The sequence below is a fragment of the Notolepis coatsorum genome, assembly GCF_963971535.1.
Source record: "Notolepis coatsorum genome assembly, chromosome: 8".
Classification (NCBI taxonomy): domain Eukaryota; kingdom Metazoa; phylum Chordata; class Actinopteri; order Aulopiformes; family Paralepididae; genus Notolepis; species Notolepis coatsorum.
This window is the reverse complement of record NC_140172.1, coordinates 1,828,333-1,953,545: the sequence shown is the minus strand read 5'-3', so window position 1 is coordinate 1,953,545 and position 125,213 is coordinate 1,828,333. Positions and strand designations below refer to the sequence as shown.

Genomic DNA, 125,213 nt, shown 5'->3' with positions numbered 1-125,213 from the left:
CCTCCCTGGTGTCTCCTCTCTCTCTACAGAACGTAGCCAGCCCCCTCCCTGGTGTCTCCTCTCTCTCTACAGAACGTAGCCAGCCCCCTCCCTGGTGTCTCCTCTCTCTCTACAGAACGTAGCCAGCCCCCTCCCTGGTGTCTCCTCTCTCTCTACAGAACGTAGCCAGCCCCCTCCCTGGTGTCTCCTCTCTGCAGAACGTAGCCAGCCCCCTCCCTGGTGTCTCCTCTCTCTCTGCAGAACGTAGCCAGCCCCCCCCTGGTGTCTCCTCTCTCTCTACAGAACGTAGCCAGCCCCCTCCCTGGTGTCTCCTCTCTCTCTACAGAACGTAGCCAGCCCCCTCCCTGGTGTCTCCTCTCTGCAGAACGTAGCCAGCCCCCCCCCTGGTGTCTCCTCTCTCTCTACAGAACGTAGCCAGCCCCCTCCCTGGTGTCTCCTCTCTCTCTGCAGAACGTAGCCAGCCCCCCCCCTGGTGTCTCCTCTCTCTCTACAGAACGTAGCCAGCCCCCCCCCTGGTGTCTCCTCTCTCTCTACAGAACGTAGCCAGCCCCCCTCCCTGGTGTCTCCTCTCTCTCTACAGAACGTAGCCAGCCCCCTCCCTGGTGTCTCCTCTCTCTCTGCAGAACGTAGCCAGCCCCCCCCCTGGTGTCTCCTCTCTCTCTACAGAACGTAGCCAGCCCCCTCCCTGGTGTCTCCTCTCTCTCTACAGAACGTAGCCAGCCCCCTCCCTGGTGTCTCCTCTCTCTCTACAGAACGTAGCCAGCCCCCTCCCTGGTGTCTCCTCTCTCTCTACAGAACGTAGCCAGCCCCCCCCCTGGTGTCTCCTCTCTCTCTACAGAACGTAGCCAGCCCCCTCCCTGGTGTCTCCTCTCTCTCTACAGAACGTAGCCAGCCCCCCCCCTGGTGTCTCCTCTCTCTCTACAGAACGTAGCCAGCCCCCTCCCTGGTGTCTCCTCTCTCTCTACAGAACGTAGCCAGCCCCCCCCCTGGTGTCTCCTCTCTCTCTACAGAACGTAGCCAGCCCCCCCCCTGGTGTCTCCTCTCTACAGAACGTAGCCAGCCCCCCCCTGGTGTCTCCTCTCTCTCTACAGAACGTAGCCAGCCCCCTCCCTGGTGTCTCCTCTCTCTCTACAGAACGTAGCCAGCCCCCTCCCTGGTGTCTCCTCTCTACAGAACGTAGCCAGCCCCCTCCCTGGTGTCTCCTCTCTCTCTACAGAACGTAGCCAGCCCCCTCCCTGGTGTCTCCTCTCTCTCTACAGAACGTAGCCAGCCCCCTCCCTGGTGTCTCCTCTCTCTCTGCAGAACGTAGCCAGCCCCCTCCCTGGTGTCTCCTCTCTGCAGAACGTAGCCAGCCCCCTCCCTGGTGTCTCCTCTCTGCAGAACGTAGCCAGCCCCCCCCCTGGTGTCTCCTCTCTCTCTACAGAACGTAGCCAGCCCCCCCCCTGGTGTCTCCTCTCTCTCTACAGAACGTAGCCAGCCCCCCCCCTGGTGTCTCCTCTCTACAGAACGTAGCCAGCCCCCTCCCTGGTGTCTCCTCTCTCTCTACAGAACGTAGCCAGCCCCCTCCCTGGTGTCTCCTCTCTCTCTACAGAACGTAGCCAGCCCCCCCCCTGGTGTCTCCTCTCTCTCTACAGAACGTAGCCAGCCCCCTCCCTGGTGTCTCCTCTCTCTCTACAGAACGTAGCCAGCCCCCTCCCTGGTGTCTCCTCTCTCTCTACAGAACGTAGCCAGCCCCCTCCCTGGTGTCTCCTCTCTCTCTACAGAACGTAGCCAGCCCCCTCCCTGGTGTCTCCTCTCTACAGAACGTAGCCAGCCCCCCCCCTGGTGTCTCCTCTCTGCAGAACGTAGCCAGCCCCCTCCCTGGTGTCTCCTCTCTCTCTACAGAACGTAGCCAGCCCCCCCCCTGGTGTCTCCTCTCTCTCTACAGAACGTAGCCAGCCCCCTCCCTGGTGTCTCCTCTCTCTCTACAGAACGTAGCCAGCCCCCTCCCTGGTGTCTCCTCTCTGCAGAACGTAGCCAGCCCCCTCCCTGGTGTCTCCTCTCTCTCTACAGAACGTAGCCAGCCCCCCCCCTGGTGTCTCCTCTCTCTCTACAGAACGTAGCCAGCCCCCTCCCTGGTGTCTCCTCTCTCTCTGCAGAACGTAGCCAGCCCCCTCCCTGGTGTCTCCTCTCTGCAGAACGTAGCCAGCCCCCTCCCTGGTGTCTCCTCTCTACAGAACGTAGCCAGCCCCCCCCCTGGTGTCTCCTCTCTCTCTACAGAACGTAGCCAGCCCCCTCCCTGGTGTCTCCTCTCTGCAGAACGTAGCCAGCCCCCCCCCTGGTGTCTCCTCTCTCTCTACAGAACGTAGCCAGCCCCCTCCCTGGTGTCTCCTCTCTCTCTGCAGAACGTAGCCAGCCCCCCCCCTGGTGTCTCCTCTCTCTCTGCAGAACGTAGCCAGCCCCCTCCCTGGTGTCTCCTCTCTACAGAACGTAGCCAGCCCCCTCCCTGGTGTCTCCTCTCTCTCTACAGAACGTAGCCAGCCCCCCCCCTGGTGTCTCCTCTCTCTCTACAGAACGTAGCCAGCCCCCTCCCTGGTGTCTCCTCTCTCTCTACAGAACGTAGCCAGCCCCCTCCCTGGTGTCTCCTCTCTACAGAACGTAGCCAGCCCCCTCCCTGGTGTCTCCTCTCTCTCTACAGAACGTAGCCAGCCCCCTCCCTGGTGTCTCCTCTCTACAGAACGTAGCCAGCCCCCTCCCTGGTGTCTCCTCTCTACAGAACGTAGCCAGCCCCCCCCCTGGTGTCTCCTCTCTCTCTACAGAACGTAGCCAGCCCCCTCCCTGGTGTCTCCTCTCTACAGAACGTAGCCAGCCCCCCCCCTGGTGTCTCCTCTCTCTCTACAGAACGTAGCCAGCCCCCCCCTGGTGTCTCCTCTCTCTCTGCAGAACGTAGCCAGCCCCCTCCCTGGTGTCTCCTCTCTCTCTACAGAACGTAGCCAGCCCCCTCCCTGGTGTCTCCTCTCTACAGAACGTAGCCAGCCCCCCCCCTGGTGTCTCCTCTCTCTCTACAGAACGTAGCCAGCCCCCTCCCTGGTGTCTCCTCTCTCTCTACAGAACGTAGCCAGCCCCCTCCCTGGTGTCTCCTCTCTCTCTACAGAACGTAGCCAGCCCCCTCCCTGGTGTCTCCTCTCTCTCTGCAGAACGTAGCCAGCCCCCTCCCTGGTGTCTCCTCTCTCTCTACAGAACGTAGCCAGCCCCCTCCCTGGTGTCTCCTCTCTCTCTACAGAACGTAGCCAGCCCCCTCCCTGGTGTCTCCTCTCTACAGAACGTAGCCAGCCCCCCCCCTGGTGTCTCCTCTCTCTCTACAGAACGTAGCCAGCCCCCTCCCTGGTGTCTCCTCTCTCTCTACAGAACGTAGCCAGCCCCCTCCCTGGTGTCTCCTCTCTACAGAACGTAGCCAGCCCCCCCCCTGGTGTCTCCTCTCTCTCTACAGAACGTAGCCAGCCCCCTCCCTGGTGTCTCCTCTCTCTCTACAGAACGTAGCCAGCCCCCTCCCTGGTGTCTCCTCTCTCTCTACAGAACGTAGCCAGCCCCCCCCCTGGTGTCTCCTCTCTCTCTACAGAACGTAGCCAGCCCCCCCCCTGGTGTCTCCTCTCTCTCTACAGAACGTAGCCAGCCCCCCCCCTGGTGTCTCCTCTCTACAGAACGTAGCCAGCCCCCCCCCTGGTGTCTCCTCTCTCTCTACAGAACGTAGCCAGCCCCCCCCCTGGTGTCTCCTCTCTCTCTACAGAACGTAGCCAGCCCCCTCCCTGGTGTCTCCTCTCTCTCTACAGAACGTAGCCAGCCCCCCCCCTGGTGTCTCCTCTCTCTCTACAGAACGTAGCCAGCCCCCTCCCTGGTGTCTCCTCTCTGCAGAACGTAGCCAGCCCCCTCCCTGGTGTCTCCTCTCTGCAGAACGTAGCCAGCCCCCTCCCTGGTGTCTCCTCTCTCTCTACAGAACGTAGCCAGCCCCCCCCCTGGTGTCTCCTCTCTCTCTACAGAACGTAGCCAGCCCCCCCCCTGGTGTCTCCTCTCTCTCTACAGAACGTAGCCAGCCCCCTCCCTGGTGTCTCCTCTCTCTCTACAGAACGTAGCCAGCCCCCCCCCTGGTGTCTCCTCTCTCTCTACAGAACGTAGCCAGCCCCCCCCCTGGTGTCTCCTCTCTCTCTACAGAACGTAGCCAGCCCCCCCCCTGGTGTCTCCTCTCTCTCTACAGAACGTAGCCAGCCCCCCCCCTGGTGTCTCCTCTCTCTCTACAGAACGTAGCCAGCCCCCTCCCTGGTGTCTCCTCTCTCTCTACAGAACGTAGCCAGCCCCCCCCCTGGTGTCTCCTCTCTCTCTACAGAACGTAGCCAGCCCCCTCCCTGGTGTCTCCTCTCTGCAGAACGTAGCCAGCCCCCTCCCTGGTGTCTCCTCTCTCTCTACAGAACGTAGCCAGCCCCCCCCCTGGTGTCTCCTCTCTCTCTACAGAACGTAGCCAGCCCCCCCCCTGGTGTCTCCTCTCTCTCTACAGAACGTAGCCAGCCCCCTCCCTGGTGTCTCCTCTCTCTCTACAGAACGTAGCCAGCCCCCCCCCTGGTGTCTCCTCTCTCTCTACAGAACGTAGCCAGCCCCCCCCCTGGTGTCTCCTCTCTACAGAACGTAGCCAGCCCCCTCCCTGGGTGTCTCCTCTCTCTCTACAGAACGTAGCCAGCCCCCTCCCTGGTGTCTCCTCTCTGCAGAACGTAGCCAGCCCCCTCCCTGGTGTCTCCTCTCTACAGAACGTAGCCAGCCCCCCCCCTGGTGTCTCCTCTCTACAGAACGTAGCCAGCCCCCTCCCTGGTGTCTCCTCTCTCTCTACAGAACGTAGCCAGCCCCCTCCCTGGTGTCTCCTCTCTCTCTACAGAACGTAGCCAGCCCCCTCCCTGGTGTCTCCTCTCTCTCTACAGAACGTAGCCAGCCCCCTCCCTGGTGTCTCCTCTCTACAGAACGTAGCCAGCCCCCTCCCTGGTGTCTCCTCTCTGCAGAACGTAGCCAGCCCCCTCCCTGGTGTCTCCTCTCTCTCTACAGAACGTAGCCAGCCCCCTCCCTGGTGTCTCCTCTCTCTCTACAGAACGTAGCCAGCCCCCTCCCTGGTGTCTCCTCTCTACAGAACGTAGCCAGCCCCCCCCCTGGTGTCTCCTCTCTCTCTACAGAACGTAGCCAGCCCCCTCCCTGGTGTCTCCTCTCTCTCTACAGAACGTAGCCAGCCCCCTCCCTGGTGTCTCCTCTCTCTCTACAGAACGTAGCCAGCCCCCCCCCTGGTGTCTCCTCTCTACAGAACGTAGCCAGCCCCCTCCCTGGTGTCTCCTCTCTCTCTACAGAACGTAGCCAGCCCCCTCCCTGGTGTCTCCTCTCTCTCTGCAGAACGTAGCCAGCCCCCTCCCTGGTGTCTCCTCTCTACAGAACGTAGCCAGCCCCCCCCCTGGTGTCTCCTCTCTCTCTACAGAACGTAGCCAGCCCCCCCCCTGGTGTCTCCTCTCTCTCTACAGAACGTAGCCAGCCCCCCCCCTGGTGTCTCCTCTCTCTCTACAGAACGTAGCCAGCCCCCTCCCTGGTGTCTCCTCTCTCTCTACAGAACGTAGCCAGCCCCCTCCCTGGTGTCTCCTCTCTACAGAACGTAGCCAGCCCCCTCCCTGGTGTCTCCTCTCTCTCTGCAGAACGTAGCCAGCCCCCTCCCTGGTGTCTCCTCTCTCTCTGCAGAACGTAGCCAGCCCCCTCCCTGGTGTCTCCTCTCTCTCTACAGAACGTAGCCAGCCCCCTCCCTGGTGTCTCCTCTCTCTCTACAGAACGTAGCCAGCCCCCCCCCTGGTGTCTCCTCTCTCTCTACAGAACGTAGCCAGCCCCCTCCCTGGTGTCTCCTCTCTCTCTACAGAACGTAGCCAGCCCCCTCCCTGGTGTCTCCTCTCTCTCTACAGAACGTAGCCAGCCCCCCCCCTGGTGTCTCCTCTCTCTCTACAGAACGTAGCCAGCCCCCTCCCTGGTGTCTCCTCTCTCTCTACAGAACGTAGCCAGCCCCCTCCCTGGTGTCTCCTCTCTCTCTACAGAACGTAGCCAGCCCCCTCCCTGGTGTCTCCTCTCTACAGAACGTAGCCAGCCCCCTCCCTGGTGTCTCCTCTCTCTCTACAGAACGTAGCCAGCCCCCTCCCTGGTGTCTCCTCTCTGCAGAACGTAGCCAGCCCCCTCCCTGGTGTCTCCTCTCTGCAGAACGTAGCCAGCCCCCCCCCTGGTGTCTCCTCTCTCTCTGCAGAACGTAGCCAGCCCCCCCCCTGGTGTCTCCTCTCTACAGAACGTAGCCAGCCCCCTCCCTGGTGTCTCCTCTCTACAGAACGTAGCCAGCCCCCCCCCTGCTCTCGAGGGGCCACTCCCTCCCTGTGAGTTGAGCACTCATGTCGATTAATTACCTCCACTTTATTCGTTTGCACATCGCCCGCTCTGACACTATACTATCCTGACACACACCACCCTGCTAGAGTGGAGAGAGAGAGAGAGAGAGAGAGAGAGAGAGAGAGAGAGAGAGAGAGAGAGAGAGAGAGGAACACATTCCCACCAGTGCCATTTCAATGCATAAAAGATGAAGAGAGGTAAAAAAAAAAAAAAAGGTCCCATCCAGCCTCTGGAGGAGACGATGGTTTGGTGGGGAGGAGAGGCAGTAGTGAGACGTCTCTCTGGATACACTTTGCTGGAGGGGGAAGAGGAGGCTTGTGTGTGTAATCAAGCACGAGGACATTTTACACTATTTGTTTTTCCTCCGGATGAGCACACAAAAGAAGGAAAATAGAAAGAGAAGAGAGGGCAGAGAGGACTCGTGCAAGAGAGAGAGAGAGGGAGGGAGAAAAAAAAACCACACTCCGCTGTTCTCTTAACGGCCCCAAAATGGCAGATAATAGACTCCCCCCATGCGTGTAAACATTGCATTTCCATAGAAATGGCCTGCTTCCTCGCATCTCCGGCGGGTAGCCGTGGGTGAGGGAGCGATGCTGCGCTCGCTCGCCTCTTAATCCCGCCAGGCGCGCTCCCCCCCCCCCGGAGCCGCACCGCTGCTCTGGCCGACGGAGGCGCATTAGTACGAACACACAGGGAACTGGCCCCGTAGACTGGGTGGGGGGGGGGGGCAACACACGCTGGCAGGCAGACCATCGCTGGCCCCTGTTTGTTGTGTCACCCACAGCATACACTGCAAAACAAACACCACCTCGCCGCTCATTTGCATGATCTGTGTGGCTGTCATCGTCCTCATCACCGCACTACGGCACACTTTGAAACCTTACAGTTATGCCCTTTCACTGCCACACGACAGCCGGTTAACCCTTTCACTGTGACAATACAGAAGGTTAGCCCTGTACTTATCACACAACCGACGGCGATGCTCCATCGTTAGCATCATTAGCTCCGCATTTGCATCGCCGTCGGTTGTGTGATAGTACAGGGCTAACCTTCTGTCGTGTGGCAGTGAAAGGGGTTAAGCTGTTTCAGTCACAAGGCCTGACTTCAGACCACGAGACTCGCGTTCTTTTGGGTTATGAGTCGGCCGGTCACTAATAGTGTTGGGGAACAATTCAACACTGTATGCGCTCACAGTGCCATTACGGCGCTTGGTATAAAAGCGTAGGCCAAATCCCACAATTCTCGAACGTTCACTTTATTTGAATCCACAGTCACAGAGGTTCGATATACTTTATTGCATCTACAACCTTAACAATGATCTAAACTAAACACAAAGAAAGTCAGTCTTAAAAACTGTGCACTGTCCAGTAAGTAACACACAACCGTATGTGCTTAGTCATGGTTTGGTTGGATACACATCTTCTTGAGTGTTTTGGATATGGATGGTCTTCTCCGCCTGTGTACTTATAAAACATCTTGAACGATGTTCTGCATGAACGACGCACAGGCAATCCACCTATAAAGGAAGGCATCTCTGTCTGTCTGCGTGCGCGTATGTGTGTGTGTGTGTGTGTGTGTGTGTGCGTGCGTGCGTGCGTGTGCGTGCGTGTGTGTGCGTGCGTGCGTGAGTGTGTGTGTGTGTGTGTGTGTGTGCGTGCGTGCGTGTGCGTGCGTGCGTGCGTGCGTGCGTGCGTGACTGTCCTTTTCACATAGCTTGAGAAGCGTTCATCCAGTCAGCTTCCCACTCGCCGGCTGCCGTGCCCACTGTGCCCACTGTGCCCAGGACCCAGGGGAGTGCAGCTTTGAGTGTGAAGGTGATCGGATGAGCGGTTCTCGAGAACCCTGCAAGTCTCCACTTGCGGGGCCCAATCGACCGGCCTGCTCCGAGCGGCCATGCGCTCCTAACCAGCATAGATATATATATAAACACTAGGGGGCGCAAGGCGTAGTTCACCGACGGCCATCTTGCTACGGTGCTACTGCTTCAAGGTGAGTGATCTGCACAAACAAAAATAATCGTAATTCGCTGAAATCTTGACGGATTTACAAACGTCATTGACGTGGCTATGATTCTTGCTTGGAAGAATCTCTATTTATTTATTTTCATATGAAAGTCCATTATAAGTATGCAGTATGATAACGACATCCCTGAAGTTTTTTAACAAATCAAACGGTTTGAAAATTGAAAATGCACTATTACATTCACTTAACCATTTTGAAAATGAAATTTAACACCTGAATATATTGGAATGATGATGATCCAAATAAAATGGCTAGGTTAAGTTGTGAAAGCTGGAGGGAAAACAACATTGTATTTGAAGTTACTGCACTTTGCCTGTACATTACCTGTTTAATTATTTAAGGAAATCGTGCAGCAGAGTGCAGTATCTGCTTTTTTCGGGTTAATTAAAATAATTACGTCATATTTTTGTATGCCTAAAGATTACTTCATTAATACATGTTAAATCTGGGTAGTATCATCTATCTACCTATAACACATTTTGGATGGCAAGTCAAAAAACTTTAAAGCCATTTTTCTCAGTTTCACTGTTTGGAAGTTACTGTGGTCTGCCTTGAATAATGCAGAATAATGTTAGTGATAGAAGGGAACTCATTTTGTGCACAAATGTAAAGCTTTTCAATTTCGATGCGGCAGAATTGTTACAATAGCTGATAATCCATTTTCCCAATGATAAATCCCTATAGGCGTGGAACAACTAGTGGCGTCAGACCAGGCACGTGCACACATAGAGCCCAAGGGGCGGCACGGTGGTGTAGTGGTTAACATTGTCGCCTCACAGCAAGAAGGTCCAGGGTTCGATTCCCGCTTGGGGACCAGGTTTCCATGATGCCAGGTACCCAGGTGGGGTATCTCCCAGGCCTTTCTGTGTGGAGTTTGCATGTTCTCCCCGTGCTCGCAAGGGTTTCCCCCCCGATAAGATAAACCCAATGGAAAAACATGCACAACAACAGATCGCTAACGCTGTGGCGTCCTTGACGAAGACGGACAGGAGCACTTGGATTGGTCCCCTGGCGCGGCTCACGTTGACGCCTGTCTGCTCCCGGCTGCCCTTGGGGGGGAAGGACGACGGGATGGGTTAATCGCAGAGACGAATCGCATCGGCGATTCTAAAGAGACAATGCATGCGTGTGTGTTCCGGTGTGTGTGCTAAAAAAACTAACCGCTGTGTGTACCACTAAAACATTGAGTGTCGTTGCATGCCGAATAAAGACCTCTGCAACAGGTCCTGCATTATATATTATTATATATAGGGGTGCTTGAGCGCCTGCCTTTTTGAGCCTCGTAAAAAAAGTGCCCTTTTTGAAAAAAAAAAAATATATTTTTTTTTTTCCGTTAAGCATAAAGACTGCCCTTCCAACTGAAAAATGTCAGGATAGAATCAAAATATTAGGTAAAGAGAGAGAGATGCCCCATATTCCATTGCAGTTTGCACGGCCTCCTCAGCGTGCCTCTCCGCGGACCTATATATTTTATGCATAGCGTAGGTGGTGATGATGATGATGATAGAAACCGCTGTGGCGCATACAGTTGAATGCTGGTATTACACTCACTGAGGGACACGAAGAAGTCAAGTCCGATGGGATTTGGGAATCTCAAATACAAATCGGGATTGGAATAAAAAATGCATTTATATTAAACAATACAGAATACACAGCACTTCTTGGGGTCTGTAGGGTAAGCACTTATTCCCTCCCCCCTGAACATTTATGGAGATGCATGGGCCTTTTAAGTCAGTGATAAAAGTGTCTTTCAAGGATAAGTGAGCTCCTGCACTGATTATTATAGTTCAATATTCAATACTTTGATCACCAAAACCCCCCAAAAAGCATAAAAAGGGCCCCCCCCCCCCCCCGCCCGAAAAGGGCCCTTAGAAATCGGGCTCGTGCGCTACACTCGCTCGGTTAAAACACACACAGGTATAGTGCCCTTTTCAGCCTTTGAGCACCTGCCCCTCTAAAGTCCTGTGCACGTCCCTGCGTCAGACTACACCTCCCTATTGTGAGGGGGGGACATTTTTGGGTGAACAATCCACTGCAGTCAAGTGAAGCACGGCGTTTATCCAGCCGACCCCCCTCTGCTGCTCCTCTGCCGTTGGTCGGGAGCCTCCAGACACAGCCATAGCAACAGCAGCGCCTCTGTCTGCTACACTGTACAGTGCTGCCCTCTACAGGCAGGCCTTGGCACATGAATGAATGTGGATGAGAGCCTTGACATTAATAAGTGGTTGTAGCTACGGCTGTGGGGGCGCTGGAGACATGATCCAATATACTTTTATAAGCTTGAGTCTCCTGAACAAGACCAAACTGCCAGTAGGCCTACATCTTACTCAGATAACCAGTAAGATAAGTTTTAAAAATAATTTGAAAAGAGCATTGAGAGAAAAATTCATTTGTTTACATTAAAGAAAAACACAGATACTGTAGTTTACACTGTAAAGATATGACTGTCTGAGAGTTTAATCCCTTTTATTGTATTTTCTGTGATCTGATACTCTGTTTGTGTACTGTAATACTATTTGGAATAATTTTTTATGTGTAGGAATATTGGAATATATTTTAAAATGTATGCTACTATAATGTTATGTATGTATGTACTGTTTTTGTTGTGTGTGGACTCCAGGAAGACTAGTTGTTGCTGCGGTGATGACTAATGGGGATCCGTAATAAAGATAAAGATAAAGTCGATCGGCACTTTCCTGGCCGAGCTATAGTCACTTTCCGCACCTACTCCCGAACTCTGCATGCGCAGATTGATGAACCTAGATCTCTGGACAATCCAGAGAGACTCCCTGGGCAGAGGGGGTGGGGGGGGGGGGTCTGCTAAATCAGTTTATTCTCATTATCATTATATTCCATATAAGCCATGAGAATGTGACAGACAACAAGAGCCTTCACTACCTCTAGGAGCTTACACAATTGACCCTATTCACACGGCGGCCATTTTGCTCCTGTGCCGTGCTCATTAATCCGAGAGGAATCGATCCGAGGGGAATTGATCCAACACATCTTCATTCCTTCCCAGGAGTGGTCCACGCATCCTGCAGGTTCTGTCGTGTGAGAACATGCAGTCTAACGGTGCACTGTGCGTTTCAGAGGAGGGGGACTTGTCTGCACAGCCTGCAAAACAAATGTACTATAATATTCTATTTTGTGTTATCATAAATGAAAACAAAAAGATTTTTAGGCACTGTGAACCAAACATAAACGTATGTTTGTTAATACAATTGCAGGCCCTGCCTTTGTGACGGCAGTGAAACAGTCACTTTTCAGGAAACCTTCAAGCTTCAAACGGTGTTCCAGGCTTTTCCTCTGAGGACAGTTTGTTTATTCGGTTATGAAAATAATATACTTAGAAATCATTCATGTCTCCGACTCTCACAAAACTACATAGTTCACCTTTACTGTAAGTGTAGGCCACTGTATCATCTCTACTGGCTTGGAAATCAACATCTATGCATGGACTGTCAAATCTTTTAGCTATGGAAGAGCAAGATCATGTACAAATCAATGTATCTTAATGTTACACTTACGGGGAGGCACCACAGATCAAAATGGTTGTTCATTTTGAGATATTATAATATTTTTCTTATATATGTTACAGTAAATGTGGAAAAACTGTGATTTTGTACATTTCAGGGATATATGTACGTCCTAAAAGTCTGTGCCGACCAACTGGCCCCGGTATTCACTGACATATTTAACCGGTCCTTAGAACAGGCTGTCATCCCCACCTGCCTGATGAAGTCCACTATCATCCCTGTACCTAAAAAATCCAAGCCTGCTTGCCTCAACGACTACCGCCCTGTAGCTCTCACCTCCATAGCCATGAAGTGCTTTGAGAAGCTAGTAAAGGGCTACATCTGCTCCTCCCTCCCCATCAACCTGGACCCCCTGCAATTTGCATACCGCCCCAACAGGTCCACGGAGGACGCCATAGCCCATGTGCTGCACACAGCAGCATCACACCTGGACAAGAGGCAGGGGAACTATGTGAGAATGCTGTTCATCGACTACAGCTCAGCATTCAATACCATAGTCCCCTCCAAACTCATAGCCAAGCTCAGGGACCTGGGCTTGAACTATGACCTCTGCCAGTGGGTCTTAGACTTCCTGACGGGCAGACCCCAGGTGGTGAGAGCAGGCAACTGCACCTCCTCATCCATCACCCTCAACATAGGGGCCCCCTAGGGCTGTGTTCTGAGTCCCCTCCTCTACTCCCTGTACACACACGACTGTGTGGCTCAGCGGAACAACAACACAATCATCAAATTTGCTGACGACACAGTAGTGGTGGGCCTGATCTCTGCAAACGACGAGAGGGCCTACCTGGAGGAGGTCAAGGTCCTGGCGGGATGGTGCCAGGAGAACAGCCTCTCCCTGAACGTCAGCAAAACAAAGGAGATGATTGTGGACTTTAGGAAGTCGGGGGTTAGGGACTACAGCCCCCTCAGCATCGACGGGGCACCGGTTGAGAGAGTGAACAGTTTTAAGTACCTCGGAGTCCACATATCCGAGGACTTGACATGGACCACACACATTGACAGTGTTGTCAAGAAGGCACGGCAACGCCTCTACTTCCTCAGGCGCCTAAGGAAGTTCCAAGTCAGTCAGAAGATCCTTAAGAACTTCTACTCATGTACAATAGAGAGCATCCTGACTGGCAATATCACCTCCTGGTTTGGGAATAGCACCGCACAAGACCGTAGCAGACTACAGAGAGTGGCCCGTTCAGCCGAACGCACAATTGGAGGGGGGCTTCCCACTCTCCAGGACATTTACAACAAGCGGTGCATGGGTAAGGCTAAGAGAATGATCAAAGACTCCAGCCACCCAAACAACTGCCTCTTTGAACTTCTGCGGTCAGGCAAGCGATACCGGAGTCTCATGGCAAGCACAGAGAGACTCAGAAGAAGCTTCTATCCCCAGGCCATCAGAATGCTCAACGAACAATAACACTATGTAACAACCATCAAATGCACTCACAGCACACACATCCACACGCACACACTCACTTTAAACTGCAGCACCCACTTTACCCACTTTAGAACACCTAAACGCGTCTATTCTTTTACCAACGGATTTCCAGTTCCGCGTTCTGTGATCTGATTGGCCACTGACGTATGCTAGTTCTGCCCCCCGGTAAGTTATCTACGCCAGTTACGCCCAACTCTTCTACTAACAGCCTGCGCCCTGCTCGCGCCTGCATTATCCAATTCATATCAATCGCGCCTGCATTATCCAATTCATACCAATCGAAATAACGTATTGTTTTCATTTCTCTATATTAACGTGATTCCACACAACTCTACTAACAGCCTGCAGCCTGCTCAAATGTTCAAAACATGACCTCATTATTGCGCGATCTTGCAGTGACAGGTAGCCATTCAATATCAAGCTCTTGTGGAGTGGAGTTCCATAAGAGCGGCAGCCACATCAGACGACAGACGACTGGTGTTGAAACATGCCAGTTATTAGGCTACCTTCTAACGCCGAAGTGAGCATGGCATAAGAATAGCCTAAAAACCGCATGAGCATTCTATTTGTAGGTAATATGCTCTTTAGATCACAGGCTGGTCATGCATAATCTCGCCCACCAGACTCTTCTACAGAATTGACTAGGTCATGAAAGTCAATCAATAGATTACACTTTCTGTAGGCCTAACACTCACCTACTCATTCTGTTGTGACACAACATGACATGTTAGGGTTGTCACGCTTCCGTGATCATGTTTGAACCAATGTGTAAAAAATCAGTTTTAGATTAAATTTAAAAGAATAGACGCCACCTAAACACACTTTATATTTATTGGTAAAGAATTTGCATTACAACCCATACCTCATTACACCTTACTGTAAATTGTACCGAAATTGTACCTCATCACATTTCTGCTTTGCACTGTATAGTATATTGTATATTATTATATTGTATAGTATATTGTATGGTAACTCAGTTACTCTGCATTGAACATTGTATATATGTACATACTGAACACTTGTGTCTATGTACTTGACTTCTATTTTATACTTGCTATACTTATTTTATACTTATCTATTTTTGTCTAGCACAGTCTCTGGAGCGTAACAGAAAGAAGCATTTTGTATAAAAGTATTCTGTATGACAACTAATAAAGAAACTAAACGAACTAAGAAACTAAATTACAACCGTTCTATCGACCATCACCCTCACTTTGGTCCAACACCCTCTACTTCGCCTCTGGTTAGTAATTTACCGGCCCCGCCAGCTCCGGCTATCTATACCCCGGAGCCACACATCCCACCACCAGCTAAATATACCAGAGACCCCAACACCTGCCGATAGTTCCTCACCGAGTGCATGCTAGCCTTTAATGCTCAACCCCCTTTTTCTAGCGATACAGCCCGTATAGCCAATTTGGTTAATTTACTGGATGGTTCACCACTCTCTATAACGCTCTCTTTTGAGCGTAACTCACCGATCGCTCCGTCATCTGCTGCTTTCGCTGAAGAACTCAAATGCGTATTTAATCATCCCATCCGAGGCCAGCAGGCGGGTCATGGCGCTGATGAAAACTTTATTGACACAAGAGTGTGTAAACAGACTGAGCCCCTCGATGTACCCATGGAGACCAGAGCCCTTAACTCATTGGACGCCGACAACGTTTATATACGTTATTTGATCGTTATTTCTTTAATTCGATTTTTCTATTCATTACAGGCCCACTGAATCGGCGTTAACATTGGGAATCGCATTGAGAATGCCTAGGTGCAATACCGGCCGCATCACGCTAGACGGCGGTATCAAGCACCCTTTCTACCCTTGTATCTTTCTATGTGGGTAAAATTATCTCTTTTTTGCATCTTGACCGGAAGAAACTCAATGTCAAATAACTATAGTATTGCATCCATGGCTATAATATAGAATATAGATTTAGCTCTACAAACAAGGTGACTAACTCCCATCGTTTACAGCTTGGCAGTAGCTAGGTCCAGAACAGCAGGTCATGGAGGAGTACATCCAGGACGCCCTAGCGGCACGGATTATCCGGCCATCCTCTTCTCCGGTGGGGGAAGGTTTATTTTTTGTGGGGATAAAGGATGGTTCTTTGCGGCCATGCATTGATTTTCAGCGGCTAAATAACATTACTGTTCGCAACAAGTATCCTCTGCCTTTAATCAACTCTGATGTTGTCCCCTTGCATGGAGCCACGGTTTACCTTGCATGGAGCCACGGTTTACCTTGCACGGAGCCACGGTTTACCTTGCATGGAGCCACGGACATGCGCAACGCCTACCATCTGGTGCGCATCAAGAAGGGTGATGACTGGAAAACAGCGTTCAACACCCTGTTGGGTCATTTCGAGTATCTGGTCATGCCCTTCGGGGCTGACCAAAAGCCCCAGCACTCTTCCAGGCCCTAGTGAATGATGTCCTCCGGGACATGCTCGACCGGTTTGTGTTTGTGAACCTCGACGACATCTTGATCTACTCACAATCCCTCGGGGAGCACCAGGCCCATGTCCGTCAGCTACTGCAACGTCTCCTGGAGAACAAGCTTTTTATCGAGGCTGAAAAATGTGAGTTCCATGCCTCCTCGGTCTTGTTTTTGGAATTTGTCATCGCTCGGGGCGAGCTGCGGGTGGATCCAGCAAAGGTCTCGGCCCGATCCCTCCAACCATCAGGAGCTACAGCGCTTCCTGGGTTTTGCCAGTTTTATCCGGAACTACAGGCCTGGCTGCTCCCCTGACGGCACGCACCGCCATCTCTTCTGCTTTTCTCTGGAACCCCAAAGCGGAGACCGTCTTTGCGGATTTATCCATCCGGACCGGTTGCTGCAGTTTGCCGTGGAGGTGGACACATCCGACACCAGGGTAGGTGGAGTACTCTCTCAATGCACCGCTTTGGACAATAAATTGCATCCCCCTGTGCGTTTATTTCTGCAAAACGTTCTCCCGCAGAGAGAAACTACGACATCAGCAACAGGGATTTGGCCATAAGACTGGTGCTGGAAGAATGGCGACACCGGGTGGAGGGCGTGGAACAGACTGGCGCTGGAAGAATGGCGACACCGGGTGGAGGGCGTGGAACAGACGTTCATTGTATGGACCGATCATAAGAACCTCGCCTACATCCAAACGGCCAAGCGTCTGAACTCCCGGCAAGCAAGACGGGCTCTGTTTTTCCGGAAGGTTCAACTTTACTCTTACTTACCGTCCCGGCTCCCGTAATGTTAAGCCCGGTGCTCTGTCCCATAAATTTTCAGTGGAGGAGGCTAAAGCAACCCCGGAGCCACCATTGTACCTTCATCTTGCATCGTGGCCTTGGTGACCTGGGAGATGGAGTCCGTGGTAACGCAGACCCAGGCCACACAGGCTGATCCAGGTATGGGTCAACAGGTCAACTTTTGTCCCAGACTCTGTCCGCTCTCAGGTGCTGCAGTGGGGTCATTCCTCCCAAATGTCATCCGGGCATCCATCGGACCCTGGCGTTCCTAAGAAAACAGTTCTGGTGGCCTATGATCGATAAGGATACCCGGTCGTTCATGCTCAGTCTTTGCCCGTGGGAAGACCTCCACCAAGTCCAGCTCGGGTCCACTCCATCCTCTGCCCATCCCTAGCCGCCCTTGGTCCAACATCGCCTTGGACTTCGTCACCGGTCTCCCTCCTTCCGAAGGTAACACTGTTGTACTCACTGTGGTTGATAGTTTCTCCAAGGCTGCCCAATTTATTGCCTTGCCCAAGCTACCCTTGGCTAGGGAGACAGTGGACCTGATGGCAAAACCTGTCCAGGCCAGTCCTCTCTCTCCTCTTAGGGTGGATCCTCTCCCTCTATGGATGCTGGACGATCACCCGGCCTACACTGTTAGACGGTGTTTGATGTTTGTGCAGATATCCAGCCAGTCACACTCTTTATGTGCTGATAAGATCTCCCCCTGGAAGGGTGTATGGTGAAACAACTTGTTTCCCAGACCGAAGAAAACTATTCGGATGCGCTGACTTTATCTTGTACTCTTTTATTGCATAGAAGCTTACAGTACAGTGATTGTCAGGGCTTTAGCCAGTTTAGCTGGCTTGTAGTCAGATTTTTAACCTGGAGTAAACAGAAACAAATGGTGCAATCAGTGATACGTTCAAGCATAACACTAACATTAGAGACTGGTAGCCTGCGTTATCAACACGTCAACAAACCGTTAAGACATCCAACGCTTTAAACTCAAATAACAATTGAGACTGTAAGTCTGCGTTTACAATCATAACATACCGTTGGTCAGTTAAGTTGCCAAAATAACTGGTTCATCAGCTTCTTTGTTCCGAAAGAAGGTCTTAAAGTGCGTTCCAATAGCTCAGCTGGTTCAACAGCTCCTTTGATCTGAATGAGCACATAGCTCTGCAGCATTTTAAACCCCAGACGGTCAAGCCGACCCGGAAGTAGTTCATTGTTCCTTGACGCAATGCGCAGATGCCTTCCAGTGCCGTTCCAGCGAATTCCCACTAGATGGCACCAGATGGCAAGTAAATCCTTTGCAAAAACGTTCTTGTGGTAACAACATTGGATAATACATTGGATAATTCTTGTTCGTCGCCGGGGCTGGGGCTTCCAATACCTGGTGGACTGGGAGGGTTATGGGCCAGAGGGGCTGGGGCTTCCAATACCTGGTGGACTGGGAGGGTTATGGGCCGGAGGAGCTGGGGCTTCCAATACCTGGTGGACTGGGCGGGTTATGGGCCAGAGGGGCTGGGGCTTCCAATACCTGGTGGACTGGGAGGGTTATGGGCCAGAGGGGCTGGGGCTTCCAATACCTGGTGGACTGGGAGGGTTATGGGCCGGAGGGGCTGGGGTTTCCAATACCTGGTGGACTGGGAGGGTTATGGGCCGGAGGAGCACAGCTGGATCCCTCAACGCTTCATTCTCAACCCGTCTGTCATCGCGGATTTCAGACACCTGCACCCGGACCGGTTTCATCGTGTGCCAGGTGGTGCTCATAGAGGGGGGTACTGTCATGTCCCCTGTGTCCTAGTGGCGTTGTCTCTGTGTGGGTGTGTGGGAAGTGATTACAGAATTGGAGCCTGGTGTGGAGCCAGTCTCTGAGGCTTCCTGGTGTGGAGCCAGTCCACGAAGCTTCCTGGTGTGGAGCCAGTCCCCGAGGCTTCCTGGTGTGGTGCCAGTCACCGAGGCTTCCTGGTGTGGTGCCAGTCCACGAGGCTTCCTGGTGTGGAGCCAGTCCCAGAGGCTTCCTGGTGTGGAGCCAGTCCCCGAGGCTTCCTGGTGTGGAGCCAGTCCCCGAGGCTTCCTGGTGTGGAGCCAGTCCCAGAGGCTTCCTGGTGTGGAGCCAGTCCCTGAGGTTTCCTGGTGTGGAGCCAGTCCCTGAGGTTTCCTGGTGTGGAGCCAGTCCCTGAGGCTTCCTGGTGTGGAGCCAGTCCCTGAGGCTTCCTGGTGTGGAGCCAGTCCCTGAGGTTTCCTGGTGTGGAGCCAGTCCCTGAGGCTTCCTGGTGTGGAGCCAGTTCCCGAGGCTTCCTGGTGTGGAGCCAGTCCCAGAGGCTAACTGGTGTGGAGCCAGTCCCAGAGGCTTCCTGGTGTGGAGGCACTCCCAGAGGCTTCCTGGTGTGGTGCCAGTCCACGAGGCTTCCTGGTGTGGAGCCAGTCCCCGAGGCTTCCTGGTGTGGAGCCAGTCCCCGAGGCTTCCTGGTGTGGAGCCAGTCCCAGAGGCTTCCTGGTGTGGAGCCAGTCCCTGAGGCTTCCTGGTGTGGAGCCAGTCCCAGAGGCTTCCTGGTGTGGAGCCAGTCCCAGAGGCTTCCTGGTGTGGAGCCAGTCCCAGAGGCTTCCTGGTGTGGAGCCAGTCCCAGAGGCTTCCTGGTGTGGAGCCAGTCCCCGAGGCTTCCTGGTGTGGAGCCAGTCCCAGAGGCTTCCTGGTGTGGAGCCAGTCTCTGAGGCTTCCTGGTGTGGAGCCAGTCCCCGAGGCTTCCTGGTGTGGAGCCAGTCCCTGAGGCTTCCTGGTGTGGAGCCAGTCCCCGAGGCTTCCTGGTGTGGAGCCAGTCCCAGAGGCTTCCACAGCTGCTAACGATCAGCAACCAACTGACTACTAGTACCCAGCCCACACTGCAAGACAACCACCTGACTACTAGTACCCAGCCCACACTGCCAGACAACCACCTGACTACTAGTACCCAGCCCACACTGCAAGATAACCAACTGACTACTAGTACCCAGCCCACACTGCCAGACGGCGACAGATTGTACTCTCAGCTAACCCAGTCAGTCATTGTTTTTGCTTGCAGCCTGTTCATTCCTGTACCGGTCCTGCCGTGTATAACCCTGTATGACCCTCCCTTGTCTCTAGTCCACTACCTGGCTCCTCTCCCATTTAATCACTTCTTACATTGTATATTGTTGTGCACTTTACTGTCAGCTTGCACTCTGGTTAGATGCCAACTTATTGCCGTTGTACTGTACGTGTGCTGTACTGTACAATGACAATACATTTGAATCTAATCTAGATTTATAAATGCAAGATCAGAGGTTCCATTCGCACAAAGATTAGGCTACTCATCCACTGTAGCCTCAGCACCCGTGTAGAAATAAATATCTGATTCTCCGGCACGCAGTTCATACTCGGTGCGGCCCCACCCGCAGGCGCTGCTGCGTACAGTAATGCCTAAGTTAATGCGACAGATTCTGCTTCAGCGAACAATTGTAATTGTTAATATGAGGAGTGGGCTTAGCTGTATTTGAAGAGGGCAGCCTCTGGGTAATATATAATGATAATATGTATGATTTCATAACCAGCACACTCTGCAGCATGTCACCCATACAGGAGGAAAACGGGGGGCTTTTTCGAGGGGCTGGGGTCTGCTTGAAAGATGTATCTCAGTTCTCTTGCACATCACCATACCAGATGTAAAGAAGAAGAGGGGCAGGGAGGAAGAGGAGGAGGAGGAGGGGGGGGGGGTTCTAAACATTCAGAGCAGCTAATGCTAATAAGGCAAGAGAGAGATGGCTTTGAGGAGCTTATAGAGGAAGGAGACCATACGACTGTAGCTTTTTAACCACTTCAAACGCTCAAATCTGGGTCAGCCTCATAAGCCTGTCTTATAGCCAAGAGACACGTAGCTCTAGCCGTCAGCCCAGGGCGAAGTATTTCACGTATGGTTATTAAGAGCTCATTTGAAGCAGATGAAGCAACTATTTTATTCCCAGCTATTGCAATTTCAGTTTCATTCATGCCAGTGTACCGTAGCACCCAGTTCCAGTCTAGTTTTAGTCGAGTGATATTGTATTGAATCCAACTTTACATAGACTGTTGTGACGTCTGTGAACTGGTGGCTGGTCTATTAGCCTCAGACAACACCTTATAATGACAGGAGGTGATGGGCTATCAGGTGGGGAAGGAGATGAGCAGATGGGGAGTTTAACCTCCACTCAAATATAATTTTAGTGGCATTGTTTCACCAAGCTGTATTTAATACTTCCTGGAATATGTGACACATTCCAACTCAGAAACGCTCAAACCAAATGAATGTGTACAAGACAGTTTATACTTCTGGAGTGGGTGAGATTCATATCACTCAGCTATCAGATTCATTACTGGTGACAGATATGATACTCACCATTGTGTCCTGTATGATAGGGTGGGTTGGCCTTCTCTTGCAGAAAGGCGCAACAAACACTGGTATTTATTTATTTTTAAAGCCCTTATTGGTAAACAACCTGTTTATATCTCTTCAATGTTAGATTGGAATACTGGAACCTATTCAACTCGATCGAATGACTGGATGGTTCTTAGGGTTCCTCAAGTGTGTTCTGATCTAGGGAAGTCAGCTTTTTCCTTTGATGCCTCTAACTCATGGAATGTCCTTCAACTCTCGCTGAAATTGGAGATTCTCCCTTCCCTTGGAATGTTTAAACGTATGATTCCAGACCATTGTGTGACTACCTGTAACTGTTTTTTTATTTTTACTCTGGTGTTTAAATTTCTGTGAATATTGTTTTTATTATGTACTGTTTACATTTTGTACAATCGTCGTTTCTGTAAATGAGGGAAACCTCAGATGCTTACGATTCCTGTTAAGCTGTAGCCCTATTTTCAGAAATTTCGCCTAAAGGTACATGCCTAAGTAAATGGAAGATTGCTCCACTTCTGCAAGGTCAATTTGCATGTTCATGTTGTAGTAAATTCCTACAGAATCCTACAATAATCTAAGGTTATTGTAGTACAGGACAAATGGGATTGCTTATCTGGAAGGAGGAGGAAGGGATCATGTTGATAGAATTGTTGGTCTCTTCATCTGACTTAAAGCAGATGAAGAAATGAACGTGTAGCCAGACAAAACCATGAACTATAGTTCAACTCAGCATTTATTTGAGCCAGAGGCCAAGGTGAATAAGAAGTTGCCTTTTGCATACAAAAGATTATCAGAAAACATTAACATGGCTGCCGTGTACAGAAATCACAATAAGGTTTGCATTCTCAAACCCCAATATGTACAGAAACAGTCACTCGTCAACATAATTTGAACATAGATTGACAATACTGTAAGCCCTTTTTGTATGTAAGTAAGCCTGGTTTCTAAGCTAAGTTTACATTACATTCTAACCAAACAGGGTGTGTCCATTTCGGCTTACTTACATACAACAGCACAGCAGTAGTCTCTCGATGGTGGGGAGCGGGGAGCACGCAGATCGGGGTTGGGATCTGGGCTCCCGTTTAACACTTTGTCGCCCCTTATATCTTATAATTTCTAGCCAATAATAGCACATTTTACTAATATGGTCCTCCAATCCGGCTGGTTCTTCTGGAGGTTGGGTCTTGTCCCACGGGTGGGGGCTGGTGTGATGTCATCTGGTGGGGTGGTGTGAATAGCCCCCTCCTTTGGGCCTTAGCTTTCTCATGTTTGGACAGAGAGGGGGCCTGCCTATGGCCCCCGTCGTCGTCGTCCTCCCGGGAACAGAAGGGCCTATTACCATACAGAGTGTAATCACCCTTCCTTTCATGTGACATTCTAAATGGTAGTATTCTTTGTAAGTTACCTACACCAACCTTTATTTACCAGATAATATAACAGTGTTAAATATACCAGGATTTAGATTGAGTCCCCATTTCATCTGTGGGGTGCAACTTATTTACATAGTCTTTGTTGTCTCCTGATTACATTAGCCTGAGGGGGCTTGATGACCTGTAACTGTTCTCAGTCTGCTTATGAGAGGGGGTTGGTGTAGAATGTCTGTTTTTCCTACATTATGACTCTCTAATTATTCACACCTATTAATTATGAAATTCAACGTCAATACTACCACATGTTCTTGCATGAACATCTAGGGACCTAGGGGTATGTATTTACAGTGTCAGAAATCTGTGTCAGTCTGTTACTAGGCTTGAGTAAATTGTAATGAAGAAAAGGAGAATATAAATTATGATTTATTTTTGTATCTTTGACGGTGAATAACACCATGTTAAATCGGCGGGGTAAGAGATTTCGCTCACTGAAATAAAATTTAATCTAAGCAAATGAATAAAGGGAAGATGATTAAACAGAAGGATTTGTAGATACAGTAATAAATGATAATCGATTTTAATTATGAATTCATATTTGACCTTGACCTTATTATGGCCAAATCATACATCTATGGATAGGGAAAAGGCTCCTCTTTCCAATGGCAGGGTTGAATCAGGATTGAGTCATTTCCTTGCGGTTTTACGATAAAAGAGATATAATTAGCATTTTTTTCGATAAATTCGTATTTCCGATCAATCGTATAAAACATCGGTAAAAATTTAAATATACACATTGACTACTGTTTTGATAGGGTTATGGCTATTTAGGTTAGGGTTATTTACTCTTGGCTACAACATTATTTTTTTTTAAACATAATTCTCTTAACATCCAAGGGCCCACATGTGGATCAAATTTTTTTATTATTATTTACATGAAAACAAGACAACACAATAACCACAATAACAATACACAGAACTTCACAGGGAAATAACAGAAACAATAATAATACAGAAATAACAAATTATAAAGACAAAAAAAAGAAAACAGAGTACAACCTTTTAAAATTTAAAGGGGTACTATCTAATAAATGGCCTCTCCCAGTATTCAGCACCGTTTCCCGGCTGTGTGGCCCTATATTAATAAAACTTATATTTCTAATTCTCAAAAAGGCCCATTCTTCCAATTCACCTCACAACATTCACCCTCACCGAGCTGAGTCATCACAAAATGTGCATATCAGTGATGTCAGAGATTTCCCAGCTGCATAACAATGTGGCAGATGCCACCGGGTCACACAGTGGTTGGAGCCCAGCCTCAAAACGGCCTAAGGTCCTGAGGTAGAAAAACGCCGCTTTTGAGTACACGACTAGAAAAACAAAACAATGAACCTTCTTGAAAAACAAAAACCTACAGAGATGTTCCATAGACTCACAGGAACCGTGTAAAAGTGTCCAAATAGTGAAGAAATAGCTAAATAGCTCCCCCCCAATAAAATCCCCCAGTTAAAGTCAAGAGGACAATACAAAAGACAAGACAGACATTTCCTCCTCCCCCTCCCACAAGACCGCCGGACTCCCCCGAACAAGCACCCCAACCCCGCTCAGCCGCACACGGCGGTCCTGACCTTCTCAGCTGCTGCGAACCACAGGTCAATCCCAGCCTGCCCCACCCCAATCACCCGCGCCGTGGATATCTCAAGATAAATCACATCCATCAGTGTTAGGGACCAGTTAATCACTGTGAGCTTCTCAGGCTCCTTCCATCTCAATGCTATTAGCTTCTTCGCTGCTGTGACGCCCGCTAGGACAACCCTTTTTAGTTGTACGGACGCAGGTAGTGTTGTTATATCGTTCAGGAGTAGCGTAACAGCTGTGAATGGGATAGTTAAGCCACACAGATCTGAAAGTTTGTCCGTTATTGACCTCCAGAAGCGGGCCACTGGTGGGCAATCCCAATACATATGCATATAAGTGCCAGTGGCCCTTTGAGAGCACAAAGTGCACCGAGAGTCGGTTACCAGTCCCATAGCAAATAGCTTCCTAGGTGTAAGATAGGTCCTATGAATATAATTACAATTAATTTGCTGGTGATTGGGGTTGCGGGAAGACAATGCCACATTTGCCCAAACATCATCCCAGTCAAACTCGGGGTCCAACTCCGGGATATCCCCACGCCAGATTGTATCCAATGATACATTTTTATACGTGGATTGAATTAAGAGGTCGTCCTGTCCACTATGAGCCTGAGGAAGGGGTGTGGTTGCAAAGCTTGAGCCCACGGCACGCCATGCGCCCTCAGCGCTGACCTTAGATGAAGGTAAAGAAAGAAGGACTCGTCGGGAAGATCATAAAATTCTTTTAAGTCCTGAAACGCACGAAGGCCATTCTTATCATAAATATCCTCCAGAGTATGAACTCCCCTCCTTTGCCATTGAGGAATACTAACCGGCTTGTGCCCAACAAGTAGTTGCTGGTTATTAAAAATTGGAGAGTCCAGGTGCCATGGGCATTTAACCGCACACGACTTCTGTACATTATGCCATGTTTGGATCACGTGAGTTATGATCGGTCCATACCTCAGTCGGCATTTCGAAATAGGGACAGTGGAGTACACTACATCCTGCAATCTTAGCGGTGAGACCGCCGCCGCTTCTAAGGAGCGCCAAGATACAGCATCTACAGGGTCTAGCCAGCACATCAGAGGTCTCAGTGAAAAGGACCAGAAATAAAGCTTAAAATCAGGGATTGCGAGGCCCCCATCTTGTTTTCTACGTTGAGTAGTAGCTCTTTTGATTCTCGGGCGTTTGTTATTCCAGATAAACTTAGATACCATCGATTGTACCTTGCGCCAGTGGTCTATTGGAGGGGGCAGGGGGAGCATTGAGATAACAAAATTTATAGGCAGGACGTTCATTTTGATTATGGAAGCCCGGGCTTGTAAGGAGTTAGGAAGGGACGACCATCTGTCTAGATCCTGGCGTATTTTATCATAAGTACCCGTGAAGTTGTACTTAGTAGTTTGACTTAGCGTGGGGAATATCTCTATGCCTAAGTATTTAAAATGTTCCACTATGGGGATAACAGCTGGTAGTCGCACCGCCTTGGCCAGCTCATTAAGAGGTAGGCAGGCTGATTTGTTCCAGTTAATCTTAAAGCCTGACAATTTACCAAAGTCGTCGATTATTCCCAGTAATTTTGTGGCTGACTGGGAGGGGTCATCCATAAAAATCAGTAGGTCATCTGCATAGAGAGCAATTTTATTATTATTGACCATTATGGGGACGATGTCCTCCGATTGCCTAATAAATTGGGCCAATGGTTCGAGGGAAAGCGCGAATAGTCCTGGGCTCAGAGGACAACCCTGTCTAGAAGATCTGGAGACTGGAAAAAGTGTGGAACAGTTTTTGCCTGTCAGTATCATTGCCGACGGCGAGGCATACAGGACTTTAATCATATGAATACAATTATTTCCAAGACCCATAACCTCAAGTACCTTCCACAGGTATGACCATTCTAGTCTGTCAAACGCCTTCATGGCATCCAAGGACAGAACTGTGGACGGAGCTGTATTGTCTTTACTGTTATCGACTACATGCAACAGCCTCCTAAGATTATCTGCAGCCAGGCGCCCCGGGATAAAACCAGTTTGATCGCAGTGTACCAATACCGTCATAAACCTTTGCAGGCGGCGGGCCAGCACCTTGGCAAACACTTTTAGATTGGCCCCGAGAAGACTCAAGGGCCTATAGCTACCACAATCATTGGGATCTTTATCCTTCTTGAGAGGTAAAGAAATCAATGCCATGTTGACATCTCTTGAGAACTCCCCTTGTTCGATAGCGTAATTGATCATATCGAGCATCAATGGACCCAATTGGTCCCAGAAAGCTAAATATACCTCGGGTGGAATCCCATCCCAGCCTGGTGCCTTACCCCTTTGCATTTCAGCAATCGTCTCCCTAAGTTCCATAAGAGTGATCGGTTTCCCCAGTACCTTAGCCTCTTCCTCAGAAATGTGGGGTATCTCAAGCCCGCCAATGAACGATTCAAATTTAGAGTTATCGAAATTAACCTCTGAGCTATATAACTGTGAGTAAAACTCTTTAAAAGTGTTGTTGATCTTTTTCGAATCAGTAGTGACTGTTCCCTGTCGCGTCTTGATCGAAGGGATATCCGAGAAATGATCATTCGAGCGTATTTTCATTGCCAACAGATGGCTAGGCCTGGAACCGTGAAAGTAGTAATTTTGCCTTGTCCTATGTATCAAGAACTCAGACTGCTGTTTAAGTATGGAGTTTATTTCTTTCTTGACTATCTTGCGTTGTGTGTTTAGTCGTTCATTATAGTTAGTTTGCAAAGATGCGTATAGGTCCGCGTATAATGTTTCCAGTCCTTCTAGTTTTTTTGACCGGGATTTACGCAAATTGGAGGCGAAAAGTGTGACATATCAACGTCGCAATGCTATAGCACAAATGGATAAAAGAAAATTAAAAAAATTAAAGCATACCAGAAGATAGTCTAAGGCAGGACCCGATCACAGTTAAATTGTGCAAACAGATGTCATTTAAACAGCAACAATAAAAAGAAAAAGAAAAAGAAAAAGAAAAAAAGGTTATTGGTCAAGGTGCAAGCATTTCACAGTCCCTCTGGTCAGGCACAAAGGCTGGAATGACATAATCCTATATAAGAATAGAAGTAAACACCTTCATTAACCCGGGGGTAGTAAAAAGCTATACCTGACACAACCTGTTATTATATATTACATATATATACATAACCGACCTTCAACGACCGGAGCCTAAGGCTCAAAAACAGCCAAACCCCGTCTAGACAAGGAAAACAAGACCTAGAAACACAACAAAACAGATCAACCGAAGGTGTTACTAGCGAAAACAAACGTGAGCCTTGGCCCTAATATGAGCCAACTATAAGGGAAAAATTTGCTATTATTATATAATAACTCAACGCCATCCCTGTAACCAACTACTTCTGAATCTGCGTATCAACGTCGCAATGCTATAGCACAAATGGATAAAAAAAAAAAAAAAAGCATACCAGAAGATAGTTAAGGCAGGACCCAATCACAGTCAAATTGTGCAAACATATGCCACTTAAACAGCAACAACAGCCAAAATACGTAAACATTAACGGGTCCCGAATGACTCGGTGCGGGCGATAGACATAGCATGCTAGTTAGCCCAAGGCTAGCGCGTAAGCTAGTGATGAATCCAGCCAGCACGCTAGTATCTGTTATGTACATTGTCCAGCTAGCTCGCTAGCTTTCATAGAGGCGACACACACGTACGACCATGAGGTCAGCATTAGCAAGTAACAGAAGTCATTGGGATGCCCCGCTAGTTTGGATGGGCAATGGCCAGTTAGCCTGTTTGGGCATGACAATAAACATTTGTGAGTAGTCCGCCCTATCAATGTATTTAGGCCTACATCGCCACGTCACTCACCCGAGACAGTTATCAAGCTACGGTCTCGGCTATCCCCCCGAGATATTCCTCCGCTTTAGCCAACGACCAAAATGATCGACGATCATCGCCCTTACACAGCACAGATAATCTCGCGGGGAAGAATAGCGTAGGCCTCAGGCCCAATTTCCATAGCCTGGCCATGACCACTTTGTATTCGCCTCTCTGTGCTTGAACCTCCGGCGTAAAGTCTTCGAAAATGGCCACTTTGTGATTGCCGAGACCGAGTTCACCCCTCCTGGCACGGGCCGACCGCATGATGAGCTCCCTCTGTTGTAGCCTGTTTAGCTTAACAATGTTGGGCCTCGGCTCCTTGTTCACTCCGGCATGGTCTCCGAGGGACGACCTCCCTCACTGCCCTCCAGGACACCAACAATCCTGATGTTGTAACGTCTCTCCCGGGACTGCATTTCCACAATTACCGACTGTAGTTTGGCAACGTCAGCCTGCCTAGCCAGCAGGGAGCTCTCCAGACACGCCAGCCTCTCGCCCTGTTGTGAGGCCTCTGTCGTTAGCGAGGCTAGTTCGTTAGCATTAGCCGTGGAGGCAGCGTGTAGCGACTCCATCTTCTCTCTCAACGGGTCGACCGCCAACCTAATTTCCTCTGTCATTGCCCGATGAAGGGTATCAAAAAATTCCACCTGTGCTTTTCTTTGTGTTTCAGCGAAGCGTACCTCAAAGTCTGCATGGAGTTTGGTCATGACCGAGAGAACAGCTTCACTTATTTCACTGATTCCGGGCGAAGGCGAGAACAGATTCGGTGACAGTCTGCCGGCTAGCGTGCTCATGGCTCGGGTCGCCATTAACACAGCAGAAAGTTGAAAAAAGTCGATGAAAGTAGTTGATACTCGACGACTCAACAAGAAAACCAATAACAACTAAAAATAAAATAAAGACTAATGGGGAGAAAAGTGTATTTTTGCACGATAGTAGGGAGCTCTCGTGAAACACGTCCTACTGCATGAATGACTGGCTCCGCCCCTCAATATAAAGACAATATTAAAGCCCCATGTGTTGCCTGTTGATTGCCCTTTCAGGTGACAAAATCCGTTCAGCGGTTCTCGAGTTACATGCCGATATGTGAGGCGTGCCCCAAAGTACGCAAAAGTACACATTACCACCCCCGACTCCCGGGGCTCTAGCTCCGTCAATCATTTGGCGATCTTGAAAATCTTTGCACAGGGTTGTAGCCAATGAGTGTGGCTTTCCAAAGATACCCCATGATATGATAATAGGGGATGTAATACGATCTCTATTGATCGATGTATGATAAAGAAAAGCAGGGTCCCCCTATAGGGGGACCTACAGGCTTAACAGGTTATATAAAGGTTGAAATTAAATGAAATGGGCATAATGAATCAGCCTTTTGTTGAGTGTTCCTTTAAGGTTCCATCAATATCACCAACTCAATTCTGATTACAGCACAAGAATGGCTCACTGAAATCAAATTGCATTCAACTGCTCATCTGGCATTAATCTGCTCATACTTGTCTATAATGATGGTGTGGTAAACTAAATATAGTGTGAATGTTCCAGGATATTTTTATCCCAGGGTTTTATTGATTGATTGATTGAAAACTTTATTAACAGATTGCAGAATGGGTACAGTACAGTACAGCTCAATACATACAATTGTTAAGGGGATGCAGACCAGAGAAAAACGTTCGTCTTGTTTACATCAGGGTCCCCCATTTTCAATTCATCATAGTCTAGTTAGTATCGGATACCTTCATGTATCTGCCTTATTTACGCCAAACATGCCTCCTTAACCCTTTCACTGCCGCACTACCAAAACGGTTAACCCTTTCACTGCGACAATACACAGACAGTTAACCCGTCCACTGCCGCACGACGGCGACCGTCGGTTGTGTGATAGTAAAGGGTTAACCTTCTGTCGTGTGGCAGTGAAAGTTATTTATTTTTTTTGTAAATGTTTTTATTTTCACTTTTTCAAAACATACATAGAACAAGACATCACAATACAATAGATTTGCGGTAATAATGATAGAGACACTAACAACAATAACACTAACAATAATAACAACAGAATTTATAGTAAAAATAATAAAGACATAATATAAACTATAAAAGTACATTATCATACATTATCTGCTATTGGTAATGTCTTATATTAGGTAGGTCTAGACCCCCATCTTCACCATCCATCTGTAATTTGGCCATTTTCAGATGCGGTTTCTTCCCATTCCAAATGAATGAGCTTAGCCAGCCTTCTAGCACCTTGATAACCTTGTTTGTCAGCAGCACTGGAATCCTTTGGAGAGGGTATAACAGTCTGGGGAGTACGTTCATTTTGACGAGGGCTATCCTACCCAGCCAGGAGATTGGTAAAGGGGCCCATCTAACTAAGTCTGCCCTCATGGTGTCTAAAAGGGGGGGAAAGTTGGCCTTAAACAATGTATCATAAGTGGGTGTCACAAATACTCCTAAGTAAACAAAGCCGGAGGGCGACCAGCGAGATGGGAAGGGCTCGGGCAGGATCGGGATGGATTTAAGTGTCCCAAGTGGCATTGCTTCGGATTTGGAAAAGTTAATTTTGTACCCCGAGAAGGTTACAAATGTGGAAATCATGCGGGTTAGACATGGAATGGAAGAGTCAGGTTTAGATATAAAGATCAGTACGTCGTCCCCGTAAAGAGTGATATTGTGCTCCCTCTCGCCTGAGACCGCGGCTGACTGCCTAATGTCCTGAGCGACTGGTTCTATGGCCATGTCAAATAGTAAAGGGCTAAGAGGGTCCCCCTGGGGGTTCCCCCGTTGTAGAGGAAAGTTGTTAGACCTAAGCCCGTTAGTCAGAACCGCCGTCATCCGTGAGTTGTAAAGAACCATGACCCAGTCAATAAAAGTGTTTCCTAGGCCAAATTCAGCGAGGGTTAGAAACAAATACAGCCATTCTACACGGTCGAATGCCTTCTCCACGTCGAGAGACAGAACCACCGCAGGGTGGTCTATCTCACGAGTCATTTGGATGATATTAAGGAGCCATCTCATGTTGTCGGTAGAGTTCCTACCCTTAATAAAACCAGTCTGAGGCGGTTAGGTGGCCGAGCGGAGATTGCGTTCGTCACCAACCCCGGAGCTGTGAGCTGGATTCGCCTGTTCGAATCCAGCTCACAGCTCCGGGGTTGTCACCAGCTTGGCTGGCCGTCCACACTAATACAATCGGCTGTATTAGAGGGTGGGAGAAGCTGGCGGGGTGGGTTCGGGTCGTTGTAAACAGCGACTCCTACAGTTCGGTCGGGGCGCCTGCTAAGCGCGGATAGGACTTGAGGGGGATAGTGTGATCCTCCCACACGCTACGCCCTCTCAATGAGAATCCGCGCTGCCAGGTGAAAAGAAGCGGTGATTGGCTGGACGTGTGTCGGAGGAAGCACGTGGTAGCCTCCACTCTCCCAGATGATCTGACTGTGGGGGGTAAGTGCGCAGCGACCAGGAAGGGACTGGGAATTGGCATACGACTAACATTGGGATGGGAGAAAATCGGAGGAAAATGGAGAAAAAAAAAAAAAAAAAAAAAAAACAGTCTGATCTTCGTTAATAATGAAAGGGAGCACTTTTCTAGGCGCATGACAGGATCTTGGAGAGCAATTTTTGGTCCGAATTAAGTAGGGCTATAGGCCTATAGGAGGCACACTTTTCAGGGCATTTACCCTTTTTAAGGAGAAGGCAAATATTAGCTAGGCACCTGCCAGGCTTGTCACCGTGTTCGTACATTCTCTGTCTGGCAAATTTAAGAGAGTATTCGGCGTCCTGGATCAGAAGAGTGTTTAACGCAGTTCTGGTGGCCGTAAGCTCTATAAGCACAGCCGGGGCTGGGTTTGAAACATGTTGATTCTAAAGGTCGGCTAGTTTGGATTCAAAAAGTTTGCATTGTTCATTTTTCTTGCGTTTCTTGGATGATACGTAAGACATAATCAGTCCGCGAGAAAATTCCTTGGATGTTTCCCAGAGCAGAGACGGGTTATCCATAGAATGTGAGTTAATTGAGTAGAACATTTTAAATTCCGATTCGAAATCATCCTTGAAGAGGTATGGGTTAAGACGCCAACGTCTCGACAGCGCCCTCTCTTCTGACAAGGAGTAGACCAGATATATAGGGGCGTGATCCGATCAAACAATACTTCCGATTGTGCAGGACGATACTAGAAAAAGCTTAGAGGAAGGGATGAAGAAATAGTCTATTCTACTGTTGCTCTTATGTGGGCAGCTAAAAAAGATGAACTTCAGTTCGGATGGGCAAAGGGTTCTCCAGACATCTGAGAATCCGATGTCTGTACATAGGGAGGAGAGCATCTTTGCTTGCCTAGAGGGGGAGCCGAACTGGGTGGGAGTTTGTCAAGAGACGGTATAAGGTGACAGTTAAAGTTTCCGCCCACAAAAGCATTCTCAGAGGCCAGGCCATTAAATTCAGTAAATACTTTGGATAGAAAGTCAGGGGAGTAGCCTGGGGGACAGTATACATTCATAAATGTCATTTCTTTACCCTTAAGAACCCCTTTGATAATCACATAGCGACCTTGGCTATCTAAAGAGGAAGTTATAAGTCTAAAGGGGAGATTTTTATTGATCAGTATGGCCACTCCCCTACTAAATGTAGAATAGTTTGTGGCAAAGACCGGTCCCACCCAACTCTTTTGGAGTTTAGCGGTGTCGTTGGGTCCCATATGGGTTTCTTGTAATAAAGCAATAGAAACATTCTCCTTCTTTAAAAAGGTCAGAATCGCCTTCCTTTTCGCTAGTTTCTGAAGACCTCGAACATTCCAGGAGCAGAGCTTAAAGTTCTCAGAGTTAGCCGTAGCCATAGAATATTAGGGGGTGTGTAGACAGGGCAGACTTAAAAAGGCCTATGGGCACACCAAATTCACCTATTTTAACCACTAAGCATATGTACCTAGAGCCATACATAAAACACATATTTTCAGTAGCAGACATGTGTCTTGAGCCATACATAAAACATACATAAAAAACATATAAAGGTGCGGGACCGGTGGGCCTTTCCCCACCAACACAGGGACTCACCATAGGGCCTCAAACCCTCAAACCTACCATAAGTAGATTACTCTCTCAGTGGCTGCTTGCCACACTCCCAAACATAAAAAAGAAAAAAAAGACTCAAAACGTAGAGTAAATGGAAAAGTTCACATTAAACCTTATAAAACATGGCTATGTTTAAACAAGAAACCTAGAACAGGAACCATAGCAAGAGAAAAAAAGGGGGGGGGGGTAAGTGATCTGTGTGATGCATGATAAACGTGTGCAGTACGTCCACCAGGCCAAAAGAGGGCGATACTCTGCTGACAGGTCCGTTGTTTCCTATGGTTCACACAGCCTTATCATAGCGCAATTAGGCCGCCGTGTCAGGAGAGGGCGCTGTGCAAAAGTTCGTCTGACATTTTAGCGGCCTAGCAGGTCAACAGCAGATGATGACGCCTCTGGCCGCAACCGTGACCATTTGCCATGTGTGTGGCTAGCAGAACGTAGCTGGAAGAGCGTGGCTGATGGATCCATGAGACCCCAGTCCGAAAAAATATGTACACACACCAACATTTTTAAAATTAATTAAATGCATCACGGAGGCATTAAGCCAAGTCGTGACGAGGCGTAAGTGACACGCATAGAAGTCCTAGGTCATTTAAACAAAGCTAGCGCTTAGCTCCCCGGCATATAGTGGATGTAAAAAACAAACAAAAAAAAATAAAGTGGCATTATGTAATAGTTATACAAAACAGACCAGGCCAACCCCCCCTTAAGGCAGACGTCGAGAAAAATAAAGCATCCAGGTGATACCTAACGTCACACAGTCAACCATATTTATAAGAACGAAGAAATATAGAGTGATATGACGCTCGGCGCGTTAGCCATAGCGAAGTGCTATCGGCCCAAAATCAGGCTACTACCGCGTTTGGTACTGGTGAGGCCGGTATCGGGGCCCCTTTACGCCGGGTCTTCAAGAAGTCCACGGCGTCCTCAGGCGATGAGAGATGTTTTCTCGCGCCGTCTTCGGTTGTGACGATAAGTCTCGCAGGGAACTGAAGAGACGGCTTGAGTCCTTGCTTGTAGAGGGGGGCCATGACGTCTTTGTAGCGGGAACGCTGCTCCACGACTTCAGGACAGTAATCTTCAAAGATTAGGACTGGTTTCCCTCTGTATTCCAGCATTCCCCTCCTCTTCCTTGCCTCCCAGATAATCCTCTCTTTTATTCGATAGTGATGTAGGCGAGCAATAACCGATCTAGGCCTGGAACCGGGTGCTGGCTTGGCAGTAAGGGCCCTGTGACACCGGTCCAGCTCGGGTGGCGTAGGGAGGACCTCCTTCCCCAGAATTTCAACCAGTACCTCCGCAAAAAAGTCGCTGGGCCGGTCGCTATGAACGGACTCATCCAGTCCCAATATGCGAATATTAGACCGGCGACTCCGGGACTCGACGTTAGTTAGCTTAGCCTTTAGCTTGTCATTGCTCTCTTCTAGCGCCGTACACCTGGCCTCTAGCTCGTCCACCCTGCCAGTCCAAGTATTCAAGCCGTCTTCCACGGAGGTCAGACGCTCGGCATGGTCGTTAACCGACGTCCAGAGGCTGTCGAGTTTGGATTCGAGCGAGGCAGCGGACGCTCTGATTTCGTTGGTTAGGGATTGCCTTAGCTCTTCAATTAGCCCAGCAATGGCGGTCATATCAGCGGGAGCGTCGTCCTTCTTGGATTAATTTCTCAGTTGTCTCGTTGCCATTGTGGTTCTTGCAGCCAAAATAAATAGGTAGAAACATAAAGGGGTATATACAAAAAGGTTTAACCGAGTTGAAAATATAAAAAGAGGCTTTTAGGACTAAATATAAAAATACGGGAGTCACATCTTGGCCATGAGCGACTACTCCATCCTCGACCCGGAACCGGCTCCGGCAGTGAAAGGGTTAAAGGAACATGCCAACATTGTGGGAAATGCGGTTACCGTCTTCTCCAGAGTTAGGCAAGAAGATAGACACCAGTTTCTTATATGCATTCAGTAGAAAGCTGCTTCCATTAATTTGTACTAAACTAGGCTAGCTTGCAGTCGGATGTTCATTTGAATGCTCAGTAGAGACATATTTCAAATGCAGATGAAACCCAGTCTCACCACAGGGTTGTACTTCTAAGAAGTTATATTAATAATAACAGATGGAGATATTACTATCAGATATGTTTGGATAAACTGTTGTTTGAAATGCATTCTGAGAACAGCTCGCATTTGACAAAAACCACAACCTTGGTTTAGCAGGATATGAATAACTGGTATAAGTAGATCAGAGTTTGATTGATTGATTAAAAATGTTATTAACAGATTGCAGAATGGGTACAATACAGTACGGCTCAATACACACAATTAAGGGGATGCAGACCAGAAAAATACTTTCCTCTTTTTTACATCAGGGTTCCCCATTTTCAATTCATCATGACATTTATGACATACAAGACATATACACAATATACAGTACTGTTTAAGAGAAAGAGATCATAAAAGAAAATATATACATTCGTAGGGGAAGAAACTGTACATTGGAGGGGGTTAGGTGGGGGGGGGGGGTTGGACATTTACCGTGGCCAGTTTCGAATTCCAGTCTCCCGTAGGTGCTCTTTGAGAGTGGTTTTGAAGGAGGGTAGGGATGCATATTATTTTACGGCTGTGGGTAGGGCGTTCCACAATGATTGTGGCACGTGTTTAGTCTCTTGTTTGAGCCGAATCTGGGTTGAACGTGATTTGTGGAGCTCCCTCTGGTGTTGTGGTCGCAGTCCCGGCGCCATGGGCGGGCATTAGGGGGCCGGGCCCGCCCACTGAGTCAGTTGTGCCCACCCTGGTAAAAAAAAGAAAAAAAAAAAATCTTTTTTGTCAATCAAAGTCAACTATCCAAATCCTTAGTCGGGGACAGCCCTAGTGGGCACTGATGTCAACAACACTACTGAAGCTAGCACGGCACTCTGTGAGAATTCGTTTTCTACCCTCAAGAACGTCTTTACAGAACATCGCCTTAGTATGCTTCATCGACGCAACTAAGGCCAATTTAATTCAGTTGGCATTTGAGAAGGACTTAACAAAAAAGTTCAGGAATGAGTGGAGGGGCAGTGTTTTAAGAAGATTTCACTCTGTCCCCAAACGCTGCTTGCCGCTCTACTTATGATGGTGAGTAGCCTGTGGAGGAATTTTGTTTGCTTTTTTATGCACCTTATTTTTGTCAGTTCAGTTCAGTTTGTCAGTGAATTCAGAAGTGTTGAATAAATGGGGACTTTTCAAAGATATAGAATAGAATAGAATAGAAATGTATTATCCTGAGGGAAATTTGACACTGCAAATCACTCAACATTAAACATTTAGACAGAACAAGTCACAAATAAGAATAACAAAACAAATGGCCTAAGAATAGAATAAAATGAAATAGAATAAAAATAGAATAAAAGATACAGTAAATAAATACAGTAAAAATATACTGAAGTCTACAGTAGGTGTAATAATGCACAGTGCTGTTTAAAAAGTAAGAGTCCAGGAAGATGGTAGTTGTCACTCTGTGCTCAGTGATGCAGTGAGGCACAGTGATGCATTGTATAGTCGGAATGAAGGACTTCCTGTGCCGTTCAGTGCTGCATTTAGGTAGTGTGAGCCTATAACATGCTCCTCCTGTCAGCCAAGTCTGTGTATAGTGGGTGGGAGGGGTTTTCCCTGATGGCCTGGAGCTTAGCAAGGTTCCTCCTCTCCGCCACCCTCGCTAGAGTCCAACTCCACCCCAACCACGCTACTGGCTTTCTTGACCATCTTATCCAGCCTGTTTGTGACCCCTGCTCTCAGTCCGCTGCCCCAGCAGGTCTGTTATATATATCCGTTCAGTCTGTTTTTGTATAAGTGAAAGTTCTTAAGATAGAGAGAAATTAGATTTTTCAATTGCCTCTCTGCTGTTTAGTTCAGCACCGTGGGCAGCGCCAAGCAAGCCACAGCGCCGCTGTCCCAGCTGAAACGTATAAAAGAAAACCTGTGTTGAAAAACCATTGTGCCCCCCCGAGAACATTTTATGCCCCCCCCCCCCACTAATTTGTTTTTGCAGCCTGGTCTGTGTGGTCGTGGTATTCACTGACCTTTGGGAAGTATTTCGACAGGTACATGGGTATCTTAGTGGTGTAGTGTATCTTGCAGACCAGGCCTGGGTATGGACTAGTAGTACATTATTAATACCATGGTAAAACTGAAATTACCCTCAAACTACCACAATAGGTTTTTTTGTACAGTATGACATCGCCTTGGTATTTTTGGGATTAATTGTTTACAGAACCTCTGTCAGTGTGAGATGGTGAAAACATTAACATCATCATCAGCCCGGTTTCAAAGTATTGCTCACACACAGAATGTACAGTATAGGAGGAGATCATGGTATTGCTCACACACAGAATGTACAGTATAGGAGGAGATCATGGTATTGCTCACACACAGAATGTACAGTATAGGAGGAGATCATGGTATTGCTCACACACAGAATGTACAGTATAGGAGGAGATCATGGTATTGCTCACACACAGAATGTACAGTATAGGAGGAGATCATGGTATTGCTCACACACAGAATGTACAGTATAGGAGGAGATCATGGTATTGCTCACACACAGAATGTACAGTATAGGAGGAGATCATGGTATTGCTCACACACAGAATGTACAGTATAGGAGGAGATCATGGTATTGCTCACACACAGAATGTACAGTATAGGAGGAGATCATGGTATTGCTCACACACAGAATGTACAGTATAGGAGGAGATCATGGTATTGCTCACACACAGAATGTACAGTATAGGAGGAGATCATGGTATTGCTCACACACAGAATGTACAGTATAGGAGGAGATCATGGTATTGCTCACACACAGAATGTACAGTATAGGAGGAGATGATGTAAATGTCCCGGTGTGTGTTCCTTGTTCAGGGTCAGCGTGGAGAGGAGTGGGTGCAGCAGCTCAGTCCAGGCCTCAGCTATCTGGAGCAGGTCTGTGGGCTCCTGGAGGAGATGGCCTGGCTGCAGCAGAAGAACTGTGGCCTGCAGGCTGAGCTGGAGGAGCGGGCCCAGCAGGGGAGACAGGTAACACTTAAGTGGTCTGCACACGGCGGGCGACAGACGTCGCCTGGCGCTCAATGACAATCGATTAGCTTACCTTTTTTCATTTTTTCATTTCAACCTTTATTTAAAATCGTAAGCATCTGAGGTTTCCCTCATTTACAGAAACGACGATTGTACAAAATGTAAACAGTACATAATACAAACAATATTCACAGAAATTTAAACACCAGTATAAACACATTTTAAAAGATCAGCTCAAACTGTTACAGGTAGTCAGACACAATGGTCTGAAACGATACGTTTAAACATTCCAAGGGAGAACCTCCAATTTCAGAGAGAGTTGAAGGACATTCCATGAGTTAGAGGCATCAAAGGAAAAGGCTTACAAGTGTGTGCATCAAAAAACAGGCAAAAGGATCGACTCAAGAGCTAACAATCAGTGGTATTACCCGCTTCATAGTGTCATAATCCAGTGCAAAAAAAGTAGAGCGTTTTGTTTACAGTTATTTCTTTTTTACTTGAAGCATAGCGTGAAAAGTTTGCTTAAAATGTGTTAAAAACTCAGAAGGGAATGTTTTGTTTACAGTTGTTTTTTCTTTACTTGAAGCAATGAGAAGAAGCTTATAAGCACTTTAAAATTGACCTGTATTTCTGAGTTGCAGCACTTAAAAACATTAAAATGGACTGTTATATCTCATTAAATTGTGGACATTTATTCATTCCCACTTATTAGACACTGTTTCTGATGGTAAAATGAGCGTAAAAAGCAAAATACAGAATTTTGAAATATTAAAATGGAAAAAACTGAACAAATCTAATGGAATTTGGAAACAAATTAAACTGATTTCATATGGCTCTATATAACGCTCAGCGTCACCCAACACTGGAGGCTAATTTCTCAGATTGTCTGTACTCTGTACTACTACTCTGTATTGAACTGTGCACAGAATAGACCTACAGTCTACTGTACACACAGAATAGACCTACAGTCTACTGTACACACAGAATAGACCTACAGTCTACTGTACACACAGAATAGACCTACAGTCTACTATACACACAGAATAGACCTACAGTCTACTATACACACAGAATAGACCTACAGTCTACTGTACACACAGAATAGACCTACAGTCTACTGTACACACAGAATAGACCTACAGTCTACTGTACACACAGAATAGACCTACAGTCTACTATACACACTGATCACAGAATAGACCTACAGTGACTCTACTGTACACACAGAATAGACCTACAGTCTACTATACACACTGATCACAGAATAGACCTACAGTCTACTAAACACACTGATCATTGATCACAGAATAGACCTACAGTCTACTAAACACACTGATCATTGATCACAGAATAGACCTACAGTCTACTAAACACACTGATCATTGATCACAGAATAGACCTACAGTCTACTAAACACACTGATCATTGATCACAGAATAGACCTACAGTCTACTAAACACACTGATCATTGATCACAGAATAGACCTACAGTCTACTAAACACACTGATCATTGCTGACATGGAGGTGGACTTCTCAATGTCTCAGCAGCTCAATTTGTTTGTAGAATCGTACAGAATGATTGAACACAGGTTGGCTGCTACACTGAAAAAATGGGAAAGAGCAGGTCTTTGAATTTACACGAATACAGTTAGTGCATTCAACTAATTCATTTATAATCCTTTTGTGATCATGTTTTAATCAAGTAAACATCCGTTGTTTATGGAGAATGTTGAATTTACTGGTTTCTCTCACGTTGATTGAAAACTGACAACTCAGTTAAATTGAGTAGAGTCACCAACCGGAAATAGTATACCGGAAATAGTATTCGACCGCCAGAAAGTGTGATGGACTCTTGAGAAGAACTGAAAATTCGTCTTTTGAGAAAAAACTCCCGAATTGAAAGTAAGTTCATCAAATTGATTTATGTTGGTGTTCAAGTGGGCACTGGGCGACATTTCCTCTATTAGTCTGTCTATCAGACAAGCGTTGGGTTAGCCACTGGCTAGCTACACAGCATAACATGTTTGGACAGCTTGCGTTAGCTACAATAGACAAGCTAGCTAACGTTAGCTACAATAGACGAGCTAGCTAACGTTAGCTTTAGACAAGCTAGCTAACGTTAGTTAGTGCCTCTAAGGCAGTGCTTCTCAAACTTTTTCTGTCAGGCCCCCCTTTGGCGGACCAAAATATTTTGCCCCCCCCCCCCCCCCGCCTCGCCCCAACAAAATAGTCATGAAATGGGCACAGCTAGTTAGGCGTTGGGGCTACAAGTCATTTGGTCAGAGCTAGTTAGGCGTTGGGGCTACAAGTCATTTGGTCAGAGCTAGTTAAGCGTTGGGGCTACAAGTCATTTGGTCAGAGCTAGTTAAGCATTGGAGCTACAAGTCATTTGGTCAGAGTTAGTTAAGCATTGGGGCTACAAGTCATTTGGTCAGAGCTAGTTAAGCATTGGAGCTACAAGTCATTTGGTCAGAGTTAGTTAAGCATTGGGGCTACAAGTCATTTGGTCAGAGCTAGTTAAGCATTGGAGCTACAAGTTATTTGGTCATAGCTAGTTAAGCAGTGTCAAGTCATGAAAAGTCAACAAAATAGTCATGAAATGGGCCATGTTTAAATTTATTGAAATAACACCAATATCGTGACCTTTCAAATTGGCCCTATATTTTGTTTTCAGAGCTGTCATGGATGAAAAGCCAGCTTCACACAGATACTGTATGTGGTGCTGAATGGTATCAACACCTTAACTGCTGCATCATGAGATACTTGGTGGGCCATGAGATGAGATACTTGGTACTCAGAACCACACTCTGAAACTAGCTCTCTAGGTGGTATCAGATGAGATTTCAAAGAGTTCTTCCAAGAGTTTGGATGGAGATGTGTCAGGAAGCGTTGTCTCAATGTTGTCTGTAAAGGTTTTTTTTATCCAGAGTAACTTGGTGATCCTTTTCTGTGTTTTATTAAATAATGATTTTCAGATTTTGAGAAATGGTATTTTCATGGAGAACAGTGCAGCTGCAAGAGATAGCACTTTAGTGATAATTTTCTGTAATCCAAAAAAAAATGTAATCCAATTTTTTTCTTTTTTTTTTAAATAAATCTCAAGGCCCCCCTGTCATGCCTCTGCGCCCCCCACTTTGAGAAACACTGCTCTGAGGTATGATTATAGCTGGGTAGCTAGCTAACGTTAGCTATAGACAAGCTAGCTAACGTTAGTTAGTGCGTCTAAGGTATGCTTATAGCTGGGTAGCTAGCTAACGTTAGCTATAGACAAGCTAGCTAACGTTAGCTATGGTTAATTAGGGCCCGGTCACACATGTGCGAAAAATAGAATGGGAGGCGCATTTTCTCCCGCAATAATTTTGTGAATGTGTGACTGCCTGGGCCCTAACGTTACTTAGCTAGCTAGCTAGCTCACTGTGTTATATTGTCTAACGTACAGCTTGTGTTAGCTACAATAGACAAGCTAGCTAATGTTAGCTATAGACAAGTTAGCTAACGTTAGTTAGTGACTCTAAGGTATGCTTATAGCTGGGTAGCTAGCTAACGTTAGCTATAGACAAGCTAGCTAACGTTAGCTATGGTTAATTAGGGCCCGGTCACATCTAGCTAGCTCACTGTGTTATATTGTCTAACGTACAGCTTGTGTTAGCTACAATAGACAAGCTAGCTAACGTTAGCTATAGACAAGCTAGCTAACGTTAGTTAGTGACTCTAAGGTATGCTTATAGCTGGGTAGCTAGCTAACGTTAGCTATAGACAAGCTAGCTAACGTTAGTTAGTGCCTCTAAGGTATGCTTATAGCTGGGTAGCTAGCTAACATTAGCTATAGACAAGCTAGCTAACGTTAGCTATGGTTAATTAGGGCCCGGTCACACATGTGCGAAAAATAGAATGGGAGGCGCATTTTCTCCCGCAATAATTTTGTGAATGTGTGACTGCCTGGGCCCTAACGTTACTTAGCTAGCTAGCTAGCTCACTGTGTTATATTGTCTAACGTACAGCTTGTGTTAGCTACAATAGACAAGCTAGCTAACGTTAGCTATAGACAAGTTAGCTAACGTTAGTTAGTGACTCTAAGGTATGCTTATAGCTGGGTAGCTAGCTAACGTTAGCTATAGACAAGCTAGCTAACGTTAGCTATGGTTAATTAGGGCCCGGTCACATCTAGCTAGCTCACTGTGTTATATTGTCTAACGTACAGCTTGTGTTAGCTACAATAGACAAGCTAGCTAACGTTAGCTATAGACAAGCTAGCTAACGTTAGTTAGTGACTCTAAGGTATGCTTATAGCTGGGTAGCTAGCTAACGTTAGCTATAGACAAGCTAGCTAACGTTAGTTAGTGCCTCTAAGGTATGCTTATAGCTGGGTAGCTAGCTAACGTTAGCTATAGACAGGCTAGCTAACGTTAGTTAGTGCCTCTAAGGTATGCTTATAGCTGGGTAGCTAGCTAACGTTAGCTATGGTTAATTAGGGGCCCGGTCACAATAATTTTGTGAATGTGTGACTGGGCCCTAACGTTACTTAGCTAGCTAGCTAGCTAGCTAGCTCACTGTGTTATATTGTCTAACTACTAGCTAGCTAAATGAAGTCCTATTGATGAATAGAAATAAGCTCAACACTGCAGTGATCAGTGAAAGTATTGTTTGTTTCAGGTTCATGGTGTCTACGGTCAAATTGTCTCCTTGTATTTAAAGTTATATCCATTAATTATGAATTGATAGCACTAGTACATTTCCATAATGTTTTGAATTGTTAGTGCAGTAGACCTTTTTATTATAATTAGGCCTAGAGATCAGAGCTTTAATAATGTAACTAATGATGGTCTTGATTTATGTTACAGGTGCTGGGAATGTAACATAAATTATCAAGTAGGTCCCAAGCTTTTGCATCACTATTAAGGCATTCTTTAACAGCATCATAACACAATAAAACACATTTATCTGGTTAGTGTTTGTCCTTGTATTTAAAGATATATCCATTATTTATGAATTGATAGCACTAGTACATTTCCATAATGTTTTGAATTGTTAGTGCAGTAGACCTTTTTATTATAATTAGGCCTAGAGATCAGAGCTTTAATAATGTAACTAATGATGGTCTTGATTTATGTTACAGGTGCTGGGAATGTAACAGAAATGATCAAGTAGGTCCCAAGCTTTTGCATCACTATTAAGGCATTCTTTAACAGCATCATAACACATTAAAACACATTTAGCTGGTTAGTGTTTGTCCTTGTATTTAAAGATATATCCATTATTTATGAATTGATAGCACTAGTACATTTCCATAATGTTTTGAATTGTTAGTGCAGTAGACCTTTTTATTATAATTAGGCCTAGAGATCAGAGCTTTAATAATGTAACTAATGATGGTCTTGATTTATGTTACAGGTGCTGGGAATGTAACAGAAATTATCAAGTAGGTCCCAAGCTTTTGCATCACTATTAAGGCATTCTTTAACAGCATCATAACACATTAAAACACATTTAGCTGGTTAGTGTTTGTCCTTGTATTTAAAGATATATCCATTATTTATGAATTGATAGCACTAGTACATTTCCATAATGTTTTGAATTATTAGTGCAGTAGACCTTTTTATTATAATTAGGCCTAGAGATCAGAGCTTTAATAATGTAACTAATGATGGTCTTGATTTATGTTACAGGTGCTGGGAATGTAACAGAAATTATCAAGTAGGTCCCAAGCTTTTGCATCACTATTAAGGCATTCTTTAACAGCATCATAACACATTCAAACACATTTAGCTGGTTAGTGTTTGTCCTTGTATTTAAAGATATATCCATTATTTATGAATTGATAGCACTAGTACATTTCCATAATGTTTTGAATTATTAGTGCAGTAGACCTTTTTATTATAATTAGGCCTAGAGATCAGAGCTTTAATAATGTAACTAATGATGGTCTTGATTTATGTTACAGGTGCTGGGAATGTAACAGAAATTATCAAGTAGGTCCCAAGCTTTTGCATCACTATTAAGGCATTCTTTAACAGCATCATAACACATTAAAACACATTTAGCTGGTTAGTGTTTGTCCTTGTATTTAAAGATATATCCATTATTTATGAATTGATAGCACTAGTACATTTCCATAATGTTTTGAATTGTTAGTGCAGTAGACATTTTTATTATAATTAGGCCTAGAGATCAGAGCTTTAATAATGTAACTAATGATGGTCTTGATTTATGTTACAGGTGCTGGGAATGTAACAGAAATTATCAAGTAGGTCCCAAGCTTTTGCATCACTATTAAGGCATTCTTTAACAGCATCATAACACATTAAAACACATATAGCTGGTTAGTGTTTGTCCTTGTATTTAAAGATATATCCATTATTTATGAATTGATAGCACTAGTACATTTCCATAATGTTTTGAATTGTTAGTGCAGTAGACCTTTTTATTATAATTAGGCCTAGAGATCAGAGCTTTAATAATGTAACTAATAAGATAAGATAAGATATTTCTTTATTAATCCCCTTGGGGAAATTCGTGACACACACATACAGCTCAACGTCTCATTAATAATAACAACATCACAATCATTACATTTTTACAGTAACAATGGCACAGCATAAATTCAACAGACATGTACATTTGTTGACACATGTCATCTTACAGGAGGCCTGAGACACCGTATGCGCGATAGTCGGCAGCATTCAAACACCGAGTAGTAAACAAGATGGATCGCGCCTGGTGACGGGAGGGGGGGCGGGATGAAGGGAGGGGGGGGACGTGGGAGACTGGGGGACAGGAATTTGGTAATGAAGCAGCCTAAGGGCCCCCACCAACGCGCATCAGAGGCAGGCCGTCCAATAGGCATAGGCGCCAGTTACTCACGAAGACAGGGGTGGATAGAGAAGGGGGGGTGGAGGGAGGGGGGAGGGGGGCCTCATCAATCTTATCGCCTCCAGACAGCACAGCTCGTCTCCTTCTTTCCCAGAATCACCTCACCGGAGTCGCTCCCCCACGCTGACCTCGGCCTTGGTCTGGTTCCACAGCAGAAAGGGATAAGGGAGGGGGGGGGGGGGGGGTGATACATGCAGCTCGAGGCAGATTGCCGCATATGGTCAGAATTTGGTCAATTTAGTTTAATCATCGTCACCATCATCGTACCCCCTATTAGCACGGTACGGTGGCATCTTCATTTTCACGTCCCTAATTTCCGACGTGATGTCCAGAATGGCCTGAGACCGCGACAGTTCCTCTGCATGGTTAGAAGCAAGTCTTTCAAGAATTTTCTTCAAGCCCGATTGTTCGTCTACATGGTAGATTTCGCCCCGTTCCAACATGGTCTTGGAGCTCAGTTGTTCATCACCGCGCAGGGTACTGAGGTCAGCTATCCTTTTAAACAGTTCCATTTGGTTGTCCTTGATCCCGGCCATATCCCTGGCCAGGGGAATCAACTTCTTCCGAATTAGATTCAGACAGTACCAGATCCAACAGCTGACGGAGCCCAAGCCGACCAGCATGACAATTAGAAGATATACGTCCTCAACGTCGTTTATCTTCAACGGGAAAAAGCATATCGCGAGCCAGGTCCCGTATGAATTTATGGTGTATCCCGCCTGATAGCTCCCAAGAGGGCATAATGGGTCATCCGCATTCTGCCTCCTTGTCGAGAATATGCGATCAATCGCTGTAAAAGCCCAGCTTATTAGATCCATATTACGGTCAAAAGTCGAGTCGAGTTGAGGATTCTGCTGTAAAAAGAAAAAGAAGAAAAAGGTCAAAAACGTCAGAGCGTCTCCAGCGAGGGCAGATCCAGGCTCTAGGGAAAGGAGCTGTAGGGCTGGTACGGACGTCTCCAAGCGGATAAGAGAGAGGGCTTGAGGTGTTCTCTGGAGGGTGGGAGAGGAGATAAAAATGCGACTGCTTCTGGGAGAGAGGAAGAAGGAAAAGAGGTGTGATGATATTCTTGATTTATGTTACAGGTGCTGGGAATGTAACAGAAATTATCAAGTAGGTCCCAAGCTTTTGCATCACTATTAAGGCATTCTTTAACAGCATCATAACACATTAAAACACATTTAGCTGGTTAGTGTTTGTCCTTGTATTTAAAGATATATCCATTATTTATGAATTGATAGCACTAGTACATTTCCATAATGTTTTGAATTGTTAGTGCAGTAGACCTTTTTATTATAATTAGGCCTAGTGATCAGAGCTTTAATAATGTAACTAATGATGGTCTTGATTTATGTTACAGGGTTAGGTGCTGGGAATGTGGAGATGTAAGGGGTGCACAGAAACTGTATCAAGTAGGTTCAAGCTTTTGCATCACTACAGGTTAAGGCATCCACGATTTGGAAGTAGTTATCCATTTCCATGTACGTACCTGCACTGCCCATGTACATTTAAGACGTGGAATGCCCTTATTGTCCACCACAATAAAACCCTTTGTGCTTGCAGGGATTTAGCATCAGAGAAGGATTATTTTTGTCATATAAATGCACATCTCAAAAGAAGTGAGACGGTTGATTGTATGTTTTTAGGCTGTGACTTTAAAACAAACATTTCTGGCACATTTAAGTCACACAAAAACAGAAAACACTGCCATCACACATTGGTTGATTTTAAACCTGGAGTGATTGTAACTACGATAGCATCTCTGAATGAATTGGAGGCAAATAGTCAGGAGTGTGTAGAGCAGTCAGATACTGCCATTCCTTCAAGTAGTCATTCTCATACTGAGGACTTGCAGGAGGTCATAGAGCAAGGATTTGCAGCTGCTTTGCTGAAGTTGGAGCATTTGGTCCATGTACCAAGCACTGCTCTTGATGTGTTTTTAGGGGAACTCCATCATTTGATTTCTTCAGCACCTGTTCCATTATCTTGTGACATTGTGAGTGACATCTTTCATCAGAAAAACCTCACTGTTGATGAATGTACAATTAGAGAAACTGTTAACGCAATTTATTCTGGTAATCCTGTGCAAAGGTCCATAGAAAAAGGTGCCCCCCTAAGTACAGCACATCTGCGTAAGCAGTATTACAAGGAGAACTTCAGTGTTGTAGAGCCAGTGGAATACATTCTAGATCGTAAAAACAAGCGCAGTTTCCAATATGTCCCATTATTGAAGTCCCTGCAGCAACTGTTGGGTCAAAGGGATATCATTGATAACGTTGTTGAGTGCCATCAAAGACAGGAAGGCACATATCAGTACAAGTCCTCAAGAGATGGTTCCCTATTTAAGGGTAATAGTTTCCTCGCTGGAGAAAAGCCAACTATCATCCTAAATTTGTATGTGGATGACTTTGAAACCTGTAACCCCCTTGGCACCTCGCGAAAGAAGCATAAGCTTTGTGCTGTTTATTGGGTGTTGGCTAACTTGCCTCCGGGTTCTCATTCCTCATTAACATCGATCTACTTGTCAGTTTTGTGCAAAACCGATGATGTTAAAATCTATGGTTATGCAAAAATCTTTGAACCGCTTCTACAAGATCTGAAAAGGAGCTGGGTGTTTATGTCCCGCTGTTGGGTGAGTCAGTTAAAGGTACAATATTCAGTGTAGTGGCTGACAACCACTACACAGTGTCGCTGGATTTTTGGAGAGTTTTTCAGGGGAATACTACTGCAGATTTTGCACAGGAAAGAGCAGTGATATTCAGCAACATTCTGTTGCATCTGGTGCTTTCAGTCTGAGAACCAAGGTGCTCCATCAGGCCCATGTCAAACAAGCCCAAGATACAGGGACATTTTGTTGTGGAGTGAAAAGGGAATGCGTCTTCACAAATAATGTCTCTCATTTTCACGTCATCTTTGGCTATCCACCTGATCTTGCCCATGACCTTTTGGAGGGTATAATCCCTGCAGAACTAGCTCATTGCTTAAGAGTGCTTATATCCAGAAAGCTTTTCACATTGGCTGATCTGAACAGCGCCATTCTGAAGTTTCCCTACAAATGGGCCGACAGGACAAACAAACCTCATGTAGTGTCACAAAGTTTCTCCAGCAGAAAAAAAGTGGGAGGAAACGCTCATGAAAATTGGAGTTTGCTCCGGTTCTTACCTTTTTTGGTTGGTTCACTTGTACCTGAAGATGAGCCTGCATGGCTTGTTCTTATGGATCTGAAGGACATCACTGAGCTTGTAGTTGCCCCTGTACATAGTGATGACTCGCTGGCTTTTTTAGAAAGTAAAATCCTAGAGCACAGGCAGAGATACCAGGAGTTGTTCCCTGCCATCAGGCTGCTACCAAAACACCATTATCTGGAGCACTACCCCCAGATGTTTAGGCTGTTTGGTCCACTTGTCGGACAGTGGACAATGCGATTTGAGGCTAAGCATAGCTTTTTTAAACAGGTTATCAGACACACAAGCTGCTTCAAGAATGTGCCCCTCTCTTTAGCCTCAAAGCATCAGATGATGATCGCTTACCATCTGAGCTCTCCATGTCTGAGCAAGCCTAAGCTAGAGGTCTCAGCTGTATCCACTCTACCAGTAGACTTACTCAAAGAGGAAATAGCACAAGTCATCAGGCAAAAGTTCTCTGACACGACTGAGGTTCAACTTGCACAGTGTGTGACAACCAATGGCATAACCTATAGGAAGGGAATGATAGTGGCCCACAGAGCAGAAGGGGGATTGCCTGAATTTAGTGAAATTGATCAAATCTGCATTTTACAAGAGAGTGTATTCTACATTGTCCAAGGGCTTTGTGGTTGGTACAGAGAGCATTATAGAGCCTTCAAACTCAGCCCAGCACCCACAAGAACATTCACTTTTGTGGCACTCTGTGAACTCCTGGATACTTATCCACTGGTTGACTACAAGATTGGATCAGCCCGCATGGTGACATTGAAAAGGCATATTGAAATAAAAGGTCTGTCTGTCTGTCACCATCACTGTCTGTCACCGTCACTGTCTGTCTGTCTGTCACTCACTCTCTGTCACTGTCACTCACTCTCTGTCACGGTCTATCTCTGTCTGTTTGTCACTCACTCACTGTCTGTTACTGTCATGGTCTGTCACTGTTTGTCTGTCATAAAAGGTGTGCTATCAGGGGGGAATGGGGGTTATTGGGGAAAAGGTAGTCTCACGTTAGTAGAGAGAGGTCTGGTTTCCATTCACAAACTTACTGTACTCAATACTTGAAAGGTAGGCTTTTACCACTTAATTTGAAATCTGAAATGTATGGATGTCTGATGTCTAATAACTTTTTTTGTGTCTCTACAGAGTAAAATACTTTGAAGATGGCGACTCCTGTGATCCTTAAGATCATCTTGACTGATGGCAGCTCTCAGAGATTGACTCTCTCCCATGGATTCCCTGCATCCGTTGATGGCCTTCTTATTGAAGTGATGAAACAGTGTGGCCTTCAGGGCAGCTTCAGACTTCAATTTAAGGACTCCTTGTTTGGAAATGATTTCCTTAACCTTACCTCCATTTCATGACTAGAAGACAAAGGTACTCTTAAAGTTTTGGATATGTCAAGGCCCGTTGTTCTCTATCCAGTCCTAAACCCCCAAGCTCTCGATCCTTTCTCTGGAAATACTTCTCTGCTCTCGTCGGATGGATCTATGGATACAGATATACTGTCATCGAGTGAGTCTACAACGTCCTCTTGGCCTACTTCTTCTCAAGTGCCTGAATCTGTGGATCCAGATGTACTGCCATCAATTGAGTTTAGGAGCTCACGGTCCTCTTGGCCTGCTGTTTCCCACATGCCTAAGTTCCCCTATGATGCTGAAATAAAACTTGAGCAGGCAAATTTAGCTTATAGTCAAAATGGCACTGTACTTACCCCTGATCCCAAGTTGAAGTCAGCCATCCTTGATGGTTTAGTGCAGGAAATTGTTCTGTATAAAGTCTATGTCAGTGATACGGAGATGGAACAAACAGCCCAGAGTCTTATCAAGGCACATCCATGTTTAACTGAGAAGGGGTCCAGCACTGGATATGGCGCATGGAAGATGAGTTTAAAATATAAATTGGGTAACTACCGCAGAGAGCTGAGACATCTGGGCTGCCCAGAGGTGACGGTGAACTCTTTAAGAAACAAACCAACAGGAAAGCGTGCAGCCTTTGGTGTCAAAAAGGCCAAGAGAGCAGAGGTTAACTTCTGCCCACCATACCCATCAGCAGAAACGGAGGAAAGTCTGGAGGCCATGCAGAAAGATCTACTCTTGGATGTGAAGAAGAGGAACAACAGAGATGTTGTGAAACTGAAGATGGAGAAGACTTTCGCACATAGAAGACTTGAAGTCGTCCGTGATGCACCAATGGTGGAGCCTTTCATGGCAAGGTGGCCAGCTCTCTTTGAAGTCAGTGAGGTATGGCTTATCTCATCTTGGATTTGCTGTTGATAACGTTACAAGGGAAGTGTTGGGTCCATTTTCAAACTGCTAATATGGGGCGCCCCAGTGGCGAACCACATAGCGCGCTCAGCCGCGACACGGGCGACCCGGATTCGATTCCCAAACCCGTCGTTATTTCCCGAATGTCGTCCCCCCACTCTGTCTCCCATTCCTCCTCTGTCTCTCCCTACTGGACTGCCCAGTAGAAATAAAGCGATAAAACGCCAAAAAAAAATCTTAAAAAAAAAAAAACTGCTAATATGATTTTATATTTCGTTGTGCTATATCTCCCCTTCCTGATCGGCTGTATATATAACAGTGGCTTTCTACCCTCTAACCATTTTATTCTGATTCCTGTTCTTTTTACCTGTCTTCAGATCAATGCTGAATTCAAGAGAATCACCACCATGCCACTTCAGTCCAAGTTCCTGTCTCAGCTTGATCTCCACTCTGACAACCTGACGAAGCTGTTCCAAAAGAGGGGAGGACAGCTAGGGGAAAAGCTCAAAAGGCAAATGGCACAAATGGCTGACGTAAGTGCTAACTGGTCCCACTGTCATGAAAAACCTACAAAGTTTTGAATTATGGCTGTTTTGGGGGAATTAAGATTTTTTTTATTGGAGGAAAGGCTATGGAAATGAATTTTTTAGTTACCACAAATGATTGGTAAAGAGGGCAATCAAATTGTACAGGAGGCCATGAGTGCTTTATTTTTCATCTTTTTCCTTTCACTATTTGCATCTTTTTGTCTCAGTTTGAACCTTTCCTCTAAAATGAGGTATAGTATCGCTTTCAAACCTCTAGTGCCGCGTTAATTTTTCAATACTGGTATACCGTGCAACACTACTCACAGCAAGGCTTGTGCCATCGTAGGAATCCTACTGTTATATTCTCAGAGAAATATGTAGTCATATAACAGTTTGAACCAGTAGTTGACTTTAAAATAAAGCACAATGGCTGAATTAAGACACTAATCAAGAAATGTTCCTTTCAGTGTGATGACGTGGATGCTGGACAAGAGTGTATCCTGAAGGGACTGTGTAGCTACATGGGTGAAGATCCAGAAAGCCTTGTGCGAGAATATGTGGTATGTAGGCCTACATGAATCAGTGCTTATTTCTTTTCTCATTTGGCCTTGTAGTCCATGCAGAGTAAGGTCTGACCCATGACTAATTGTAACAGAAAGTATCTTCACTTTTATGTTTATATTGATGCCACTGTCTGGGCTGAGACATATTTAACAGAATTATCCCCCCCCCCCGACATACCACAAAGCGCTTCGGGCAGTCCTCTGTGCCGGTGGAAATCAGGCTCCACAACCAGGCAGGGCCAGGACGGGCTAACTGCTGTGGACTGGAGGAGCTGGGTTGTGGACTGTAACCAATTAATTTAATTATTTAACATCATGATTGGACTTGTTTATTTTTCTTTTCACCACTTATAGCTCTATTTCAGCCCTATTTTAGCTCTTTTTATCCCTATGTATTTGTCCATCTTGTTTTTAACACATACTAATAAGTGTATGTTATGTATTAACTGTTTTTACTGTTTTTAAATTGCTGTTATGCTGTAATGGACATCTGAATCTCCCCTCAGGGATAAATAAAGGTTTTCAATCAATATAAGGTGTTAGCCCTTGTTTAACCTTTGTCTGTTTTCTACAGGGTATGGATGAAGACATCATCAACAAGGCCATCGAAGACACCACTGTGGGGATTTATGTTCTTAAAGATCATGCTTCAAGTGACAAACCAGAGAACATAGGAATTATCCTCGAAGGCACCAAGATATTGGAAGGTCTGGATAATGGCGCATTAGCTGTTGCAATGCTGTTCGGACTGATGTATGCCTTAAACCTCAGCTACCCTTCGCAGCTCCGCTACACCTTTGAGGTAGTCCAAAAGATTTTCATGGAACTGGATGGAGGTAAACTTTCAAACAAGGCACTCGCTCTAAAAAACAGGCTCTTTCAGTGAAAGCACGTTGAAAATGTTAATTAGCTAAAAACTTGTTGACCGACGGAGAGAAACAAACAGAGACAGACAGACAGTGATAGACATTGGGCCCACTTGTTCTATGCGCCGCCGAGGCATCTTAAAGGAAAACTCCAACATCTTCCCTGGAGTTGGACAAGAAGATACATACCTTTTTCGTCTCTCTGCATGCATTGGGCTTAGGGAACGCCTGGACCGTTAGCCTAGCTTAGCTTCATTACTGGAAGTGGGGCAGACATAGCCTAGTTCACTACAGTCAGGAAATATACTCCAAATACAACTCCCAAATGTTCCTGTAAACATGTTGTGACCTGTGTATTTACCACGTCTCCCAGTCACACAAGTCACACGAGTCTCCCAGTCACACAAGTCTCCAAGTCACTTGTGTGACTGGGAGACTTGTGTGACTTAGAGACTTGTGTGACTTGGAGACTCGTGTGACTTGTGTGACTTGGAGACTCGTGTGACTTGTGTGACTTGGAGACTTGTGTGACTGGGAGACTTGTGTGACTTGGAGACTTGTGTGACTTGGAGACTTGTGTGACTTGGAGACTTGTGTGACTGGGAGACTTGTGTGACTTGTGTGAATTGAAGACTTGTGTGACCGGGAGACTTGTGTGACTTGGAGACTTGTGTGACTGGGAGACTCGTGTGACTTGTGTGACTTGGAGACTTGTGTGACTGGGAGACTTGTGTGACTGGGAGACTTGTGTGACTGGGAGACTTGTGTGACTTGGAGATTCATGTGACTTGTGTGACTTGGAGACTTGTGTGACTGGGAGACTCGTGTGACTGGAGACTTGTGTGACTGGGAGACTTGTGTGACTTGGAGACTTGTGTGACTTGGAGACTTGTGTGACTGGGAGACTCGTGTGACTTGGAGACTTGTGTGACTGGGAGACTTGTGTGACTGGGAGACTTGTGTGACTGGGAGACTTGTGTGACTTGGAGACTTGTGTGACTGGGAGACTTGTGTGACTAGTGTGACTGGGAGACGTGGTAAATACACAGGTCACAACATGTTTACAGGAACGTTTGGGAGTTGTATTTTGATTGTATTTGGAGTATATTTCCTGACTGTAGTGAACTAGGCTAGATGTCTGCCCCACTTCCAGTGATGAAGCTAAGCTAGGCTAACGGTCCAGGGGTTCCCTAAGCCCAATGCATGCAGAGTGACGAAAAAGGTATATCTTCTTGTCTAACTCCAGGGAAGATGTTAAATAAGCTAATTTCCCAAAATGTTTGAGTTTTCCTTAAGATCACCTGCTATCAAAATGTCTCAATCAAACCTGCACCACCTCGCCGTCTGTTGTTATTACATAATTTATTTCATTGCTTTTTATAAACATACGCACTTAAAGTTTTTCTATTTTTCAGCAAATCTCTTCATTACACCAATACTGTCAGAACAGTATTATGTTTGTAGGTGAAGTATTTACCTATGCTGTCGATGCAGGGTTTACTTGTTGTTCAAGTAAGTTCAAGTTACTTGTTGTATTTTGTATTTCTCTTCATCCATTACTTAATCTTACACCAGTATCAACAGTAGTTTTTTTTCCTTATTTTCATTTGTTTGTGGTAACAGTTCACAGTATTTTGTATTTGCCTTTTAAATCCTGTTTATGCTGTTAAAGAATGCCTTAATCTGTAGTGATGCAAAAGCTTGGACCTACTTGATAGTTTGTTACATTCCCAGCACCTAACCCTGTAACATAAATAGAATAGAATAGAAATACTTTAATCATCCAGAGGGAAATTTGGCACTACAAATTGTTCACAGTAAACATTTAGGTAGACAAAACAAATTACAAATAAGAACAAAAAATTGCCTAAGAATAAAGAATAAAATAAAATACAGTCCGGGATTCACATTTCCTATGTAATGTATGTACATGCTAATATAAATACAGTAAAAAATAGAGATCTACATTAAGTTTATAAGTGTAATATTGACAATGTTGTTTTAAAAGTAAAAGTCCAGGAAGATGGTAACCGTCACTCTGTGCTCAGTGATGCAGTGAGGCACAGTGATGCATATATAGTCTGATCACTGTGCATCACTGAGCACATGAGTGACAAATCAAGTCCATTAGTTACATTATTAAAGCTCTGATCTATAATTATAATAGAAATATCTACTGCACTAAGAATTCAAAACATTATGGAAATGTACTAGTGCTATCAATTCATAATTAATGGATATATCTTTAAATACAAGGACAAACACTAACCAGCAAAATGTGTTTTAATGTGTTATGATGCTGTTAAAGAATGCCTTAATCTTTAGTGATGCAAAAGCTTGGACCTACTTGATAGTTTCTGTTACATCCCAGCAGTATTTATGTGCTGTCGATGCAGGGTTTACTTGTTGTATTTTGTATTGCTCTTCATCCATTACTTAATCTTACACCAGATGTATATCAACAGTAGTTTTTTTCCCTTATTTTCATTTGTTTGTGGTAACAGTTCACAGTATTTTGTATTTGCCTTTTACAGTGAGCATATGCACTTTATAGAGAACCACTGAAACATTATACTACAGGTCATGTTTTTGTTCCCAAAACTACATTGCGGAGCTTCAAACACACCAAGACACATACACACAACATACACACACAATTGTATAACACCAAGACACATACATGCAACATACGCACACATTTTGATCACACCAAGACATATACACGCAAAATACACACACATTTCTATCACACTAACGTACCAGGAGTTCTTAAACAACTAAATTAAAAAAGAATTAAAACAAAACATACAACTGCCACCCATTTAAGGTCCCGAACAGTTTTAGAAACATTGACTATCTATTATTATATATTGACTATAGCAACTGCTGTTGTTTACCTCATGTTCAATAAAATGTTTAACATTTTTGGTACATAACTCTGACTCTTTGCCTTTTTTGTCAATGCCAAAACATAATTTACCAGTATTTAGCTGTACTGGTGCTAATTTACCAGTATTTAGCTGTACTGGTGGTAATTTACCAGTATTTAGCTGTACTGGTGGTAATTTACCAGTATTTAGCTGTACTGGTGGTAATTTACCAGTATTTAGCTGTACTGGTGGTAATTTATCAGTATTTAGCTGTACTGGTGGTAATTTACCAGTATTTAGCTGTACTGGTGGTAATTTACCAGTATTTAGCTGTACTGGTGGTAATTTACCAGTATTTAGCTGTACTGGTGGTAATTTATCAGTATTTAGCTGTACTGGTGGTAATTTACCAGTATTTAGCTGTACTGGTGGTAATTTACCAGTATTTAGCTGGTGCTAATTTATCAGTATTTAGCTGTACGGGTGGTAATTTATCAGTATTTAGCTGTACTGGTGGTAATTAATCTGTATTTAGCTGTACTGGTGGTAATTTACTAGTATTTAGCTGTACTGGTGGTAATTTATCAGTATTTAGCTCTACTGGTGGTAATTAATCAGTATTTAGCTGTACTGGTGGTATAATCAGTATTTAGCTGTACTGGTGGTAATTTACTAGTATTTAGCTGGTGCTAATTTACCAGTATTTCGTCGTATAGTGTATCTTGTAGACCAGGCCCATTGCAAGTTGCTGTACTCTGTCGTCTACTCTAAGCCATCCTAGGTTGTCAAAGTGGGCAGGGGTGAGGTGGGTTCTAGGAGTAAGGTCAAGCAGTAGTCTGACCAGTTTGTTTTGAGATGTTTGTAATTTTGTTTTTAGCGCCTTTGATGTGCTTTGGTACCATGAGGTGCAAGCATAGTCGTAGTACCCTTGAATGAGTGCTCCTGCCAGAGTCTTCAGGGTATTCTTGTTTACCAGAGAGGAGATCCGGTACAAGAATCTAGTTCGTTGGTTGACTTTTTTTATTACATTGGATGTCATTTTGTCACAGGAAAGATTTGCCTCTAGGATGGAACCCAGGTAGGTCATTTCATCTTTCCTTGTGACAATATTGTCACCCACTGTAACCGAGAAGCCGTCGGTCTTGCTGAGTTTGTTATTTGAACCGAAGAAAATTGACTCTGTTTTGCCCAGGTGTAATGATAGTTTGTTATCAGCGAGCCATATGCAGATTTAGCCTAGTTCCGAGCTGAGGGTTTTTTCAACCTGTAACTTATTCTTGTTTAACACTTTCTATGCCACGAGGTGGTGCCAGAGTTAGCGCTTAAATGCCACCAATGTTAACGTTAATATCGCCTAATCTATGTTTTAAATTATGGCTATGTGTCTAATCTGCCCGTCGCTTATCAAAGAATCCTTTTCCAGTCAGTGCTGTCAAGGCAGATTGGTTTTTTATCGCTTCATTTCCGTTTGAGCATTTTGAAAAGCACCCGTTTTGAGGTAAAAAACAGTCCATTCTGGGCCATTCTATGATAATCGTCTTTTACTGGAATATTCCAGAACGTTGATATTTGTCGGCCTATTTATGAATCGTTTTCAAATAAACGCTAGATGCCCATTCGAGGCGCGCACGGATAATCGCTGTGTTCATTTCCTCTTGGATTTTTTCAGTAAAACCGATAGAGGACATTTCACAAAACAGCTTATATCTTCATCAAAATGAGTCTGATTATCCTAACACTGATAACATAGATTCCTTACCTGATATCAGATGGTATCCAACTGGTATATTCCAATTCCTGATCACCATTCGAAAAAATCGATAAGTGTATAGATCCAACGTGTGTACAGTAGGACAACAGCCTGCTCCTGAACATTGGCAAAACCAAGGAACTGATCGTGGATTATAGGAGAGGACAGCAGGGGACACACACACCACTGATGATAAACGGGGCTACCGTGGACAGGGTGAGCAGCTTCAAGTACCTGGGGGTCCACATCTCAGAGGACCTGACATGGTCAACACACATAGGCACAGTAGTAAAGAAGGCGAAACAGCGTCTCTACCACCTGAGACAGTTAAGGAAGTTCAGAGTATCGGGGAAGATACTCCAGTCCTTCTACTCAGGAGCTGTAGAGAGCATCCTGACCGGAAACATCACTGCCTGGTATGGAAACAGCACGGCACAGGACAAGAAGGCCCTACAGAAAGTGGTGCGCTCAGCCGAGCGTACCACGGGTATTGCACTACCCCCCCTGCAGGTTCTATACAACAAGAGGTGCAAATCCAGAGCCTGCAGGATAATGAAAGACCCTCACCACCCCAATAACAGCCTGTTTCAGCTGCTGAGGTCAGGCAGACGCCTGCAAATCCTAGCTACTAGGACAGAGCGGCTTAGGCTCAGCTTCTTCCCCCAGGCCATCAGAGCCATGAACAATGTACATTGAGTGCTCAGAACATTGAACTGTCCACACACAAGCACACATGAACACACACACGACACGCACACTGTGCACGCTCACACACGAGCAGCCACTTAACACTTTAACATGAGCGGGCACACACTCATGTCGCACACACGCACACTTATGGCCAAAGGAAAGGACACTTTAAATTAGAATAACAGGAACAGTGTATTGCACTACCAAAGCTAACTAGCATGTCACACATGCGCTGTAAATAACTATGTACAGATACCGAGATGTCACTCCATGTTACCTGCTATCTGTTACTGCACAATGTTGTTTCTTCTTTTGATTCTATTATATGTACCACTGTATTGCACATCGTTGCGGGCAAGACCACCCGCATTTCATTGTATACCTGTATGCCGTGACAATTAAAACTCTTGACTTGACTTGACTTGACTTGACACATGATTCCGCGGGGCTCAGAGTCTCCAGAATGAACTGTGATAACCCCGGCTGCATCAGTGGACTGGAAAATGTGGAGTACAAGATTTTTTCCCCCATCCATTTTCATTGAGTCCATTCCAAAATCCCTTATGTCATCTGGGAGATGATAGGGGGCGCTTTTTTCCACATCTAATCGCCGGCGGCTCTTGGGTAGACTAGGGTAGGCTCGCGTGATGCAATATGATTTCAGATCGCTAAAAAAAAATTAAATAAAAAATCAGAGAAATCTCGTGAGTGGCTTTCAACGAGATATTAATAATTCCGAGAAAACTCGTGAGTGGCACGGTAAGTGTTAAGAGTTAAAGCTGCAGCATGTCTATAAATCACATCTTATCCAAAACGTTGTCAGTCAGTCATTCAAATATGAAACAATATCATTAATATATATAGTAAAAATGACAGGACCCAGTTGAACTTTGCGGCAAACCTTTAGTTATGGACAATAATTCAGATTGAGCAGGGCCCGATTTGACACAGCAGAAGATAGATAATCCTGAAACCAATAACATGCACCACTATCCAGGCTAATACTAGATAACCTTTTTAAAAGCATGTGATGATCGACTGTATCAAACTCTTTTATTATAATTTATAATTAATATAATATATAATTATAATTTAAGTACAAAAAAGTATGTATTGTCTCATTTAACATCATCATCATAATCTCCAAGAAGCAACTTGAAGTGAAATTAATTAAGAAATGAAGTAAGAACAGAACTGACATCTGAACAGACAGATTTCTTTATTTCTATTTTTATCCGAGCGGGGTGATTGAGGGGAATGGGGGGTGATTTATTTTGTGGGGGGGGGGGGGAATAACTACTGTAACCTGTAGGTGTTACTTTTTTTGTCTGTTCAAAATAAAATAAAAGAAATAAAATTAAAAAAAGATTAAAAACAAAAAAACTAACAGAATTGACCATTTTATCTAAAAATTTTCAAACAATAGAATAACTCAAACATAATACAGGTAGTATGACATCTTTAAAACAACATTTTAATGCACAGCAATGAGGTAGAGCAGTACTGTGATACACAACCTCAAGCATGTTATTGCTATACCACAGTTCAACCACAAAAAAAACTATTTCATGCCTTCTTCTCTGTAAGATGGACAGGTGTAACAGTGTCGCTATAGCTTACGATTCATAGCATTATCAGGACATGTTGGCACTTGTTGGAATGTAACGAGACGTCTGAACTAGTGGTATAATTAGCGAAACCCTGGCGCTCTAGTAGCACACCATGTAACGCGCTGCGTCGCGAAACGGCCGACCCGGGTTCGACTCCCAGACCCGCCGTCCTTTGCCGAATGTCTTCCCCTGCTCTGTGTCCCATTTCCTCCTCTTCCTCTCTCTCTACCGGACTGCCCTGGTAGTACAAACCTTTTGACCTTTAATTCTGTCAGTTTTATTTTATTTTGTCATGTATTATTTTGTTCTGTTTTTGTTTTACCATAGTTTTGTCCCTTCTACCCATGTAAAGCGTCTTTGAGCACCTGGAAAAGCGCTATATAAAATGGATGTATTATTATTATTATTTCAAACCAATAAAAAAAAATCTACAAAAACATATGTGACCGCGACCAGTGATTGTGCCCACATGTCTACATTTTCATTTTCCAGATTGTGAAAGTACAGAATGTAAGCTTTCAAATGATGTGTCATACTTTGAAATCTGAGAATGTTATTATTGTGATGTGCTAATTTTAAATCTTGTAGCAGTCTTTTTTCCCCAGACTTAAGCAGAGAAAACAGCTCTCAAAGATTTGACACCTAACACTAGGTTTCTGCTGGGCGTAAACAATACCTCCCAGCCACACCTCTCCCCTGAATAGTATTAACATAATTAAGTGCTGTGACAGCCATGCTGTCATGACAGATCAGATACAAAATCAAACATTTTGTATTGTATTGTAGTACTATAGTACTATTTGTTTACACTGCTTGTACCCCCCCCCCCCCTTGCAGTATATTATTGAACTAAAAAGCTGGACTGTCTTTGCTCATCATCACATTGTACCAGCCACCAAAATACTCATCAATATTTCTGTAGGAGTTCTTAGTAGGGGTGTAAAAAGTACTCAGAAATTAGTGACGATGGACATTTCTCTTTACATAAATTAACACTTGTGTCTGTGATCAATTCATAGAACTATCCTACCTGGGGTGTAAACAGTACCCAGAAATTATACTTGAGTGAAAGTATGGGTACCGTCTCAAAATCTGACTCAAGTAAAGCCAATGGTCAATATCAAGTAAAGAAGGCAACTCATAGTGGCACTCTGTATCAGCAAGTACTCAAAATATTAGTAATGCACCCTCTAATATCTAGAGACAGACAGGCAAACAGAAGGGGAAACTGTGTGTAGGTTGGTGGTACCAAAGATGACATTAGATTAGATTCAAATGTATTGGTATTGTGCAGTGTGTCAGAGTGAAAGGTAACAGTAAAGTACATTGACAATATACAGTGTAACAAGTGAGTAAATGGGGATATTATTATGTACCGTGATACAAGTATATAGTAATAAACGGCTCATCGTTTAGTCCTTTAATATTTCCCATTACAGTATGTAATCGAAATATTATCATTGCATGACAAATCAGCAGACAATATCAAATCAATTCAAGAGGTTTATTCGTCACAGGGCATACAGTGAAATGCGGGTGGTCATGCCCGCATCGATTGTACAATAGTACTAATAATAAAATACATAAAAAACAGGTAATAAGAAGGCATAAGATGTGCATGATAAAAATAGACATGCTAATACAATACAGTTTCAACTGTCATGTTGTGACCTTTTGATAGTAATATATAATTTGAACAGCTTGAAATATATCATTTATTATTGTAACAAAAGGTGTAATCGAATTGGCATAAATATGTTTTATAATAGCCTAAATGGAGATTCACGTTAAATTGTTTATCATATTGTTTAGAATTAGATTGCATTATAGACTAGATTCTGTAACGCACCATTTTTGCCCCCAGTGGGAAGTCAGCTCCGCGCAGGCCTATAGCCACACGCAGGCCTATAGCCACACGCAGGCCTATAGCCACACGCTTCAACGCTAATTAGCAACGCGTGCCACCTGTAAAAGGGTGTGTTTGATCCTTCGGGAGAAGTTAGTTGACAGAATGTTTGTTAGAATAAGCTATGCCTCGCTGCTGCTCTGCTCTAGAAAAACCTGTAAAGGGAGAAACGAATTAAATGGAATGGAATTGAGAACTGCATTTCTGCCTCCTGGTCGTCAATGAAACATGAAGAACAAAAACTGTGAAATATGAATAATCATACGTGTTTAAATAAGAAGAGGATTTGGAACAGTTTATTGTGCAAACATGTCATTATGCTATACTACTATAATCTAAACTATACAAGAACCACATCGGTTCTTTCCTTTAAAGTGACCTTTCCATTTAGTTTAAAGTTTTGTTTATTCATCGCATACATACCAGGGCATACAGTGAAATGCGGTTGGCCATGCCCTCTACGATTGTGCAATAAAACAATAGTAATAGTAATAATAATAAAAATATAATGTACATGTACCGGTACACAACAATACAATTCTTCTATGTCCCTATGCTATACTAGTACAGTGTGTGTGTGCTTGTGTGGAGCGTTCAGTGTTCAAGACTCTGATGGCCTGGGGGAATGCCATCAATATTGCACTATATTACTATACAAGAACCACTCCTGTTCTTGTTTATTTTTTTTAAAGTGACCTTACATGTGAGTGTGTGTTCAAGGTTAAAGTATGTACTATGCAACAATCACAACAAGTTATTTTCTTAAAGTGTCTTTTTCAAAGTGACCTATGGTGTGTTTGTGTGTGTGTCTCTCTGCTCTCTACGCACAACAATACAATTCTTCTATGTCCCTATGCTATACTATCTATGTTCTATGTTACTAACTATACTATCAAGTCAAGTCAAGAATGCAATAATAAGAATCCAATAGGATGAGAATGCGACGCTTGTGCAATAATACAAGTAATAAGAGTAAGACATAATGTATGCACATGAGTTTTACAAAAGCTTTTACTATACAAGAACCACTCCTGTTTGTGTTTATTTTTTTAAAGTGACCTTACATGTGAGCGTGTGCAGCATGAGTGTGTGTGTTCATGTTAAAGTATGCACTATGCAACAATCATGTGTCTTCTCCATGGTATCTAACATCGTACAGTCTTGTTCTGAGGTGCTCTAGACGTTGGGAGCGGGCATGTAATGTCTTTTGCGGCACTGATATAAGATAAGATACTCCTTTATTGATCCCCTTGGGGAAATGTTAACAATAGGGAAGAGAATGAATGAAATACACACATTGTTAAGGGGATGCAGACCAGAGAAAGACGTCTCTTGTTTACATTCAGGTGTAGTTTTTAAGAATTCCTATGCTAGCGATGTGCATTACAAAATGGCAGCACAAAAACTACACTACCCAGAATATCCAAAATGGACGCCCTCGCAGGGTAGAATAGGATTCGACAACTATCTCTACACTTTAAACCTATTGCTAAACATACATATACGTCCAATACAATACATCTACGTCCAATACAATATACAATCATAAATACACTTACCCATAAATGAAACAGAACGTTGGACGACAGACGACAATCTGTATGTTGTCCGTGAAGCCAGGCGTACACCGTTGACTTTCTTTGTACTTTGAGTCATCTCTGAAACATTTTGGCATGTTCCAATAATGGACAACAGACACATGTCCCTTTCTCTTGGTGTCAACGACGCGGTGTCCAATCGGTTTTGGTAGATTAGCTCAACCTTTCGGCGCGCCTGGCACTTACAGTCGAAAGCGTGTATCTTTCTGAGTTCCTCTTCTATTTCGCACTCTACCGTTAAACCAGACATCTTTTCAACTGATCGCATGGTCGATTCAGCTGAAAAGCCCAATGCTACAGTTTCAACGCAAATGTCTCTGTCTCCGTCATCGTCTGCCTCAAGAAAGTGAAGCAACATGTTCTGTGAATATAAACAGTGTACCTCCCTAACAGCAGCCTTTCACATGCAAAAATGGGACAGCCCCCACAGGGCTCCGTTGCAGATAGGGTGGCCAGATGTCACGCATTGCGCGTGATTGTACAGCATTTCTGTCTCTTTTCACGCGTCACGCAAATTGAGACCATGTCCCGCATGATTGGTTGTCATCCGTGCTAATGTCCCCGCCCCCCCCCCCCCGCCCCCCCAGCCAATGTGAAGAGCCTCTATGCGTCGCGTAACGTTACTAGTATCTGGCCGCGAGTGACACCGCATCCTATGACAACAAGTCCCAACGCTGTCGAGCGTGGCGGGTCCGTTTCAGAGCCAGTTGTCCTTCCGCGCAACTTGGGATAAACAGATCAGTTCCATGCGCTGCTGTAATCTCCGCTGCTCGGCACGAGAGAAGACCGCTCGCTTGGTCGAAATTTGAAAAGGGGAAAACAATCCCAAACGGTTTAGATTGAAAACGAATAATAACAATAAAAAGATGCGAGTAGCCGTTTGGTAACCTAACCACCCCCCGCACAAATCAGTGCAGGTGGAAGATAATCATATTCTTTATTATTGTGCCATTACTGCGGGGGGGATGTTCTTAGTCCAGGTTCTGTGGTGGCAGAGTAGAGGAGGGGAGAGAGTTCAGCTTCCTGACAGCCTGGTGTATGAAGCTGTCTTTCAGTCTGCTGGTCCTGGCTCGGAGGCTCCTCATTCTCCTCCCGGAGGGCAGGAGAGTGAAAAAGCGTGAGGGTGGTCATTATTATACATAGTCTGGGTGGTCATTATGTGTGTGTGTGTGTGTGTGCGTGTGCATGTGTGTGATAAGACTGGGGGTCCAGACCTAATCATAGGTGATTGTAAGTCTGGGTGGTCATTTTATTTATTATTTGTTTATTTATTTATTTTGAGTACTTAACACCCATTAGAGACAAAAGGAAAATAAAATAAATGAATAAGGGCAAAACATATTAGGCTTGTGGTCATTTGAATGAGGACAGTGGCGGATGAGCCTTGATTGAGGGGACAGGGACGGTCCACCAAAAAAAAGGAGGGGCGGGTGCTGCGCTGGGGGGGGGGGGGGGGGGGCGTCCCACATTGTCCCTCACAAACATACCATTTGTCCAACATTTGATTTATTGTTTATTGGGATCTGGTCACCCTAGTTGCAGAGGAACAGACTCTGTCTCAAGGAGCCATTTTTAAACACAGATGTATTACAATTAGAGTTATTATATATGTTCGCTGTTATACTAAATATGTTCTTCAACCCTCGAACTGTAAGTATATATAAAAATAAAAATAAACTGAAATTAACTAAAAAAAGAAAAAAAAACATTTCCTTTTTTTAAGGAACTCAGGACGCCGACTTGTAGGCACGCTCGCTGGACGCGGTCACATATTTGAGAAAGAAAAAAAATTTGAGAACCCTTCGCCACTGGATTTATACTGACGAGTATATTTTAAAGTTATAGTCTGTTGAACAAAGATTCATAACGACACAAGTGCAGCGCAAAATACTGCGGATGACTGTAGCCAGGATTAACAAAATACTGTGGATGACTGTAGAACAGGATTAACAAAATACTGTGGATGACTGTAGAACAGGATTAACTAAATACTGTGGATGACTGTAGAACAGGATTAACTAAATACTATGGATGACTGTAGAACAGGATTAACAAAATACAAGAAATGCTAAAACAAACAAACAGGGTGATGGACAATGGAACTAAATTAATGACAGGATAATCAATCAAAACGGACAGATGAAGTAACTTCAAAGTGTTTCATAACCATCTAATGGGGAAGAATATTGAGTTACTATTTATATTGTTATTACCTGCATTGCTTTTACCCTTCTTCATATTCTCTGCATTGCTTTTACCCTTCTTCATATTCTCTGCATTGCTTTGCATCTATGTTATGCTCATTTTATATCTATTTTTACTGCCATGAAGCACATATATCATCTTTATAGATATCATTTAAAAAAATTATCATTATGAGTGGAACTCTTCCAACACTGGCTACAGCAGCTTTCTCTACTCTAAGAATGTTTGACATTTCACTGAATCTTTTCTCCCAAGTGGATTTTTGCATGTTTTCTCGAATATTCTAATTGACTGAATCTCTTCTCACACAGACCACAATGATGTGGCTTCTCTGCTGTATGGATTTGCTGATGAATCAGAAGATGTGTACTTGTCCTAAAGTTCTTCCCACACTGGTCACAGAAGGAGGCTTCCATCCTGTGTGAATTCTCTGGTGTTTTTTCAGATCAGACCGTTTACTAAAGCTCTTCCCACACTGGCCACAAGAGTAGGGCTTCTCTCCTGTGTGAATTCTCTGGTGTGTTTTCAGATTCTGTTGCCGAGTAAAGCCCTGTCCACACTGGCCACAGGAGTAGGGCTTCTCTCCTGTGTGAATTCTCTGGTGTATTTTCAGACTCTGTTGCTGAGTAAAGCCCTGTCCACACTGGCCACAGGAGTAGGGCTTCTCTCCTGTGTGAATTCTCTGGTGTATTTTCAGACTCTGTTGCTGAGTAAAGCCCTGTCCACACTGGTCACAGGAGTAGGGCTTCTCTCCTGTGTGAATTCTCTGGTGTGTTTTCAGATTCTGTTGCCGAGTAAAGCCCTGTCCACACTGGCCACAGGAGTAGGGCTTCTCTCCTGTGTGAATTCTCTGGTGTATTTTCAGACTCTGTTGCTGAGTAAAGCCCTGTCCACACTGGCCACAGGAGTAGGGCTTCTCTCCTGTGTGAATTCTCTGGTGTGTTTTCAGATTCTGTTGCCGAATAAAGCCCTGTCCACACTGGTCACAGGAGTAGGGCTTCTCTCCTGTGTGAATTCTCTGATGTTTTTTCAGATCAGACAGTTGACTAAAGCTCTTCCCACACTGGCCACAAGAGTAGGGCTTCTCTCCTGTGTGAATTCTCTGGTGTGATTGCAGATGACCTCGCTGAGTAAAGCCCTGTCCACACTGGTCACAGGAGTAGGGCTTCTCTCCAGTGTGAATTCTATGGTGTATTTTCAGACTCTGTTGCGTAGTAAAGCCCTGTCCACACTGGCCACAGGAGTAGGCCTTCTCTCCTGTGTGAATTCTCTGGTGTGATTGCAGATGACCTCGCTGAGTAAAGCCCTGTCCACACTGGCCACATGAGTAGGGCTTCTCTCCTGTGTGAATTCTCTGGTGTGTTTGCAGATGACCTCGCTGAGTAAAGCCCTGTCCACACTGGCCACAAGAGTAGGGCTTCTCTCCTGTGTGAATTCTCTGGTGTGTTTTCAGATTCTGTTGCGTAGTAAAGCCCTGTCCACACTGGTCACAGGAGTAGGGCTTCTCTCCTGTGTGAATTCTCTGGTGTATTTTCAGACTACTTCGATGACTAAAGCTCTTTCCACACTGGTCACAGCAGAGACCTTTTCTTCCATCCAAGCCTCTTGGTTTCTTCCCAGGCTTGACAGGACAGCTATCTGGATGGAGATAGTGACGGAGAAGAGTGTCAGAGGAAGGAGAGAAAGATAATTGGTTATTTTATTTAGCTTTAGTTTCTATGTAAGAGGTTTATAATGGTATGTATCTTGGTTTTATAGTTTAAGAACAGTGTAGTCCAGAGTCATCTACAGTTATAGACTTAAACCACTTTGTTTCAAGCACCAGTTAGTCAACAGTTTCTGGAGCAGGAGTGGTTATCATGGCTAGGGTTAAGGTCAGTTTAATTTAGTCCAGGACTAACGCCCCTTTAGTCTCAGGTTATGACAGATTTAAGTGTCACCTTATGGATAAAATATTACATCACACTATGGGAAATTTCATATACCGGTATCTGTAACAATATATATCACAATATAGTTTTCTGTAAATTGGATAAAACATTTGTCTACAAAATAACCACATAATCCATGACTACTTTTGAATAATAAAAGTTTAAACTACAAATGAAAGGCATTTTCTCTTTTTATTTGGAAGCAACGTTGAACAGAATGTGATAAATACCTCTTCACCTACGACTGAACTCCTGTACATGGCACCAACACTAGGGCTGCAACTAACCATTATTTTGTTATCGATTCATCTAAACTATTAATTTACCAGAAAAACAACAATTGATTCTATTTGCTATTTAATATTTAAATTTTTTTTACTGGACTTCCGGTATGCCAGCAGAGGGCACAGACGCATAAGAAGGAGAGCTCCCGGGCAAAGTGAATTTCAAACACTCAAGAATTCAAAGAAAACATTCAACCAAGACAGAAAGGTAGATGAGTGGGAGAAAGAAAGGGAAGAACCCAAAAAAAAAAAAAAAAGACATAAAAGCAAAGCTCGATACTATCGCCTTTGAGATACAGAGCCTAAATCAACGAGTGGACGAGGTGGAGAGCCGAGTGGACAAAATGGAGGACTGGATGGCGGAGATGGCGGATGCACTCAGAGCGAGTCTAGAGGAACACCGAGTCGCACAGTACAGGTTAGTTGACCTGGAATCCAGGGCGAGGAAGAACAACATCCGCATATTCGGGATGGAGGAGGGAAAAGAGGGGGACTCGGTTCCAAAGTTTATCGAACAGTTTCTCAAAAACGAGTTATCGCTCCCACCGGACATAGAATTCAAGCTGCAAGGGGCCCACCGTGCACAGGCCACGAGACCGCCAGAAGGCGCTGCGCCAAGACACATTATCGTTATCTTCCAGGAATACCTGACCAAGGAGCTGGTGTTGAGAGAAGCATGGAAGAAGGGAAAGATACAAATCTATAACGAGACAATCTATATCGACCATGACTATGCACCTGAAGTCGCGAAGAAACAAAGGGAGTACAACTGTATAAAGAAAGCACTAAAGATAAAAGGAATCCGCTTCCAGACTCCACACCACAGCATGAGGATCCATTGGGACACCGGAGTCAAAACCTACACGAGCGCAACCGAGGCGCACAGTGAGCTGAAGAGGCGAGGCATCACGGTGGAAGAAATGGAAGGGGAAAAGGAGAGGGATGGAGAGGGAACGCAGAGGCGAGGAAAGCGGGACCAGACACCGGCACCAACACCAGGCAGGCAGACGGGTCGAGTAGCAGCACTGAGGGCGAGCGAGAAGCTCAGCGAATACATACGTCCAGGGAGCGAAATTAACTTTTTGACTCACCGGCCAGTGGCGGGTAGATGGGAAGAATCTACCCGCCAAGCATATTTCTTACCTGCCAAATTCTTTTTGATTAAAAAAAATATATATATTTTATATACATTTTTTTTTAAATAAAATATATATTATATAATCATACTTGTAGTTGTATTATCTGCGAGACATCGCCACCACGCAATAAGTCAAAATGCTCGCTATCTGCAAACAGCTCCACTGTCTGTGTATACTTGAGTAGCCTCCAGCTCCAGCAAGGACAATGCCTCGTCATGTATTAAACTAAAAGTGAATAGTTGACTGGGTCATTGTTTAAACAGTAACGGTAGCTCATGGAGGTCCGATCTAGACTAGAGCAGACTGCCTCTGTGTTGATACGAGCAGAAGCCAATAGTATCCCGCTGCAGGGCTGGCCCGGCTGGGCGGATATGACTCGTTGCCACGTTTTTTTTCAAAATAAGAATATCATACGAACCGAATGCTGCTAACTGCCGGAGCCATCGATATTATGACTCTAGCTGCGCTTGGGGCGGAAATGAGACTCGCACAGATTTTCAAAATAAGAGTATCGTTATGAACTACACGTCTACACGCCACACGGCGGGCAGACCTCTCAGTGGCAAGCGCCAAAGGTAAAAACTGAGCGCCCCTGGCGGGCGGCGGGCTTAAATTTCGCCCCCTGCATACATCGTAAATAACAATGAGTGGAATCCTTCGGACCAGTCATGACGGCCGTGGTAATGTTCAAATAAGCGCCCGGGAGGAGCGAGGTAATTTTTATTAGCGTAGGTTTTCTTTATTGGTTAACATTGTATTTAAGGGATGTTGGGGTTTCAGTTGGTCACCTCGTCTCACACCCTTAGCGAAGGGCCCTCTCCCTACGAGGGGCTTTCCCTCGCACTTACCGACGGGATAAATACCAAAGAGGAGTGGGTGTTCCCCCCTCGTTTGGGGGTCACTATGTGTGCTAAATGTTACATGTTTAATGTCGGGAGAAAATGTATGGTAAGGGGAGCCGCTAATGTATGCAAGAACTGGAAAAGGAATGTCGGGAAACCATAACTTGAAAATGGCGTCTTTGAACATCAATGGTTTTAGTAACCCAGTTAAGAGAAGTAGAATTATGACAAAAATCAGAAGAGAGAAGACACTGTGTAGGATGCAGCACGGCCGCGCCTGCTCTGCTCGCGGACAAGGGATGGACATTAAGTCTATCTCTGTTTTGTTTACTGTTTTTCCTTTGCCTAATGGCTTAATTTATGTATGTGTATGTCTTGTACTTTTTATGTCTTTGTCTATCCATACATGTTGTTGCATAGTTTACAAGGAGGAAGGAAGCTATAAAGTTGCTTGATAAAAATGATGGGACCTAATCATGTAAATTTGATTAGCTGGAATGTGAAAGGTATTTCAAACAAAACGAAAAGATATAAAATTATTACATATTTGAAATCCCTATCATGTGATTTGGCAATGCTCCAGGAGACTCATCTTAATGAAATAGAATCAGTTAAATTGAAACAAAGATGGGTAGGTCAAGTTTTCTCAGCACCAGGCAGTGGAGCCTCCAGAGGGGTAAGCATCCTGATTTCAAAGAAAATATCATTTAAACTTTCAAAACAAATAGTTGATAAAGATGGTAGATATATAATTTTGTCAGGTATTTTACTAAATGAAAAATGTACTTTAGTAAATGTATATGCCCCTAATACGGGACAGAATACTTTTTTGTCAAAGCTGAATCTGGTGCTGGCAGAATTTGCAGATTATCCCATTCTGATGGGTGGGGACCTAAATTTGGTTAGCAATGCCTCGATTGATAGGTCTGGGCGCCCCCTCCCACTAGACGGAGCATTGTCAAGTGCACTTAAAGAAATGCAAAACTCACTTGCATTAACTGATATTTGGCGTGTTGTCAACCCTGACACACGTGAATATACTTTTTACTCTCACGCTCATAATTCATATTCCAGGATTGACTATTTTCTCTTCTCACAATCCTTGGTGGGTAATGTAATTGATTGCAAAATTCATAACATACTTTTATCAGACCATGCGCCCCTGTCAGTCCTTTTTACTCCTGCTGTAATTAACAATAAAACCAAACAATGGAGATTTAATAACTCCTTATTGAAAGATCAAGTTTTTGTGTCTATGATTGAGGAGAAAACACAGGAGTACATTAGTATTAATCTTACATCAGTCCAGTCAGTGCAGACTGTATGGGAGGCTTATAAGGCAACCTGTAGGGGCTGGATTATAAGATACTCAACAGCTAAGAAAAAGGAAAAAATGGCAAGGAAACATGGTCTGATTAATGAACTTAAGTCCTTGGAAACTAGTCATATGTTGGACCCTGACAATTTAGAATTGAAAAAAGCAGTGTTGGTTATAAAAACAGAATTACAAGCAATTCTACATGAGGAAAATGCATTTGCCCTCTTTCAGTTGTGTCGAAAATATTATGAATCTGGCGATAAGGCTGGTAAAATGCTTGCTCTCAGACTGAAGCAGCAAGAAAATCGTCAATCAATCTCTAGCATATATGATGAAGATGGCTCTTTGATTTGTGATCAACTTCAAATCAATCAAGCATTCACAAAATTTTATAGCACACTGTATAAATCAGAATGTTGTACGAGTGAAGAGGAAATGAAAAACATTTTCAGAGATATAAATCTCCCAACCCTCTCTGAAGAAGAAAGGGAATCACTGGATACACCTATCACGGAAAATTAAATTAAATCGGCTATCAAATCCCTCTCAACCGGTAAAACACCGGGTGATGATGGCTATACAAGTGAATTTCTTAAATGTTTCCAAGTCACTCTTACACCACTTCTAATATTGCTGTTTAATGATATAGTGGCCAATCAATCCATGCCACTAACCATGCGGCAAGCTACTATTTCATTGATTCCAAAACATGGCAAGGATCACTTGCAAATGTGTAATTTCAGACCTTTGAGTATTTTAAATAATGATTATAAGTTGTTTGCGAAGGTCCTTGCAGGGCGATTGGAAAATGTTATAGCCTCATTGATTCATATTGATCAGGCTGGCTTTGTACAGGGTCGTCTAGCTTCAAACAACATGAGGAGGCTAATGCATGTTATGTCAAGGGCGGGGACCTCCCATCATCCAGCGATGGCAATATCGCTGGATGCTGAGAAAGCCTTTGATCGAGTGGAGTGGAAATATCTGTTTTATGTACTTCCTAAATACGGATTTGGTCCGGTTCTCATGAACTGGATAAAGGCACTTTACCATGAACCGGTTACTTCAGTCAGAACAAATGGTATAAGGTCTGATCCATTCCATCTCTATCGATCTACCCGCCAAGGATGTCCGGTTTCACCGCACATTTTTATTCTTTCCCTCGAACCACTTGCCTGTGCTATACGTGCTCATAAGGAAATCAGTGGTATTCGTATTGGTAGTTGTGAGTATAAGGCCAGCCTGTTTGCTGATGACATATTATTAACACTAACAAATCCTAGCCATTCCATCTCTCAAGTGCTAAAGCTTATAGATACATTTGGTAAATGTTCGGGCTATAAAGTGAACTATAGTAAAAGTGAAGCTATTCCACTTAACAACCTAACTTTTCAATCACATCTGGGTGCTGCTCCTTTCAATTGGAAGCCAAAAGGAATTAAATACCTGGGAATTAAAATCCGATCTCTCATTGAAAAAATGGTTGAGTTAAATACATCTGACCTTTTAAAGAATATAAAGGAGGACATCAAAAGATGGACAGTCTTGCCTTTATCCCTATGGGGCAGATCTGATATTATAAAAATGAATTTGTTACCAAGACTAGCTTTTTTGATGTCCTCTATACCGTTAAAGTTCCCTCCTAGTTGGTTCAAAGAAATAAACAAATTATTTTCTGGCTTCCTATGGAACAACAGAAAACCTAGAATCAGCCATAAAAAACGTATAAAACCAAGAAGTAGAGGAGGAATAGGACTACCAGATATCCACCAGTATTACATAGCATATAACTCAAGATACCCCTTGCAGTGGGCTTACAATAGTGTGAGACAGATTGGCAGCTGGGAATGGCTTGAAGAACAAATTATAGAAGAACATAACAAAGATCTATCTCTTTCAATGTTGTGGTATAACCCAAAAATCACTCCCAGACTGGACAATCCGCTTTTAGAATTTTCATGTGAAATAGTGAAAATCTTACATAAACGCCTGACCTTTAGTGGATATTCCTTACCATCATGTCCATTATGGAAAAACCTGTTGCTCTCTGCAGGAGGTAAACTCCTTAAAAATAATGTATGGCAACAACATAATATAACACAAGTGGGCCAAGTGATCGAAAGGGGAAATATGATACCTTTTAATGAACTTAAAACACAGTTTGGGCTGAAAGACACAGAATTTTTATCTTATTTAAAAATACAATCAGTTATTAAATCATTGTTGTCTAAAGGCATAGCTATAGGAACAAACAGAGTCTTAGAAGAGACATTAAGGGGAATTACAGGCAGGAAAGGCATTGTTTCTGCAATGTATAAACTATCATGTTCAACCACCCCTGATACCAATACCCAAACTAAAGTCCAATGGGAGCGAGACATGGGTATATCCATATCTGAAACACAATGGGAAGCAGCACTTAGGAATAGTACTAAAATATCAAAATGTGTTAGATATAAAATTATACAATTAAAGATACTACACAGGGCCTATATAACACCCTGTACATTGAATAAAATGAATCACACCCTACCCAAATTGTGCTGGCATGGGTGTGGAGTAGAGGGTACGCTCATGCACTTGCTGTGGAACTGCCCGCTTGTTAGGACATTTTGGTTGGACATTGCTGAGGACCTGTCAGTTACTCTCCAAATTGACATTAATCCTTGCCCTATAATGTGTATATTGGGTGTAAAAATGGACACTGCTCAAGCAAGGATTGTAAATAATATTGTAGCACTGGCTTTTCTAGCATGCAAACGGATTATTTTAATGAACTGGAAAGAACGCAAACCGAACTGCTTCAGTTTGGAGAACTGGCGCAAGGACTTCATGGACTTGCTATCGATGGAACAGGCTGCTCTGTCTCTTCAAGAGAGTGATAGGCCCGATGGCCTTCAAGGTCCCCTGAACTTTATTAGATCACTGTGTACTGAACCTTTGTAACACTCTGCAACCCCCCCCCCCCTCGCCCCTTGTTATTATTATTATTATTATTATTATTATTATTATTATTATTATTATTATTATTATTATTATTATTATTATTATTATTATTATTATTATTATTATTATTATTATTATTATTATTATTATTATTATTATTATTTCTTGTCTTGTCTTGTCATGTATGTATTGTCTTGTTTGTGAAACATAAAAACTCTAAATATCAAAAAAAAAAGAGAGAAGACACAAGTGATCTTCCTACAAGAAACACACATGTCAAAAATAGAGCATGAAAAGTTGAAAAAGTTTGGATATCGAAATACATTTTCTAGTTCTTGCAAGAATAATAGGAAGAGAGGAGTGGCAACCCTGATTTCGAACTCTCAATTTTGAACTGATAAAAGAGAAAAAGGATAGAGAAGGGAGGTACTCGATAGTTACATGTAAAATAGATAACGTAATGATAACACTAGTGAACACCCCTCCCGAGAGCGACAGAAGATTTTTCAAACTCTTATTTGACACAATAGCCTCTGAGGCGGAAGGGATACTGATATGTGCAGGGGACTGGAATACTATATTGAATTATTCACTAGACACAACAAGTAAATCCAGACACACTCTCAGAGATCAAAGGACTTGAATATCTTGATTAGTGAAGCGGGAATGATGGAGGTATGGAGAAACCTAAATGCTGGAGAAAGGGACTTTACTCATTACTCTGTGACGCACAGTACTGGGATGGCACAACATCGTTCGGGAGGCCAAAAACCATGCAACATGGAAAGAAATCGTCAGTGGCCTATGCTCCGCAGGGAGTGCAAAGGCTTAAGTCAAGTAAGTCAAGCTGCGACGCACAAGGTACACTCTAGGCTAGACTTCTTTTTAATAGATAAGAGAGAGAGACACAGGGTGGTGAGCTGCTCGATAGGAACGGCAGATATCTCAGATCACAATATGGTATATCTGACCATACACAACAGACAACGAGACACACTCTGGAGGCTGAACTTGGGGATTCTGAATGGGGAGGATCTCGTGAATCAGATCAGGAAGGAGATAACCGAATCTATTAAAAATAATGTGGACAGCCGAGTGAAACCGACCATCCTATGGGACACAATCAAGGCAATTATGAGGGGATACCTAATCTCAAAGACTGCACACTTGAATAAGTATAGGCAAATTAAATATGATCAATTACAGAGAGACTTGAGAAAACTCGAGCAACAGGTGCAGGGAGGGGAGGGGGGGTGACAGGGAACAGATGAAGGGGATAAAATCACAGCTTGAGGAGATGGGAAAAGGAGAGCTAGAGAATAATTTAAGATACACAAAACAAACCTTCTATGAATCAGGCCCGAGGGCAACCAAGATCTTAGCAAAACGACTCAGGGCCCAGCAGAGTAGACATTTTATCCACAAGACCAGGGAACCCCAATCAGGAGAAGTGACTTATGAACCTGAAGAAATTCAACGTATATTCAAGGAATACTATGAAAAGTTGTACTCGCAACCCGAGATGGAAGACGAGGAGAACATTTTACAGTTTTTATCATCCTTGGATCTCCCGAGTATAGGGAAAATAGAGAATAAAGCCTTGATCTCCCCCATCACAAAGGAAGAACTAGATATAGCAGTAGGAAGACTGAAAGCAAACAAAACTCCAGGGAGCGACGGGTTTCCAAACGAGTAGTACAACATCTTTAAAGAAGACCTGGCCCCAGTAATGCTAGATTCTTTTAACTGGACACTTGAAAAGGCAGAAGCCCCCCCGTCTTGGAAAGAGGCGTGATATCAGTTATACCAAAAGAAGGGAAGAATAAGGAACATTGCAAATCATATCGTCCCATATCGATGTTAAATGGGGATTACAAGCTGTTCACATCTATACTAACTAGGAGAATGGAGGACATCCTCCCTGACCTGATTCACGAGGACCAGACAGGGTTCATAATAGGCAGACAGACACAGGACAATGTTAGGCGCACTTTACATGTGATAGAACAGGTGGAAAAACAACAACTCCCAGCAGCCTTGGTGAGTTTAGATGCGGAAAAGGCCTTCGACAGGGTCAGATGGTCCTTCCTGTTTAGGGTTTTGGAAAGATTTGGATTCGACAAACAATTCATCGGCTGTATAAGAGCTCTATACAACAATCCAAATGCCAGAGTAAAGATTAACGGTAGCTTGTCGGACAGATTCAAACTGTTCAGAGGGACGCGCCAGGGATGTTGTGCAAGCCCCGCCCTCTTCGCGATTTTCGTAGAACCATTAGCCCAAGCCATTAGAGAAAGTAAAGAAATTAAGGGTGTTAGAATAGCAAGGGGGGAACACAGGATAGGCCTTTTCGCGGATGATATTATAATATACCTCCAAAACCCAAATTTGACCTTCCCCAAGTTAATAATACTAAATGATTATGGCTGGATGTCAGGATACAAGCTGAATGTCGCGAAAACCCAGATTCTCACTTACAACTTCTCACCCAGTAGTGGAATGAGGAATGATTACAAACTGAATTGGGAAGCTGAATCAATGACCTACCTGGGAGTGATTATCACCAAGGATATGTGCAAATTAGAAGCGGCTAACTACAATAAGATTAATGATAAATTACAGAAGGACTGGTCGAGATGGGCTACACACATGATGGATTTCAGTACCCGAATAGAAGTGATCAAAATGAATATTCTGCCAAGGCTGTTGTATCTCTTCCTCTCACTACCAGTCACGGTCCCCGACTCCCAATTCATAGCATGGGACAAACAGATCTCTAGGTTCATATGGGCGGGGGGCAGACCTAGGGTGAAATTCAAAACATTGCAAATTGAAAAAGAGGGAGGAGGCCTGACACTACCTAATCTAAAGGAATACTACTATGCAGCCCAGCTGAGATATGCCGTTTACTGGTGCTCAAGAGCATACAGGGCCAGGTGGAAGGACATAGAGACACACCTAGGACGTGTCCAACCTCAAGCCAGATTGGGGGGGAAAGAACACACAACAAAACAGGGAAATAATTCAATAGTGGACCACACACTGATGGTCTGGAATGAGGTGGTCAGGAAATACAAATCAAAAGAAGACAGTAGACTTCTGATTTGGCCTTCCCAGACCTCAGGCTTTAGCCCGGGAACACTGGACGCCACTTTTGACGGGTGGAGAGATAGAGGTATAACAGCCATATGTACACTTTTAGAGAACCATAACTTCATGTCTTTTGAGCAATTTAAGAGAAAATTTTACTTTGGAAATGACAATTTGTTTAGATATCTACAGCTATGATACAGAAGTCAAGAATAGGATATCAGTAGGTGGTAACGGGGTGGTGGGAATGATGGAAATGGCATATACGCGAACTCCAGTGAAAATAGTATCGGAAATGTACAAAAGTTTACAAGCTCGCAACAACTGTGATTCATATAATGTGAAGAAGAAATGGGAAAGTGAACTGAGTATAATCTTGACAGAGGATGATTGGCATTCTATATGTGAGACACAACACTCATCCACTAGCTCTAGAGGATGGAGAGAATTCGGTTGGAAAAATGTGATGAGATTTTTTATCACACCGCAAATTAAGAGTAAACAATTAAAAGGGCAACAACCCTGCTGGAGACAGTGTGGACAGATGAATGCCAACCACTCTCACATATTTTGGCTATGTGATAAAGTGCAACCATTTTGGAAGAGTGTTACACAGGAAATGTACAGAATTCTTAGCTATGAATTCCCCATGGAACCCCAGCTGATATACCTGGGTTTGATCACAGAGGAGACCATACACAATGAAGACTTGTACCTGTTCAAAATCATGATAATAGCTGGTAAGAAGGCCATCACAAGGAGCTGGCTCAAAGAAGCCGCTCCAGACAAAGAGACATGGAGGGGAATAGTGGAGGGGATAAGCGATATGGAAAAAATTACATTCCTGCTGAGAATGAAGGCGGAGACATACAACAGATGCTGGTCGAAATGGACAACATATGAGCCGTTAGATGTGTAAAGACTGCCATGGCTCAATCAAAACAGACCCGACACACCAAGAGCAAATACAGCTCTCCCCCCACCATACAACACGGTCCTGTCCTGTGAGTCTTGTCTGTCTTGTCTGTCCTGTGGTGGTGGTTGTCATATTACTACTGTTCTGTATAATGCTTATGTAAAAGTTAAAAAGGAAGAGTTATAAAATAAATTCAAAAAATTTAAATAATAATGAATCCTGGGAAAAATGGGTAAGACATCTATGCAAACATGGGAAAAGTTGCTATGCAAATACTGCAAAAGAAAAGTTTCTAACTGAAAATGTGAAAAAGTGACTGTGAAAAGGAAATGGAGAATGATTATGTGAAAATGATGTGAAAAAGTGACTTTGGAAAGAAAAAAAGAGGAAAATGAACAAAAATAAAGAGTTATACATTTTTTATTTTTTACTAGTATCCTTATGCCGGCCCGCCTGGCATTTTCATCCAGCCCGCTGCCTGACCCAGGAGCAATTCAACTGGCCTGTGATGGAAATCAAGCGCACCTCGTGCAACTGTGCCGGAGATCTCAAAGCTCACATGGACAGAGAAAAACATGAAAAGTTTGAAAACGCATGATAAAAGACATTTTAAAAGCTGTGCGAGGAGAGAGTTTGATGGCAAATTTGACATTGTATGCAGAGAGAAATTTTATTATTGAAAATTATTCATATGTTTTCATAACTGAATAAGCAAACTGGGACCCTGGAACTCTGAAGCTAGAAATCTGAATGAAAAGTTTCTGTTTAACTGCGGACAGGGCCAATTCTCCACTTGCACAATGTGGAGGCGGCATATCCGGTTGTGTCACTGTATGCCCTGGTATGTATGTGACAAATAATAAACCTCTTGAATCATGAGCGTGTAGGCTTCTTCCGGTCCCATCACAATACATAGACTTTAGCAACTTTTCTCCCGTCAATTAAACAACTTTATCGTCACTTTTTTCTTTTTAAATTACTTTAAAAAATGATTTAATAAGCAAGCATTTGTAAAGTGTGTTTCTCAGCGGGGTCTTTTAAGGTTTTTGGGCTGTATTTCATGTACAAAGGTTCACTGTTAGTTAGCCACATTAGCATTTAGCTCTGCAATACAACCAACAGTTTACCAGATTAACAGAAAGCGTTCACAAGTTTCCAGAATATCAAATGTGGGTCTAACAGGTGCCACGTAGATACTAATTGAGTAGGGATGCACCGAATATTCGGCCACCGAAACATATCGGCCGAAAGTAGTTAAACGTCAAAGAACAGGGTTACGTTCGTTACCTAACGTGTTGTTGTGATGACGTAATCAAAACGCGGCTACAAGCACGGCGATACTCCACAATATTCAGAAGTAAATTAACGTAGACGCTGTTATGCTTTACACCCAGTACTATTCACTAGGGATGGGACTTTCGAGCAAAAGTGCTATTAGAAAATCGCTGGTTCTTGAGATAGAATATTCGACCCCCCCCCCCCCAACCACAAAAAAAGTTAAAAAAATGTTATTAAAATAATATTGTTATTATCTGTTTCAGTTTAAATTCAGTTAAAATGTTCAGTTTCAGTTAAATTCAGTTATTCTTTTTAATAGAATGGATCATTAAAATCAAAGGGTATTGCACATAAATAGGCACTTCTATCAACCGGTTTTAATAAACAAACAGAAACAGTAGCATGTGCATCTTTTAGATCAATTAGGCTGTCTCTAAATATAAAAAGGAATGAAATAAGAATGGTTTGCTTAAATTTTTTTTAATAAAAAATAAAGAATACTTCGGATTTCTTTTTTAATACTTTTTTTTGATTTTCTGACATGAAAATCGAATGTAGATATGGGATTGAATATTCGAATTTTCGAATATTCAATCCCATCCCTACTATTCACTTTACTTAATTTCTAAGATTAGATTGGATAATTTAGTCCGGAGTCCGGACTTTGAGAATGCCTGTGTTAGACCTACAGTATAATACTGCCAGCTAGGGATGGGTACCGAATTCGGTACTTTTGAGGTACCGAACCGAAACACGTCGGTACTACCGAGTATCGAATCAAGTGAGAAACCGGAAAAAAAATTAAAAAAAAATAAAAAAAAAAAATTTTATTATTATTTTTTTTTTACTTTTTTCTTTTCATGTCAACGTTCACACGCACAATATATGCTTACCTAGGATTTGACTTGATTCAACAACAAAGCAGTCGGAGCAATGACAAGCCGAAAACTGTCGAAATTGTAGTTATTTGAAGTTTGGATTTTTTTTTACGACTGAGGTAGGTAAATTAAATTTCGACAGTTTTCGGCTTGTCATTGCTCCGACTGCTTTGTTGTTGAATCAAGTCAAATCCTAGGTAAGCATATATTGTGCGTGTGAACGTTGACATGAAAAGAAAAAAGTAAAAAAAAAAAAAAAAAAAGTAAAAAAATAAATTAATAAAAAATATTTTTTTTTATTTTTGTTTTATTTTTTTTAAAGTACCGAAAAAAGGTACCGTTGGGTACCGGTATCGATTCACAGGTACCGGTACCGGTATCGGTTCAAATGTGAAAGGTACCCATCCCTACTGCCAGCTGCTATAACAAAACGAAAAACTATCGGTATCGGCAGTATATCGGCAGATATGGCTCATAGACGATCGGTGGCAAAAAAAGGGATCGGGGCATCCCTAATGCCTACTATTTATATGAATGATATCGTCTCTCTGATATTGTCAGGATCATCTCTATGCGGATGACACTATCGTCTATTGTGTTGTTGACTCTGTACAACTACCCATTAAAAATGTACAACTCTCATTTAATACTTTGCAGGATACGCTTGTTAATCTTAAACTGGTACTCAAACCAAACAAAGTTCATGCTCTTCTCTAAAGGTACGGTCTGTGAACATTTGCATAATACTGTATCTACTGTGAATGAGTATATTATTGAGAGAGAATATAAATACTTCCTATTTTCCTATGCTTAGCAGAAGGAGGGTTTAAACTCAACACTTGAGTATCCATTGGTCAGTTTGAATCTATAATAGCCGACCATTTGTTTTAATTAATTTAAATTGTTTAAATGATATGTTTCTATATTATTTTTGTTTTATGTATTGTACCTCTCGACATCATTGTAAATGTTCTTTCGAGATTAAAGATTGAAATAGAAATGATGTGCACCATTGTGGATCGGCGGAAGTCTTTCATCTCTGTGTACAACTAAACACATAGCCTATAGTTAGGCCTACTTCAAGGATTACCAAGGATTGGTTGGATACATTTATGTTAATTACTCATTAATTAATATTATAATAATGTTTAGTAGTTAGGGCTGCAACGATTAGTCGACATAATCGGCGACGTCGATCATAAAAACTCGCCGACGTCGAATTTTTTCGTTGATGCGTCGCTAAATTAAAAAAAAAAATCGCACTACCTATCTTTGTGAAAGTGGCTTCTCAGCTCTGGTCCAGCTGAAGACAAAGCAGAGGAACAGATTGGACATTGAGCATGACCTCAGAGTTGCTTTGTCTACCATCACCCCAGACTTTGAGACTCTGCTAAGAAGGATATATTATTTATTATTATTATTATTTTATTTCATTGTGTTTTTAGCCCTAGTTGCACTTTTGTTGCAACCCCAGTTATCCCATTAGTTCCCTCAAACTTACTGTCGGTCTGTTATGTTAAGCTAAGAAGTCTGCTAAGAGCCCGGAAAAGGAGATGGAGGGTGTGACAGAAATATTCGTTAGATTAGTCGACTAATCGAAAAAATTATCGACAGATTAGTCGACTACCAAAATAATCGTTAGTTGCAGCCCTATTAGTAGTTGAAGGAATTCAATTGCGATAGATGGACCTTTTTGTCATCAACATCATCACAAAGATGCACACACATTTTGGCAACAGCAGTATTGTTTTTCCACAGCCAATTTAAAGGGAATACGCCAGGTTAGTGAGCTCAAACATGGGATGGGGATTTTAATGGGTTTTAATCTTCAAATATTCTATAAAAGAAAATAGGTTAATCCTTTAACTGATCGTTTAACAAGAAAACAAAAAGAATAGTGTGCAGCGCACTGATAATTTAGCTACTGTGATCCTCACCTTCACTCAACTAATTATCACAATTGCTACAAATGATCATAATTGTTTTCCATTTGGTCATCAAATAATATGTGACCTCAAATCCCCAAAATAATGTCACCACTGGAACCCCCGACCCCATAAAACCCTATGAAGTGGTATTGCAAGATGGCTTATGTCAATTATTTTCCACATTTTTGGGATGCATGGAAAAGACCAGGGAGAGGGGTTCCGCATGACCAACCTCTCTATATACTGACGATCCTTCTCTACCATGTCAGCATGACCAACCTCTCTATATACTGATGATCCTCCTCTACCATGTCAGCATGACCAACCTCTCTATATACTGATGATCCTCCTCTACCATGTCAGCATGACCAACCTCTCTATATACTGATGATCCTCCTCTACCATGTCAGCATGACCAACCTCCATATACTGATGATCCTCCTCTACCATGTCAGCATGACCAACCTCTCTATATACTGATGATCCTCCTCTACCATGTCAGCATGACCAACCTCTATATACTGATGATCCTCCTCTACCATGTCAGCATGACCAACCTCTCTATATACTGATGATCCTCCTCTACCATGTCAGCATGACCAACCTCTCTATATACTGATGATCCTCCTCTACCATGTCAGCATGACCAACCTCTCTATATACTGATGATCCTCATCTACCAGCATGACCAACCTCTCTATATACTGATGATCCTCCTCTACCATGTCAGCATGACCAACCTCTCTATATACCGATGATCCTCATCTACCAGCATGACCAACCACTCTATATACTGATGATCCTCCTCTACTTCTAGGCGTCAGTGTGTGAAGTTGGGTCAAGCCCAATCTGAATTTATGTCCATAACTAAAGGTATGCCGCAAGGTTCCGTTTTGGGTACTGTCCTTTTTACGATCTACATCAATCATATTGTTTCTTCTTTGTACGGATGTCATTTCCATTTGTATTCTGATGATACAATTGCGTACTGTATTGCTGATTCTGTTCAGTTGGCCATTGAGAAATTGCAGCTTTCTTTTGATGCTCTTCAGGAGGCCCTTGTTAATCTTGAATTAGTTCTTAACTCAATGGACGCCAACCACGTTTATATACGTGTTTGGCGGACAACCGTTAAACCGTTCAACCGTTTTTTTCCCAATATTTGTATTCATTATTCATCTGGGGACCTTGGCGTTACCATAGGGAATGAGTCTGAGATCGCCAAAGTACAATACCGGCCGCATCCAGCTAGACGGCGGTATCGAGCACCCTTTGAAACCTTGTATCTTGGCCTGTGCGTCGATGAAATGTCTCCAGGTTGGCTTTTTTTTCGGGCAATGGAAGCAGTTATAACAGTCGGATTGAGAAGAATCAAATGCTCCCGATGCATGATGTGTGGTGGATGATGTTGGCGACACGATGGACATCAATACTTGGAATCGCGATCAGATAATTGGAATATTCTTTTTGGAGGTAGATTGTAACTGAGGGGTACAATTCCCTGACTGTATTGATAAGTATGGTATCATTAAACCACTACCGTCTTATGTACATTCCTACTGGCCATACAGTACACAGGTATCTAATGATGAACACTTCCCACAATGACTCGGTTCCACACAAAACTGGATTTAAGTATTTATTAGCAGCAATAATAGTACATAATATACTTTACTTTACTTTGGATGCGCTTATAAGGCAAAGGAATGTGCGTAGGCAAATCAATAACGAATGTCCATTCTCATCTTACACAGGAGATAATAATACAACCTGAATCTTAGGAATTATATCTATGGTACACTAGTAATATAGCGGGAGATACTGGTAGGGTCCCCCCGGTTGTAAGCCAGCAAGGGTAGAGGATTGTCGGTAGTAGAGTCTGGGTCAACGATGATAAGGAGACTCCAAGTACAGGAGACGGTGCAATAAGATCTTGATCCACAGACGAATACAGCTGTTCTCCGTAGCATGCAGCTCCGCATGGAAGAAAGCTAGCCGGCCTCAGGCTTCTGAGAGGCGGACTCGACGTGGCTCCTCACAGGGTAAATCCCACACAATTGTGGGTGTCGGCGATTCTCCGCTCCATCAATTACAGGACCAAAAGCAAATATAATCCAGCCGAAAAGGGCTATGCAGTCGTCGGTAGGTTATCCAGTGTACATAATCCACACGGTCCTCGTCTAGGGCCCCTCGGGTGAAAGCGCCATGGTAAGCAGCCCAGCCTGGATAAGCACTCTAGCTGATACGAGGAAACGTTGGTGATGCTGGTCACTGTAGAACTTTAGCCGCATGATACACTATACACAAATAGACTATTACTGACTTAATAGAATAGGTTGAACTCGACGGTACAGCGTTAAACTCTGATACTTCAGTTATTAATTCGCACGCGGTCTCAATGCTCTATTTGGGGCCAAACAGGCCATACTTCACCACACGTTGTATCGTGGGTGAGGCTTCAACTTATTGGTAACTCTTCACTTCTGACTAAGTAAGACTAAGTGCTTCTGTATTCACCTGCGCCGTATTTATGCGTTACGTGAACAAACTAGTACCAGCTTTATTCCTGTCTCATATCCTTGCGCAGAACCGTTCATGTCCAGGCAAGTCCCCGGCGGTGACTTTGAACCAGACCTTGGAGGTATGGCTATGGCGCCTGTGGACCGCTGTCCAATAGGAGAATGAAATATTATGGTCTGTACTAGGCTAAAGGGATATTCCGTGTATATGTACAAGGAATATACAAGGGATATCAAACGATATACAAATATTATGCAATATATATCAATCAATAAATATATATATTCGGTTTAATCTGATCCTTCGTAACATAGATCCTAGTCAAGGTAAGGGCTATATGATATCAATCTTGCGTTGATCCAACCATGCCTTCACCTCGAACTGAACGTGTGTAACGTTACTCCACAACGTATGCCGTTGGTGACGATCAAAGCATCAAAAAACGACCCCCCCCCCACCTTTCATGCATTCATGATGAAACATAATACCTATGATATAGATTTGATTTGAGAATAATAGCTGGTGCAGGCAAGAAACAGCAAAAGTTATAGTATAATACACGCATAAGGCTATTCCTCAGCATTACCCCAGACCGATCTAAAAACATACTTATATTCACCACGGTATAACGTGCAAATGTATGCATGGAAGAATTATTGACCGGAAGAAAGTCACTGTCAAATGACCATAGTATTGTATCCATACCTATAATATAGAATATAGTTATAGCTCTACAAACAAGGTGATGGACTCCTATCTTTTAAAGCGTCGCAGGGCTTAGACGGGGCCCGAAAACAGCAGTCAATGAGTTAATGCTAGTAACACAATATTTATGTTGTTTTCAAGAGCCAGAAATATTGACTTTGATAATGTGCAGGTATCTACTGTGAGTGGCTCTTGTATAGAGAGTCACTGAGTATAGATATCTTGGCCTGTGGCTCGACAGGAAATTTACATTTAAGTTCCATGTGGATAATCTTGCCTCTAAACTGCGACAGGAAATTGGTTTCCTGTACAAGAAATTTGGTTTCCTGTACAGAAACAGATCCAATTTCCTCTAATTAGTAGGAAAATAATTGTTGTTCTTATCAGTTTTGGAATATGGTGATGTAATTTATAGGCATGGTGCGGCATCAGCTCTTAAACCTCTGGATTCTGCATATCAGTTAGCTCTTAGGTTTAGTAATGGTGACAGATACGATACTCACCATTGTGTCCTGTATGATAGGGTGGGTTGGCCTTCTCTTGCAGAAAGGCGCAAAAAACACTGGTATTTATTTATTTAGATTTTTTAAATTATTTTAGAACATTCTTTTTTTTATATTATTATTACTCTTTTGTGTTTCATTTTCTGTGAATATTGCTTTTATTATGTACCGTTCACATTTGTACAATCGTCGTTTCTGTAAATGAGGGAAACTTCAGAAGCTTAAGATTTTTAAAGCGGACATGCATTGCTATTCCTAGCACTATTTGGGCAACTTTACACAATTCCTGTGAGTCTATTGAACACATCTGTAAGGTTTTATTCAAAGAAATTCATTATTTTATATTTCTAATCAAGTACTAAATTTGTCTCACTTTGGATTTCAGGCTGTGTTGGCCTGGCTCTGCCCATAAGCACTTTGAGTGACAGTCATCCACACAGTCGGCGACTGGCACAGAGAGAGATAGAGAGAGACTGAGGGGGATACTAATTAATTTCGCCGCAGGGGGGCATAATCCCACGGGACAATGCATTGGTAACTTGTTTCAAATGACAATATATACCCCTGTGAATATTATTGTACGGATCGGAATACGGGCGTGCGCGTGGGAGCATGCGCAAAGATATTACTAGGGGTGACCTTCGATTTTTTTTTTGGAATTCGAAGCTTCGGGGCCGAGATTCGATTTTAATTCGAAGCTTCGAGATGAAAAAATAAAAATAAAATGATAAATATGTATTACGTTTTTCTTACTTTTTTTTTTTTTTTATGTTGTGGGACTTGTACAGCACTTTGTTCAACTTTGTCAGTGCCTTTTTAAATCTTAGACAAACGAAACACTGCTTTCATGAAATATTGTAAGCCGTCATTTGAGGCTTTATAAAAGCAGCACAATGAACACAAATCTGTCAGTGCCAAGTCCGACCTCATCTTAAATAATAAACAGCATTGCTTGTTGTAGTTAACAAAGAGAGGCAGAGTTGATTTTGCACACAAAAAAGAAAAAAGAATAATTTTTTTTTTTATTATTCGAATTTTATTTTCATATTCGAATCCCATGCCCATCGAACGAAGCTTCGAAACTTTGAAGTATTTAAGACAGCCCTAGATATTACAGTGATATGCTGGTGCTCCCGACTGCGAGGGGGAGAGAGAGATAGAGAGGGAGAGAGGGAGAGAGAGAAACAGAGGGACACACAGAGGCACGGAGCACTTACACACAACCTGTGTAAACGCTCCGTGTGTGTGTTTGAGAGAAGACGGGTCCCTCTCTCTCTCTCTCCCCCTCCCTCTCTCTCGCTCGTCCGCTTACGCTCGTCCACGGACGAGCGAGAGAGGGAAAGGGATAGAGAGAGAGAGGGACCCGTCTTCTCTCAAACATACACACAAGAGTGTTTACACAGGTTGTGTGCCTCGCAGTCAAAACCTGTTTGAGGAAGTGTCGGGTTACACTATGCGCTCTCTGCCTCGCTCTGTTTGAGGAAGTGAAGATATTTCCACTCGCTCTGCTGTCGCTGTCAACCATAGAGGGGGCGTTAGTTATGCAAATCAGTGCTATATTCACGTCAGCAAAACTGTCAAATCAGAACAGTTTAGTTGAGTGAGGGAGGATCTCGGGAACTCGAGACTAGACTGATGAGTCAATATGATAATTAACGACACAGACCACATTGATATAATCCCCAATTGCTAGGAAAACATGCTAATCACTGGAAAAGGCCATTTATAATGCATGTCAATAAAGGTTTAAATGAAATATCTGCAACCCTGTTAATTGTGCTGTTGCCTGTCTTGGCTAGGACCAGTGGCGGCTCGCCACTAGGGGCGCTCGGGCACCGCCTCCCCTGGTTAAAAGAGAGAAGAATAAGATTTATTTTTTATTTTATTTTTTTATAGTCCTATAAATAATATAAACATGTTTAACACTATGATCGCCGGGAACGAGTTTTCACGTCATTCAGAGCCATGCTCATTCTGCCGAAGACGCTGTAACTCGTCTTTGATGTCAATATTTCAAAAATCTGTCATCGAAATCATATTTCCTTTCCGGAGCCCTGACACGGTGCTGATCTCCTCTCAACTCTCTAGCGGTTCAAGAGCGCCATCTGTGGCCGATCGGCAGATCGCCAACCGGATATTAACCTTTGAACCGGTAGTACTCATCCAAATGTGGTCCGGCCACTCTCTATAGCTCCCGCGACTCCATCTTGAAACACTGGATAATAGATTGCTCGCCCTAACTCAATAAACAACGTTATTTGGACGTATATACTATTATACAACCTGGAAATGGATCGGGCATTTCTACATCCCATAATAGAAAAAAAATCTGTTCCACGCTCATCTGCCAGCGGTGTGAGGAAGCCACGGTAAGATTCAGCGTTATATTCTAACGTATTCTATACTAACTGATCTGATGAACATATGACCCACTCTGGATGAATCATCTAACGCTGCCCACGGAATTATAAACGATCCCCCGCCAGTCTCGAGTCTGGACAGTGGGCAGTGGATATACATCGACAACAGTCTGGGGGACAGTCAGTGGACATACACTTTTTCAAGCCCTCCGGCTGAACCACGTTTCAATTAAACAAAGTGAGTTAATTCTCTCTCTCTCTTAGCGAGGAAAGGGGGGGGGGTATATTGAGGAGGCTTGACAACAGAGGTTGATAACTTCACATTTATTGGCAATTCGTTTCTTTATATCGCTTCCAGGTTCCAACTGTGTTGACATTGACAAAAGCCTGTTCTGTAAACTATATTCTCTCTCTCTCTCTCTCTCTCTCGCTCTCTCTCTCTCTCTCTCTCTCGCTCTCTCGCTCTCTCTCTCTCTCGCTCTCTCTCGCTCTCTCGCTCTCTCTCTCTCGCTCTCTCTCTCTCGCTCTCTTTATGCTGTGTTTTTGTTGAACTAAGTCATTAATTTCGTCGCGGGTGGATCATAATCAACCAGACAATGAATGGTAACTTGTTTAAAATGACATGTTATACAAATGTGTTCATTATTGTATTGATCAGAGAGAGAGGAGTTTCTTTTGGATTGAAAATAAGTGGATTATGGCTTGTTCAATATCGTCTATGTTTGAATGAATGAATGAATGAAAACTTTATTTAACAGATTGCAGAATGGGTACAATACAGTACGGCTCAATACATACAATTGTTAAGGGGATGCAGACCAGATAAAGATGTTTGTCTTGTTTACATCAGGGTCCCCCGTTTTCGATTCATATCGATAGTTTAATAGCTAGCCTTGGCTTGTTTAACAATATGCAAAATATGTGTACAGCCCTGTACTCATACTGAAGTTGTTCTTGGTATATAATACTACACATACTAGGTCTGATTGTGTAACGAATCAATTCCACGTCGCGCTGTGTGTGAGAGAGAGAAAGAGAGAGAAGGAGAGATAGAGGGGGATACTAATTAATTCCGCCCCCCCCCCCCCCCGTGAAGAATTCACGAGCCGCCACTGGCTAGGACGCTCTTGTAAAAAAAAAAGAGAGAGAATTTAGAGCCTTACCTCCTCCTTCATTCACAGTTCCTTCAAGTCCTGGTGTTTTAATGCAGTCCACCAAGTAGACAGACGGCTCCTTTAGTCCCAACAGAGAGGGGTGACTGCAAGACGCCATCTCCTCCACTGTACTGGATATCAGTGGGGCTGTGGCCTAAAAAGACCAGATAAAAAAAACAGTAACAATAAGAGTCTTGCAAAGTACAATGTTCACTCTCCCCAGAGTAATTGTAGATTGACAGGTTTGGCTGAGTGTTGTTTTTCTATGTTAGACATGTCTTGTCACTGGTACTTGATGATAAAGGGATAGTTCAGAGTTTTGTGGTGTGAAATACTATAGTAGTATAGTTGATGCAGTGCCCTCAGTTTACACACAGTCTCATGGTCGGAGTTCTGACCTGGCAGAAGTTTTAATCACCCACAGCAGAAAACAGCGTGCCTCATTTTCTATGCTTCTAGACCCAGCATTTAGTGACTACCTCACACTGAGACTAGTTCAACACATCATGTCACTCTGAAGCATAGGAAATGTTTTCTGCTGTGGATAATTACACCTTTTGCCTGCAGGTTATTGTGTGGTGGAATAACACTTTTTTGTCTCATGACCTCATTTGCTGCCTGTCTGAAGCTTCCCGGTTCACTCAGAACCAGGCCAGAACTCAGACCACGGTACTCTGCGAGTTAAGCTAATGGCATCGCATCAACTATACTACTAGCAAGTATTTCATACCACTTAAGAGTAAAAAAATCCAAACTATCCCTTTAACTCACCAGTCAGACTCAGTGTTTGGCCATGCCAAGTTTCCCCACATGCTGGGGTACAAGATGGGCCAAACAGGGTATTATGCTGCTTGGAGTTTAATCAAATCACACTCTCTTGGTGTCAGATTTTAGCATTGGGGAAATCCTCCCCCCAATCCCGCTACCCTGTTTTAGCCTGGCATGGCCTGATACCTGTATCAATACATCCCTGGAAGACAATGGTTCACTAGGTCAAACTTTTAATTTGTTCATAACATATTCACTTATGCTCAACCAATGCTCAACCAATGTGTTGATGAGTATACTCTTTGTTTGGATTGTAATAAGGGGGGGGGGTGGACAGATTAAATTATTTTGATACTGATATCAAATAGATGTCATATCACATTGTAACTGGTATTGGAAAACTCAATACCATAATAATGTCAAAACTAGCAAAGAGTCTACCCAAAAAGAGTAGATTCCTTAACTCCTAGTCCAAGGTCGCTTTCACACCTGAGCTCTTTGGTCCGCCTTAATCGAACTCTGGTTAGTTTCCTCTGATAGTCCGGTTGGTTTTGGGTGGTGTGAAAGCACATTCGAACTCTGGTGTGGACCAAACACGTGAACTCCGATGTAGCTCTGTAGCCAAAATGGCCAATATGTGCCCACTTCTATCATTGGAGTGGATGCGTCAACTCTGCTCGACTCCAATGGTAGGTCTCTCCAGAAGCCCTGAAGTCTGCATCCACTAGTCAAACCTAAGAAATATGGGCTGTATTTTGTTCATCCACTAGTCAAACCTAAGAAATATGTGCTGTATTTTGTTCATCCACTAGTCAAACCTAAGAAATATGTGCTGTATTTTGTTCATCCACTAGTCAAGCCTAAGAAATATGTGCTGTATTTTGTTCATCCACTAGTCAAACCTAACACAGATATGGTTATATATTTTGTTCATCCACTGGTCAAACCTAAGACAAATATGGTGATATATTTAGTTCATCCACTTGACTAGTCAAACCTAAGAAAGATATGTGATGTATTTTGTTCATCCACTAGTCAAACCTAAGGATTATATGTGCTGTATTTTGTTCATCCACTAGTCAAACCTAAGAAATATATGTGATGTATTTTGTTCATCCACTAGTCAAACCTAACACAGATATGGTGATATATTTTGTTCATCCACTGGTCAAACCTAAGACAAATATGGTGACATGATATTTTGTTCATCCACTAGACTAGTCAAACCTAACACAGATCTGGTGATATGATATTTTGTTCATCCACTAGTCAAACCTAAGGAAGATCTGGTGATATATTTTGTTCATCCACTAGTCAAACCCAAGCAAGATCTGGTGATATATTTTGTTCATCCACTAGTCAAACCTAAGTAAGATCTGGTGATATGAGATTGTGTTCATCCACTAGTCAAACCTAAGTAAGATCTGGTGATATGAGATTTTTTTCATATAGCCCAACCATAAGCATAACAACTGAAGCATAATACCACCTCGGAGAGCAAATGGTGTTGGCTAGGACCGGCTATGTGCTCATCTTTCTTGTCTGCAGCCGGTGAAACAGCTCTGACACGTTTGTTGGGGCCGTCACTGAGGTCATTCTTTCCCTGGGACATCTTCACTGGACACGGCTCTGTAAAGTCCATACAGACAAAATCATAATTTAAAGCAGATAAAACATTTCTGTTAGGCTGTATGGTTATAGCAATTGTACACTAGAAATGTAGTAATGTCATATTACCAATGCGATGGCATCACTACAGTGTTTTGAGTAAGCACAATCTTTTCACGTTTGACAATTTTGTAATTTTCTGTAATATTAGACTAGTTTTTAAATGTTTGCACAATCATATATCATCATTATTTTCTGGACTGGTGGTTAGACGTTGGAGCTCTAGCAGAGCAAACACACAAGCTTCCAATAATGGTGACAGTTTGGACAGTCTGCCTTCTCTGTTAACCGGGCACACTCATGGAACTCTCTGCCTACTGGCTTAAAACTGGAGTCCAATGCCAACGTCTTCAGCAGAGGACTCAAGGTATGGCTAAAATCAAAGCAGCAGTGCCCACATATGTAGACACAGACTGGTTTTGTTATTTTGATCATGGACTCTTGTTTTGGTAACCATTTGTTCTGATTTGTGATTTTAATTCTCTATTATACTGTTAATTTGATTATATCTTATAGAAAAGCCTCAATGGACTAGTGTTGAAAACTAGCACTAACAGGCAAAACAACACATCTGGTCTGTCCACTGTGACTGGTCCAATGTAGCTGTGGTGTCCATTTAAAATAAAAGTTCTCATTCATTCATTACTTTTGCAAAAATATGTAATTTCATAAAGTCTGTAAACAAAGTTTAAGGTTTCTCTGCTCCCAATTTGTCTCTTGCTCGTCTTTTCTACATGCTTGTTTTGATTCTGTAGGTGTGGGGGGGGGGCAAATACATTTGTATGCTCCTCTCTTACGCATCTTTTTAAACAAACTACTGCTTTCTAGCACTGCCTCCTTAGAGCTGCTCGTCTGTCTGCATGTTTTGTTTTCAGTATTTTATTGACAAATAAGCATCTTCATCTTTGCTTTGCTGGCAGTGTATTTGTCTAATTTGACGTCATTTTAGTATCCTCCTGATCTAACGTGACCCTGAAGTGTAAACAGAGTCAGACAGACAGTCAACGTCTGCTTTTGGCGTTAGCTCGCTGCTCCCCTGGCTACAAAAGACATCCTCTAGCCCAGTGGTTCTCAAACTTTTTACACCAAGTACCACCTGAGAACGTAGCTGGCTCTCCAAGTACCACCATATGACCGGCGTTAAAATACAGTCTATTCAGCTATGCACAGTTCACGCAGGAGGCAAATGTATTCCTAATACCATTATTTATTGTTAACTTTTGTCAGACACAGCCACAAAGGGATAGCACTAGAACTAGCAAACGCTTCTACACAACTCATACAATGCAAGGGGCATTGAGAACATAATAACTAACATTCTCACATACTGTAGCAAGTGAGAAAATTAAGAACAACTGTATTTCAGCTAATGTACTTAATTCTCTCTCTCTCTCCCACAGCAAGCAATTGTCCTTCATTCTCTCTCACACACACACTTATTTTGTTACAAAAACTTAATTTCCTGCATTCTGGTGCAGGATTTTTTGAAATTTTACCCTTTAAATGCCAGTGTTTGTGATGGGCATCACAAGTTATTTAAAAAAAGAAAAGAAAACACATATTCAATACATTTTTGAATGTTTACCCTTTAAATGCCAGTTTGTGTGATGGCATCACAAATTATTGTTAAAAAAAACACAAAAAGTTAAATATTTTCAATATATCAAAAGTAAAAAATCTTTCTGGGGGGGATTATTACAGGTTAGGCATGTGTCAATGATTAGCAACAACACAGATTTTGATGGATTTTTTGTAATGTCAGATTTACCACCAACTCTTTTCAGAAAAGTGGGAGTATTTCATTTGTTATCTGACATTACAAAAAATCTAAAAAAAAATAAATGGTTATGATCAGGGCTGAAGTTGAATTAAAGATTTATGACTGTTTAGACTGCATTACTTTCTGTCACAGTGATCTCCTGGTTGTTCCCCACTAAGGTTATCTAACTATCGCGCCACCCGCAACCAAAAACACTGGCCTGGCCTGCTTCTAAGTCCAGTGGCCTGACTGCAACAAAAAAAAATTTTTTTAACAAATGTTTTTTATTTACCCTTTTTTTACATAAAACCAGACAGACAATACATTAACGGTAGAAATCCACAATAAATCACAGGACTATGATTGACATAATAATAACAATAATGACAGTCCAGTACTTAAATCAAAATAAATGTAGATTAAAAGATTTACCCATAATAAATACAATACAATACATATGCTCTTGCTCGCTCCCCCCCCCCCCCCCCCTCAGGACCCCCTCTTGGACAATCCATCCATTATTCCGTTTAACACCAGGAATTACACATTAATATATATATATTTTTTTTTTATGTTTTCAAGTACAGTACCACCAGCAGTACCACCAAGTACCACTAGTGGTACGCGTACCACAGTTTGAGAACCACTGCTCTAGCCATCTAATATTACAACTAATGTTAGCTAAATACCTAATTCTACCAAGCATTATCTCAACGTGCGCTGCATTACACTGAAGGGTAGTGTAAGATGTCTGGTAGTGTAAGACAGTAGGGAGTAAATGTATTATTATAGTCATGTGGGTGCTGTGGTCATAGCTGTCAACATTGGGATTTCAAAATCCGTACAGGTTTTAGCCACGCCCCTTCTCCTGGCCCCGCCCCCTCCCACCCGGCCCCGCCCCCTCCCAATGGAGCTGCCTCGTCGCTGCCATCTGCTGGTCAAAACCGGTATTATTTTGTTTTCCTACTGTGTAGAGTGTAAATGCTATAAAAATACAGTAAATTACCTTTTATCAAAATAACCATTAAATAAAGGTTGTAATCTGTAAATGCATTTGATTTTTACTGTAATTTGACAGTATTTGGAAACCATAGATGCCAGACATTTAGTTTTCTTGCAGCTTTTTTTCTTACAGTCTCCAGTCAGTGAATCCTAAATCTCCACTAGGCAACCACTTATCACTCAGTCCAACAAGGACTGGGTGAACTAGTTGCTACATTAAATAAATTAATCAGATACCTGGTTGAAAGTGAAATCAGGGTATCTGCAGGTTTAGCACAGTCAGATTTAAGGCTTTTTAAGACTTTTTAATGCCACTCAGAATTAAATTTAATACCAATTTCACAATAACAAAATGGCAAAAATCATGCAACGACACCAATTAGTTTAAGTTTAGGGACACATTGGTCCAAAGATGTTTATTAAAAAAATAACTTGGAAACTTAAAAATCTTGAACTTAAAGGAGTAACTGGATTGGATGAATTTCAACAAAGGGGTGACCAAACATAAATAGCAAATATAGCTATACAAAATATACCAGGGGCCAAGCAGCAAGTGCAACAGCCACATTTCCGACTCAGAAAACATACTACCATAGGACTTATACCTGTAAGAACACATGATTATCACCATAGGACTGATACCTGTCAGAACACATAACTATTACCACCCTCCCCAGGGTATCAAAAAAGTCAACCAACAAACAAGATTCTTGTGCCGGATCTCCTCTCTGGTAAACAAGAATACCCTGAAGACTCTAACAGGAGCACTCATTCAAGGGTATTACGACTATGCTTGCACCTCATGGTACCAAAGCACCTCAAAGGCCCTAAAAACAAGATTACAAACACCACAAAACAAACTGGTCAGACTACTAACCTCACTCCTAAAACCCACTTTACCCCTGCCCACATTCAAAACCGCTCTTAAAGAGCACCTACGGGAGGCTGCAATTAGAAACTGGGCACCGTAAATGTCCAACCCCCCCCCCCCCCCCCCCCCTCCTAATGTACAGTCTCCTCCCCATCATATGTATATATTTTCTGTTAGGATCTCTGGGTAACAGTACTGTATATTTGCATATCGTATATGTCACAAATGTAACAGTACAGTACTATATACCTGTATGTCATGTATGTCCTTATGCCATAAATGTCATGATGTCATGTATGTTGTGTATGTCATAAATGTCACTATGAATTGAAAATGGGGGACCCTGATGTAAACAAGACGAAAGTCTTTCTCTGGTCTGCATCCCCTTAACAATTGTGTGTATTGAGCCGTACTGTATTGTACCCATTCTGCAATCTGTTAAATAAAGTTTTTCATTTATTCATCCAGTTGTTTTGTTTTTGTGGTTTGGTTGAATGAATGAATGAAAACTTTGTTTAACAGATTGCAGAATGGGTACAATACAGTACGGCTCTATACACACAATTGTTAAGGGGATGCAGACCAGAGAAAAGACGTTTGTCTTGTTTACATCAGGGTCCCCCATTTTCAATTCATAGTGACATTTATGACACTCAACATACATGACATTTATGGCATAGGACATACAGGTATATAGTACTGTACTGTTACATTTGTGACATATACGATATGCAAATATACAGTACTGTTACCCATAGATCCTAACATACATATGATGGGAGGATACTGTACATTAGGAGGGGCGGGTGGGAGGAAAAAATACATAGTGGGTGAAGCTCTCATCGAACATGAACACAAACGTGTCCTTGTTTACATCCGTGAATAGATTATTTTCAAGTTAAGACCTCAGCTTCAAGCGTTGGCGTGGAGCCGCATGTTATCCAGACTTCTGTTATAGTCCTACCTGAGATGGCGGGGCCGAAAAGAAATGCGAAATAGTAGTTTGCAGGCGCCGTTTTTGCAGAGGTACGCTTAGCGCTCAGCATGTGCGACTCGACTGCTATTTTTTTTTGTTGCAGCGGGCCTCGTAAATAATGGTCTTTGACTGGGACCAACCATGGCGCAAACAGTGGATTGTCGAGCCAGTTCTCGTTAAATTGGCACTTTCCCATATTAACGAGTGCAAATGCTAAACTAAACGTAACGTTAGCGTTATCGCTTCGCCTTGCTAACGTTAGCTAGACTCCATTGCTGAAATGCTTCCCGGCCAACATAACTGTGTTGGTTCCGCCCCATTCCGGTCTGCGTGATGCTACAACGCGGTCAATAAAAACTCCCGACTTTATCTCCCGTTAACCGTTCTTCCCCAGATTTCATAATAAAACATGACATGGCATTTTATCTTTCCTTTCTATGGCATTTTTAAGACCTCTGAAAATGGATTTAAGACATTTTAAGACAAACTAAGGCCTTAATTATTGATAAACAAATTTAAGACTTTTTAAGGATCCGCGGACACCCTGGAAATGCTGTGAACATCCCTGCATTAAGTGTAAGACAAATTCAGTATAAATTCAGTTTTAGTAGTAGCATTAACATGTTCATATTTATTGAAATCTTACAATTCATACATAAATGTTATGAATTAAAAATGGGGGAAGAAGTCCTCTGGTCTGCATCCCCTTAACAATTGTGTATTGCACATATTAATATTAATACGACAACTCAAGAAGAATCAAGAGGTTTATTTGTCACATAGTGAAATGCAGGTGGTCACGCCCGCATTGATTGTGCAAAATGCAAAAAATATAGCTAACAGGATATGCATGATAAAAAAAGACATGCCATGTTCATGAAAAACTGGATCCCATGTACACTACAATATACAATTGTAACTCTGTATCGAAACTATACAATACCTTCTTCCTTTTAAAGTGACATTTTGTGCACATTACAATAAAAATAGGTAACAAAAGATATGCATGATAAAAAAAGACATGCCATGTTCATGAAAAACTGGATCCTATGTACACTACAATATACAATTGTAACTGTATCTAAACTATACAATACCTCCTTCCTTTAAAGTGATCTGTACTGTACATACATCTGATGTATTGTATATTACTATTGCACTTTACTGTTACATTTGCACTCTGGTTGGATGCCAAATGTCTTCGTTGTACTGTATAATGACAATACATTTTAATCTAATCTAATTAGACTGATACTTCATGCGCGGGGGGCTCTTGCTTCGGCCAGGGACCTGTTGTAGATATACGTTGCAGACTTCGCATTTTTCAACACCTTCTGAGAAGGAGTGTATTTTTCAGCTGGACCAGGGTGATTGATCTTGCATGACAGTAGAGCACAAACAGTACTGTTGTCCAATGCCAGTCTGTTTTCTGTGACAATCTTCTTCACCATACTGAATACCCTTTCAGAGCTGGCATTGCTGTGTGGAATGCATAACAGAGCCTTCATAAGTCTCGCCAGCTCACTGAACTTCAAGTCCTTGCCTAGAAGGCCCCAAAATCTGTCGATTCTGTCTTCTTGGGGGAGCTGCTCGACCGTCTGGTATAGGGCGAGTTCCTGTGACAGCAGATTCAGATCGAAACTCAACTGAGGGAACAGGGCTCCTAGCCTTCTCACTGTAAAACAAAACCATACAATACATTATACAATACAGTCAAAGTATCTTGCTGTCTTCAACTGGAAATTATAATTCTATTCTAACTGGAAACTGTTGCTAATATCTACCCGTCTTTAAAAAAGGGTTATTACATGGCGTTTTCACATTCGCCAAAATGCTTGATTGTGATTGGTCAATAGTGCTCGGTTGCCCATAGCAGCGGCCAATTATTTCTCGATAACTGACCGCTGGCATGGGCAACGTGCAATAATGACAGCTGATACGGGTAACGGAGCGCTATTGACCAATAACAATCAAGCATTTTGCTCGCCACTAGATGGCACCATCTACCAGGCTATGCACAGCTCAATGCATGTTGTGAGGAGCCACAGAAGTTATCTTAAACTATTTCTATACCTGTCATTTGAGTTATGTCAAGCCGCAATGCAGGGTCTAGCACTGCCAGGTCCTTCAGGAGTTGGGAGTCGATTGGAAAGCAGGCGATCATCTTTCGTATAGTTGCTTCATAAAAGGCTCTTACAGTTCTAAAACAAATCATATTCATTAGTGTCATTTCAGGGCACACAACAGACTTCTCAAGTTGAGATCATAACTACAATAATAATATACTCACTGAAAGATTTTCTTCCTGGCTGAGACAGGGATGTCTGCCTGTTCGATGAATGCACGTGTCTCTTCTCCAATGCAGAGCTCTTCATCTGCCAGCTGATGTCCCTCTCCATATTGCACTTCCTTGAGAGGCACACCCACGATGGACCTGGGTGGTATGAGGAAGCCCAAGAACCGCCTGATCAGCTGACACATATCACGTTCGAGTCTGTGAATCTGGACTCCCTCCGACTGTAGACAGACAACAGTGAAATGATAAGCATTATCATCATAATAATATTTATATGGTAATCCTTACATTATCACAAGTCATGACACCCACCTGAAAGGCTGCGTTGAAATCAGCCAAAGGCTTAAAAGCATAACTTAAGAACATAAAGTATGTTCTCGTAACCGGATCTCCAAAATGGTTTGCCAGGAAACGAACTTTGGGGTTACTTTCCACGTCCTCATTGCTGTTGAAGTATGCCTATATGGGGAATATATGGAGAAAATAATCAATGGAAACATACCATAATACATAGAGATATCGGCGGAGTGGAGTTTAGTATTACAATCTTACCTTCAAAGCCTCCCACTGGTTGAGTACTCTCAGTATGCATGTGTGCAGACTGAGCCATCTGATAGTGCAGTACTTTAGCAGCTTCAGGTTATCTGACTCTGTAAACTCCTGAAACTCCTTGAAGAGCTCACCCTTCTTTGCACTGAAAACAAGAACATATTTTGTAGGTAAAAACAAAGAAGTTCCAGGCACTCTTCATATATATACACTCTTCATCTAAACACTGGATTCACACTACAAGAACGCTGCAGCACAAGGAAGGCGGCGGGGCCTGATGGAGTCCTGGGACGGGTGCTCAAGGACTGTGCGGCTGAACTAGCCCCAGTTCTCACCACCATCTTCAACCTGTCTCTGGGCTCATCCTGGGTTCCCGCATGTCTTAAAGCAGCCACAATAGTCCCGGTTCCAAAGAAACCTAAAGTCACAGGCCTGAACGACTACAGACCTGTGGCACTCACCCCCATCGTCGCAAAATGCTTTGAGAGACTGGTCATGAAACATATAAAAGCCTCCATACCGCCATCATTAGACCACAACCAGTTTGCCTACCGGAAGAACAGGTCAACAGAGGATGCTATTGCCATTGTGTTGCACACTCTACTGGAACACCTAGAGCACAGGCACACATATGGTAGACTCCTTTTTGTTGACTTCAGTTCAGCTTTCAACACCATTCTACCCAACAAGCTCCACAGTAAACTGCACAAACTCGGACTGAACACGACACTATGCAACTGGATCTTGGACTTTCTCACAAATCGCACACAACATGTCAGGATTGGCAAGCACACATCCCCCACCCTGCCCATTAGCACCGGGGCCCCTCAGGGGTGTGTACTCAGCCCACTTCTCTACACTTTTCACACACGACTGTTGTTCCTCCTCTCCATCTAACCTCATAGTAAAATTTGCAGATGACACAACAGTGCTTGGCCTCATCAGAGGGAATGATGAGACCTCATACAGGAGGGAGGTTGAGCAACTAGTGGAGTGGTGCGATGGTCATAACCTTGCTCTCAACCCCACGAAGACCAAGGAGATGATCATCGATTTCCGCAGGACTGGTGACCTCAGCCACTCTCCACTCCTCATTGGGAATGAGGAGGTGGAGAGGGTTTCAAAATTTAAGTTTCTGGGCGTGACAATGTCTGATGACCTGTCCTGGGGGGTCAGCATTGCCTCTGCTGTGGGCAAAGCACAGCAGCGCCTTTTCTATCTTAGGAAGCTTAAATGGGCCAAACTCCCACAGGGACTGATGGTCAACTTCTACCACTGCGCAGTAGAGAGTGTACTCACGTACGGACTACTGGTGTGGTTTACTGGCTGCACCAGGGCAGAGAAGGAGGCCCTCCACAGAGTGGTCAAGGCTGCGAGGAGGATCACTGGAGCTAGCCTCCCAGATATCTCCACAGTCTTTACCTCCCGCTGCCTACGGCGTATAAATAACATCTTACTAGACCAGTACCACCCAGCAAACCATCTCTTTCAACTGCTGCCCTCTGGTCGAAGGTACAGATCCATCCAGTCCGGAACCAGCAGACTGACCAACAGCCTCTACCCACGGGCTGTCAGGCTGCTCAACGACGAACATCAACTTGCCCCCCCCCGCATCCCACCCCCAGTGACATAACTCCCACTCCCACATTACAACAATAACTGTGAACCGGACTTGCATTGCTGCACTATACAATACTTCATCCTTTGCAAGTCAACGCCCCCCCCCCCCCCCCCCCTCCTTCCATCAACTCACTGGACTGAAATATTTAATATTTATATTTATTAATTTATTTGCACAAGCACTAGATGCACTTGGGACAATGATGGTATGTTATATATTGGGACATTGGGACATTGATACTCTATTACTATATTACTATTATTATTGACATTATTATTTTGCACATGTTATATCTTATGTTGTATGCCAGTGGTGATGTTCCTAACAAATTTCGTTGTACCAACAATGACAAATAAAGATCTATTCTAGTCTATTCTATGGTGTAGGCTACTAATATATGAGATTAGTTATGAGCGTGTGTGGGGGGGGGGGGGGGGGGGCATAAGGGAGAGATGGGGGTACATGCAAGAGGAGAGAAATTGTAGTTTTTACCTTGCGTCAAAGTGGTTGTGCATGCCGCCCAAAATGCTTGCCACTGGAACTTTAGCTGCTGTGATTCCACAACCAGTGGCAAGCTGGGCAAGGTGGCAAATGCAGCCCAGGTCCTGGACATTAGGCTGGCTTCCCCTTACTCTGCTAATAACAGAATTGTACCGGCCTTTCATGACACTGGCGTTGTCGGAGTTGAAGGCAACAAGGTTCTCCCATGGAATTCCTCTTTTGCTATTGGAAAAAAATAAAGATATGCCCATAAAACAACCTGACAAAAGCTGCTATGCTCTAATATTAGCTGTTACAATTAAATGCAAACTAGGTAGACAGTGAAATTATCTTACCTCAATACTTGGGATATCTTCTGATACAAGTTCTCAGCATTACCCACATTGCATATGGGCATGTCTAGGAACTTCGTCATCACCTCCAGATTGGACTCATCGTAGATTCTTGCAAGTATGACAAAATCTTTGTCGTTTTTTCTGTTGTTCGATTCGTCGCACAACAATGAAAAAGGCTGAGCTTTACATATGGTTGTAACGTCGTCATCACACTCCACAGCTATGGCACCTGTTGAGCAAAAGAGTCCATTGATTAGATTTGATTGTCCTTTATATTAGCAAACAGTATTATTTATAGATCCTTTTCACAGCAGCCATTTAACAGAACGCAGGGTAAACCTAGGCTAGTAGTATATTGTCTATTAATTAGTAACGTTAGCTGCTAGCTAGTCTGTGGCTAGCAATGAAAGCCACAAAATGGGGGAGGGGAGCCTCATGTAAACAAGACGAGTCTCTCTGGCCTGCATCCCCTTAACAATTGTGTGTTGAGCTGTACTGTATTGTACCCATTCTGCAATCTGTTAATACAATTATCTGTTAAATAAAGTTTTTCATTCATTATCTTACCTTTGATGAGTTGGGTGATTTTCGTTTTCCCAGCAGAGTACTTCTGAGGAATGTCATAACCTTTGGGAAACATCTGATACGCGCCGGTTGAACACGTCGGAGAAAGTGAAGGAACTGTTCGTTTGTGCAATAGTCATGGCAATTATAACTTCAGCTCTGGTGACTAGATCAGCCTCTGTTGTATTTCTCGTCACGAACGTAGTCATAACACGGGCATTTGTCATACCTTCTATGCCTCGCTTGTGTTTCGCTGATTTGTCATGCTGACTGATGTCGTGTTTTCCTCCGTGTGAGATAGTGAAATCAGCTCGGCATACTTTACAAAAAGCATGGAATGTTGAAATGTTGCTCTTCGTGAGGTACGGGAAAGAGTCCTCCCACCTGGTGAGATATTTGCAGCCGCTCCTCTTGGCTTTCTTAGCTGGTGGAAGCGCACAATCCTCTCTCAAGTCCATCGTAGAATGTACTAATACATTTGCGCTAAATCCCTCCTTTATCCGGACGCTGTTGGTATTCTTCTTCATGTCGCAACAGTCTTCCGGTTTTTCCGGTCTGACTTCCTGTGATAACGGTCTAATCTACACTGCTGCCACCTGTCGTCACGGAGGAGAATTGCACCCATTTTGTAAAAAAAATAAAAATAATAATAAGCACAAAATACGTACCAATCAGTACGCCGTAAAGAGGCCGTGCAGAGGGTCGAAAAACAGGAGAATCACGGTAAAACCGTGCGTGTTGACAGGTGTGGCTGTGGTATGTAGATTGCTCCACTTCTACAAGGACCATTTGCATGTTCTTGGTATCTAGGGACATCTATGGATCTCAGGGAATAAATATTGTGTCTGTTACTAGGCTGGAGTAAATTGTGATGAAACAAGGAGAATATAAATTATGATTTTTCACAATAACACCAAAATGACCAGACATGAAAGACTGTCACTGAGCTCGTTCAGAACTTTCTTGAGATCACGTGACAAAAAATCTAAGCAAATGAATAAAGGGAAGATGATTAAACAGAAGGTTTTGTAGATACAGTACTGAATTCTGCCATCCGGACACATGCAATTTGAAAATTATTATTATAGAATTTAGAATATCAGGCCTATAAATTACCTTATTATAGCCATGTTGCACATCTATGGATCAGGCCAAATCTACTCTTTCCAATGGCAGAGTTCAATCTGGATTTAGTATCACAAGAACCGTGAATGAAATCTAGTGTAAATACAGTTTTAATATTGGACACTGCTCCGCCATTTTGAATCCGATTGCAAAAAAGGTTATCCTATAACCCTAGTTATATGAGTAACTGGCAAGCATCTTGCTCGCTCTATTGGATAGTACTCGTTATACCATTGTATACATTGAAAGTATTTACCATGCACCTTACATCTACCCGGCCACGCCCACTCCTGGTCACGCATATAACCATGACGCGTGGCCGTGCTCAACCCTTCCGAGCCTGAGTTTCATTCGAAAGACAGTCAGGGGTCCTCAGGGCCGCAAAGCAACACGCTTGCCAGTTACTCATATAACTAGGGTTATAGGATAACCTTCATTATATTTCATATACTGGCTACGCGTCTTGCTCGCTCTATTGGACTAATGGGCGGAGTAAGGTACGTAGGCCTGATAGGTGTACCCGCTGAGGCCCCCTTTACGACCACCAGAAAAACGGGGAGGGTCCTGGCCCTCACACTCGTCCTAACGAGGAGCGGAGGGATAGAACACAGACTATGCGAAAAAAGGGTGCAGTATCAAAAAACGCATAAAGAGAGTAGACCGCGTGAAAAAACCCTGCGACTACCTCACCACGCATCCTGCCCGCTTCACAGAGGTCCGGGCCCAGGGACTCTCCACCCGTCACCAGCTTCGACTGAAAGGCAGAGAGCTGGGCGATGTTAGTCGCAGTGGCCAGGTTTTGGGTGGAAGCGGCATAGGCCATGTCCGCCCAGACCGCCAGCTGTCAGGCCGACTTCCCCCGGCATCGGCTTTCGGTCCGGGTGCCACATCATGTCGGGGGGCAGAGGACCGCAGCCAGCTGTTTGTCGAGCCGTGGCACGCCAGTCCTCATGCCCTGAACCTGACCCTCCACCTGCGTGAATGGCAGGTGATAGCACGTCAGGCCTTGGAATGCGGAACACCGCCTGTCCCCGGGCCACGTACGGAGCCATGGGGGGGAAACCTCGGGCCTCTGAGCCGGGTTAGCTCATCTTAGTTACCGTTAGCAGCTAACGTTAGTTTTGGCGAAGATGCAAAGCATGTTAGGTGCATTGGATGCGTTGCAGGGGGGGAAAAGGCAGGGACTTATTTCCTGGTCGCAAAATGCGCACTCTACATCTACACACGCTGTTGTTGTGGGGCTGCCGGAGCTGCGCTTGGGCAGAAATGAGACTTGCCACAGGATTTTCAAAATAAGAGTATCGATATGAACCAAACGTCTATCGCACGGGTGCTACTGCAGTAAATTCATTCATCGCACAGACGATTTTTCCGTAGCACATGCAACATATATGTCGCACTGTACATCCCAGCCTAATAGATGGGAGGCACAGCCTGCCCTGCCGTCTCTCTCCACCTACCACCCACTTTGAGACTCCAATAATGACTGCTATCACATTTACATTTACATTTACATTTAGTCATTTAGCTGACGCTTTTATCCAAAGCGACTTACAAGTTCTGTACGACAAGCCATCAGGAAGAGCACAACTCTATCAGCTGAGTAACAATGTTCATCAAAGTGTTGAGTGCTACAGTGTAGGTTAGTTTATTAGGACAAGTGCATGACAGTATGGTTAGTTAGGGTTAGATTTTTTTTTTTTTTTTTTTTTTAATTCAGATAATGGTTGAAGAAGTGAGTCTTTAGTCGACGGCGAAAGATTGGACGTGAATGCTAGTGGTGAAATAATACACAAGGATCCTGTCTACGTCTCCGAACCCCCTCCCCGACCGGTCCATACGAGACCCAGCCACCGGGAAGAACCGGCCTACGTCGCCGAGAGACTGACTAGAAGACTCCAGGACCTAGAAGAGGAAGAGGAGGAATGTCAAGCCCACCAGCAGCAACGTACTCTGGACCAGGAGGCCCAGTACAGCCCCGACCAGCAGCAAACTTACTCTGGACCAGGAGGCCCAGTACAGCCCAGACGTCAGCCCCGAGTCACTGCACTACAAACCCCCGACCCAACTCACGGGTGAGTTTGACGTACAGTCAGCACCGAGGAACAGCACCTGGGTACCCGGCCCCTGGTACCCACCAAGTACCAGCCCACGACAACACGTACGGGGAGACTCGCCCAGGAGGCCTCTTCCCCTACGCTCACCAATGTGCCAGCCATCCATGGTATCGTACCTTGGCACACCGACGTTCCCAGACTTTACGCACGAGGACAGAGCACAGTACACGGAATTACGGATGTGCTTGGAGACTATGATGTCCGACGTCCCCGATGAGTCGTACAAATATGCCATCCTCCTCAAGCATCTCAAGGTGCCCAGAGCGCATAATATAGCGCTGGCATATTCCAACTCAAGTACCCCATACTCCGCGGCTCTAGTGGCCCTCGACCAGCGTTATGGACGCATATGGGACTACGTGATACAAGAAATAAGAGATATCGACCGCCTCCCCCCAGCCAAAGACAATAGAGCATTGGATGACCTCTCTATCAAGGTACAATCCCTGGTAGGGATGCTGGGGTCCCAAAAGGAGAAAGGGAGATATGAACTATATGCTAACTCTAATGTGGAACGAATACTAGAGAAGCTCCCTCCAGCACGCCAAGAGCGCTTTCGGCGGCAGAGAGACCACCGTGATCCCGACGGTCCCGAGCCATCCCTCCTAGACCTGGCCGCCTTCCTCGCGAGGGAAGTCAGCAGCCTACGACTGGATACGTTCGTGTGGAGTGGACCAAGCCCAAGAGATGGACCTCGGAGATCTAATGATAACCGCCGGTCGGTGACCGTTATGCACCAGGCCGAGTCAGTGCCGCAGCACGAGAACCACAGCAACCCCCCGACCAAGGGGGAGTGGAAGATTGAATGCCAGTACTGTGAAAAGGAACATCGGCTGTATCAATGTGACACTTTCAAGAAGCTGACCACTGACGAGGTGAGTCAGTGGATCAAAGCCAACCGCCGCTGCTTCCGCTGCGCGCGCAGCCATATGGCAGCTGAGTGCCGTTTAAAGAAGAAATGCAGCAAGTGCGACAGCGCCCACTTGGAGGTCCTGCACGACATCAACAAGCGTCCGCCAGGAAACCAAAGTGGGCCCGTCACGGTGATGTATCAGGCCGAGGCGATGGCACCACTACCGAAGATCCATAGGACCGCCCCCTGGTGTCCTGACTGCTACGGCAGACACTGGGAGTCACGGTGCTACTCGGACTACCGCGAGTCGGCACCACTACAGAAGATCCAAGGCAACCCACCAACAGGAGTGCTCCACATAGACCAGCATAGCGGGACCCCCCCGAGTGCTCATCAAAGTGGTCAGAGTGCTCCTGAGCTACGAGGACAAGGTCCTGGACACTTACGCCGTCCTAGACGATGGGTCTGAAAAGACTCTCCTCCTCGCTTCCGCCGCAGCCCAGTTGGGCCTGCGGGGTGCCAAAGGAACAATGACAATCCGTACCATTAGAAGAGACCAGAAGACCATAAAGGGTGAAAATGTCTCCTTCAAGATAGCAGCGATCGAGCAGCCCGAGAAGCAGTATAGCATCACTAACGTCTTCACCAGCCACGACATAGGCCTGTCACAGTACACCTACCCCATCCCACAGCTGATGGCGAAGTACGTGCACCTACGCAGACTACCTATACCGCTTATCGACGGCGCCACACCGACCCTGCTCATAGGCTCCGACCACGCGGACCTCATTCTCCCAATTGAGGCGGCCCACATCGGACCCAAAGGATGCCCAGTCGCGGTTCAGACCCGACTGGGGTGGACGCTCCAGGGCCCCCTCTACGGACTTGACAGTCAACCCACGTTTACACGCTGCCTGCACACAAAGGTGAGCGACACCGGCCACTCTCTCGTACAGCCCGTTGAGAGGCTACTGACATTAGACGAGAGGCCTGTGAGAGAACCGTGGGCCCAAGAAGAGGGAGTTCCGAACTCCACCCCCCTCAGCTGCGCTCCAAGCGACGTAGCGGACCTCGAACCCAGCACCCCAAGCGACTCCTTGATGGGGCGGCCGGAACCGGCCCCTCCTCAGACGGGGTACAGACCAAACAAGAGGAACAGACGGAGGATGTGGAGACACAGCCAAGCACAGATCAACCAGTCTCAGGCCCGCTTCCTCCTAAGCTCCCTACCATCCCTTCCAGCCCGTCAGAAGCGGGTCAAGGACAGGGACAACTTAAAGGTGGACACAATCGTTATGATCATAGACCAGTCACTACCCCGAGCTGCGTGGCCGGCCGGCCGCGTAAGCAAAGTGATCACTGGTGCCGACGGAAAGGTCAGAGCGGCAGAAGTTATTGTCCAGGGACGGACCTACACCCGACCGGTGGCGAGGCTGATAGAGTTGCCAAGGCTCCCTGACTCCCTTGATGACGATCATGACCCACTGACTTTGTAGATTGCCCTACTCCCCACAACAGACATTGAGTAGTTGACAGGACTATTAATCTGCCTTCGCTTTAACTAATTAGGTGCGGACTAATTAGGAGGCGGCTGTTACAAAGGGTCAGATTAAACCGAATATATATATTTATTGCTTGAGATCCCTTGTATAATATTTGTATATCGTTTGATATCCCTTGTATATTATTTGTATATATACACGGAATATCTCTTTACCTGCGTACAAACCAGAGTAATATGCGCTCTCCTATTGGACACCCCCCCCAGGCTCCAGGCAGTCTCGTACTCAGACAGGTGCAGTGGGCGAGTTTGGGGCATGTTACAACATGCCTTTGGCAGTGCAGTGATTCAGGACCAAAGTGACCAGGTTGGGACTAGATTATCACTTACGTATAAATACGGCGCAGGTGTAAACAGCAGTAGTTCATCAAGTAGTTCAAGTTCAGTGTCCAAGCCTTCACCACGAGTCAACGTGCAAGTGAAGTGAGCAACCTTGCGTCTAAATAGAGCACTTAGAACATGTGCGAATAGAATAGTAAAAGTGTCAGAGTTTAGTGAAGTAACGTCAAGTTCGACCTAGTTAAATGTGAAGTACAGTGCACAGGAGAACCAGCGTCGGCGACTGCAGAACCATTTCTGGTTGGATTATATTGCTTTGGGACCGTTACCGCTGGAGAAGAGTACCGTGGATTCCACTGTCGTTTGAGATTTACCCCCGTGAGGATCATCACTCGAGCCCGCCTCTAGGAAGAGGCTGGCTGGCTGTCGTCCATGCTGTCGAGCATACTTGGATTACAACTGCTGCTTTGTCTGCTGATCAAGGGAGTACATGTACCGACTCCCGTAGCTGGAGCCTCTTTATTCCTCGTTGACCCAGACTTTGTACCCGAACATTCCTCTACCCCTGCCGGCCTTACACCCGGAGGGAACCCCCCAGTGTCTCCAGCTGGTACTAGTGTGCCCTATGTAATTGCTATGCCACAGGTGGCGTCAGTTTAGACCCATCTTAGTATTCATACTATTCTCATTGACTTACGCTCTTGACTTACTTTACGTGTGTTCTTCGCCATACAAGCGCCAGCATAATTCTCAATCTGTAACCTAACGTTGCTTAATAATAATAAATACCCTCTAAATAGTACTTTATGTGTCAATGCCGTATTCTTGTGTGGGTGTTCACCATATATATTCATGTACTGTATGGCCAGTAATTAAAGTACATAACTAGTAGTGGTTTAATATATCATACTCTTTAATAGTCAGGGAATTGTACCCCTCAGTTACAGTATAGCTACGAGGTCATTGTCGCAAATTAACGGCATGCAAATTTCTCGATTCTGATTGGCTGAAACAGTCAAGTTACACATGGTTATTTCTTATAACCAACGCTTGTGGTCCCAGAACCCACCCACAACCGAATTACAATCACTCCGCCGTTCGTGGGTTTAGAAATGAAAGCAAGATGGCGGACAATAATCTTTACGAATGGATATGTTGATAGCATCATAACGACTAAATAAAAACCGATTCTGTCACAGCGAATGTCTTAGTTGCTTAAACAATGTTGGATGATGTAATTGATGGGTCATGAGTCATTGTGGAACAAAATAAAAAAATTTATTGATTGATTGCAAATATTTATTTTTTATTTTTTATTTTACCTACTTTCTATAGAAGCAGCTGGGAGGTGCGCTATTTTAAGTGAGCGTGGACTATTGAATTGATTGATTGCAAATTTTATTACTGTACACAACTTGTTTCCAACTGGTTAAGTTTAGGCCCTCTTTCGAAGTTGGTTAAGGTTAGTTGTCTTTAGAGCATGGCGATAGACCACCAGCCCTGATTCCAAACTCTTTTACGAGATCAAATGCAGACGCAGTTCTGTTCTGTCGCTCCCGCTGTCATCGCCGGCAGCAGCCGGCAGATCTGTGGTCTGGGCAGGTGTGTCTGATTGGCTGCACTGATGCAGTGTGTCAGTGGGCTTGATTGCGAACAGCTGCGCACAGCGTTCATTATTGTTCGGCAGAGGTCCGTTATCGAATAATAACGGACCTCTGACGAGCGCTATTGACCAATCACAAGCAAGCATTTCGGCGAATGTGAAAACGCCATGTAATAATTATTGTTAACTTTTGTCAGACACAGCCGCAATGTACAAAGGGATAGCACTAGAACTAGCAAACGCTTCCACACAACTCATACAATGCAAGGGGCATTGAGAACATAATAACTAACATTCTCACATAGCAAGTGAGAAAATTAATAACTGTATTTCAGCAAATGTACTTAATTCTCTCTCTCTCTCACACAGCAAGCAATTGTCCTTCATTCTCTCTCTCTCACATCACACACACACACACACACACTTTGTTACAAAAACTTAATTTCCCGCATTCTGGTGCAGGAATTTTTGAATTTTTACCCTTTAAATGCCAGTGTTTGTGATGGGCATCACAAATTATTTTAAAAAATAAAAGAAAACACATATTCAATACATTTTTGAAATTTTACCCTTTAAATGCCAGTTTGTGTGATGGCATCACAAATTATTGTAAAAAAAAACACAAAAAGTTAAATATTTTCAATATATCAAATGCAAAGTAGATTTTTCTGGGGGGGATTATTACAGGCTAGGCATGTGTCAATGATTAGCAACAACACAGATTTTGATGGATTTTTTGTAATGTCAGATTTAACACCAACTCTTTTCAGAAAAGTGGGAGTATTTCATTTTTTATCTGACATTACAAAAAATCTAAAAAAAAATTGTTATGATCAGGGCTGAAGTTGAATTAAAGATTTATGACTGTTTAGACTGCATTACGCTCTGTCACAGTGATCTCCTGGTTGTTCCTCACTTAGGTTATCTAACTATCGCGCCGCCCGCAACCAGAAACACTGGCCTGGCCTGCTTCTAAGTTCAGTGGCCTGAATGCAAAAAAAGAAAAAAGAAAAAAAGATTTTGTAAATGTTTTCAAGTACAGTACCACCAGCAGTACCACAGTTTGAGAACCACTGCTCTAGCCATCTAATATTACAACTAATGTTAGCTAAATACCTAATTCTACCAAGCATTATCCCAACGTGCGCTGCATTACACTGAAGGGTAGTGTAAGACAGTAGGGAGTAAATGTATTATTATAGTCATGTGGGTGCTGTGGTATGTAGATTGCTCCACTTCTAGAAGGACCATTTGCATGTTCTTGGTATATAGGGACATCTATGGATCTCAGGGAATAAATATTGTGTCTGTTACTAGGCTGGAGTAAATTGTGATGAAACAAGGAGAATATAAATTATGATTTTTCACAATAACACCATGCTAAAAATGACCAGACATGAAAGACTGTCACTGAGCTCATTCAGAACTTTCTTGAGATCACGTGACAAAGAATCTAAGCAAATGAATAAAGGGAAGATGATTAAACAGAAGGTTTTGTAGATACAGTACTGAATTCTGCCATCCGGACACATGCAATTTGAAAATTATTATTATAGAATTTAGAATATTTAGAATATCAGGCCCAGTGGCGGCTCGCCACTAGGGGCGCTCGGGCGCCCCCCCCCCCCCCCCCCCCCCCTCAGGCCCCTGGTTATATGAGAGAAGAACAAGAAAAAATATTTTTTTGTTTTTTGTTTTATAGCCCTATAAATAATATAAACATGTTTAAAATGAATAATATTTACTCATTTTAAGTATGTTTGTGTTTCCAATGCACAATATAACGTTAATATATAAAATTAAAAATACTCGTTTTCCTGAACAGGAAGTGACTCACTTTTTTTATTTTTTTGTATTTCTCGGCCCGGGCTAGACGCAATAGCGCTCTGAGTGCGCGTCACTGTTTGATCGCTGTATCCGTCGCAGCCAATCAGTGCGTAACGCGTTGTGCGTTGAAATATGACTATTATGTTGGAATCCGGGCGCGATTTGAAGCGGTCTAGGCAGCAGCGTCAAGAATTTCTGTAGCCGCATTTCGCGTAGACGCTCTCTGATTGGCCGACGTCAGTTTTTTTTTCCGTAGCAGCATTTCGCGGAGACGATCTCTGATTGGCCGAATCCAATTTCTATGTTCCAATTCTAGGTTGGTAGATAGTTGTTGTTGTTGTGAGATGCAGGGCAGCTGTTTGTCTTAGAGCGTGACTGCAAGTTCTTTAGATGGTTAAGCTTAGGCACTCTTTCAAAGTTGGTTAAGGTTAGAGTTTGTCTTAGAGCATGGCGATAGAACGCCAGGTAGTTTGCAGTCTGTTCGACGCGGAAATGGACAAAGAAATGAAGTACTTGTGTTGTGTGGTGCTAACTGCTAACAGCTAACACTTGGCTAACAAGCTATATGGCGGATGCAGTCTGGACAGTGGTCTGGAATACATCAACAGTGGATTATACACTTTATCAAGCCCTCCTGCCCTGGACGTTTCAACTAAACAGTGAGTCTCTCTCTCTCTCGCTCTGTCTCTCTCTCGCTACACAGCTGTCTCCGCGAAATGCGGCTACGGAAAAAAGTATTGACTGTGCTTGCTGAGACGATAATAGGCTAGCGATTCAAAACGCGCTGCTGTGTTGTGAACTATAACATTAATTTAGCTGCTGCTGATGCATAATGAATGAATGGTGAGTTGTTTAAAATGACAACATACATGTGTTAATTATTTTATTGGATTGATCCGAGAGACAGAGAGAGATTGCTCCAGAGCATCTCAGAGCATTACATTTTCAACTCGACCTAAGGTGAACTGCGACCCACAAGGCTGCAATAGTACCAGCCGCTACTGATCAGGCCTATAAATTACCTTATTATAGCCATGTTGCACATCTATGGATCAGGCCAAATCTACTCTTTCCAATGGCAGAGTTCAATCTGGATTTAGTATCACAAGAACCGTGAATGAAATCTACTGTAAATACAGTTTTAATATTGGACACTGCTCCGCCATTTTGAATCCGATTGCAACAAAGGTTATCCTATAACCCTAGTTATATGAGTAACTGGCAAGCATCTTGCTCGCTCTATTGGATAGTACTCGTTATACCATTGTATACATTGAAAGTATTTACCATGCACCTTACATCTACCCGGCCACGCCCACTCCTGGTCACGCATATAACAGTGACGCGTGGCCGTGCTCAACCCTTCCGAGCCTGAGTTTCATTCGAAAGACAGTCAGGGGTCCTCAGGGCCGCAAAGCAAGACGCTTGCCAGTTACTCATATAACTAGGGTTATAGGATAACCTTCATTATATTTCGTATACTGGCTACGGGTCTTGCTCGCTCTATTGGACTAATGGGCGGAGTAAGGCGCGTAGGCCCGATAGATGTACCCGCTGAGGCCCCCTTTACGACCACCAGAAAAACGGGGAGGGTCCTGGCCCTCACACTCGTCCTAACGAGGAGCGGAGGGATAGAACACAGACTATGCGAAAAAAGGGTGCAGTACCAAAAAACGCATAAATAGAGTAGACCGTGTGAAAAAACCCTGCGACTACCTCACCACGCATCCTGCCCGCTTCACAGAGGTCCGGGCCCAGGGACTCTCCACCTGTCACCAGCTTCGACTGAAAGGCAGAGAGCTGGGCGATGTTAGTCGCAGTGGCCAGGTTTTGGGTGGAAGCGACATAGGCCATGTCCGCCCAGACCGCCAGCTGTCAGGCCGACTTCCCCCGGCATCGGCTTTCGGTCCGGGTGCCACATTATGTCCGGGCAGAGGACCGCAGCCAGCTGTTTGTCGAGCCGTGGCACGCCAGTCCTCATACCCTGAACCTCACCCTCCACCTGCGTGAATGGCAGGTGATAGCGTGTCAGGCCTTGGATGCGGGACACCACCTGTCCCCGGGCCACGTACGGAGCCATGGGGGGAAACCTCGGGCCTCTGAGCCGGGTTAGCTCATCTTAGTTACAGTTAGCAGCTAACGTTAGTTTTGGCGAAGATGCAAAGCATGTTAGGTGCATTGGATGCGTTGCAGGGGGAAAAAAGGCAGGGACTTATTTCCTGGTCGCAAAATGCGCACTCTACATCTACACACGCTGTTGTTGTGGGGCTGCCGGAGCTGCACTTGGGCAGAAATGAGACTTGCCACAGGATTTTCAAAATAAGAGTATTGATATGAACCAAACGTCTATCGCACGGGTGCTACTGCAGTAAATTCATTCATCGCACAGACCGATTTTTCTGTAGCACATGCAACATATATGTCGCACTGTACATCCCTACTTAATAGATGGGAGGCACAGCCTGCCCTGCCGTCTCTCCCCACCTACCACCCACTTTGAGACTCCAATAATGACTGCTATCACCATTCTAAATGCTAGTGGTGAACTAATACACATTGTCATAATGCCTATCTCTAGTCTCAGCCATGCTGTTGTAATAGTACTAAAGCACATTGTAATATCTTGGAAGTATGCACAAAGTTTACAATCACCCCTGGCACTCTAGAGAAAAAAATGCACTCCAAATAAGGCTATGCGGTACTGAAACAAACGCTTTTGCCAGATCTAAAAATACCACCTGCTAATCTCTTTTCTCTATCTTGGCTGAATCTGGTACCATATCATACTTGTGTGCTTTCTGCAGTATTGTATCCATTAAACAATTCCTTTCTAGGTGGTTTGCTAGCCTCTGTGCCACTATACTAAAGAAAATCTTACCTTCTACATTCAAGAGGAATATGGTTAGAAACTGGCAGTGAGGACTCGTTCTCCTTGGGAATTAGGATTCCTCCTGCTCTACACCAAGCTCTTGGTAAAGGAGTCTGAGGGTACTTTCTCACTAGGCATCCGGGGCCATTTCAGAGCACAATTGCCCAAAAAGTAGTGTAATGAGAACGCTGCGTTCCGTCCCCGGGGACGGATAACCGGGACCACTTGAAAAGGTGGTTTGGGGAGCCCGACACCATGGACAGATTAGGACCGGGCTGGGGCAGATTTATACACCATCGCGCCGTCACGTAGTGTTTCCATCAAAGCAACAAGCTAGACCGCTGAGAGCGTGCGTGTAGGAGACGGAGAAGCTGCCTTTGCTAGCTAGACTTTCAGGACTCCCTGGAAGAAGAGATCTTGTATCTCAATGGGACATTCCTGGATAAATAAAGGATAAATAAAAAAAAATTAATAAAGTATACCCGCAAGCAGCAGCTCGAGCGAGCGATATTTCAGCACTGCAGGGAGAACGCTGGAGGAGAGGAGAACAGCGCTGAAGCCATCAACGGTGGATGCCATTATTTCCCTTCAGAGCGCCCGCGAATGTACAGCAGAGTGGAATAAACTGTAAAACGTTTTGCATGATTGTTCTTGGATTTAGCCGGTTGGCGAAGATTTGTGAGGTTTTTGTTGGGCTGAAGTGAAGTGGTGAGTCCATCCTGATTTACTCAAATTAATTGGCTGCTGGTTAGAGTGTTTTCGGTACGCTTTAGTGTCATGCCTGTGGGCATGTAATTGTTGCCTTTGTTAGCCGCAGAGCTATGTCGTTATTGCATAAAGCATTTGTGTGTGTAACGTAGGTAGTGTGTGTGTGTGTGTGTGTGTGTGTGTGTGTGTGTGTGTGTGTTATGTCAGTCATCACATCGTAATATTGGCCTCAGGCTTAAGTCGGGCTAGGGCCGAATAATTGCTTAACTTTTCGGGCTAGGGTAGGGCCGGGCCTGAATGCTACAGGCTTGGGCCGGGCTGGGGCAGACATGTCAGGCCCCTGCAGACGTCTACTCTACAGCCTTAATCAATAGGTGACAGAATAAAAAGGATCAGATTCATTTTAAAGAATTTGCATAGATAAATTCTTAACCTTACATCTAGAGACTTAAAAAGATGTCTAAGAAAGAGAAAGAAAGAAAGAAAGAAAGAAAGAAAGAAAGAAAGAAAGAAAGAAAGAAAGAAAGAAAGAAAGAAAGAAAGAAAGAAAGAAAGAAAGAAAGAAAGAAAGAAAGAAAGAAAGAAAGAAAGAAAGAAAGAAAAATGGAAAGATGACGAGGAAAAGAAAAGTAACATACTGGTCTCCTGGTGGTCTGTGGGCTCCTCCTTCAGCCCAGTGGACATATCCATGGGTGGGTCTAGCGTGTCCTGAACCTCCTCTATTTTAATCATCAGTAGGTCACTGGGTGGATCTGGAACAGAGGGAGACAGAAAAAAGTATTTACAGTGGCATGAAAAAGTATTTGCCCACTCTCTGATTTCTTCTGTAATTATATATCTTCTTTTTTAATAATCAGTAGGTCTCTTCAATCTCTGGACCTAAAGATTTCCCTATGGATTTATTCCAAACTGTATTTGACCAGAGACCAACCATATACACGAGGGTCTACCAGCTAGTGCAAGACAGTCATAGAGAGTAATGAAACACATGGCCATTTAGTTGACTTTCCATCCATCAGACTCTTCAACAATGTATGTTAGGGGTGGACGGTATGGTCTAAAATGTATATCACAGTATAATTTGAAGCATAGACGGTAACTGTATATATCACGGTATCATCGTTTTTGATAAAAAAATTATTAATTTTATATAATTTTTTTTTTTTTATAAAATATATATATTATATAATTAGACTTGTACTTGTATTATCTGCGAGACATCGCCACCACGCAACAAGCTCCACTGTCTGTGTGTACTCTAGTAGCCTCCAGCTACGGCCAGGATTCTCCGGAGCTGCACCTGGACCTATACTCGAGTAGCCTCGAGCAGAGCTACGGCCAGGATTCTCCGGCGCTGCACCTGGACCCTATTGGTATAATGTTACTTAACTGTGCTCAGCAAGCCCTCAGCTCGAATACGCATCGAATCAGTGTTATAAGACATTGATATCAGGAGCTATCTGTAGCTACTGCTAGCCGGATATATAACGTTAATACAACGCCTCAGTGAATTATTTAGTTCAATGGGACATTTCGTTTTGAACGGTGAACTAACGTGAGCTAACAGCTAACAGGTAGCATACATGTCTCTACTAGACTTTGTGGAGTGTTTGTTGATGTCAGGAGCTATCGGTAGCTGGCCGACTAGATACCGTTCGGTTAGACAATGCCTCATCATGTATTAAACTAAAAGTGAATAGTTGACTGGGTCATTTTGTAACGGTAGCTAAGCTAACGTTAGCTCAGGGAGACGCCGCCGTCCTCCCGTGTCCCGTCCCACTAGACTACTAGACCCGTGTTTACATGCGTGCGGTAGGGGCTGGCACGCCCACTGCGCGAAGCCTCCTAAATAACTTTTTCCAGTTCGCACATATCTATTATCTATGACTAATTCTATCTATTTTTAGGGGCAAATGCGAGTGAGATAGTCGCGCTGTGGTTACATGACGTCATTGCTATTTTAGAGCTGCTTAACCGGTTACACGGTATAGTCAAAATCCATACTGTAGAGCAAATTCATACCGTTTATACCGTATACCGTTTATACCGTCCACCCCTAATGTATGTGAAAATACCACACTTTGTTGTGGTGAAACAAATAGATTGAGGCTTCATGGAAAGAAAGAGAAAAAGTTGTGGACACAGACATACAACTATGCTGGAACAGAGGATGGACAACAAGAGAAAAGAAAGACAAGGAAAGGAAAAGTAACATACTGGTCTCCTGATGGTCTGGGGGCTCCTCCTTCAGCCCAGTGGACATATCCGTGGGTGGGTCTAGCGTGTCCTGAACCTCCTCTTTCTTAATCATCAGTAGGTCACTGGGTGGATCTGGAACAGAAAAAGTATTTACAGATGTCACTTTTTTTTGTATCTTTATACAAAATCTAAAACAGGATGTAATTTAGTCCTGAGCCTCTTCTTTCATGATTGATAGGAAGTTGTAGGTAGCTCTGGGGCAGAGGGAGACAGCAACTAAGGAAATACTCCAGTATTTACAGTATTATTTTACAAATTATTATATTTATATACTGAACTTTATTTAAAATCAAACACTTAATTTTCCTCCATTACATTTATTTAAGTTAAACAAGACCACTGACCCCTTTAGCTAAGGCTTAATACATCACAGTTGGGATCCCTTCTATCAGCTTAGTTCTACTGGTTGCTATTCAATCCAGCAGGGGAACCAGGACAAAGGTGTTCCATTTATAAAAGAGATACCAGAATAAAGTGCTCCAAATAGTTAGGCTGAATGTGAACAAGAGTTTGATGAAATTAAAGAATGAGAGGAGAGAAAGCAATGGCAACAAAGACTGAGACATACAATCATGCTGGAGCAGAGGAAGGAGATGACTAAATCAAGATAAGAGAAAGAAACAACATACTGATATCCTGGTGGTCTGTGGGCTCCTCCTTCATCTCAAAAGAAGTATCCTTGGGTGGCTCTAGCGCGTCCTGGTCTTCTTCTTTAATAATCAGTAGGTCTCTGGGTGGATCTGGGACAGAGGGAAACACAACTCAACATACTAGTCTTTATTTACTTCTGGGTCTGGAGAGTAAACTAAAGTATCTTCAGTAGGAGGTCTTGTTCTGACTTACAGAGGTCCTGCTGGTCTGATTCCTCCTTCATTCTAGTAGGTGTGATCTTGGACGTCTTCTACTGGAACTGGAGTTTTGCTACAACAAGGATAAATGCAGATGGTCACAGAGAGCCCATACTGTAGATCCAAGTCTGGAACTGACTGGTCAGCCAGGACATATATAGAGGCTTCTCTCCAGGCACCAATCACATCACAGTATGGAGGGGAAAAGAATTAAAAGAATTAGTTGGCATGCTTTTATTCAAAGCCGATTACATAAATGCAGGACTTAATTTGTGCCAGGACCTGCCAGATTGAGACCGGCACCTATTTGATCAAATCCGGCACCTCCTCTGTCATAATCTTCTGTCAATACATTTAGTGGGGGGCGTGGCCAGGTAGCATAGGGTTTTGATTGAATTGATTGATTGAAAACTTTATTAATCCACAAGGAAGCATACTAGGACCGTTACTGTTCCTAATTTATGCAAATGAGATGTCGTCAGCTTGTGACTGCAACTTGTTCCTGTTCGCCAACGACTCAGCCCTGCTGGTCTCTGACAAGAACAAGTTACAGGTTGAAAAAACCCTCAGCTCGGAACTCGTCAGAATCTGGCTAGCTGAAAACAAACTATCGGGGAGCTCCAGTAGCTCACCACGTACCGCGAGCGCTATTTCAGCGCCGTGGACAACCGTGCTCGTCACGGATCTGGGGCTTAGCGAGTTCGAATCCCGACTGCAGCCGTGCCTTTCCCAGAGTGTCTTCCCACCCATCTGAACCCTTTCAGCCTGTTTCTGTCGGTCATCCTTGACCAGTATAAATGTGATAAACACATAAAAGAGCCAGGGGAATGGCCAAAGTTTAAAAAATAAAATAAAATAAAAAAAAAACTATCATTACACCTGGGGAAAACAGAGTTTGATTGATTGATTGAAAACTTTATTAACAGATTGCAGAATGGGTACAATACAGTACAGCTCAATACACACAATTGTTAAGGGGATGCAGACCAGAGAAAGACTTTCGTCTTGTTTCCACCAGGGTCCCCCATTTTCAATTCATCAGGACATATATGACATACATGACATACAGATAGTCAGTACTGCTACATCTATACATTTATGACATACCAGATTTGCAAATACAGTACTGTTTGTGATACAGAAGGAGTCAAGAAAAGGGAGTATATACATTTGACGTAGAAACTGTACATTGGAGGAGGTTGGGTGGGGGGGGGTTGGGTACACTGGGATATTGACAACCATACTGGGTAATTTACATTGGAGGTGGTTGGGGGGGGGGGGGGCACACTGTATAAACAAGCAAAACTGTACATTGAGGGGGGGGAGACTCTGTACAAACAAACAAAATTGTACATTGGACTATTTACAAAACCATACTAGGTAAATGACTGTACATTGGAGGGGGTTGGGTTAGGATATTTACAGGGGCCAGTAGGTGTCTCTTGAGAGGTTTTGAAAGTGGGTAGTGATCCACATTCCTTTACAGCTTTGGAGTCGATTCTCTTCGGTTAAAAATTTCAAATAACAAACTCAGCAAGACCGACGGCTTCTCAGTTACAGTGGGTGACAATATTGTCACAAGGAAAGATGAAATTACCTACCTGGGTTCCATCCTAGAGGCAAATCTTTCCTGTGACAAAATGGCATCCAATGTAAAAAAAAAAGTCAACCAAAGAACTTGATTCTTGTACCGGATCTCCTCTCAGGTAAACAAGAATACCCTGAAGTCTCTGGCAGGAGCACTCATTCAAGGGTACTACGACTATGCTTGCACCTCATGGTACCAAAGCACCTCAAAGGCGCTAAAAACAAAATTACAAACTGGTCAGACTACTACTAATCCAAGCCTGCTTGCCTCAACGACTACCGCCCTGTAGCTCTCACCTCCATAGCCATGAAGTGCTTTGAGAAGCTAGTAAAGGGCTACATCTGCTCCTCCCTCCCCATCAACATGGACCCCCTGCAATTTGCATACCGCCCCAACAGGTCCACGGAGGACGCCATAGCCCATGTGCTGCACACAGCAGCATCACACCTGGACAAGAGGCAGGGGAACTATGTGAGAATGCTATTCATCGACTACAGCTCGGCATTCAATACCATAGTCCCCTCCATACTCATAGCCAAGCTCAGGGACCTGGGCTTGAACTATGACCTCTGCCAGTGGGTCTTGGACTTCCTGACTGGCAGACCCCAGGTGGTGAGAGCAGGCAACTGCACCTCCTCATCCATCACCCTCAACATAGGGGCCCCCCAGGGCTGTGTTCTGAGTCCCCTCCTCTACTCCCTGTACACACACGACTGTGTGGCTCAGCGGAGTAGCAATACAATCATCAAATTTGCTGACGACACAGTGGTGGTGGGCCTGATCTCTGCCAACGACGAGAGGGCCTACCTGGAAGAGGTCAAGGTCCTGGCGGGATGGTGCCAGGAAAACAGCCTCTCCCTGAACGTCAGCAAAACAAAGGAGATGATTGTGGACTTCAGGAGGTCGGGGTCAAGGACTACAGCCCCCTCAGCATCGACGGGGCACCGGTTGAGAGAGTCAACAGCTTTAAGTACCTCAGAGCCTACATATCCGAGGACTTGACATGGACCACACACATTGACAGTGTTGTGAAGAAGGCACGACAACGCCTCTACTTCTTCAGGCGCCTAAGGAAGTTCCAAGTCTGTCAGAAGATCCTTAAGAACTTCTACTCATGTACAATAGAGAGCATCTTGACTGGCAACATCACCTCCTGGTTTGGGAATAGCACTGCACAAGACCGAAGCAGACTACAAAGAGTGACACGTTCAGCCGAACGCACAATTGGAGGGGGGCTCCCCACCCTCCAGAACATTTACAACAAGCGTTGCAAGGGCAAGGCTAAGAAAATCATTAAAGACTCCAGTCACACGAACAACTGCCTCTTTGAACTGCTGCGGTCAGGCAAGCGATACCGGAGTCTCAAGGCGAGCACAGAAAGACTCAGAAGAAGCTTCTATCCCCAGGCCATCAGGCTGCTAAACGAAAATGAACACTACACAACAACAACCACCAAACGCACATAGCACACACATCCACACGCACACACTCACTTTAAACAAACACACTGTAGCACCCACTCCACACACTTTATAGCACACACCCACTTTAAACAAACACACTGTAGCACCCACTCCCCACACTTTATATTTATTGATGAAGGATTGCACTACAACTCGTACACCTTACTGTAAATTGTACCTAAATTGTACCTCATCCCATTTCTGCTTTGCACTATATAGTACTGTACATTAGTACACTGCATAGTATTGTATATTATATGGTAACTCAGAACATTGTACATATGTCTATACCGAACACTGTGACCTCATTTTCTTCTTCTAAATTACATGCTATACTATGTTGTTTGATACTATCTTGTCTAGCACAGTCTCTGGAGCGTAACAGTAAGAAGCATTTTGTATGAAAGTATTCTGTACTTCTGTATGACAACTATTAAAGAAACTTGAAACTTGCTTGACCTTACTCCTAGAACCCACCTCACCCATGCCCACTTTGACTACCTAGGATGGCTTAGAGTAGACGACAGAGCAGGGAACAAAATAAGTACCCGCCAAGCACCAATGGCGGGCAGATTTAAGGTTTGGCGAGTAACAATGAGAGGTCTGCCCGCCACCTGGCGTGTAACAAAATAGTTCATATCGATACTCTTATTTTGAAAATCCTGTGACGGGTCTCATTTCCGCCCCAAGCGCAACTCCAGCTATAATATCTATGGCTCCGGCAGCTAGCAACGTTCGGTTCATATCGATACTCTTATTTTGAAAATCCCGTGGCAACTCGGCAAGTCATATCCGCCCAGTCCGTGCTAATGTCTGCTGGCAGTGCGCCTATTTTGCGACCCGAAATAAGTCTGGTGTTTTTTTTTCTCACAACGGGTCAAATGCATCTAACATGCTTTGCATCATCGCCATTCCTTTATGCCCACATCGCACTCTCCCTTTCTCTGTGTGTGTGCGCGTTTGGAAAGACGATGAAGTCAGGAGTATATTATAGTAAACTGAGGATTACTGAGGATGGACAGATAATGTTGATATTGTAGCGCTGAGAGAAAGGAGTCGGAGGCGGTGTCTCGAAGTTAAACCTAATTCCTTTATTAATCATCAGCGTAACAACAAGTCGACGTAGTCGAGTCGATAGTAAGAATAAATGCCGGTGGCAGGAAGTGCCACCCTATATATCGTTCGGGGGGGAACTACTATTCCCAACAACAGTTCTGTGTGAATTATGTACAATCACTACACAAGCCCCCCCAGAATTCACCCATAGTCAAAATCCCCCTGGTGGGGGGGAACAATTGCCCGGCCTCGGCGCGTGCGGAAAAACCGGGGGCGGGGAGGGAGGAGCGGCGTACACCCGGGGGCACGAAACGGCCTTGGCGAGCGCGGAAAGCCGGGGGCGGGGAGGGGGAAGCGTCGCAAGCGCCCGTACCCTCTCCAACACCCGGGGGCACTGGCATCGGTGAGGTCGCCGGTGACTCCGTGGGAGGCGGATCCCGGGGCAACGGCGGACGGCCCCTGCGGGGGGGAAAGCCAACTCCATGGGTTGGGAAACGTCCATGTGGGCGGGCTTGATCCTGTCTATTGACACGGTCTCCCTCCTACCGCCAGGGAGCGAAATTAGACCCCGCCGCTCGCGCTCAGTTTTTACGTTTGGCGCCTCCCACTGAGAGGTCTGACCGCCGTGCGGCGGGCACCTTATCATCATGTACAAAAAAAAATCTGCGGTGTGTTTTGGTTTTGCGACAGTCGCAGTTTTTGGCAACCCCGTCTCTCACGTTGCGTCATCTCGTTTGCTTGTTTACCAACGTGTAGGGAGCTCAGCTAACGTTACGCCCACCTAGCTAACGCAAAATGTGATAACGTTAAATAACGTTACTCACTGATACAGTATGTGGAACCATATTAAAGGAGTAAGCCGGCCGGTAAAAACACAACCCACCGCGGAAGAAGTGGCAGCGAGAGCGGGACCGTCTAATAAAAGAAAGTTTAGAGACGAGTGGAAATTTGGAGATGCCGTTAGTGGTGCCTCAAGAGACTGGCTCCAGTATGATGCTGGGGCTGGAGTGATGACTTGTTCGGTGTGCCGCAAGTATGCAAAAAACAAAAACAGACACAACACTTTTGTTATTGGGAGCACATCTATGAATCTGGAAGCAATTCGTGACCATGAACAGAGCCAGTGTCACATTGGCTCCATGTCTGCGTCGCGGATTGCATCGGAGCCTCTCCTTTCAAGACCCTCTGTTAGAGCTGCCGCGATAACCGCATTACCGCGGTATCGCTGTTGCATCACGCTCACCGCAGAGTTAGGCTGAATACCGCGTCACCGCTGTTTTTTATCATAATAATAAAGTTGGCTTGCGGCTTGCGGCTTTGCAGATATACCCTACTCGGTTCCAAGCGACCCTATTGGGTAGAAGTGGTACCAGAAAAGTCATGTGAAACATTGCAGACCACTGACTGGTCAGAAGAGAGACGCGTCACAGTTTGGAGGCTCTGAACAAAAACAGAACGCCGCCATCTTTACTGCCTCGCTAAGGATGCATTTCATTCAGGATTTGTTTGCGACAGAACCAAGTGCAATAAACAAAAAATAATGGATTAACTGTGTATTCTGCCTTATTTATTGATGAAACAAAACCGACATCAACCCAATTTACCACCGAGCGGAGAGTTTAGTGTCACAACAAGATCGCTGATGTGTTAAGTTTGTTGTTGTTATTAGCCTAATACTACCGTCAGCCGATATACACGAGAGGTAACGTTAAACCCGGGTTGCTTGGTAGAATACACAATGAGAGGTAACGTTAGCTTTGGCAGAATAGACGCAACGAGAGTATTGATTGATTGATTTAAACTGTGTTAAACTCTGGCTTGCTGCAAGCCCTCGGACACGGAGCTTTCAGTGTACACAAGCGAGCGGCCCCGCCTGCATCCCCACACGGAGACAAACGGAGTAGTACCTGGCTGCAGTGGAAAAGGAACGAAGTACCAGGTGCCTAAAGCGGGTCGAGTCGAGTAGGTACTATGCAGTGGAAAAGCGCCATTAGACTAGAGGCAGGCTATAAGAGTAGACTACTAAAAAAAAAAAAATGCATTCAAATTTTTTTTTTGTGCGCACTGTGCGGTAATAACCGCGGCGGTAGGAAATATTTCGCAAATTTGTGCGGTAAGGAAAATATCAATACCGCGGCAGCTCTACCCTCTGTGGCCAGGCTAACAGCCATGTCAGAACAGACCAGCACAAAAATGAAGATTATGTTTCGGACTGTACATGCCATTGGAAAGAATGCAAGACCCTTTACTAGGGCTGACCTTCGAATTTTTTTTTGGCAATCGAAGCTTCGGGGCCGAGCTTCGATTTTAATTCGAAGCTTCGAATAAAAAATTTTTTTATTTTTTTTTATTTTTTTTTATATAATTTCTTTATTTTTATTTTTTTTTATCTTATGTTGTGGGACTTGTACAGCACTTTGGTAAACTTTGTTGTTTTTAAATGTGCTCTATAAATAAAGTGGATTGGATTAATGAATTAAGTAGCCCCTTTCGTGACTGTGACGCAGCCAACACAGTGTGATTTAATTCAAGGTGGATCGCTGTTGTCGTTTGAACAACTTCAGATTTCATGGGAACTACCAATCCCCCAAATCAAGAATGTTTAAGATGAATGAAGTAAGATTTTGATTATTTGAAATATGGCCTGTGTAGACTAAACTATGCACAGAATTATGTCAATCTACAAGGTCCGGATTCTACATGGTCCGGCAATGTAGACCTTGTAGACTCCACTACAGACCAATTATCAGTGAATGTTCATGCATTTTTAAGAAGGGCTACTTCCACAAAAAAACAAAGAACTCACCAAAACATCTCAGTAGCACCTTATCTAAATGTTCTATTTCATATATGGAGATTCATATTTATTTATGTATTGCATGCATTTCTACATTTTATTTCCTATTTTGTTTATTCATCCCAGTATCTTTCTTTCTTATGTGTGGAATTCTACAAGGCATTTACATTCACATTTACATTTAGTCATTTAGCTGACGCTTTTATCGAAAGCGACTTACAAGTTCTGTACGACAGGTCATCAGGAAGGATACAACTCTATCAGCGGAGTAACAATATTCATCAAAGTGTTGCGTGTTACAGTGTAGGTTAGTTTATTAGTGCATGACAGTAAGGTTAGTTAGGGTTAGATTTTTTTTTTAATTTTTTTAATTTTATTTCAGATAATGGTTGAAGAAGTGCGTCTTTAGTCGACGGCGAAAGATTGGATGGGATTCGGCTGTCCTAACTGGGGTGGGTAGTTCATTCCACCATTGTGGGGCAAGGACTGAGAATAGGCGTGTAGGTGGTGTATATGTGTTTGAGGATGATATCCTTCAAACAGGCAATAGTGATGATATAATTTGGGCAGTGCTGAGCTGGGTTACTTTCCTCCAGTGTATTTGTCCCCTGGCCCCACCCAATGGCCCCATGCACACACACACACACACCGAAGTAAAAATAAAA

The 125,213-nt window shown here is 44.1% G+C and overlaps 1 protein-coding gene across 1 annotated transcript; it reads right to left on the bottom strand.

The window, feature by feature from the left end:
• Positions 1–61,235: 61,235 nt before the first annotated feature.
• LOC311232907 (uncharacterized protein) lies at positions 61,236–117,459 on the bottom strand (the record flags this gene model as incomplete). The annotated part of the gene is made up of 7 exons (XM_084319742.1): positions 61,236–61,245; positions 66,294–66,531; positions 88,695–88,839; positions 90,943–91,082; positions 115,176–115,289; positions 116,755–116,868; positions 117,426–117,459. The coding sequence occupies 7 exons, from the start codon at positions 117,457–117,459 to the stop codon at positions 61,236–61,238; spliced, it is 795 nt and encodes a 264-aa protein (XP_084175868.1).
• Positions 117,460–125,213: the final 7,754 nt, after the last annotated feature.